The following is a 126702-nucleotide window of genomic DNA, read 5'->3' as shown; positions in this document are numbered from 1 at the left end:
GTCAATAGAGCCCTGCCCTATCACCAAAACCCCTGACCCATGGGGCCATGTCATTCACAATTTTGGAAGAGGCAGCCTTATTCAACATATATTTATACTTGGTTAGTTTATTAAATATCCATGAGTAGAGTAGATAATTTTCAAAGAATTTTATGCATTTTCGCGATATAATCAATGGAGGCCCGTCCTTATACCAGAACCTCGACCCTGGGGCCATGAAATCCACAATTTTGGAAAAGGTAGTATCATTCAAAATATTTATGTACTTTGTTAGTTTATTTAATACCCAGGAGAAGAGAAGATTTTCAAAGAAATAATGCATTTTCACTACATAATCTATGTAGCCCCACCCTAGCACTAGAACCCCTGATCCTGGGCCATGAAATTCACAATATTGTAAAATTACAAAACTGCATAAAGAATTCATGTCAAAGGATAGGATAATAAAGTATCGTTATTTTTCAACATAGCAAATTGTTACTATTGAAAAGAAAATACTTTTACATTTATGATCTGAAACTTTGAAATTTTGCGTTGGAAGGTATCTTTCATGATGCTAGATTTCAGAAAGTTAACCTGAAAAAATGCCTCCTTTTAACATGGAAAGCAGTCGAGCAGATGAAAAATACGTCTATCATCTTGCGCTTTAGTGTCATATTAATGTACAGAAAATACAGAAGTTACATGAACTACACTAGACAACGCAAAGGTGTGCTTTAAAATGAACGGACACAAAGACGGCTGCATTTGACGACACTTGGTAATTGTCATATTCTATCATCCAAGAGCATATAAAAAAACTACCGATTATTATGTGTAAATTATATCTAAAGTAATGGAATAAGATCAAAGTAAAGTCATGAATCACTTTTAAAATATATTTTCTTGTCACGTTACAAAATTTTGTATCTTAACAATGTGACCTTAATTTGTGCGAAAAACCATACGAGTTTAAAAAGTGCGTTAACGTTGAGCTGACTGTACCGAAGAAACCCCTGAAACTTCGTGCTAGAAATGAATTGCTATAAATCTAAAGCACAATCTTGTGATTTTGCATCTCTTTAGTTAAACACTTCTTTGAAATTTTCAAAAATATTTCATCATGGAACGAACTTTCTTAACACCCCTTAGTATCAAGAAGATCCGAGGTACATTTGTGCAACATACTGAACATTGTATCTTGTGAAATCAGAGGCATCGAACAGCATTTGTCCAACACAGCACTTGCTTCTGGTTAAATCGACTGCGTTGTCCTAGACAGGTGAAATTAGTGACATTGTCTTTTCTCATAAAATTCTCGCATTCCACTATTTACAGTAAAATTTCTTTCGCCTTAAAAAGATGCACAAGATACACAAATATTTTTTTTATTTTACAAATTTTCAAAAGAAGATAACTTTACTACGTATATTATAACACTGACCATCAGTTAGAGGATTCTGATCATACATTTTTTTTAGATCGTGCTGAAAATTAAAATTTGTGAAAGTTCAAGAATGTATCAGTCAAACCCGTCCAGAAATTCGAAGTTTCAATATATAGCTTCGAGATGAAAAAAAGGTGTTCATTATATTTTTGTGTGAGATGCTATTGCAATATAAGGGATCATATTATTAACTTAAAATCTGTGTTTACGCGCCTTTAAGACATTATAATTATATAATTTTTAACCACCACCCCTACTCCAGCATGCTAGAGGTTCACGGCGAGATACTTTTGACTTGGCGCCGCGTATATAAGGAGCGTAGGGACGTTAACCGAGGCTCTTACTTGTAGGAGTACCACCACCCCCTGCTTCAAATATGGCAGAGTATATATTGATCGGAATATCTGTTCTGTGAAAGTCTCATAAAATTTCATTCAGTGGTATAGGAGGAGTTGCGGATACGAGATGGGTACCTCCAAAGCGTACCAGACGGACGGACGGACAGACTTACATATTCTAGATTCACGATTGGTCTTATCATAACCCTCGTGGGTGGGGCGGGGCCACAAGAGGGGGTCGAAGTTCTACTTAGGAATATATAAGAAAAATATTAAAATGACCTTCCCTTAAGGTCAGGCGATACGTTCCTCACATACTAGTATATGTTTTGTATCTCATTGTATTTTATAAAAAAATTATTCATATTTGTCTTTCTCTTCTGATTTCTACATTGTTTTTAAAATGTTTTTAAATAAACGTACACCCAAAATTGTGTTATAGGCCATTTGGAAGATTACCCATAAAGGTTATATAAGAAATATGACCCCATGGTATCTTGGCCAAATGCCTGGTAAGGTACCGTAATTTTTTTGTGAGAAAACTTGTTTAAGTACCTATACTTCAATGACAGATTCTTAGGAAAAATAATATATTTTTGAGGAACGTGTCTGACCTTAAATTGAAATGACATGATTAGTCATATTATTATTAAAGTATCCTCATGTGTAGATTCTAGTTTTTCCCATTCATGACCCCTTGGGGTAGGACAGGGCCAAAACAGGGGGTCAGATTTTACCTTTTTATTTTTTTCTCTAGAACGGCTTAGTCATTTTAAGTCATAGTAATAAAGACTTTAAATGTATCCTTGAGTAGTTTAGGGTAGAGGGGGTAACGGAAACCCTCTTTCAGTACCCCTTTTATTCCCCCACTTGAAAAGTGGATGGGTATATAGTGATCGGGATGTCCGTCCGTCTATACGTCAGTCTGTCAGTCTGTTACGCTTTGGGATACCAATCTCTTATCCACAACTCATCTTTTTACCACTGAATGGAATTAAATGATTCTTTTACAGAATCTTTGTTACACTGTGTCATTGTGCACCTCTTATTTTACCGACAGTTATTTCGGGTCTATCAGAGCAAAACATGGACTTTGCCATTTTAACCATATGGGAGGCGGAGGTATCTCTTAGTAAGCTCATTGCTCACAGTACCTCTAGCTAGTTATACACCTGCTTGAAAAGCGGGGGGGGGGGGAGGGGAGGGGGGTATATAGCAATAGGGATGTCCGTCCGTCTGTTACGCTTTGAGGTACCTATTTCTTATCAGTAACTCCTCTTATATCACTGAGTGAAATTTGTTGAGACTTTCAGAAAATCTAAATATAATACATAATGCCATTGTGCACCTCCTATTTTACTTTTTGATCGAAACCATATTTTGGGTTATGGACACGGCCATTCTTTCTATAATATTCAGTGAAGGATACCCATCTCTTATCCGCCGATTAAAATTTAATGATACTGATTCTTTTTTATACCCCCCGCTTAAAAAAGTGGGAGAGTATTTAGTAATCGGGATGTCCATCTGTCTGTACGTTCGTCTGTTATGCTTTGGAGTACCCATCTCTTATCCTCTTTTGCCACTGTATGAAGTATGATGAGAATTTCAGATAATCTTTATTACATTATGCACCTCTTATTTTACTTTTTGATCCGACACATATTTTAGGTTTCCCATATTAAAACATGGACACTACCATTATATTCATATGGGAGGCGGGGGGATATCACTTAGCTAGTGAGCTCATTGCTCACAGTACCTCTAGTTATATAATGCCATTGTGCACCTCCTACATGTATTTTACTCTTTGATCTGACATTTATTTCGTTCAAGTATCAAAACATATTATATATTAAATTTCGTCATTTTCATACCCCCGCTTGAAAAGTGAGAGGGTGTGTATTGATCGGGATGTACGTCCGTCCATCCGTCTGTTACGCTTCGGGGTGTCCATCTCTTATCCACACTCCTCTTATACCACTGAAAGAAATTTGATGAGGAATTTTATGAGACTTCCACAGATTCTTTATTACATATGAGGGCTGTTAAGTAAATAATGTCCTGATCTCTATGACATATTGTACATTATAGAAACCATATGACATTAAACTTAACTTTCTCTCATGATTGAATCTTTAATGAATTGATATCAGTTAATATGATCACTTTTCATCTCATATTTTCATTGTGAAAAGCTGGAAAACAAGGGCTATTCGAGACACTGCATTAAAAATGAATGGTAGAGAATCAGTAAAGTAGAGAGAAATAAAACGCTTCATTCAAGCTGCTGTAAAACTAGTTAAGAATAAAAAAAAAAACATTCACTGAAATATGTGAAATTTACAGCAACCAATGTCAGTTTTATAGACACATAAGCAGGTGGATTTCAATAAACAAAAATGATATTATGGTCATCAAAAGTGGGTACACTCCTTGGCCACAATGGACTTGCAACAACCAATGTTTGCAAAAACCAAATTCAACAAATTATCACTGATGAAATTTAATTGACTTCAAAACACATAGTAAATTTGATAGGCATCATTTTGGGGTAGTTCACATTGTTTTAAAGAAACATTTGACAGTAAAAAGTTTAATACTCAAAGGTTACCCTATGTTTTGAAAAATGAGTGAAAACGACAGCGTGTATGAAAATCTAAACAATTATTTTCAAAAATCAGAAATTGTAGTTTTCCACCTTTGTCTGAAATTCAAACAGATAATGAAATATGAATTCATTGCTTTAAATCCTCAAAACAAATTAACAATAAGATGCAATTGACAAAAACAGCAAAGGACTGAGAAGAGCAAAGAATTGCAAGAGCACAAAGACAGCTTTATATGCCATTTACTTAAGGCCATTCCAAGTTTTTTCTATGTTTAGCGTCCGCGTGCGCCTTGGGTTTTGACACCAAATATAAGAAAAAACACACAACATCAGGAGTCCTGAAATTGATTAATTTAGTCGAATTTTTTTTAATTTTGTCAATTTCTCCAAATAATTCTGTACAGTAAGTTATATTGGGTCTATTTTAAGCATTTAATCCATTGTTTTTGCTTAAGAATATATATTTCTTCTATCAAAGCAGTTTAGTTAGATCAAATGATTTGAAGGGCGTCATTTTTATGGCTTTTAAGCCTGTGTTTTATGTTTTGGCTTGTGTGTTTTTTTTTTGCGAATAGGTAGGTAGGTTTTTGAAAGACGGGTGGACGCTAAACAGAGAAAAAAAAAAACTTGGAATGGCCTAAATATATGTAGTCCTGTTGATCAAAATCTTTGGTAAAAAGTTCAATTTCTGGAGGAATCTAGAAAGCAAAATTTTTGTCAAGAAATCGAAAGGTTTATTAGAGGAAGGACCAAGAATCAGAAGTCCATTACATTTAATTTCTTCATGACAGCGTCCAAAACCACACGCCCTGGAGCGTAAAAGAGTTTGGGGGATAAACAGAACGTCAATGTTTTGTCACACCAACAATATTCGCCAGATCTTTTACCCTTTGACTTGTTTTATTTACCAAACTTAAAGAAAACATCTTTCAGAAAGAATATTTAAACAAGTCCGGGAAATCATAGAATATGCCTTATTCCAGTATATGAAGGGCCTGGCATACTCAAAAATGTGTCCTAAAACAATCAGAAATTAGATAAAAATGTTTCGGGCATATGATTTCATTAAAAGAGAATATTTATGTAAAATCATTAAGACTAAATCATTGAAAAGCGTTTTTTCTTTCTTTCCGAGCACTGAAGACATAATTTATTAAACGTCTATTGTGTATCATACATATCTAGCATGTCAACATAATTATTTTGTATGTTGACATAAATAAGTTGCATGTTGACATAATTATGTGGCATGTTAACTAATTATGCATAAATTATGATGGGGCAGAAATATGCCAATATAGGTTCATAAGGAGAGTAGCGTATCAGAAACCCTTGGTTAGCGAAGATGGATAATTATGTATACATGCAACATATGTATATTGAGATGCAACTTATTATATTGCATGTTGTCATAAATATTTTGTATGCAAAAATACATCTCGCATAAATACGGAAGCGTAAATGGCTATACACTTGTGTCATAACTATTTAATCATATCAATATAGTATTGTCGATAAGAAAAAATTATATATTATATACTATATTGTTAAAAAAAAAGAATGTTTAAATTGTACATTTATGTATGTTGAAATGCCCTCGGAGCTCTTGATTGGTAAATAAAATATCTTGTATCTTGTATATTATATATACTCGTAGTTGATTTATTTATCTCTGTTTTTTTTCTTGTTAAATATTTTTTCCTCCTTTAAACTATATGTGACTAAGCTTTTACAGATTGGTTGAAATCACAAATTATTTTATATTATTTTAAGCAATAAGAAGTTAGATCTGATTTGCTGATAGTTATTTTTCATCTGATATATTCTATCATGGTTATTTTTTTTATCTTAATCATCTATCATGGTTCACTGTGTATAAATTCAGTAGGGGTGTGTGTGTGTTGGGGGGGGGGGGGGGGGGGGGCTTTGGGGTTCCAAGTCTGTGGAGAATCGCGTTCATGAGTCAGATCCTATATACAATTTATCATTGAGTTAAATGCTGACTGACGATTTTCATAACTGTTTCTACATAGTTGTTACCAATTGTAAGTCCATATTATGTATACACTGGCGACGGATTTTTCCATTATTTCCCGATCATGACAAGGAGCACACGGCAGGTGTGACCGGTCAGCAGGGGATGCTCACTCCTCCATGGCACCTTATCCCACCTCTGATGTTTTAGTAGTCCGTGTTTGCTCTGCTCGTATTTTGTATAGTTCGATGGACTTTGATATTGAATACTGCTCGTTATCTCCATATCCTTTATTTTTCAAATATTTTTGAATTTGTTTCAGCCTATAATCGTTCACGATGGCAAATGCATCATCAGTAGTACATGAGCTTTCACTGAATCCAGACTGATGAGGTGAAGATTCATTAGAATTCCCGCCCCCGCGAAGTTGATTCAAAAACACTTTTTCTGACTTCTTCTCGAAAATAATCATTTATCTATATGGATCTAAAATATATTTATTTTTTTCATATCGACAATGCTATAGCATATATATATATAGATATGATTGAATACCTTGTTTCGATCAATATCTGAAAATTAATATAATATTTCAGTTGATTAAAACTTAAAGTGATAAAAAGAAGTTGCCTTTAATAACACTTAATTAATATGTTGATAAGACGGTTTACAGGGGCGGATCCAGGAAATGAAGTTAGGGGGGCGCAAGATTTAGGCAGGAGGTCTGGGGGCCGCCTTGAGGCCCCCAGTAGGTCCCGGGCAAAGCCCTGTTGGTGGCCCAGGAGGCGAAGCCCCCGGAAGCTCATGGATTCTAGAGGTTTTGTAGGGTAAAAATGAGGTCTACAGAGTAGACATTTTCAACATTTTCTCGACAAAACTATGTTTTATGCTAACCTTGACAATTTTAGGGGGGGCGCCCCCCTTAAATCCGCCACTGGTTTAAAATATAAGACAATATACAAAGTTATAGCAAACCAAGTGCAGAGCCATTTACGCTTCCGTACTCGCGTCATTTCTCCTTTACATCTTCTGAGAAAAAGTCATTCATAAATTCATAGAAGTTCCCGTCTGCCTTCATGTTTCATATCTGTCATTCAAGATCAAAGATCTCTCAGTAACATTACTATATACTTATAACTTCGCGATATAATGCGAAAGTAGCGTTTATTGTTTGTTTTGAACAAATTTATTGAACTATGATAAATCAAAAGGATTGGAAACAAGTTCTTTCAACTTACGAGTTCTTCTCCTTAAATATAACTATATGTGACATGCAATTAAAATACAAAACAATATACGTTATAACGCAAAAATATTATTTTTTAACGTACGAAAATTAGCTCAATGGACCTTCATTCCAACGAAAGCCCATTTAGCTCATTTTCGTAGGTTAAAAAAAATAAACGCGTAACTTTGGCGAATAAACGGGTAACTTTCGACTTATAACGCGAAACTTTCGCGAATAAACGCGTAATTTTCGCGTTATAACGCGATTTTTTAAATTTTTTTTTAAACTACGAAAATGAGATCAATGGACTTTCGTAAGTAACAGCAACGTCAACTCAATTTTCTAGCGTCACGTAAAATAACGTCATTTTGACGTAATACTGAAATAGACACCAAGACCGTGCGCAAACGTCTAATATATACAAGAAAAGCCATGATTTATACATCATAATTTATAGTAATATCGTAAATTCTAGTTCCCCCAATAACTTTTCAATACTGAACAAAGATTTCCGCTTTTCCAAGCTAATGGGGTCATTCAGATGAGACCTCAAAACCAAGTCCCCTTGTCGCAGTTTGTGCTGGCACGATATTTGGAACCCTCGCTGCTCAGTGGCCCTGAGTGTCGATTAAAGGTAAAAATATTTGAAGTCCTTCACCTGTATATGTATATGGTTACGTCTCAATGTGATTGAGTGAAATTTTTCGATTGGTACGTAAAACAGCATACAGCGGTTTTTGAGCAATGAGCTCACTATAAATGACCCCGCCTCCCATACGGTTATAATATGGCCATGTCCATGTTTAGCTCTCGGAGACCCGCGGTAAATGTCAGATCAAAAAAGTAAAATAGGAGATCCACTAAAATTATGGCATTTTATAATATAGAATAGACCTGTGGAAGTATAATTAAATTTTATTGAGTGGTATAGAGGAAATAAGACTTAGAGAATCGATGGATAGATAGATACCCTTCAATATACTCAAAGAATGTCCGTGACTATGTTTGCTCTTGAAAACTCAAAAAATGTGTCCGATCAAAAAGTAAAACAAATATGTAGGAGATACACAATATGGCACTATGTAACAAAGATTCTATGAAAGTCTCATTAAATTCCATTCAGTGGTAGATCTTATCATAGGAGGAGTTGCAGTGATAACAGATGACCCGGTATCCCAAAGCGAAGCAGACGGACGGACGTACAGACAGACAGACGGATATCCCGATTTCTATATACCCTTTTTCATGCAGGTGGGTATAACAAAAAAAAATTAATCCTATCAAATGCGTTATTTAAAAAGTGAGCGATGTGGCACATGGGCCTTTAATTTGTTGTTGTGCTTTTACTGGCTATATTTCTGCAACATTTCCTGTCATTAATAATTTTCTTTTTCTTGCAAAAGTTCTATGTGATAATTGTTATCATTATTAAATGAACCAACAGAATATCACGAAAATATATGAAGCAGGCCTAGTTCTTCATTTCAGTTCAAAGGGGTTCTTCATTTTAGTTCAAAAGGGTCGCATAGTTGAGTTGTAAACATGTATTTTTCTATATTCATTTATGAAGGTTTAAGAAAGTTTGGCAATGACATACAGGTTTTTAGATTTTCCAGATGTTTAAATATCAGATTTTGTTTCAACTGTATTTTTTGAAGAAAGAAGAAAAAAGATCCGCACCTTAAAGACTAGATTGAGCCGTTAGATGGCGCTGCAACAGAGTTCATGAGAACTGTCAAAACATGAATCGCAAGTTAACTATATTTCACAACACTTTCGTGAATTACCCTGTATGGGTCATTTACAATATATGCAATAATTCATAAAAGTTTACTGAGAAATTGTGTTTTTCTTCTCATAAAAGCTAAACACGCACTAAAAGTCCATTTGTTTTGACTCATTTGCCGCCATTTGTAAACTCTACTGTCGTGACGTCACGCTGTATTAGTATCCCTTTCAACATGTGGTACGAAAATAGAACAGTATTTCCCGAAAGAATGCAGGAATTTGTCGTGTTTCAGTGCGGAGAGTAGCAGATGTAAGTCTTACGTTTTTCTTACTCTGAATCTAAACTAATATTTGGGTAGAAACGGTAAAAAATATGTGTCATAGTTTGAGGTTCTTCTTTGTACAGTCAAACCGTTCCCAAAACAACTTGGCTGTTGACTAGATACATGTATATTTTTTATTGTTTTGGGTTTTTTAAAGCTAACTTTATTGTATTTGAACGATTTTGTCGTTTAATGGTTTATTTAAAAACTTGTGTCAACGGACTTTTTGATTTCTGCATTATTGTGTTGTCAAGATAAAAGCACAAATTTCGGGTTTTAGACACACCCTAAACCCCCCATCCCAAGATACTTTGACAACGTTAAAAGATCTTATATATTTTGATACAGATATATTTATATGATGTAGTCAATGTATCTGTGCCATAATACAGTAGTTGTTAATGGTTAAGTAATGTTTGAATGAAAGTCTAGACACATGTTGTTACTGTTCACATTGAACAGGTGGATGTACAAATAAAGATATACGTTTGTATATAAATAAGACTTGTCTGTCATTTTCAATATATTTGATCATACTGTCTATTAAGATTACTAAAATCATTACTGTTCTAATCACATGATTGCATAGCTGCAGAACTGTAGCTCTCTGCTTGAGAATATTCGGACAGCTAGCATTCAATATGTAAAAACCTTCGATTTAAGCCAACGATTTTTTATCGCAACTTTACTACTTTAGGTATTTATTTTGTAAAGTTGAAGCTTTCTCTGGCATTAAGAAAATTCGTATTCTTTAATTATTGATATATTTACGCCTCTTATTTTTGATACTTTATTTACCTTTTAATGGTTCGAAACAGTCCTGTATATAATGTTTCGTAACATTTCATAATTGACAGTTTAAAAGTGTTCCACTTTGACGTCAGTAATCACAAACAGTCATTTGTTAGGGTTGAAAGATAAGTAAATTATCAGGAATTGAAGTTAAATGTATGATTAATTATAAAATACCACTTTTAAAGCTAGGGAAAGTATAAAATACAAGAAAAAATACCCAACATGAGTGACAAAAAATCGTCGGTGTGAATTGAAGGTTTTTACAACAGTTTAAGCTACAGTTTTGCAGTTAATGATTGCATTGAATAAATAATTATAGTACAGTTCCATTCATGATCAGCAGATACAAGTCAATATTACTTACAACAAATGTTTTGAATGGCAGAATATCTGTGTGTATTTTACACATGAAAAAAAAAACAAAAATAACTCAAGGCATTATTTAAGAGATTCAGATTCCTACACTAGCTGGCCTTCTCAGCATTTTTGACAAAAATATGTAGGTCAGAAAATTATGTTGTCTGAATAAATTGACAATCTTTTCACAAATACATTACTTTCATGTCATCATGATTGTATTTCCTGAATTATCATACAATCTTTTAATTAGAGAGAATGATAATCTGCATCATAACTTGTGTGTGCGTGTGTCTTTTCTTTTTTTAACTGTTTACTGATGGAGTGTTTACACAAGGCCGATTAACGGCAGCAATCACAACTTCTCGAGACTGTGACAAGCAGCATCTTTGCTAGCCAAGGGTTTCTCATAATAAAAATGATATTATTTTATTCAAAATAACGGCCTGTCAATGACGTCGCCTGAAGAAAAAAATATATATTCTTTTAATTTTCCATCTAATTAAAAAATCTGAATACACCGTCGGAAAATGCGTACTCAAAAATGGTTTACACACAGTGTAAACTAATAAAATGAATTTCAGTTCATATAAATTAATTAGAAAGATAAAAACTGGGAATGAAAAACTTATCTATCTGATATTAGAAGAATCTTCAGTGATCTAAATATAGTGCAATTTAAAAAGTGAAAATACATTAATATTTTGAATGAAAATAAGTTTATTTTGATAAGTTAAATGACAACATTTTAATTATATGTGGTATTTTTTAACATTGTTACAATTTTTTTTATATAAAGACGGAACGTTTTCGTTATCGTTCGCGGCGTAGTAATACACAGTGTAATACACAGTGTGAGACAGAAAAATCTCACACTGCTGTCTCACACCGGACAAGTCAATCTAACTACTGATGCTTATGCGAGAAAAGCAGCATCTTTGCTAGCCAAGGGTTTCTGATACGCTACATGTACTATGCTACCACCATTAGGAGAGTAGCTTATCGAAAACCCATGAGGAGAGTAGCATATTGGAAACCCTTGGCTAGCGAAGATGGACAAGCAGAAAAACAACATGTTTTCTGAGCTCATCTGAAAGGTTCCAGAGGAAGTGATTGAATTTCTGATCACGTTTGTAAACCTAGGCTCTTTGGTCTTGCAAGCACAGGTGTGTGCATTTTTGCTAGCGAGGCAAAACTGGTGACAAAATTTGCTACAAATGGAAAAACTGGATTCATAACAAGTGTAGTTTTTAGTTCATCTGAGCTAAAAGCTGAAGTGAAGTTTAATCATTTGACCTGTTGTCTGTTGTCCATCCATCTGTTCATCTGTCTGTCTGACAGTGTTTGTAAACTTTGTACATTTTCAACTTCTTCTCAAGGACCAATGGGCCAATTTGAACCAAAGTCAATACAAAGCGTGCTTGGGTGAAGGAGAGTTTAATTTTTTTTTTTAAATGAGCCTCCCCCCCTTACAAGGGATATGATCGAGATACTAAAGAAAAGACATAAATATGATAGGATTATTTAAAAATCTTTTTCTCTCAAGAACCACTGAGCCAGAAAAACTGAAACTTATTTCAAATTGGAAGTATCCTTGTGTAGTGTAGAATAGTAGATTTTAATTTATTCAAATTATGACCCCTGGGGGAAGGGTTGGACCACAACAGGTGTTACAGGAGGGAATCTTTTGAGTACAATAGGGCCAAAGTTACTCATATGAGCATTGGGGCCCATGGGTCTCTTGTTTTCTAAGAGATCGACAGCTGAGCTCAATGAAAATTCAAGTAATTAGAATTAAAAGTTGAATATATTGGATATGGGGTAACCCATATCTATTCTTGTTAAGAGGATGACAATGGAGACTATAGTTTATATGTTTTGTGAAAATAGGTTTTAATAAAACAAAATAATGATTAAAATTTTCAAACTAATTTGCTTAATATTTAAAGAAGGAAAAACAACTCTCAGCCTCAGGTCTTCATGGTCTTATTAACATTTTTTGCTTTTTTCAACCACATCACTTTCTCATGAGGTCCTTGTACTCTCCAAGATAGGTCAATTTGACAACCTAGCAATTGAATAAATATAGGATCCCCCATGATTAGTGGTTGGATATGATTTTTATCCAACAAGTTTTTGTAATTTTATCCCTTTCAGGGTTGGGAATGGGTATGAACTTGCTGGAAAAAAATCATACCCAACTACAACTTGCGTTACTTTTTGAAAAAAAAAAATTTATCATGATTTATACATCACTTTGAATGCTTTACAATGTTTTAAATCAAAAATATGAATCAAACCACTATATTTTACTTCTCACTTTCACACGAAACCCATCAGGCTTGTTGTGACATCACAGAAGTGGAATATCATGAAAAAAATCGAATGTAATATGCTCAGTCAGACAGTGATTTGGAAGGGGGAAGGCACTTGTACATTGGAGTGAAAAATGACACATTAAATCAGCGACTGGTGGTGCCAAAGTTATTTCAAGTTATAATTATTTTTGACCCCCTAATATAATCTGAAGTTGAATGCCTAATCTCTAAATTTCCAGATTTTCACAGTTTTTGAGTTATTCATATTTTATAACATTCAAGCAATCAGATGCTGTTTACACATTTGAATTAAACAGTTACATCCCTATATAAATATATCTGCATAGACATTGAGATTAAGAAACACATGGTTATGTCCATGATTTTTTAAATCATAATATAATATCTTGTCTGAGTATATACAATGATAATAAGCTACTCATTTTTTTATTGTCTGTAAATACCTTAAAATTTTATGCATAATAGTCAAATCTCATGGAAAATGAAAAACCTACAAAAAAGAACCATCAGTTTTGGATAGGCAAGTTGGTTACTATGTCAGTACAATTAATCCACTACTACGGCACTGAATTACTCAAACATCACCCTTAATTACTTGTTTTAGTAGGGAAAAAATTATAACTTTATAAGTATTATAATAGAGAGTTGACTGAATGTATAAATACAATGTACAATTATGTTCTTATTTGACAACATTCTCTGCACAGGTTTCTTAATTCTACTGTATTACAGAAGTTCTTGCAATATGGAGTATGTGAAATGTGACTATGAACTTTTTGTAGAATCTTGGAAGTAAAATGGACTAGTCAAAGAAAAATTTGGTATATCCAATGATGAAATCCAATACAATGTTTCGAGACCAAGTGAATTCCTTGAACAGTTGGTTTGAGAAGTGGAATGGATGTGAGAAAACTGTGGTTGTATATGGACTTCTAAAACACTTGAGTGCCACACAGATCAAATTCCTGGCTCAGGTGTTACAACAGAAGGACTGTTCAGAAGTGGAGGGACTGGAGGCAGAGGCCAATAACCCAGGTAAGAATAGTCTACTGTGAATTTATTAGCTATATTTAATAATGGATAAAAATTTTACTCCCTATTCAGGTTGTACTGTGACATTTTGCTTTTCCTGATGACACCCAGTTGTTAAACATGTCTTGCTTTCACATCAGATAGTACATACATGTATTCATTCTTTTGGATATTTTCATTAAGGATTTTTCAAACTAAACTTTAAAGAAATTTTTAAACTCTTTGATTATTCTCCTGCAGGATGATTTGTCATGATACTGTCATTATTCTTTTTTGCAACTGCAAAGCAACCAAGATTGTTGTCCATGTTGTAAAGAAATTAACATGTACCAAGTTATTACCTGGTAGTAACATTTGTTTTGTACTTTTCCAGCATATATTCATCAACTGCGAACCGAGCCACAGGAAATTGCTGTACAAAAACTATTAGCCCACTTTCCACTGTTGAAAGTTGGCAGTGTCAAAGCCAAAACAGAGTATTTAGCTCTAATTCCTCAAATTCTGACTTACTCCAATGAAAATGGTGCTTACGTGGAGGAGAGTCGACAGTTACTGTCGTACTCCGTCATTCACCCCGCTCTTACCAGTGAGGAACACGCCCATTTCAACTGGTGGATCTCTCACCTTAATGAACGTTTTACTTCCACTTTCATTTCTAATCCCCATCAACCGTCTCATATTTCAAACCCCAAAGGGGATCATACGGACTTCACGCAGTGCTTGCCCAGGCAAGGGGTGACTGGTCGCGCCAATGGTTCTTTCTCTTACTACAGAGACTCTGCTATGGAGGAAACCTTGACACAGAACAAATTGATGTTGTCAGAAGAGAACCTGTCTAACCCGTTCCATAACCAGAATACCATGAGCTCAACCCCCAACCACCATCTTCCACTAACGGCCACCCTGTCTGCCCCGGCCACAGTCAATGTGATTAATTCATCATCTCAACATACCCATACTCAAAGCAATCAAGGTATTATTTTTGAGATGTAAACACAAATGCAAGTGTCAGACTGTTCTATTATTGCCAAGATCCATTTCAGTTGAGTTCCCTAAATTAAATTAATTTTAAATGTTTTCTTTCATTGATTTTAATGATTGAACATTGTTTCAATGAAACATATTTATAAGATGAAGAAAAGCTGTTTTCAATAAAAAGGTAAAAAATTCCCCTTTTTCAGCAAAATTCTCTGATTAAACGGAGAATATTTAAAACATCGTTCTGAAATTTTCCGTTTTTGTCTAATTGAAGTTTTACAGCTAATTTACCATCCTAGTCATTCAAACGCTTTTAAAAGAAGGAATATATTATTCAAGCTTTTATTTGATATTGATCGGTAGACATGTGCCAAGTCCATGATGTCGAAAGATATGCGATTGCATTAAAAAGAAAAGTAGATAGTAAGATGGAGCTTAATATATCACTATGAATCGGAAGAATGGAGTAACAACAAGAACAATGTTAGTAGTGAAACATGAAAAACAATTGATTTGTGAAAAAATTAAATAAAGTCCTGGTTAAATTTTTTTTGTGTGTGTCATTTAGTATTTTGCCTATATTTTTGTGGCCTTTGTATCTACAAATGACTTTCAGAAGCAATGCAGGATTTTGCTCCATTTATTTAAAAATTTTCTGTAAATTAGCTAGTATAGCTTGTTTCTGACAAAAAAAAATTGGAAGGCATATTGACTGCATTTCCATATCTGTTAATTACCTTGTATTTGTTTCTATCTAATACCCTCATGTTCTTTTTTCACAGAGAATGTTAAACCAGTGAATCAACACAATAAACTGTGTCGTAAACCTTCATTACACCCCCACGGTCTGTCCATGACTTCCAGTATAAATCACGTCAATGACTGGTTACAGAACAGTGAAAGTGAAGTGCCTTACAATCGAGGGCGGTCAAATTCGCTGACCTTTGAGCAGATGCAGGGAGGGCACCCTCCCCTCTCCCCCCAGAGCAGTATTACCTCGTCTGGGAGTAGTGATACTCACCAGGACATGGAACCTGTGAAAAACAGTTTCATAGAGGAGGGTAGTGGAATGAGAGGTACAGTATTGTCAGGTTCTGTAATATAAAGGAGAGTTGATATTTGTTTTGCATAAATTCAATCAACCATCATGAGGTTATGAAGGAAAAAAGTAAGGAAAATATACACCTTTATGCATTCTGCGATGTTTACAAATAACAATCTTCTAAAGTTTATTTTCATTATTATTTAACTCAATTTGATGTTATGATTTACAGATGTACCTACCTGGTTGAAGAGTTTAAGGCTTCATAAATATGCCTACCTGTTTCAACAGATGACATTCGAAGAGATGTTGTCAGTCTCGGAAGAATGGCTTGAAACACAAGTGAGTTTAGTTACAGTGCATGGAGTACATTTAGGTTATGGTCTAGCTTGAAAGGTTATTTTGTATATATGCATTAACATGTAGAGAATGTAACAAACTTAAGATGAAATACAAATATCAAAGCTTTTATTTTTCAGAATGTCACAAAGGGTGCTCGTCACAAAATTGTCCTGAGTCTTCGCAAATTAAGGGAAAGACAGGAACTATTAAAATCCATGGAAAAGGTAACAAATAATAATATTAAAAAAATACTCTTGTACAAATCAAATATATGTACTGAAAAGCATGGAAAAATTGTGTTTTGAATCATAAAGCCATTCAATTTATTTTTGGTTTTTTTAATTGTAGAGAAAATGACTATTTGAGTTCTTAATAATTTTAGGATATTGTTGATGGTGGATCAGTCTCTACCATTAAATCTGTGCTATCTGAAATGAAGGGTATGCTAAATACACCAATGAAGGCCTTCCCCTCAGGGGATTCCCAAGTCCCCTCATCCCCTCCCCCCTCCCCTGTGTCTGACAGTGACACCATCCCAGAGGGTGATGTGCCAGGGCAGTTCACCCGTGTCATGTGGAAAGGTATGAGTGATCAGGAATTTATTTTTTGGTGCTAAACAGTTTTGTTAAATGGTTTAAAAAATAATTTCATTAACAACTTATGAGCAATCATTTTACAGCATTAGTCTAACTAAATTTTGTATTGTAAATGATGTCATGCACTCTTATAAAGAATAGAATTGTCAAGTGCTATGTTAAAAATAAAAACTTCGTTTATTTTAAAAACATATTAAATACAATTTTTAATGAAGATATTATTAAAGATAGATGAATTAAAAGACTTTAATTTATAGCTGATGTGAATTAAATATAAATGTTGACATTTCAGCGTGTACACAGTTACTAGTAACAACACCATATGACGATGAGTGCTTTAACCTCTTTATACAAGTCATAGACAAGTGCTTAAACCATGAGGTAAAGATTATTAGATAGTCCAAAAAGTAATTTTTTGTGGTATTTCTAATTTGAAGAGATTTTTTTTAATGCCTTTGTTAATGCAGTCAGAATCGCATGTAATCTTATGTTAGCAACTACTTTTTATCAATGTCCATCTTACATACATTTGAAATAACCAGCAGTCTTGAATACTGTCCTAGCTACGGTCCATGTTACTGACACTGTTTATTGTGTCCGTTTTTAGCTCTAAGAGAAAAGAGCTTATGCGATATAATGTAAACAATTTTTCAAAATGCTACTCCTCCTACAGTTTTGATCTGATTTCAATATAACTTGGCATATAAGTAGATTACACTAAGATACATAATTCTGTGTATCGGTTTTTGATTTCGAGGAACGGTTTTGGCGTTGTTACTAAAAATAGAAATTTCTGTGAAATTCTTTCAAAATGCTACTCCTCCTACAGTTTTGGTCTGACTTCAATATAACTTGGCACACAAGTAGACTACAATAAGATACATAATTCTGTGTATCGGTTTTTGATTTCAATGAACGATGTTGGCGTTGTTACTAAAAATAGAAATTTCTGTGAAATTCTTTCAAAATGCTGCTACTCCTACAGTTTTGGTATGATTTCAATATAACTTGGCAAACAAATAGACTACACTAAGTTACATAATTCTGTGTATCGGTTTTTGATTTCGACGAACGATGTTGGCGTTGTTACTAAAAATAAAAATTTCTGTGAAATTCTTTCCAAATGCTACACCTCCTACAGTTTTGGTCTAACTTCAATATAACTTGGCACACAAGTAGACTACACTAAGATACATAATTCTGTATATCGGTTTTTGATTTCAACGAACGGTGTTGGCATTGTTACTAAAAATAGAAATTTCTGTGAAATTCTTTCAAAATGCTACTCCTACAAATTTAGTCTGATTTCAATATAACTTGGCACACAAGTAGACTACACTAAGATACATAATTCTGTATATCGGTTTTTGATTTCGACGAACGGTGTTGGCGTTGTTACCAAAAATAGAAATTTCTGTGAAATTCTTTCAAAATGCTATTCCTCCTACAGTTTTGGTATGATTTCAATATAACTTGGCACTCAAGTAGACTACACTAAGGTACATAATTCTTTATATCTGTTTTTGACTTCAATTAACATTATTACCTTGGTTAATAAAGATAGCAATTTCTGTTACTCTCAAATTTGCTACTTCAATACAGTTTTAGATTATAATATAATGTGGCTTGCAAGTAGACTACACTAAGAACATAAAGAGACTTATTCAAGGATCATTATTCTCTTTTTTGCCTGTGCAAATTTTCAATTCCCAACTGCTTAAGTACTTTCCTCTTCCTTTGCTATAAGTACAAACCAGTAGAGCTTCAGTCTCGACAGAGACTTCTGGTTGATTCTTGTAGCTAGAGTATTGATCCTTCAATATAATCACTTCTTATTTCCTCAATTACTTACCGGGTATCCTTAAATCAAATAATATCTTTACAGAGTTGTATCAATAAGTATTTTAAATACTATTGCTATTTAATACATAGTAGACAGTATGTTGAAATGCAATATACATGAACAGTGTATTTCTTCTAATTCTGATAAAAAAAACCACTATAACATAAGCATTTAAAGATTGAGCTTTCCATTAGCAACTTGGAATCAAAAGGTCCCTACTGTAATTCCATGTTATTTCCAGGCTTTCTCAGCGCGCCAGAAGAAGAGATTGGCGTCATGGAAACATGAGACCCAAAGAAACTGGCAACCAAAGTACACCATTGACAGACGGAAACCAGGGTATAGAAGCTTACACTTCCTAAAAACAGAGTTTTATAAGAATGTTATTAAAGTGATCACATCAATCAGGATTTTATTTAGGGCTATTCCAGAAAAAAATGTATGGGGGGGTTGGAAGGCACTTTTATTTTTACCCCACCACCCATACATTTTTAATTGCTTTCTCCTCCACCGCCCATCAAATTAAAAATGCTTATAATACAACCACCCATCTAAATTTAAAATACTTTTTTTTTTAAAGAATTGTGTTTTAAGTTATGTATAATAAAATTTTACGTACCGGTACTTTTTCAAGCATTTGCACTTTATGCAACTTGAAATGAGTGTTCGTTTTTGGAATGTATCCAAACAATGGACTCATTTAAAAAGAAAAAAAAATAAATATGATGGAAATCTAAATATTATGCATAAAACTTTCATTTTTTCATTACTTTGAAAATAGTTTTAATCTTTTTTGAAAAGAATTTAGAAAGATATTTTTTCTGCAAATTTTAACAGAAACAAAAGTTCTGTAAGATTTTACAATCAGCTAATTTTTTTTAGTTCAAGTCCGAAGTTCTTTAGTAAGGGTTTTTTTAGGGGGGGGGGGACTAAAGTTATGTAGTTATGTAAGGCATTGTCTATTTAGTGGGACGTGAAAAAAAAATTACGAAGTCTCAATCCCACCTAACAACCGTGCAGGCACTTGTTTCTGAAATATATTTCATAAATTCATTTGTATGTTATGGCTGGGTTAAAAATATATTCGAGGTAACACTCAACAGGTTAGGGATTGGTACATGTATTTATTGACATAATACATGCATATTAATTGTTACAAACTCTGTTATACATAAACATTATTTTACACCGTATTTGGTATAAAGTAAAATATTTGACTTGCAAACTCCATAGTCATGCTCTAAAATGTTTTATTATCAGATACGTTTTTTTTCTACTTTCGGTTTTAATCAAACGATCTCTCTGTTTCTAATATCATTTAATTTACCGATGTAATCACGTTTGAATAAATTGCTGAAATTAAACTTGAGCTGGAAGCAACAAAGAATACAAGAACACAAAGAAATTGTGTCCCAATCCTCCACTGTCATTGCACCATGTGCTTTTATAATTATCTGCCCTTGTTTCCGGTTTGTTCGATTCTACTTTCACTTTCAATGTAAACACACTTCTCAACTGTTTAGGACGTTTTTTTTTAAAAATAAATATAAATATTTACTGGCCTATACAAAATGAAAGGAAGGAAGTTCTTTGCAGTTGATTATTTGTTAGGGTAAGTGCAACCACCCATCTAAAAATATATCGGATGAGGACAATCACCCATGCAAATTTAATTGCTCCAGTCCCCATTACCCATACAAAAATATATGAAGTGCCGTCCAACCCTCCCATACATTTTTTTCTGGAATAGCCCGTAGTCAAAAATACTGTACCTAATTCTCTTTCATTTACGCATATTTGTTATAGGTCTGGAATGATACACTATTTTAAATATACATGTAGATACAGGACACAATACTTTATATTATAATTGTAATACATGTATGTTATTTGACTTAACTATATTGAAATGAACTATTTATTAATTTATTATTTAAAATAAATCTGAAAATTTAGATATGACATTTTCGTAATATTTCTGCAAGTTAATCAATATGTTTTTGTTGTCACACAGAATTGATATTTCAATGTGTTTTTAGCTCACCTGAGCTGAAAGCTCAAGTGAGCTTTTCTGATCACCCGGTGTCCGTCGTCCGTCCGTCCGTCCGTCCGTCCGTCTGTAAACTTTTCACATTTTCAACTTCTTCTCAAGAACCACTGGGCCAATTTTAACCAAACTTGGTACAAAGCATCCTTGGGTGAAGGGGAATTTAAATTGTTAAAATGAAGGGCCAAGACCCCTTCCAAGGGGAGATAATCAAGAAAATACGAAAATAGGGTGGGGTCATTAAAAAATCTTCTTCTCAAGAACCACTGGGCCAGGAAAGCTGAAATTTATGTGGAAGCATCCTGGGGTAGTGTAGATATTAAATTGTTAAAATCATGACCCCCGGGGGTAGGGCGGGGTCACAATAGGGAATCCAAGTTTTACATAGAAATATATAGAACAAATCTTTAAAAATCTTCTTCTCAAGAACCACTGGGCCAGAAAAGCTGAAACTTATGTGGAAGCATCCTTGGGTAGTGTAGATATTAAATTGTAAAAATCATGACTCCCGGGGGTAGGGCGGGGCCACAATAGGGAATCCAAGTTTAACCTAGAAATATATAGAATAAATCTTTAAAAATCTTCTTCTCAAGAACCACTAGGCCAGGAAAGCTGAAACTTATGTGGGAGCATCCTTGGGTAGTGTAGATATTAAATTTTTAAAATCATGACCCCCGGGGGTAGGGCGGGGCCACAATAGGGAATCCAAATTTTACATAGAAATATATAGAACAAATCTTTAAAAATCTTCTTCTCAAGAACCACTGGGCCAGAAAAGCTGAAACTTATGTGGAAGCATCCTTGGGTAGTGTAGATATTAAATTGTAAAAATCATGACCCCCGGGGGTAGGGCCGGGCCACAATAGGGAATCCAAGTTTAACCTAGAAATATATAGAATAAATCTTTAAAAATCTTCTTCTCAAGAACCACTGGGCCAGGAAAGCTGAAACTTATGTGGGAGCATCCTTGGGTAGTGTAGATATTAAATTGTTAAAATCATGACCCCCAGGGGTAGGGTGGGGCCACAATAGGGAATCCAAATTTTACATAGAAATATATAGAACAAATCTTTTAAAAATCTTCTTTTCAAGAACCACTGGGCCAGGAAAGCTGAAACTTAAGTGGAAGCATCCTTGGGTAGTGTAGATATTAAATTGTTAAAATCATGACCCCCGGGAGTAGGGCGGGGCCACAAAAGGGAATCCAAGTTTTACATAGAAATATATAGGAAAAATCTTGGAAAATCTTCTTCTCAAGAACCACTGGGCCAGGAAAGCTGAAACTTATGTGGAAGCATCCTTGGGTAGTGTAGATATTAAATTGTAAAAATCATGACCCCCGGGGGTAGGGCGGGGCCACAATAGGGAATCCAAGTTTTACATAGAGTTTATTGAACAAATCTTTTAAAATCTTCTTTTCAAGAACCACTAGGCCAGGAAAGCTGAAACTTATGTGGAAGCATCCTTGAGTAGTGTAGATTTTTAAATTGTTAAAATCATGACCCTCGGGCGTAGGGCGGGGCCACAATGGGGAATCAATGGGGAATCCAAGTTTTACATAGAAATATATATAGAACAAATCTTTTAAAAAGATCTGCATCACCCAAGTTACTCAGGTGAGCGATGTGGCCCATGGGCCTCTTGTTGTTCTTTTCCGAATTAGGCTTCTTTTAAATTGAGTCTTTTAAGTTTGTTTAATGTGTTGCAGTTAAAGTGAACAAAAAATTCCGAAATTCAAATTCTGTTTTAATCCATTTAGAAAATAAATGAAAAATGCTTCACTAAATTTACACATGTACTTTCAGATTTGGAGGAAAACCATTTTGGAATAATACCATTGGGATGCAAAGACCATTAAGGTTACAGAGATCAGGCCCTCAGTGGAGTTTTGGAACCAAGAGGTCTATTGTGGGGGGCACAAGTAGTGGGCATGCCCCCTTGACAAGAAACAGTTCCCTCAACCCAGCTATCTTCTCACGTCCAGGGCCTCTAGAGGTATTTGAATAGAAAATCCAATTATAAACAAATTTCAGTTCATGTTTCGCTTATTTAAGAAATGAGAGAGGGTGCATAAACCACTCATGAGTCCAGGTTTCTCAAAATGTTTTAGTCTATGAATTTTAAATTATAAAAACTTAGAATTTGTTTGCAGACTTTTTGAAAGAATAACAAACCACTCATGAGTCCAGGTTTCTCAAAATGTTTTAGTCTATGAATATTAAATTATAAAAACTTAGAATTTGTTTGCAGACTTTTGAAAGAATAACAAACTTTAAATTGCTTGGTTTTGTTTTAGACTCAGAAGCCCCCGGTGACCAGGACTCACTCTGCCCCCTTGAGATCTCAACATCATTTTGGTCTCAATTTTACAGGTGGGTAGGACATGTTAATTAAGGACATACAGTTCTATAAAGTATTAACTGTAATATAGCTCTTCATTCAGCATTCTCTTTGTGTGTAATTTTTTTTCAGTATATGTTTTTTGGGGTTTTTTTTAACTTGAATTAAATCATTATATCATTTAATCTTTCATATCCATTAACCAGTAATGATTTCATAATTTTATTTACATAAAATAGATTTTTGTTGGATAAAGATTTGAAAGTAGACACATCTGCTACCTGTTATGTAACTTATCGTTATACACTTGTTACAGGTTGTGACCAGCTAGCAGGGGATAACCTGGAGAACTATGCTCAGTTAGATTCCCTGTGTCTCAGTGTCACTGAGCACGCCTTAGGAAGTAGTCTAGGTGAGTGGAAGAACTGCAGGCAAAATTTATTGAATGTAATTTATGATATTGAAAATGAAAATTGATTCAGTGAAGAAAGAAATGAAAAACAAGAAAAAAACTGACTTGCACTTCACCACTGTCTCAGAAATTTAGAGAATTTCAAGGCAGCAAGTTTTCAAATAAACAATGCCGAGAGCAATTTTTGATACCTTAATTGAAAAGAAAAACATTGAGTATTTGATGGCAACTGTGTATTACAAAAAATCCAAGATTTTATATTTGGAAGTTTTCTTTTGACAGAGACAAATGAGAAAGGGACAACATACTAGGAAAAGATGCTGAGTTTGTTACATGCTGCTGCACAGATTTGTTTAAACTGTCTCATGTGATGAGGCTGTGAAATATTCATCTCGAATAAATATACATGTGTTGATTTCTCTGGATGTAAATTTCATTAACAATTTATAGTGCTTTTTTTCTGCACTGTAAGTCGGTATTTATTGGTGTTCTCTACCAGAAGTATTATTTATTGACAGGTCCTATATATGAGTGTGTTCCACAATGTTGCCATGCCTTACCCTATGTACACGTCTGTTGCCACGATGTACATGTGTCTAAAATTGTACAATAACAACATTTTTCCTTACTTAAAATTTGTATTAATAAACTATTTCAAAAGGTTTGAAAAACCATTCAAAGTAAATCTAATTTTTTAACACATTTATAGCATCATCCATGTTTAAAGGATGGACACCAAAATTTTTTGTGCATGTTTTTTTCATTTGATAGAAATGCATGTTGAAAAGGGGTGTTAAATATTGTGTTTATAGCAGCATTGATCTGTGCAAAATGCGCTATTGTCTACCAAGTGTTCTGATGATGCAAATTGTTTTTAAATTTTGAAATCCAAAAAAGAAATTGATAGTAGTTTATCACTAGTTAATATTAATTTGTTCAAATATAGATTTTTAGAGTCATTAAATGTTAACGTTTATATGGTATTAATTGGACTTAAAAATATTGATGTTAAAGTGAATTTGTTTAAGTGTGTTATTGTATCTAAACAAAGTCTACTGTATTAATACAGGTATATTTTGATAAATCTTCTAGTTTTTTTGGAGGAAAAATACTATTTGAAGAAATTAATATTTATAATATCAGGGTAAAAAAAAAAAAAAGAAAATTATTTCGTTTTACTTATCATCAAATTAAGTATGCACCTTTTTTGGTGGCAGATGGGACCAATATTTCTGTACATTATATGAATACAAATATGAGGACATTGAATGTTAAAATTTTAATTGCGATTAATAATGACAGAAGCATCAGTAGGAAAATTATATTTTTTCTTGGAAAATTAGAAAGTAAACACATGAATGGATACAGAAAAATATTGTTCAAAATATTCATAACCTGTTCACTATACATATAAAAAGATAATTTTTACAGAGTTGCACACCCTCTGTTGTGTGTTCATATGTTACAAGAGTCCATATAAATTGCTGCTGGTACAGTGATTATATACATGTATGTATAAATATATTTAAATGTATTTGCATGCTTTGTTTATGCATGTATAAATTAATGTAGTGGTCACCAATTGCTCTTATCCATTACTACATGTAAGGTATCTTGAGCAAAAGAACAATGTTTATTAATATTATTTACTCTAGGATAGTATGTAAAATTCATAAAATTGAGTAATGTCATTATTCAATAAGGAAATCAAGAGTATTGTTTAATTTATATAGAGAGAGTGTATTGCGATAAATAATGTAGTTTAATACTATTTTTTTTGTAAAGGGGAGGGAAACAAGTGGGCAGAAGTGCTACCTCTTTTTTTTGAATGACAGATTCAGGAGGTAGAGAGGAGGGTTGATTTTTTCCCACAAATAATTTTAAAGATATGCAACTTAAAGAAGGGATTATGAAAATTATCTCGTATAATATTTTTTTATGAATAAGAGTAATTGGTGGTCTTGATTTATGGAATATATTTTATGAAGTATAGCATATGGTAAGATTTTTTACTACACTAGTCAGAGTTTACCATCATACCATAACCATGTACCTGAGTACAGGTAAATCAAACCATCTGAGTAACGACCTGAGGTTGTAAATTATTCACCTTCCTGATACTCAATCCAAACTCAAGTTTTATTGACTGCTAATTAGATTTCAATAAATAAAAATCCTTGTAAGGGCTTTCTTCTAGATCTTAATATTCTGAAATAAATACATGTATTCATATCCATTATTATATTGTTATGTGTACATGCACCTAGAATCTAAACCATTTGTAAGTATTACTTAACTATGGTTTAATGTTCTGCAATAGCTTTGGTAATTCAACATTGCATATACTGATGAAATCAAAACAAGATTGTAAATGTTTTTCATTAATGCTAGTACATGTATTGATTGAAGAAACTGTTGAAAAGATTCTGGTATATTAACTGTTACTATGTAACACCGAGGGAAATTAAACTATGAATGCTTGTTTGTAAGAACCTTTTTTATGAAACCTCAGATATGTGATAATTTAGCCTTAGAATCTCATCTTTCTCAATTTTTTTTCTATGAAAAGAAAAAAAGGTTTTGATTGATTTTTGTACAGTTCATTTCAATCATTTGTACTAAAAATTTTTCACTAAATTCAAATATTGTATTTTGTAATTTTGTATGTGTCAAATGAAAAGAAAAAATATGATTATTCCAGAGGAAAAAACAAAAATATTCAGAAACAACTATTGATTGTGTAATACAAGTTAGATTATGTCACATTGGTCTTGTAGACTAGTGTTTCTCATTTGCTTGTCTATTTGCATATGAAACCTCAGAATTTTTTCAATACAAGGCAATTTTAAGAGGTGATATTGCATTAAACCGGTTATTTATATACTGTTGATTTTTTTTCTCAAATCGAAATTTTAGCATCTAAAGTTTGTGACAAAAAATATATAATGGAGTCATCATGTCTGTTGTGATTTTACTGATACTGCTGGACATGTGAACTTTCAGTTGCTGTCACCTTTATTTCATATACATGTATATGTATAACATCATGAAAAAGTTAATTGATTGCACAATCATTCATGTTTATGTTAGTTACAACCGATTCTGTAGTACCGGTATATTGATTTGTCCATAATGCCAAATTTAACAGCAGTTTCTTAGTACATGAAGTGTTTAGCCTGGCTGTAACACATTATTCTACAAGTAAACTTAAAAAGACTCACATTTTCTACACAGGGTAATGTGGAATTTTAGGAAAACATAATTTTTATTTTAAAAAAAACAATTTGCAGTGCCATTAAATTTTGTAAGTCTTGTACTTTTCTTTTTAACCAGCACGTCAAGTGAACGTTGCATGTTTGTTGGAGTACTGTTATTGAAGTTCACTCTTTGTTATCAACCCACCTTCTTTGTTTTAAGCGTGCCATTAGATGCATACTGGAAATCACTTGATTTAATAGATTTTGAAAACTATTGATTTGTAAATTATGACTTTTTCATTTATAGTTTATTACAGTTGGGAAAATGACTGGAGTAAAATAACAATTGAACAAAAATGAATTTTGGTCAAGAAAGTGTAAAGCAATTTAATTTTTGAATTTACTTTCTACAAGAATAAAGTGTGTAAGTTGTTATGTACAATTTTAATTGTTGAATGTCACTGACATGTAATTTCTGTTATTGAAGTTGTGAGTTCAGATGTTTCTTTTTTTATGTTTTCAGTGTTAGAATGTTTATGGTTAATTGATTAGTAATTGATGGTATGCAATGTTTTGAATTAGTGTTCTTGTTGCTTTATAAACAATTTTGTCACATTTTCAAAGAAAATCAAATAAAGTGGTTGTAATATGCCATCTGGAATTCTTTGTTTGAGATTTTTTTTAAGTATCCAATCAACTTTTTATAGAGGGGTATATTGCTTAATGCTGCTGTGTGTCTGACGGTCCACCACCAGTTTCCGTTCATCTTCTTCACAGAGGTTGCATATATTGAAATGAAAGTTTGTATACAGATTTATCATAAGAGTATCTAGGTAAAGTTCTGTGTTGGGTGTGATCGAATCTTTTTTGACACAGTCATGCCCCTTGGACTTAGAAAAATTCCAATTATTTGCAGTTTCCATTCATTTTCTTAGCAGAGATTGCACATATTAACCATAATAGCAGGAAACACAATCATCTGCTGCCCTGAAGCCTCATCACCAATAAGTTGTTTCGATCAACAAAGGTTAAATTGTCACTTTTTAAATGAAAGTTTCGACTAATGATTCTGCTCATCGTCAGAACACATAGGTTTTCTCTCCTTTTCACTATACATTCAGTGTTGAATGTTGTGTAACAGAGAGAAAACCTGTGGGTTCCAAAGACAATGTTGCATGTTTTTTATGTTATTTGTCGAAATGAAATTGGAAAAAAAGGAATAATTTATTTGGATTTACACTTGGATTTATTAAATATCATTAAGATGTAATACAAGTACATGTACATAATTTATGTAAAGGGTGTTAAGAAAGTTCGTTCCACATTTTTCTTTTATTTTCGACAAGGAATACGATGAGAAGATATTTAAAATTTGTGATATTTCATGTATACGGAGTCCATTCTTGCTAGTGATAAGGTTTTTACTGTCTTTTGTTGAATTAAAACAGGGAGGGCAGGTATTAAAACAGATAATGTCTGTTAAGAAAAGTTAGGGATGAAGCATATTTGTGACATATATTAAGAGAACAGGTCAAAACATCCATTTAAATATTATGCAAAAATTATCAAATCTGTGAAAAATTTCAAAATGACAAACGTTTTCTTTTGAAAAGTGGTCTATTGTTCTTATACCTACGCTCATCAGCTTGTCTGATGCAAGATAAGCTATAAATAAACAAAAGTAAGTTTTCCTTTATTTTCACTCAAAATGACCAGCATTTCTATCATTTGGGTGTTTTAAAGATGTTATATATACATGTACATGTATTTCCATATGGAAGAAAAATCCTGTAATTTCCTGCTAGAAATGAATTGCTATAAATCTAAAGCACACTCTTGTAATTTTATATGACTTGAAAATTCATCTCTTTAGTTCAGCACTACTTTGAAATTTTTGAACATATACCATCATGGAACGAACTTTCTTAACACCCCTTACATTCAAAAAAAAAAAAATATTCTCTTTATAGTGTGTACATGTGTGAATACAAAATAATTATATTCTAATTTATTTAAATAATAAGAAAAAAGAACTTGTCTCTTTGGAATTTTACTTGCAATAACCTTTTACTTTGCTTTATATGTACAAAAATATGTAAAGCTCTTCTTTTCTGAAAAGCAAGAGAGTATAAAAAACTTATTTGTCAGATTCTAAAAGATCTTTGGCACTGATTAATTGTAGAAAAAAGTTCACTGAGAAAGAAAACTTAGGTGTAAATTATTATTTTATCACAGATTCTCCTTCATCCACTTAAAGGCATATTCATTGACCAGTAACATAATGGCACCTCCTGTAAATAAAACAAAGATTATAGCTCTGACAGGGAAAGGGCTAGGATTAGGCTGTGAGGAAACAAGAAAGGCTCTGAATTTTTTTTATATAAACTTAAATGATTAAGACAATTTCTTTCTTTTTTTTTTTATTTTCAAAATGTTGTATTAAAGTCATTAAATAATCTCATTCATACCTGGTCCTAATCTCAGGATTTTTGGTAAAAGACCCTTATATAAAGCTAGATACCTGAAAAAAAGAGAAGAACAAGTGGTTATGAAAAACAATGCCAAATATTTGACAAAGATTTTGTTTTATCCTTGACCTGATATTTTTATCTACATGTATTAGGTTTGTTATACTGTATTGACAGTCCACAAAATATGTTAGGTTATTTATGCAAGTCTATGGAAGACAAGATAAAGCCTTGTTCTGTTGATGGCCTTGTCCAAAGAAATATTGGAGGCAAGCACCTGATGTCTGTTATCCAATAACAGAGCATCATTCTAGTACATGGAAAAAAAAAAACTTCTTACCCTGACCTTCCCGTTTAGCCTTAGAGGCCATATTGTTTTAGGGTTTCTTCACGGACCTCCTCTGCTTTTGATCTAATATGTTTTTTCACATTCACAGCATTTACTTTCAGTAAACGTAAACTGAATTGCTTACTCTAAGACTCAACTCATAAAAGTGATTTCTTACCCCTCTTCTCTATAAACTGTAGCTATAGTTGCAAAACATGTCCTGTACTTAATCTCTCCAGGCACAGGTTGTGGTCCCTGAATCCGGCTTTTAGCCACATCAAATGGAATGTTAATACATGAAGCAAGTGTCCCTGATACAAAACCTATCAACAGTTTTCTTCCTATTTCCAGGCTATGTGTCTAAAACATGGAAAATACAGCAAATTTTGATAAATGGAAAAGAAAACCTTTTTTTTTAATTTGTCAACAAAGAAATAAAGAAATATGTTTCATATTTCTACCTCTGCCTGGGGTATTAAATCTCGAACATTGTGATAAAATCCAAAGTAGAACATATTGAACACGCCATGTCGACCCAGGGTGGCTGGTAGGCCCTTGTTTAACCCTCGACGTCCAAAGCCATCAGTCTTTATTATCTCCCTTGCAGTAGCAAGTGTGCTTCCTGTCTAAATTAAACAAAATGCCCTAAGAACAAACTTTTGCAAATTATATCACTTGAATCATGAATTTTTTTTCTATTCTAAAGAATCTTATTTCTCATAATTTTTTCCAGACAAAACTATGCAACTGAACAAAGAAATATCATGTTACCCAAGTTGTAATGCCCAATTTGATAACATGTACATTCAAATTAACATTTATAATGATTCCATGCCTTACAAATATACAGATTAAATTTTACAATTTTGCATAAAACAAAGCATTAATATATTTCTATGGTGGGGACACATAAATATATAAAATAAAATCTTGTAGTTGATAAATGGTTCGGGTAGTGGTATTTTAAAGAAGAATTAATTGCAATACCCCTGGGTAATTTGCTTTAAAAAAAAATTATATGAGGGGTACAAAAATCTTATATTTAACTTACCTCCTTAAAAGCATGTCTATCAGTTTGTAATTTAACCTTCACAACTTCAAATGGATTTATAATGACTCCCTCAGTAAGTCCAGAACATAACCCTGCCAAAAAAAGAATCTACAAAGGAAAAGAGATAAACATCGAGTGGAATTCAAAATGATGCTTTGAATAATTTACTTATTAAAAAAAATAGTCTTTAAATTTTTGTTTCTTTGTGTACCTATATACAGTATGAACAATGCTTGCAAAGGGAAAATACTCTTGCATAAAAATATATTGTACTTAATATATATGCCATCAAATTCCAACATTGGGTTTATTGTCAAATGAAAATACCTTTGACATACTTGTATTTCTTTAAAAATATTTTTACAAAATGATTACAATATTACTCACAGAGGAATCAGGTAAAGCCTTAACAGAAGAAAACATGTCTTTATATCTCTCAAAAGTAAAGAATTTTACAGCCCTCTTAGGAGTTTCTGCCATCAATGGAGGTAAGATGCCTTTATAAAATGACAATGCCCTGCAGAAATAAAAATATGTAGAAATAAAATAGTCTGCTTTTCACTGTTTACCATCTTTGGTATTTAAGACATAACATTACTGAAAGCAATAACAAACTTTACATGAAGAGAAAGAAGTGTCTTGTTGTGGCCTTCATTTCCACATTTATATAAATTAACAGTAATATTTTATCATGTAACAATATTCATTTCATTCATTTCCATTCCTTTATTGACTTGATACAATCCCCAGTTTTATTGATAAAAGACACCACAGAGTCTGACAACATTATTATATTTCAATCATATCTCACTGGATGATTTTACAAAAAGATATTGATTGTAAATAACAAACCTAACTTTAAGATAAATGATGAATTCAACTTTTTTTTATCATTGACTTTAAAATTCCTTATATTTATGTGGAATAAATCATATCATCTGCACATGGGCTTTCTGATTCCAAGTCGATTTGATATGCATTTAGAACATTTCTACAATTTTTTTCTAAAATGATGGAGGCTACCATAATGCATTTCATGGAAAATGAGAACAATTTTTTCACACTGTCTGAATTATCTACATTCTTTCATTTTCCCAATCATGACAGAGAGCAGGTGTGGACAACAGGGATGCTCACTCCTCCATGGTACCTGATCCCATCCCTATTTTCAGACATCTTTCTTTGATCTTCTCACAATTGATATTGTTTGACCAGACTTTTAAGCGTGATAACTTAATTATCACTATAGTATACTCACATTTTACTGATATACAAAAAGAAAAGGAAGTTGACAAAAATACATGTTTAGCATGTTTACTCTTTATGTTTAAAATACCTACCCTTCATTTCTGTACATTTTTTTGAAGCAGTCTGCAAGTGAGGTGTAGCGGTTAGGATCATCTGGCCCTCTCTGTACCTGGAATCTTGTTTTAACAAGATCAAGTGGGTGCATTAAAGACACCTCTACAAAACCTGTTCCAAGATGAAAAAATCTCAAATCAATTATTGGATTTCTACAAAAAAATTAAATTACGAAAGTCTTGATAAATTAACATGTGTCCCAAATATTACTAGTTAAATCTACTGTCCCTCATTTTTTAAAGTCCGCCTGACCCCCACCCCACCCACCCGGGCCAAACTGGAAATCCTCTGACCCACCCCTACCATGGAAATGCTTCTAACATTTACTTCATTGAAAATTTACTTCAAAGTTTTCATTCAAAATGATATACTGAGAATTCCAAAATGAGTACACCAGGACATGAAAAAAAGATCCTTATATCATATATATATTGTATTGTCCACAATGATGACAGGGATGAACATGTACCTGCACAACCTCCTGCTGCAAACTGCATGAAGTGGAGTTTCATGAGGCTGTGGTTAGAGCCTACAGTTGGTTCTACGACTGAGGCCATATTATTTGTATTGTGACAAACTGACAACACCTTTTTCACCTATTCATGAACATTTCACCGCATTTTCTAACAATCCTGGAACATGTGGAAGGCGGTGTTCGGTTCAAATATTAGAGTTTGAATCGGTGTAAAACTAGGCCAATTTACGATCGGAAAATAAAGACTTTTGAAAGGCGTGAAATCTAAGAAAGGACACTAGGCCAACTCTAAGGGACTAAACAGATGCAGATAACAAGAACTTTTGGCGCTGAGTGAATTTGAATTAGGTAAATTATTTTCTTTAGTAAAATTTAAGTGAAAATATGCCAAAACTAAGTTAATTACAATGAGATTAAACTTGCATATGTAGAAATTTCGAGAGGAAATTCGAACGATGAAATTTTGAACAATATTTTTTTCTTCCTGAAGTTAGGAATAACAATGTCAATTGCCAGTCTTTGCCAGAGATTTTCCAGGATGTCAACAACATGTTTGAAGAGGAATAATTTCCTTTTGAGTAAGCTTTTCAAAAATATACATAGGTTTTTCTATGAAAACATCATGCATTAACTAACAGTAAAGAAGCAATTGTACTCTCCTCATTTACTGTAAAACATTTATCAATGATGAGCATGATGAGAGCATATATCTAGATGTGAGGTAGGTTCAATTGCCATATAGCTCAGTAGTCATGGTAGTAAAGCACTTGTCAAGAAATCAAGAAGCTGATGATAAAATTCTATTCTGGCCAGACCTTCATCGTTAAACTTTCTTTCTTCTTTTAACACCATTTTCTGATAAAAGACTAGCTGCAGAACTGTAGCACAGTTAGCTCTCTGCTTAAGAAAAGAATTAGGACAGATAAAGCAGAGAGCTTCAGATCCATGGGTTGTAAAAAACCTTCAATTTATGTGCCACTTTTTTTGGTCATACACCATGTGCACTGACACTTCGAACAGGTTTAATTTATTGTATTTTCAGCTTTCCCATGCTTTAAGAATGACAATTTCACATGTATTTTACAACTAATCAACTATTCTGGATATTTACCATTCAATGGTCCCAATTTGCCTTTATGATTTTGGAACGTCGGTTTACAAATTAAAATTTCCATTCTTTTTCAAAGAACATATGCTTGCCCAAAAGTAAGTGTAAAATATATGGAAAATTATCAGATACCATTCCTAGAGCAGGGAAAAAGCATATAAAATATAAAATACAAGAAATAATACCCTAAGTGAGTGACCAAAAAACAGCAGCCTAAATTGAAGGTTTTTACAAAGCTTGGATCAGTAGCTTTCTGCTTTATCTGTCTGAATTTTCTCAAGTAGAGAGCTACAGTTCTGCAGTTAATGACAGACCTGCTAGGGAAGAGCCTGTGACGGTGTCTTTAGGGGTGAACAGTGTTGTCCATGAGAACTGAAATAGCAGGGGGCCTTTTAAAAGCAGAAGGAGGATTTGGGGTTTCTTCACTTACACAGGGTTGAAGGAATATAGCAGAATAATTGGGGGCTTATGTCATTAAAGGTGAGGAAATTCCTCAGCCATCACTTCTTAAGGACAACCCTGGGTGAAGATCAACATAAAGAAAAGAGGAATGTCCAGACATATAAGCATGATACTATTCATGTCTCGGACTGGATATTATGAATTATTATGCTTCCTGTCGGTTTGTCTCTATGTAACCCATACCTAACTATTGTCGCATAGTGTTCTAAGGATTTATATAGCATAAGCATACTATGCCGAAATAGTGCACAGCTGCATTTTCTGAAGAAAATCTGACTGTGCCCACGCCAGGGATCGAACTGACGACCCCAAGATTGTCAGTCTGACGTGCTACCGATTACGCCACAGACGCCATTATCTGTGCCTATGTATTTTGATACAGTGGACCCTCAGATATCCGGACGCCAGATATCCGGATGCTTTAGAATCCGGACGACTTTTCCTAGGAACAGAATTTTTTAATGTTATTTGTTCTTGTTTAACTGGTAATTCTGATATCCGGATGCTTCACATATCCGGAAAAAATAACTAAGACTAAAGTGTCCGGATAAATGAGGCTCCACTGTATATATATATTTAGTTTCAAATATTTCATACTAAAAGAAAAATAAACATCTTCTTAAATAGGTTCTTGCAACATTTTTACCTTCTTTTAACTACAGTTCTTTGAAACTATCTATACATTTTGCCTTATTGCATGAAACATGACATACATGTGGCACAATGTGACATCATAATAGGTGAATACTAAGATGTTTGTAAGAGGTGAAATGGAGAAAATATTGTCGTTTTTATGCAACAGTCAGCATAATAATAACAATAGTGTTATGTTTTGCATGCACTATGCCAATACAGTAGTCAGGGTTTGACACATAGTGCACTCGCCTCCGGCTCATGCACCATGTGTCAAACCCTGACTATTATTTAGGCACAGTGCATGCAAAACACAACTCTATTATATGAATATATTTTCCTCATATCAGAAAAATTTGGTTTCAGTAAAAAGTGCTGTAACAACTTTTCTTACATGCTATTTGCACATATTTTCTCCTTTCAGACCCCTCCCCACTGATGAGCCAAGGTGTGGAGCCCAGACCAGGAGGTTCCCTCATTTTACAGAGGTTTGAGACCCTCAATCAAATGCACAGGCGAGGCCCCCTTCCATTGAAGATGAAAAAACAAAACAAATATCTATGTGGCAATGCCTACCGCAGAGGTGTTGTATTAAAACTAGTGATTAAAAGACCAAAGAAGCCTAACTCTGCTCAGAGAAAGTGTGTACGGTTAAAGCTAAGTAATGGAAAGGAGGCTACAGCATATATTCCAGGGGAGGGACATAATTTACAGGAACACAGTATTGTTCTGGTGCGAGGGGGGAGACTTCAGGACGTCCCTGGTGTTAATTTACAGTGCGTACGAGGAAAATATGACTTGGCACATGTCAAAAAGAAATGAGTTTATATTTCTTATACATAATTAACTGAATTTGTGCTTAAAAATTTTTGGATGATATTAAAACTTTTAAATATTTGTATTTCTTTTAAGTGATTTTTATGTTTATTGAAATTTAGAACTGATGGTGGTATTTTAATATGGATAATAACTCGTATTATAGAGAGTTTTTCTTTTTTACAGTTCATTATAAATTTTTATCTTGGATGAATCATAAAAAAACCTTGAGAAATCATTTACATTTTATTTTAACATTTAACCAATGAAAAAATGTCATAGTACCTTTAAATATTGTTTCTTTAGATGTAGATCTATATTTAGGTCTATACTTAAAAAAAACATTTCCAATCAACAATGCTTCACTCAGAAATCCTAAAAAAAAAAAAGGAGAGAAATAGATGTTGGGCCCCTCAGTGAGATGTTGGACTGATCAGTGAGATATCAGTCTGAACTCCTCAGATGGCTCATGCCTCACACAGTGTATCACAGGCACTTGTTTCAGTAATAAAGTTTTTGACCCACAGAATAATAAATACCATGGGTTAAAAAAAATCACCAGGTACAAAATCAAGTGCCTGTGCTGTAATTCTTTATTCACTGGTTTTGCTAATGAAAGCTATTGCATTATATTATTTACTACATGTAATTGTTTGTGAAAAAATCCTTTAAAATCCTTTCAACAGTTTAGGTTTATCATTTAAATAAAAATTGATGAGTTTAAAAAATGCTTATAATAATATGCCAAAAAAAGTTTATCCTGTAACTATTAAACTAAGTAATGGTATGATTGAGTGAAAAGGAATATTGGGTATTTCATATGGCATTAGAGACCTATGGGCAACAGTGCTCACCTGAGTAAAATGGAAGAGGAAAAATAAATGTACAATGAGCAGAAACACAGAAGACTGTGATTGAATGAATATATGCTTGGCAAACACAATTAAGTAACAATAGACCAGGTGGGTCACCCTCACCCCTTGCTGTTCTTCGCAGTATAAAATAAGACCTCATCTCACCCCCTCTTTTATCTTGCATGAAAAATGTGACCTAACCCATATTATTTAGTCTGAAGAGTATAATTAAGACATACATCACCAACTTTAATTTCATACAACTGAGGATGTTCAGTATTCTACGAACTTGATCATGCATGCATGCTGTTCTGGAGAATTAGACTAATTTTGCAAAAGATTTAAATTAATTGAAATTGTCCTGTGTAATATTAAATACAATTAGATCATGTAAAATTTTGGAACCGTCATTTGAAATCCTGCAGATCCATGATATGAAGGATTGAAAACTTTAAGTATTTTACCCAATAATTTTATTAACTGCATGTGGTCTTGCAATACATGTTTGTTGAATAACCTTCGTTTTTCATAAAAATTAAACTAACGACAGAGACATATGGTTTTATATGTCATTACATGTATTAAAATTTTGAATGAATTCCTATTTATTAACTGCATGTGGTCTTGCAATGCATGTTTGTTGAATAACCTTCGTTTTTCATAAAAATTAAACTAACGATAACGTTACATATATTATAATTTTAATGAATTCCTAGTCCAGTCCCAAAGACTCTACAAAAATTATTTTCAGTGTTTCTATATAGATGTATCATGGTCATTGTTCAACCAATTTAAAATTTTTATATTTGCTATTTTGAATTAGAAATCATTATTTTTCTAGCCGTATATAAATTTTTGGAGAGCCTCCTTTATTTAAAAAAAATTATTTGGTAAAGATTTTCCACCAAATATTTCTGCTATATTTTCTTTAAACTTGGTAAAAAAGAGGGTTATTTCCTATATCTAAGTGAATTAAATGTAAATTTAAATACACATTTTCGAAATAAACTTTATATTATAATTTTAATGATATATCCTAGTTAGTCAAAATATAACAAAAATTATTTCAATGTTTCTATATAGATGTATCATGGTCATGTTGATTACAGAGAATTAGGTTTTACAAAAAAACCATGTCAAATCTATACTGAACATTTCCGGATTATGGATGATGATGGAACTAACTTTACACCGCCCACGCACCTCGTGTTGATATATCCGCCATCTTGAAAAAAAAAGTTTGTCAACGTCCATTGAAAACAAGAACGAGTTTGTCCTTTCTAACAGAGTAAGTGGTTTAAAACGAATACTAATTGATTAGATAAGCTATTTTTAATTGAATAGTGGAAAGTGAGAATTGAAAAAGATACGAATGAGGGTGTGATATTGAAAATTTACAATGTTACTTTCATACTGGCAAAGGCGTCCTTTTTGCTTCCGTTTTCATAATTCATTGTATTGATCATGACATGCAGTGAGTGACATGATAATTAAACTGGAATCGAAGTATTCCACATATTCATTTATTCAATAAGGTTTTATACTCTTTGTACATTTAAAATTAAAAGATTTACCACAGATTTGATTAAAGTACATGTATAAACATATTTTTTGTTTCCTAGGTGATTATGTCTTTCCCTCCACGACCCCCAATAGGCATGCCTCCCATGGGATATACCTATGCTCCAGTGGGTATGATGCCCATGGGACTCGGAATGATGCCTCAGCCGGTTTGTATAAATTATAAATACACTATTCACCAAACAGGGTTTTTTAAGGTCTGTAGGGGCCAAAATAGGGCCCCATTCCCAAAGTTGAAAATTAGGCATTTTCCCCCAAATTTCTTCAAAATTCCCAAACAATGAACAAATGTTAAAGCAGTGTAGCCTTATTATTCATTAATCTCCTTGAGCAGCGATTTTTTTCCATCCATTGGGAAAGGGTCCGGTACCGTTCAATTGGGAAAAATAAAATCGAAGAAAAACAAAGGAGAATTTCGTCTTATTTATGCAAATGCAATGTATTTTGTGTTTATTCCAACTTAATTACCTATTATTGCTTGTTTTAAAGAATAAACAACAAGTACTTATTGTTTTTTATATTAACGTCCCTTGTTTTCACATTGTCATGCTTTCAATTTGTCAAAATGTATGACGCTACGCTGTCTTCAATTTGTCAAAATGTATGACACTACGCTGTCTAAACCACTGGTCCCGCCAAATTACGACTTTCTCTACTTTCGATTTAAGCGGAAGTGAAACAGTGAGTCAACTTGTACAATGTTTCATTTAACAAGATATACTATGTCGTCAGAATCTTTTGCTTCACAGTTGAATTGGGAATTTTTAGTCACAGAATTGGGAAAAATTAACATTTTTTGGCATTGGGAACGGTGCTGTTTATCGGTACCAGTTATATTATAAGGAAAAAAACGCTGTTCAGATGTCCACAGATTACAATGTTAGTCCTTTTTTTAAACTTAAAGACAAAAAGAGTCCAATAATAACCTGCTTTATGCTCTGCTTTCATTCTTTTTTTTCCGGGGGGGTATATTATATATTGTTGTTCTCAATTCCAAACAAATGTCACTATTTTTACCCAATTGGAAAGGCCCAGGCCCTTGAATTCCAGACCTTAAAACCCTAGCCAAAAGGCCCCAGCTTTACACAAATTCCCGTATTGACCCAGCATTCAAAGGCATTAAATGTTTGATTTAAAATTTTACAATACAAATCCGAAGCAAAAAAATTTGTATTCAATATTTTAGATTCTTGGTGAGGGCCTTAATTTGAAATGTTTTTGTCAAGTTTGAGTATTTTAAATTTTATATTGTAGGTGATGAGGCCAATAGTGACAACTCAAAGTGCAGTTGCCCAGCCAGCAAAAGCATTTAATAGAAAACTGGTCCCTCAGGAAATTCCAAAGGTAATCATAGAAACAATACACATGCATATTATTCAACATGTTCAAATAATGCTTTTTGGAAAAAAAATTTTGAACATAAAACTATTGTAAGTGAATTTTTTATAAACTTCAAATAGTGGAGTGGACTTCTATGTTTTAGTGGCTTGGCACATATAAAGATGCTCTAGTTTATCATTTCAATTAATGAATGGATACAAGAGATTTTCTTTATCAATTCAATAACCAGTTTTTCAACTTTTCACATTCAATTTTCCATTCTACATCTTCAAGCAGTGATTGGGAAGGCCAAAATGGTCAATGGGACTATGGCGCAACTGTCAACATTTTTGATGGGCCATTTCGAAAATGAATGGGCCATCAATATAATCTGAAGGGCCATTTCAAGAAATAACAAAGTGACAAACAAATATGAAATACGAGAGAAAACACATTTTTAATTAACTGAATCCGATTTTAACACATAAAATGCAGCAAATTTAAAGGAACTTGCTTAGAATATAACTGACCCATATTTTGTGTTAAACTTACGACAGTTTTGGAAAGGGAACAGCCCTACCATACAAATGAATGAAGTATCGCTTCGTTTAACCGGAAGTACTTTTTGACAGGTTTCAACCAATGAGATTTGTTGTTTTAAACTGACTGCATTTAAAACGAAAGTAAAATAAGAAAGAAAGTCGTACGCAAAATATTTCCAAATAACATCGCTAGAAATTGAATGCGCACGTTGGCACCATGATTGATTGATTTAATGCGCCATTTTTCATTTCAATGCGACTATGGCGCAAGCCCTTCCCAATCACTGCTTCAAGCTATGATTCAGCTAATGTTTATTTTTTTTAATTGAAAGAAAGAGTTTTGTTTGCAAATGGTGGATGCTAATTACAAAATTTCTAAAATCTTGATTTAAAAACCCAACAGCTATCATGTGGAGGCATATTAGCATGAAATACCACAAACCTGGCATATGAACCAAAAAACATAGTAATCTCTGAAACAGATTCTACATGTTCAAATGTTGAACAAAATGGAGAAAAAAAATACAAGACGGTTATTAAAGAATTTAAACTATCGTCATTGCACTGAATTAAAAATAATCAAACTTAGGCCAAATTACTGGAAATTGAAGAGTGAGGTTCCTGAATCATTGCAGTTTTATTAGTAATTTTACAATGAATTGTGATTTTAGGATGAGAAAGAAGAAAAGCCTCCCGTTACAACTGTATTTGTTGGTAACATCAGTGATCGAGCACCTGATGCTATGATTCGACAGATGCTACAGGTAATTTTTTCACTTTATGAAAACATTATGCTTGGAGAAAAGGAATAATTCGTTTCTGCTTAAAGTTTGATTTTATATTAATAGTTGATATAGCACTGGTAGAGGTTGATTTCATTAAATTAATTTTTTTTTATTATAGAGATGTGGAAATGTACTCAGTTGGAAACGTGTACAAGGTGCTTCAGGAAAATTACAAGGTTTGTGTGCATTATTATAGCTCGATCAAATAGTTGTACTTAACTCATATCAAGACATGGAGTTGTAAAATCTAATATTTATCAGACTTGAAAAAAAACTATTTGAATTTTAATGCATATTCATGAGTATTACATCTGTGTGATCAATGGATGTTTTCCTTCTATTCCAGCATTTGGGTTTTGTGAATATGAAGACCCAGAAGCCACACTACGTTGTATGAGACTTTTAAATGAATGGGAAATAGCAGACAAGAAATTAGTTGTAAGTACACTCATAAACATGATATGCAGTGATAAAGCAAGTTTTCATAAAGGCAAGAAACCATAGAAGAAAAAAAGAAATATGATGAAAGTGTTTAGCAATATAAGAAACAATAAATTGTTGAGTTTCCACTTGAGCTAGAGAATACATATACATGTATAAACTTTTACATGTATGTGCTTTTGTAGGTGAAAGTAGATGCTAAAACAAAGACACTCTTAGATGAATACATAACTAAAAAGAAATCCAGAACAAGTGAAGCTGAGGGTGAGGACAAAGAAAAGAAAGAAAATGGAGAAAAAGAAGGTGATTCTAAAGTAGAGGAAGACTTGGATGAATTTACCAAGAGAGAGGATCGGGTGGCAAAGGCTGGTCTGGATGCCATTATGAGAGAGTATGCTGGAGATCTCACAAAGAAGGTGTTTCCAGGTAAACTTCATTAGGCCACACCAACTTTATTTTTTTACGTGTACTTGTTGTCAGACCCACCCACTCTTTAAATAATATTTAATTCAAAATTCCTGCACCAGGGAATTTCTGTGCGAATTTATGCTCTATATCCACTCTATTTTTCACATTTTAAATCTGCTTACTCTACAAACATAAAAAAAAACTAGGGAAAATATAATTGTCCACTCAAATTCTTTCATGTTCTGCCTAAAAGTTTTGTCTACAAAAAAGTAATATTATTACATGTATTGAATTGCTCACCTGCTCATACTTTTTTAATCCGATTTCTGACAAACAAGAAATAATATAGGTGTGGCCTTAGCCGAAGTTTTAAATATCCAAACATATACACTGTATTTCTTTTGATATTATGACTGAATTACTGACAGGAAGGTTCCTACTGATGTTTGGATGTACATGGATTTCTTTGGTTTGTAGATGTGGAAAAGGAGGCGAAGCCAGTCAAAAAGAAAGTGGAAGAAGAAAAGATTATAAAAGACACAGTAAGTAGTTTAAAGATCTTAGAAGTCATAGTAAGCATTTATATAAAGCAATGGAACAGAGATGTTGATCAAAGCTGATTTAAGATAAGTGAAAGTCCGATTTACTTGTATGATTTTTCTTTCTTGTATGAAAGTGAAAACAGCCTAATGATGATTGAAATATAGACTCTGAAATTTTTGGACAGTAAAATAATAAAGAAGAGTTCTTGTCTCTCCTAAATATTTTAGCATTGTTTCAAGTTCTTTTGAAGAGGAAAGGGGAGAGGGGCAAGGTCAAATTTTGGGGGGTTACTTTAACATAAAAGTGTATTGAGAAATTCCTAAGGGGGAGACCCCTTCAATCACCACCACTAAATCCGCACCTGAGCGTAAATTCAGTAGTGGTAATATTAATAATCAAATTGAATTCTTTATTTGTAGGGAATCGATGACATAGATATTGAAGATGACAAAAGGGAGATAATTCATAGAGAAATCAAGAGCTTCAGAGACCTTCATAAAGTAAGTATTTCTCCCATAGAGTAGAATATGCTGTTAAATGCCTTTTGACCTTTTGTTAAGGGTTTCTTTAAAGGTTGCTTAACTTTCTTGACAATAGAATAATCCAGTAACTGGCCTCAAAGTTGTCAGTTAAGTTGTGGCTTTTTGAACACCAGATGCAGTTACCACGCTCATTATTTAAATACACATTTTGTTAAGTCAAACATTAAATTTTCTTTAAAATGATTTTTTTCTTAATAGTGAATAGGATTTGTCTTTTTTTAAAAAACTTATTTTAAAAATTAAGGCTCTATTATCCAAAAAAAAAAAAAAACTGAAAATTTTTATTTTCACCATTTTATGAAGAGAATTACATTTTATTCACAAAGGAAATAAAATATAAGCTTGGCATTCATTCAATTTAAATTAATTTTGTCATTCTATTGTAGTATAGGCTGAAATTTTTACAGGGAAAAAAATACATTTGTACCATTTAAATACATTTTACATATGGGTTAATTCAGATTTGCTTTTGATATTTTTTTGAAAATATAAATTAAACCTTCTGTAAATTTTTAACTGACATTTTTCTGTCATCTTTAAATAACATCGGTTATATTTCATTACCCCCCACTTAATAGATGAGCCCTGATGCTCGTGCCAAGCATCTGTTACGGTCCTGATCAACCTGTATAATTTTATATGAAAGACTCTCTGGTAAGTGTTTACCAAATATTTTTATAAATATGTTACTTTTCCATCAAATAGAAGAAAGAAGAGGCCTTTCGGTAAGACAATAGTAGGAAATTAAATATTGCAAAAACTTTGCATTTCTGATTGAGACTTGACAAAAAACTATCACAAGGAATTCTTAAAGATTTAATGCCTTTTAAAAAGCAGAAACCATACAAAATTTGAAGATATTTATGTCAGTGTTAGAAAGATGCAGGGGAACACACATAAATGAATACTGTATGAATGGCATTTAGGTTAATCAAGAAAATAGATGAAGAACTTGAAATAACAGTGCTAGAATGAGATGGAGACTTTGCAGTCCTTTTTCCCTTAAGTTTATGGGCTCTTAAGAAAAAATTAGAAATGGGGCTAAAAAGGGGATGGGAAGTTGCTTTGTAAAGTGTAAGTCTATATTGCTCAAAGCCCTTAATAGCGAGTAGTTTCTCGTATGCAGTAAGAAGGTGGGTTATAAATAGGAACTAGTGGGATATATTTTGAAAAACTACTGGAAATGAAGTACATCTACAGATATTTCCTCAAGTAAGTGACCCTAATTTACTTTCTTTCAGCTCTTTCCATAATAACCGTGACACAGACCGAAGGTTAGTGAGATAGATTTAATGTATGTGTACTTTTGTTATTGCTTGTGAATTAATTATTTTGTCTCAAAGGACTACAGACTTAAATCCCCTAATTCTGCTCAGCAGGTCTAGAGCAGATTACTTGTGAGCTTTCTTGTAGGTTTTTCACCCCAACAGGAGAAAGCTTTTTTACAGTGACATGTATATGATGAAATACGACATGTAAGTTACACAAAAGAAAAAAAAAAACTGTAACATCTGCTCTCAGAGTGTTTTTATGAGGACAGATTTATAAGAGGGGCTTAATATTCATTCCCATCCCTTATTGTCTTTCCAGTTCAAAGTTAAGCATGCTAGATATGCATGCCAATTTTTACTTGAAGTGAAATTTACTCTGTTTTATATACACAGTATGTGATTTATGGGTAGTATTTGATAATCTGAAATGTTTTAAAGGTTTGCTTTTTCACATCACTCTCAGCTGATTTTGTGTTCTGAACTTACAAGCATAAAGTATTGTAACTCATTAAGAAATACGAAGGGTTATCATTTAATTCAGTTTGAACTCCATGTCAGGGTGAAAAATTGATATTCAGAATTTCACCCAGTATGAATAAGATTTTTTGTATGATGCAAAAGCAAAATTACTAAGGGTGATTTTATTGGACTTGTTAAAAAAGAATATATATCCATGGGTGAAATTGTAAATGGATGACTAGGGTTTAATGCAATAAAACCTTTTTGTTGCCAGCAGCGTTATCTTAAGGATTGATTAATAACATGCCAGAATTGCTCTCACAAGGATTAGGATAAACAGTAGTCCAATATGGCTGAGGAGGATCTCCAATCAGAGAAGTAGTGATGTGAAAACGTAGCTTGACTTTGTTCATAGTGATTTGGAGGACATTTGTTGTGAATTGGTTGTCTGTTAAAAATTAACTTCAGCAATCATTTTGCAACATTGTGCATGAGCATATTTTTGAAAGAAAACCTGACAAGACACTTTTTATCTAGTCTGTGTGCTTTTTAAGGTAATTAGCAAGAGAAATACCTTTTATTTTCTTCGGTCACATTACATTTTTATGATGTATGAAAATTATTTGTTGGTGTTCGAAGTTGAAAAAAATATTGCATAAAAAATAGTTTTATTGAACACCACTGTTTCATCAGTAGAAACAAACATTTTTAGAGAAATACTTGTCTGGAAGAGGGTTTTACCATTTACAAGTTAGTTATCCTTTTGTGTTCTGATACATTTTATTAACTTTTATGCTGTTCTTTTGAAGGGAGAGGACGAGGCAGAAAAAGATGCTGAGAAAGACAAAGAAAGAGAAGAAAGAATCCGACTCGCAGAGGAACGACGAAGACGCGAGAGGGAACGAATGAAGGAGAGAGAGAGGGAGCGGGAAAGAGAACTGGAAAAGGAACGTTATGAAAGAGAAAGGGAACGAGAACGCATCAGAAGTAGGACAAGGTCAAGGTCACGATCTCCTAAGAGGTGGAGGGAGAGGTCAAGGTCAAGAGAAAAGTAAGTGTAGGAATAAAAATAGTTATAGTCAATTAAAAAATCCTGATATGAATGAAAGTATTGGAATGTGATTACTTGGTAATTAGATTCTAATAAAAAAAAAATTTCGTAGGGAAAGGAGGAAAGAACGTGACAGAGATGCGGAGGACGAAGAGGAAGCATATGAAAGGAGGAAATTGGAGAAGAAATTACGTGAAAAAGAAGCAGCATATCAAGAGGTAGGTGCCAAGTTTAATACCCATCAGAAGATTTATTAGTTGGCAGTATAAATTTGTTGATTATGAGATTAAAGTTCAAAGTGAAATCATAACTTTCAGCACTGACTGTCGGTTTCACACTTTTGTATTTGTATTTCAAGGAATTATATATCAAAGTTCTGTTCATTTTATTCAACTATAAAAGCATTTCTTGTTCCCATGCTATTAATTTTTTTGTCGTTAACAGAGACTGAAGAATTGGGAAGCCAGAGAAAGAAAGAAAGCAAGGGAGTATGAGAAAGAAAGAGAAAGAGAAGAGGAAAGAAAAGCAGAAGAGGTTAGTCAGGCATATGTCGAAAGAGTTTTCTCTACACTGTTCATGTTATTACTATTGCTTATCGTAATGAGTGTTTAAGCTTGATTTTCACTATGTGCCTTATTTCAGGCCAGAGAGGCACGGAGGTTGAAGGAATTCCTTGAAGATTATGATGATGAAAGGGATGATGTGAAATATTACAAGTAAGATTTACCATATTGTTGGTAAAGTACATAGTACATAGTAGCAGTATTTATTGAAAACTCTGATGACATACACCTATCAATAAGTGATAATAATTATTTGTGAATCTTTAGAGGCAGCTGTCTAAACAGAAGACTGAAAGAAAGAGAGAAGGAGAGAGAGGCAGATGCACGAGACAGACAGAGAGAGAAGGAGGAACTGGAGGAGATCAAACGAAAGTTACTGGACGAGGGGCACCCTGACCCAGAGGCCGAGTTAATGAAGGTTAGTGGCTCTTATGTATTACAACATTCAAAAGATACAGATAGAGGCCTTTAAGTTAGAAGCATTCAGATATTTTATTCTGAGCTAGCTTTAAATTGTGAGAAAAAATGTCATGGTGAAACATCTATCTTGCGGTGTTAAAATGAGGGTGCATGTTTAAAGTTTTCTTGGGGAAAATAGAGAATTTATGGACATCATTTCAGATTGAATTGGAGAGGGAAGAGCATCTGAAACCTCGTCTGAATATATCAGAAGAAAAGTCCCCGGTCATCCAGAAGGAACCAATCCCTGTAGACTCCTCAGATGAGGCAGAGGAGGAGGAAGAAGAGAAACCACAGTTACCCCCCAACATGAAGTCCACACTGAGACCCATTGATGTGTCCAACAGTGTCACGCCTATGTCAGAGGACAATGACAGCAACTTCCCACCCCCTGACGAGGACTCCCAACCTGTGTATGGCCCATCCAAGGAGGAGAATGCCAAGTTAGGATTTGGGGGACTGAAACTAGGTAGGGATTCAATTCTCTGTGATATCTAGTAAAAGCATGACTTTAAAGGAGAAATTAGGGACTAATGTAGGACGGTACTTTAAAGAAATGAACTGTTTTAGCTATTTTACACAGCATTCACATGTATATTGATAAATTGCAGGTAGTAGTAGTAGTCCAACTGAAAGTACCTCCAACAAGAGAAAGAAATTGACGGTAGGTGATGTGTTCAACCAAGATGATGAAGACAGTTCATCAGGTGCCAAAAAACGTAAACTGGTACCCCTGGATTACGATGACGATAAGGAGGGGAAGAAGGGAGGAGCCACTGCAGAGGAGAAACGCGTGAAAATCAAACAGCTGATAGAGAGCATTCCCACAGCCAAGGATGAACTGTTTGCTTATCCTCTGGACTGGAATATCGTGGATCAGGTAGGAGGATGTTTCCATGTCATGATTATTGTATAGCTGTTATATTTCGAACACTGATATCTTGAAGACCGTTAATATGTCAAAGTGAATATTGGGAGTCCCACTACTATTACTTTGTGTTATTTAATCATAATATCTTGGTTTTTCCCTTGGTCTCGATGAGGTTGAAAAAATGAAATGAAATTTGACTATATTTTAACATGATTAAAATCTTGAAAATCTGCTAATACAGGGTTCAATTAAATTACACAACAAAAGGAGGTATTAGAATTATCATGTATACATTTCTCTCTTCATGTAGATAAAATCTAGAATAATTATATAAATATATACAGATACTGATCAAAAGATAACTTTTATGCAATAATGATTTTTCAGGTCCTTATGGATAAAAGGATTAAACCTTGGGTTAACAAAAAGATCATTGAGTACATTGGTGAGGAAGAACCAACACTGACAGAATTTATATGTCAGAAAGTCATGGCTAGAAGTGGTCCTCAAGCAATACTCAACGATGTAGCAATGGTAGGTGTCCCCAAGTCGTAATGAATTTTTTTTTTTTTTATCTATAATTCGACAAATTTTTTTCTCACACAGACCAGTGTTTCTTAAATTGTTACGTTTGTTCATTGATAGAGTTTGCTTTATTTAGGTTTGTTTATATATCATGTTTATTTATTTGTATCATGTTTGTTTCTTTGTAGGTGTTGGATGAGGAAGCGGAGGTGTTCGTGGTGAAAATGTGGAGATTACTGGTGTACGAAACAGAAGCCAAAAAACTAGGACTAGTCAAATGATGCTTGTGTGATTAGACTGTGTGTGTGTAGAGTTATGTGCCAAAGCGGGAAAGTGTGTATGAAATGATGTGATTGATTCCAGCACAACTGTCACAGTGCTGTATGAATAGATCCCAGTCCCCCAATTCTATTCGGCTTCCATTCCATCAAGACAATCCAGGTTCTACATCGCGGTTGTGGTTCATGTACTGAATTTACTGACAGACATACCATCAAGAATCATGCAAGATGAAATCAGGGTGTAATTCAGTAAATGTATGTGATGTTCATACATTAGGTTCAAATGTGTGATAAAATGATTACAAATGTTTCCTTGTTAACGAGAAGATGAAATGAGTGAAATTTTGACTGATTATGAAAGTAATGAACAAGTGCTTCAAGGAAAATCATTTTAATTTTGCATTGTAAATACTCATAAAACATTGGTCAAGAACAACAGAAATGAATGCTATCGAACATGAAAATCATATGACATACAAAATTACAATTAAAATTATTATAAGTATTGTGTTAACTTTACATTATTGTACACTGTGGTTTTTATCAGTTATGAATACAGCTTTTCTAGTGCCGCTATCAAGCTCTGAATGATCTCATCCACTTCTTCCAGTCCATTTTTGTTTCCTGAAAATAGAATGAGGAGTACATTGTTGGAAAGTTTTAGCAAGTGGAAACCTAAAAGGTCATCGGTTCATGGCATTTGGCATCATTTTATAAGCTGATGTTACATAGATTTCAGCAATCTCCTTTAAATTCTATGGTCATTACTATGACCTTGTTAAGAGATATAACCCATCATTGGTCATATTTTGGCAGACTTTTTTTTTCATGCAGATTGCCAGACCTTTGTTTTGTTTTTGACTGAAATTGACCATGGAGTGTTCCTAAGCACTTGATTCCAAGGCAAATCTGGAGTTTGCAGGGGTCCTTGTTTATGTCCTCTTTATACTAGTATTTTAAAAGCGATAGAAGACAAAGTATTAAAATCAAGGGGGTACTTTTGTATCAATGTGCTGGAAATCCAATGACGATAATTTTTCATGTCACATCTTATTACATCAATGAAACTTCATTCCAAATATTTTGCTATACAACAATTGAACCAAGGTTTTTTTTTTCATTTAATTGGTCAAAAAAAAATTATGCATTTAAACCCTTTTCACTTCCAATGTAGAGAAGTTCTCAGAAAATTTCAGCTTAAATTTTACTTGTTCGATATTTGCACTGACTTGTCCAGTCTGATTATCAAAATCCAGACAAATCTCAGCTGAGATTAAGATGACTCATATGTAAGCATTGTTGTAATTTGGGGTAATCATTATATTGTCACGTACCGGTATTTGCTTGTTTGGTGTGAATACAAAATCTTGTACAACGTATCCACATCATTTTAGTATATTTATGTATGATATTAAATATGCGATTTACCTTTATTTTTATCCTGATTCAGTGCTTCGTTCCATGAATCTGTAGCTTTATTTGAGAAATCTCCTGAATTATCTGAAATGATAAAGAATCTGGGACATATAAAACCATATATTCCGTGTAATAGCTGCAATAATGTATCCCTGTTCGATATTTTTATCTGATATTTTCTGGAGAAAAAATAAATAATATTCAGTGGATGCAAATATTCTTTTATATCCCGTGCAATTTAATATAACATACTCGTTTGAAATGAAATATACCTTGTATAACTATTCAATGAATAGCTGCAGAAATGCAACTCTCCGGGGGAAAAAAATCTGTGTTCAATGATCTCAATTTTTCCGACACACAAATTTGCACTATTCAATGAATAGTCAAACGAGTTCTGATTGTTTTGATTTACCTTGATTTTTACCCTGATTCAGTGCTTTGTTCCATGAATCTGTAGCTTTATTTGAGAAATCTCCTGAATTATCTGAAATGATAAAGAATATGAGACTATTAATATAAAAAATATTAGTACTCAGTCGAGATCGTTTCAAGTACGTGGGAGGTCGGTTACCTTGCCAGTTTTTATTGACTTGTTTGGCGCCTACCGCTGAATTCCATGATTCTGTAGCTTTTGAGGAAAATTCTTTTACATCCCCTGCAATTTTTAAAATGCAATCATTTTCATGCTTGCTTGAAATGAAATATTTATCTGCGGACTATCTGTATTATGTTGTGATATGACGTTCTAACTACCCTCTGGCCAGCTTCCATCCCAGGATTTTCCTGAGCTACCGAAGACATTTTTTCCGCTGTTTCCAGAGGAGTTTGCTCCTGATTCTGTTTTCTCGTTTGCTTTTGTTTGAACCATTCCATTACTTTTGCCAGCTGCAAAATGTAATAAAAACGGGGAAATTTTAAGCTAGATGTCAGCAGCTTTGGATATTATTCCATGGTGTATCCGTTTAGTGATCTGTAACAATAGTGATCTGTGTTTTACGTACACGATAATATTAAGAAGAATTTTTCGTTTCCAATTATAGTACTGTATTTTAACTCTAGATTGTTATACCCTGATTTTTCTAGATTTAAATGGTGAAATTTGGCAGTGCCTGAGTGTACGAGTACATCCACCTTTTTATTGTTTCTGTATCTGTGAACTACAATCCCATATCTTAAGTGAAACGTCTATATTAGTTGGATAACCTACAGACCTGGCCATCCGCCGTCCCAGTCATGCCCGGCCGTTGATTCTGTTACTTGCACTACCTGAAATGGCTCTACTGAGAAAAGAAAGGTAGATTGTAGCATCTAATCTCAAACAAATTTGACAATGTGAAAAAAGTAAAAACAAATGCCAGAAAAATTTACCTTTGTCTGCAAAAGAGTTGGGATTGAAACCTTTTAAAAAGTTTCGGTTATTTGGATCAAACTTCAAATTGTCGAATGGTGAAGGTGTTACTATTTTAGGATCGAACTTGATGCCAGCATTTCCAGGGTTACCGAACACATTCATTTTAGGAGCCTCTGGAACAGATGTTGTGATGGACTGAAACTCGGAGAAGGGTCTCGGCTTTTGTTCTTTCATAGGGTTGTAGTTGACAAAGGGAATGCTGTTCGGGTTATAATCTGGTATATTCAGGCCCTTATAAAAGGCGGGGTTATAGGTCATAGGCAGTCCTGTTTTGGAATTTGAAATTGATTTATATGAAATACATTTTAACGCCTACTGTTAAAATCTAAAAAGAGTTTTACATGTAGGTACATGTATTTATATACATGTATATATATATTTTACATATATATTCCGTGTGTCGTCAAGATCTTTCGCTGGGTACAAATATATTTGACCTCTTGACTTTGCAGTTTGACCTACTTTTGCAAAATTTTAATAAACTTTAACCTTGGCTTTAACTTTTTAACTATTAGTGCTAGAACCTTCACATAGCTTTTGTGCATATTCCTTCTGACAAGACATTTTTGGTATCAGCATTTTGCATCATGACCCCCAGCCTTGTCCTATATTTGTACTTTATTTTCATATTTGGAAAAGTAAGTTAAATCAACAAATAGAAGGAATTTAAGTGAAGACGTACGATTTGTAGGTATTTTCCAACCTCTCAAAAATACATCTTCGTACTTACCCTCCGAAACCTTTAAACAAAGCAGTCCAATCAACACAAATTTAACCGCCATGGTTACAAGTAATTAGATCGAAATTAAAGTAAAGAACGTTAAGGTATCAATATTTTACCGTTAAATTATGTAACAGGAAGTTCATCCTTTACATGACGTATTTTTTTCCGGTTAGCATTTATTGTACATAAGGATAATTTATCTTTCACCTGCCTCTTTATCAGGTCACTAATCCCTTCCAAGGAAGGGAACAAAATTATAATATCTGTAATCTCATTGTCCGTCTTCGATCGCCATCAGTCTGGACGTATTTTATCCATTTGATGATATAATCTTTTTACCTTTTTATAAAACAAATTTTTGTGCTTCTTCATTAATTGTTCCCAGCTTCAATATTTTTTGCTCTTTAAGTTTAACAGATACATAAATACGATAAGATTAATAATTAAGATTTTTTTTTTTTTAAATGCACTAACTGCACCAGTCTTAGATTTACCTTTCTATTGTCAAAAGCTGAAAAGGCTTTGGGATTTTGCAATATTGGTATATAAGTTGTGAAATATTTTCCTCTTAAAAAATGACGCGGAACTTTGCTTGAAGAGGATTGAGCTTCCGAAGAGCCATAAAAGCCAATTTTGTTCCTTAGCGCATGACTTTGGATCGGCGTTAATTTAAATCAGAAATACTTAAATAAAATTAAATGAAACCATCTTCTTGGGATTCTTTTATTAATTTACTGGCTTGACTGGGAAAAGTAGTTGTAGATCCCTTTCTTTTTAAGTTATATCCCGGTGAACTTGATATAAAAGATACTACAGAATCTTACACTTCTGTTTAATTTTTAGATTTTTTATTAGAAAAATTTATGAAAAACGCATTCACTTCAACTTTTCTATCGTCAGTTTCCATTTAATATTTATATAGAAATAACATCATCATGTGGAGTTGATTCGATAAGCAAGAACATGTTCTACATACAAACATTTTGTAGAACGAGACAAACTATTGACAATTAAAAAACTTGATGAAAAAAGGATGTCAATGTACCGTTAAGTTGATCTCATTTAAAGTCAACATTTCGCAATATCTTTTGCCCTCCATGGCACATGATCCAAAATCTGAAGTTTCCGGAGGTTCGTATTCACTCTCTTCCTCCTCCTTTTTATTGGTTCAGTGGACTAAAAAGCAAGATTGCTGTGTATTATTTCCATATTTTATCTAGAATTTCATGGACGTAGCAATGATTTTTAAATATCGAGTTTCATGTATTGTTTTGACTCTTGTTGTCCTCAAAAATCTGTTGCGCATATTTTCAAACTGAAAGGGTAAGATTTTCGTGATATGAGAAAGATATATAGGCTAGTGGGGATTTAATTTCGTGAATGAAGGAGAACTGAGTCGTTATACATTTGAAAATCTACAATTCATCGGGGTATTGAATTCATGGGTGTCATCCTACATGTACCTCGAAAACAAAATAAGGGAATACTACGAAAAGGTAATATAATTTATTTCGGAAAATCTATGAACATTTTTTTACCCCCCCCCCCCCGCTTGAAAAGCGGGAGGGTATATAGTAATCGGTATGTCCGTCCGTCCGTCTGTTACGCTTTGGGATACCCATCTCTTATCCTTTCAGACTGCTTTCATACCACTGAATGAAATTTGATGACACAGAATCTTTATTACATATTGCCATTGTGCACCTCCTATTTTATTTTTTCATCCGACACATATTTTGGGTTTCCCACAGCAAAACAAGGACACTGTCATTATATTGAAATGGGAAGCGGGGGTATCATTTAGTGAGCTCATTGCTTACAGTACCTCTAGTTTTTACAGGCACTTGTCGCAAATATTTCTAGGCATAAACATAAATTTCACACCTTTGAAATGATTTATTAGTTTGGAGTTAAAATTTCATACTTGCTTAGAAATATTTAGAGCGTAAAGGTTTTAGTATATTTTCAGATATTTCAGCATTATGGTAATGAACTATACCCTTGAAATATTATCAATCTTCGATACAGAAAGGAAATGAATATACCATCACTGTTAGTACAGGAATTGGACAGGAGTTCTGTAGTGATTAATTCGCCTATGCCATGCAATCAATGTACATAAACTAATAAGTTATAGAACTATGTTTTTTTATATATACATAAAAAGAAAAACAGACTATTCATCTTGACATTTTCTCAAGAATATCCAACAGCGACAAGAACAAGTCCACGTATTTGTCTTCTGCTCTCTGAAATTCAGATCATTTTATTTTTAGTGCGGTTGAAAATTTTAGGGACATGTATTAAAATTCAACATATGAAATTAAAAAAATGAACATACCTTGACCACACCTTTAAAAAATGAAAATAATACATTTAATTTTTAAAGAAATAGTACCGATCAAGTGAAAGTGCATTCGTGTATCGCAGTATTCAAATTCTTATTTTCTTGCAATTATAACTTCTTTAAACCGTATTATTCTGTGCTACTCAGCAAGAAATCACTACTTCAATAAATTACAGGCAGACAAATAAAGTTAAGTTTTTGAAACTTGTTTCCGAATCGTGTGTGAGCCGAACGTAATATCTGTATTGTAAAACTATGCTTGTATTTTTAAAAATAAATAAATGGTTTAAACTAAACTAAAACTAAGTAGGTGGTCCTCGCAAAATTAAGAATCACATGATGGTAAATATTTTTGATTCTAAATAAATCTTGCAATTCTGCTCAAATTGATAAGTTTCAGGGGAATTTTATCACAATACATTTCGAAACTTTCCTCATTTGGCTTCCAATCAACGTTAGAAAAAACAATAAAGATTACCTCTAATTGCACGTTTTCCTGTATTAAAAAAAATGGGAAAAAATTAATGAGACATGCGTTTTCGAACAATATTTTGTAAGGCAAAAATGAAAATAGATAAAAAGCGCTTACCTAGCATTGAGAACTGATTTGACTGGGTCCCGGTTAATCCTCCTCCTGTGAAAAAATCAAGGTTTGAAGGTTACTAACTTCCACATATATATATATATATATATATATATATATATATATATATATATATATATATATATATATATATTTATCCCCCCCCCTCGTGTCCCCTTATCTCAATCATAGGAATAATCTTTAATTAACAATACATTTTTAGCTTCAGTCTGGTAGAGTAAAGGTATAATTATAGGTTGGCAATTCTCGGATATAAAAATATGACCTTCTATGAAGTTAATTCTCTCTATTAAATTCTACAGTTGCTAATGTCAAAACGCTACCTGATCATCGTTTGCCATAACCCTTTTTTCTAACACTTTAAAAAAAAATGATAAAACGGATGTACTTTTCCACTCAATGGAAATGTTTAATTCAGAAAAAATAATCATCTCTTCGATGATAAAGAAAGAACGATAATTTTTACCATTCATAAATCCTTTCGGATCCACGAGACTGGTACCTCCAGAAAACTTAGAAATGTCCCCGCCACCTAATAGCATAAAGACAGACTTGGATAGAAAGCTGATGATTGACAAGTACATTACAAATGCCAACAAGCATTTCTTAACTTGGTTTTAATACTCTTCAATTAAATTCAATGAGGCTATATAAGCTTTAATGATTTTGAAAAAAACCTATTCTCAGAAAAAGCAAAAATTCGAAAATTCCAACACCTTAAATTTCAGGTAAGGTGGACTTTACAAAATGCGAACAGTGATATAGAATTTTAATTTAGAAATTGAACCCTTTAGCTTTCCATAGCGATGCGATGATTGAATGTTGTTTTTTTTACGAGCCACTTCTTTAAAACCAATACTTGAGAACACAAAGCGTTTGAAACACAATGCAAAGCAAGTTATTTTTTGGTTAATGATACAATGGCGTTAAAGCAAAAGCACTCCTTCTAGGTTTTTGTGAGAAGATTTGATAATTCAGTTAACATTACCAGACATTGCCCCCATTGGATCCAGGGGATTTCCGCCTGGTGGAAGTCCACCAGGCATCATGGGATTGGAAGATGACACGGAGCTACCTCCTGTTAATTAAGTGTAATACGTGGTCAAGATATAAGTATTTCATGCCCTATTATTCTTTAAATTTTTTGTTTTGTTTGGTTTGGTTTTTTTAAGCATAAAAAAGTTTTTACGTCACCCGAATTGAGTGTTCGTCCTGTTACAGATGATCCCATTGTATTCATCATATTCATTGGACCGGAAGTCCCACCAGCGCCACTGGATGAACCGCTCATCATTGATCCCATTGGATTAAACATGTTTGCCCCGGCGCTACCACCACTGGACCCACCGTTGACCTGATTCGCCCCACCCATCATTCCAGGAGCTCCACCCATTAATGAATTAGCATCCATTTTATTTGCATCCCGACCTCCAGCGCCTGATGGTATAAAACATTCTATACATTCAGAGACTATGTTCTTTTATCACTGTTCATTAGTATTTGGGTGTATTCTACATGTACTTACCACCGAACATGTTCAAACTAGCACCCTGTACTGCCATTTGTGTGTTAACTGCACCAGGATCAAACGTGCCACCAGATGCTTAAATATAGCAAAATAGTTATATACTAATTAGAGTATGTCTCCAAAAGGAATTCAGAAGGTATGTGATTACTGTTAGGACACATACAGATAAACGGTATACATACAACCACCCTGGGGTCCCATGAAGTTTTGTACCTTTCCTATTAAAAAAGAAGAATAAATATTTTTTAGACCAAATGGAGCAACGGTGATTAAATTTTCGTTTTTTCATTTTAATAACTTTAGTGTAAAGTGAGAGTATCGATATTTCCAGCATACCTAAAACTGGACTTAAGGGATTGAATCCGGACTGAGTTGTTTCGACATTTGTTTTAATAGGATCAAAAGATCCAGCCATCGAAGTCCCACCGGAAGTCTGTGATGTTCCGCTGCTAGAGCTACTTCCGGACATAGGAGTACCAAATGCAGAGGCACCTGAACTGCTGCCTCCACTTGAAGACCCAGATTGTGTGTTTGTAGGACTTCCAAATGAATTTGCTCCTCCTTGGGAAGTACTCGCTGATGCACTTGGACTACCAAAAGAAGAAGCACTACCGCTTGAAGAAGTGCCTGATCCAGTTCCAGATGAACTTCCAAAGGAGGACGCACTTCCACTTCCAGGTGTATTGCTTCCAGTGGAACTGCTTCCTGAGCTTGTTGAACTTCCAAATGACGAGGCACCTCCACTACTCGTACCACTTTGTAGCATGGCGCTTCCACTTCCCGATTGCTGTGTCATGCCATTTCCACTTGGCATCGAACCTCCTCCCATCGACTGCTGCTTAGCATTCATTCCCATTCCGTTGGTGAAAGTTGGGGTGTTGCCTCCAGTCCCCTGTCCGGAGTTAGCTGCATTTGGATCATACCCGCCTGCCATATTTACTGCAGCGTTATTGGGGTTATAATTTGGAACGAGGGATGATGATGCCCCTCCCTGCCCGCCTCCCATTTGTGACATGGGGTTTGTGAACTGAGAACCACCTTGCTGATTTGAATTAAAGCTACCACCAAATGCTGAGGTTCCTGAGCTGCTTGTACCACTGGTACTTCCGGACTGAGTTCCACTCGATGTTCCACTACCTCCACCGCCCATCATCTGATTTGGATTAAATCCCCCACCCATACCACTTGTCTGGGACCCAGTAGAGCTACTTAGTTGATTGTTGAATTGAGCTCCACCTTGTTGGTTTGGATTAAAACTACCACCAAATGCCGAGGTCCCAGTTCCTGAGCTGCTTGTTCCACTTGTACTTCCGGACTGAGTTCCGCCAGAGCTTGATTGTTGTGTGGATGTTCCACTACCTCCACCACCCATCATCTGATTTGGATTAAATCCCCCACCCATTCCACTGGTCTGGGATCCAGACGAGCTGCTTAACTGGTTGTTGAGTTTTGTAGGATCAAACGTTGCCGTGGAACCTGATGATTGTGACGAAGTCTGTCCACCGGATTGAGAACCAGGATTAAACATATTCATTCCGCTTCCCATGCTGCTCATCATTTGGTTAGGGTTGAAGGATCCTATGTACTGGGAGTTACTGGATGTGGAACCGGAGGAGGAAGTTCCGCCTGCAAACATCATGGCGTTAGGATCAAATGTTTGTCTTCTTTGGACCGATCCAGCTTTGATTGATTGATGATATAAAACAAAAAATATTCAAATAAAATTAAAAGTACCATCTAATTATTCAATTCATCTACCATTCAACAATCATTCTTCAAATCTTCAACTTCATTCTTTTATAACATCAATTTTTTTGAAAAGTTGCAAGAGACGATTTACACTTACCAGAAAAAAGTTTCTGAACATCCAAAACATACCGAACGGGTACGGCTGCTATAGAATGTATCAAAGTTAATAAAAGGAAATTTGGCAGCATTTTATTTCTGTAATTTTAGGCTATGAGGCCAAGATCAACAACTACAATATCATGGTAACGTTATAGATAAGACATGTTATGGAATCGATCATGCATGTTCATAGACATTTAACTACGGATATCAAATTTCTCTCTTTCTAATTAGTATTCTTCTCGGATATTTTTTTGGTTCGTATCAATAATTGTAAAGGCTTGTATTAACATTCAAATCTTCAAGAATTATATGTACTTTTATAATATATATGAGGGATTTATTTTAGAGAAGGGGTGTACTTCCCTCATTTTAAAAAAAATGCTAGATTTTCAGAATTCTTGTACTAAAAATTTGTGAATGTTGTACCTAACATCATTTTTCCCAAACACAACTATTAACTACTGTGGTTTCTTCAATTTTCGTAGGAATCAATTTTCGTGAATTTGTTTTCGAGGATACGTAATTTCCTGAACAAAAGCGTTGCATATACAAATGTATAACATCTTTATTAATTCAGTGAACATTGAATTTCGTGGATCTCCTCAACAACGTAATCCTCGAAAATTGGTGCTTAAAGGCAGAGATTTTATTTTTTACCGGGTGGTAAATTCCAGGTGAGGGAGGGGCTTATTTTGTACAGGTGTGAATGCCTTGGGGCTAGCAGTCTACCTGTGGTCGTTTGTCTCCTAATACCTATACACACGAAGTAATTTAATACACAGTGAAATACCCAGATGTCAAACTTTACCTGTTTTGGGGATTTTGAGACAATTTTAAATTAATTTAGTATAGTAAAAGGGTTTCTTGATTCATTTTTGAATGTTTGAAAACACCCTTAAACATTACAAAAAAATCATGATATATCATGCTATTATTTCAAATATTGAAATAAAGATTATTTTAGATGTTAGTGTATGTGATGATTTAAAAAAAAAACTGCTGTAAAAACCAAATTTGACTTCATTCATTCCCAGGATCTCATCTATTAAATGAAAAGAAAGTCTTGTTAAGTACATTTCATTAAGAAATATCTAGGTTTGTCCTAACCTTAATAAGTGTTTGTCACCATGAAACGTTAAAAAAGATTACTTGTAAATTTTTATCAGAATAAAAAAAAGGAAAATATAGTGACCCATGATTAGAAACATTAATAAATATTTTCTACATTTAATTACTTCACACAGTGCTGCTCTGAACTTTTTCAAGAACATTTCCACTTTAGGTTTACCATTTAAAATTAGCATATCAAAATTAATAAAGAAATTTCATTTGAAAAAAATAAGTGTTATGTACCAAAGGTTAATTTTTTTAAAATCCATATTATTTCATAATCCTTTCAAATACTTAAGGTTTATTTAATTCATGTATTATCAATCTAAAAAAATCTATTTAAAAAAATTAAAAAAAAATCATAGAAATACAGTTTCTCTATACCATGTAAACATCAAAGGATCAAAAGTTTATTTGAAAGTCCCTCCAAGTCCCAAACAAGGTGTACAGGGTATACACAGGGACCAGTAAGTAGATGTCAATCAAGTTGCAGCATCCAATGATGGACCTCCATGCACTTGATTGACAGGGCTACCCAGACCAGGTATTTTTGAAGGCGGTGCTTAAAATCTCTGCCTTTAACGAATATTTATGAAACCACAGTATTAAAGCTTTACTAGACCCTCTTATAGTAAATAGAATTAATATCATTTCTTCGTTTGTATGAAAAATACGACTAAACCGAAACGGTATATGTTTGTCCAAAGACCTGAGTGACCGAGATCTTTGGTCTTTGAACGTTACTCTACAGAGTAGAATAATAAAAATAATAAGTTTCCCCTATAAAAGATTGAATGGAAAATGATTGAAATTTTTCCTTGTTCTTCTTAACATAGAAATCAAATGCAACTTTCACAAAAGTAGTAGTTAAGGTCATACCCAATGTAGTTTGAACTTTATTGGAATCTTCCCCGAAGTTGAAGAGTTCCACTAAATGAAGGACCTGTGTGCAATAATTTTAATGTCTATACATGTATATGGATTTGTACACCTCTTCTAAAACAATTTTTGATGAAAAAAAATCTGTAATTTATGTTTTGTAATTTTTGTACATTTTTCTTTGAATAATGCAAAAATTTTCACAATTTGATATCTTTTCAGAACCCCTGGTAACGTATGCTGATTGTTTGTCTAGGAACATGTAATGGTATTATAAGTTTAAATTTAGAATATCTTGAAAAATTATCAGTAGGTAAGGTATCTTGCGTATGTCCTCAAACACAGCAGAATGAAATTTGTAGCACTTGATATGATGTATATATCCTTTGCAAAATAGCATAAAGCTACTCTCATTTTAATAAACATGTATCTCAAGTTAATGAAAAAAAAATAATATTCGAATTTTTTTTAACAAAAACTTAAAATTTAATGATTTAAAGATATATGACATTCATTGTAATTGTAGTGAAAAGAATCATCAAGCTTTTATTGTTTGTAAAGGTCATATAGGTGTGGAATATGCATATACGCATTCCCATGCACCAATTTTATTCCATTATCAGGAAAACGCGTCAGGAGCACTGCAAGACTTTGGCACTTTTTATAGATACTGCATTCCACCGATAAAAGTGGTTCTGTTATGGAAATAAACTCTTCCTGAGACTTTTCTTGTACCTTGGCATGATGACATATCAGTCTTAGTAGAGTAGCTGTGAGAACCGGAAACATGTAATGTGCCTTATCTATCGTATATCATTCCCTTTATCACGCCTTATTTAGTGTCAAGGACAATTGTATGTGACCCAATAGTAAATTGATTCAGTAGTGTTATCAAAATTTATATCATACCAATAGAAATTTGCAATGAATTATATTTGAAGCAGTTTTAAGGTTGTTTTGATATGTTTATTAACGACTTTTTCAGATGTAAATTTTTCGTGATAAAATTTGACGTTTAGTTATAATGTGATTTTGATTAATTAATTGTTAGACAACTTCATAAAACTGTTCTATATTTCGTTTTTTCACAGATAAGAGTTATAGTAATACATTTCAATAATACAACCTAGAGGTGAATTTTTCATCACATTTATTGGTATCATACCAGGGTAAAATGGCTCTCCATTCGTACTGCTAATTCGAAATCTATTCGCCATCGTAATTTTCTCATTCAGAAGACAATTTTAAAAAGTTATCATTTAATAACCAGGTCTTTTCACTCAGTAAGAAGGATCTAGATATCATAAGCTCATTGCAATAAATTTCATATGAATATTGTTGTTCTCTTTTTTTCTGAAAAGAAAACCAGATCTGGAAAGTAAAAACAAGTTTTGTTATAAACTGATCGTTTTTACAATAAAAGAACTTTTTTCTTTGTCTGTTTATTCTTAACGTCCAAGAAGATTTTTAGGATTGAAAAAGTTAAATGACAGAGTATTGACTGCATCAGGGTCAAATCCTCCTGACGCTGAGCCACCCGAACCGAGCTGTGCCTTTGAAGGATCCAGAAAACTGGACTGAATTTGATTAACTTTGTTTGGATCAAAGGAAGGTTGTTGTGCACTTCCACCAGAAGAGGAGGAGGTGGAAGGGGAGGAGGAAGAAGTTGACGAAGGGGAACTTCCTCCACTACTGCTTCCAGAGTTTCCTCCCATTAAAAAATTGCTGGGGTTGATAAACATGCTTGGGCTCATCATCTGAGAAGCGCCACCGGAAGATGAACTACTGCTTGAACCGCCGCTGGTTGATGATCCAGATGTTGACCCACTGGAACCAGTTGATGTTTGTGAGGTCTGACGTCTTCGAAGATCTTAATAAAAAGAACATCAGTATAAACATCAGAGAAACAATTTAAATAAAACTAAAATCATTTTCAAAATGTGAACAAAGTACTTACTTCTCTTTCCAACTTGTGCCTGAGGATTGAAGAAATTGAAGGACATAGTGTTAAACTGGTCAGGATCAAATCCGCCAGCTGCTCCACCACTGGCTCCAAGCTTAGAAGTAGACGGGTCCAACATATTGGCCTGGATTTTGTTGACACTGTTTGGATCAAACTTTGGTGCACTCCCGCTGCTTCCACCACTGCCACTACCACCACCACCGCCACCAGACATTTGGTTCGGGTTGAAAAAGTTGAACTGCATGGTATTAAACTGATCTGGATCAAATCCACCAGCCGCGCCGTTACTGGCTCCAAGTTTAGAAGAGGATGGGTCTAACATGTTTGATGTGAGTTTGTTGACACTGTTTGGATCATACTTTGGTGGACTGCTTCCACCACTGCTGCTTCCACCACTACTGCTCGGGCCAGATGGAGAGCTCTGACGTTTTAAGAGACCTGTGGAAGAAATATAGATAGCTCAATATTGTCTTTTTTATAAGTTCAAATCATTATTAGCTCACTACAACGAGGTCCTATGTTAGAGTTTTTGGAGCAGATTTCTTATCAAGTACTTTTATGTCCTAAATTGAGCTGAGATGTATTGGAGATGTTTGTAGTATGTTTCATTGCACCAGTCAAGGTTTCAGATGTTGCAGTTTCAGCAAAATATGGATTTGTTTTATGCTTTTTGAGCAGGTTTAAGTCTGGATCAGGTTGCATTTTTCAAGTAGCCATATGTATTAACCTTAGTTTGACCAAATGTACACAAATGATACATCTAGGGATGTACACCACCATGCTTGCTTCGGATGCTTGACCTGACCCACATTTCCAGATGAGTGACAAGGTGGAAGTTTTTGGAGCAGACCTAATTTCAAAGTAACTATTAGATCTATATTGACCAAACTTGCATGGATGATGCATCCAAGGATAATGAGTTTAGTATGGTTAGTCTTGCCTTTCTAAAGGACAACATTAGTTGAGGTGAGCTCTGTAATCTCTTTTAACAATTTAAGGAATACGAACTATAACTCTTACTTCTTTTTCCAACTTGTGCTTGAGGATTGAAGAAATTGAAGGACATAGTGTTAAACTGGTCGGGATCAAATCCGCCAGCTGCTCCACCACTGGCTCCAAGCTTAGAAGTAGACGGGTCCAGCATATTGGCCTGGATTTTGTTGACACTGTTTGGATCAAACTTTGGTGCACTCCCGCTGCTTCCACTGCTACCACCACCACCGCCGCCTCCACCACCGGACATCTGGGTGGGGTTGAAAAAGTTGAACTGCATTGTATTAAACTGATCTGGATCAAATCCACCAGCGGCACCGTTACTGGCTCCAAGTTTAGAAGAGGATGGGTCTAGCATGTTTGATGTGAGTTTGTTGACACTGTTTGGATCATACTTTGGTGGACTGCTTCCACCACTGCTACTTCCGCTGCTTCCACCACTACTGCTCGGGCCAGATGGAGAGCTCTGACGTTTTAAGAGGCCTATGGACGAAATATAAATTGCTCAATGTTCTCTTTTTTAAGCTCACCTCAGCGAATAATAAGCTCACCTCATCGAAGTTGGAGAAGCTAATGTAAAACCGTCGGCGTCTTATGTTAAAGTTTTTTGGAGCAGATTTCTTATCAAATTCTTTTATGCCCTGAATTGAGCTGAGATGCATTGAAGATGTTTGTAGAATGTTTCATTGTACCAGTCAAGGTTTCAGATGTTACAATTTCAGCTAAATAAGGACCAGGTTAATGTTTTTGGAGCAGGTGAATATTTTTGGATCAGGTCTCATTCCCAAGTAACTATAAACCTTATTTGGGTCAAATTTACACAAATGATACATCTAAAACTGTACACTATGAGTCTTGCTTCGGATGCTTGACCTGACCCACATTTTCCGGATGAGTGACAAGGTGAAAGTTTTTGGATCAGATCTAATTTCCAAGTTTTTATTAGATCTATATTGACCAAATTTACATGGATGATACATCCAAGGATAAACACTACCTGGTTTGCTTTGGATGCTGGATCTATCCTATATTTTCCAGATAAGTGGATTGTTTTGGATGCTGGATCTGTACATTTCTAGATAGCTATAAATTAATGGTTTTGGAGCAGGTCTTATTTTCAAATAACAATTGCAAAAAGCCCTATGCTGACAAAACTAGGATGACGCATCTAAGGATGCGTACTACCGGACTTGCTAAAGCGTTGTTTTTGACCTCAGTTATCCAGATGAGTGACCATTCTATAGTTTTCGGAGTAGTTTATTTGCAAAGTGACTACAAGCCCTATGCTAACCAATATTACAATAAAGTCGCATTTATTGATGCACACTATCAAGGTTGATATAGTTTCTGAATTTGAGCTACTTTTTTTCCAGAAAAGGGACCAGGTTCAAGTTTAAAGAGCAGGTTCATTCCCAAATAACATTAAGACAAACCTGAACCAAACTGGCATAGATGCTGCATCTTGGGATGTACACTACCAGAGTATCAGTTTAGTATGGGACTTTGCCTTTCTAAAGACAACATTAGTTGAGGTGAGCTCTGTAATTTCTGTTAAAAATTTAGGAATACGAACTCAAATTCTTACTTCTCTTTCCAACTTGTGCTTGAGGATTGAAGAAATTGAAGGACATAGTGTTAAACTGGTCGGGATCAAATCCGCCAGCTGCTCCACCACTGGCTCCAAGCTTAGAAGTAGACGGGTCCAGCATATTGGCCTGGATTTTGTTGACACTGTTTGGATCAAACTTTGGTGCACTCCCGCTGCTTCCACTGCTACCACCACCACCGCCGCCGCCACCACCAGACATCTGGTTGGGGTTGAAAAAGTTGAACTGCATTGTATTAAACTGATCTGGATCAAATCCACCAGCGGCACCGTTACTGGCTCCAAGTTTAGAAGAGGATGGGTCTAGCATGTTTGATGTGAGTTTGTTGACACTGTTTGGATCATACTTTGGTGGACTGCTACCTCCACCTCCTCCACTGCTACTGCTGCTACCCCCAGAACTTGCCGCTTGTCTTCTCCCTTACAAAATGAAAAAATAATACAAGAATCCTTATTATAGGGCATATTCAGTGAATTTTTAATAAGCTCAATAAAAAAGTTCTTTTCTTATTACTACTATTAAATGAAACGAACATTCTTTTTGTAAAACCATCTGATAAACAAAAACAACTTACGCCTTCCGGATGGTCCTTGATTTCCACCGCCACTTAAAAGTGCACCGGGATTAAAGAAATTAAATGACATGCTATTAAACTGGTCGGGATCAAATCCACCTCCACCACCGCCAGATGGTCCAAGCTGTAGTTTGGACGGATCTAAAAAGCTTGCTTGAATTTGGTTGACTTTGTTAGGATCAAACTTTGGGATAGTTGAGCTACCACTCCCAGAGGAAGATGAAGTTGAGCTTCCACTGCTAGAGGATGGAGAAGATGAGCTCCCACTGCTAGAGGAAGGTGAAGATGAACTTCCACTGCTGGATCCGCTACTCGACGAACCACTAGATCCTCCACTACCCGCACCGGGATTTGATGGAGAGGATCTGCCAAAGAAATCTTAACACCATTATATAATAACACCTTAGATAAATGTGTTTCATTACTTGTTTAAGTCTTAATTATGCTAGTATCAATCTTTATTTTGTAAAAAATTATCTGGTAGACTTAATTGCTCATTCATATTGATACATACGCACTTGAGCCACTCATAAATTGTGAAGGGTTGAGTAAAAATGATGGCGGCTGCATATTTTGTGAAAGCTGCTGGCCAGAACCGGAACTAGATCCCCCACTGGGCTGACTTGAAGCGGAACTAGAGCCACTTCCGGAAGTACTTCCACTGCTTGTGCTCCCTGATTGTGTTTGGCGGACTGTATACAAATAATATCTCGAAAACATTTTTAAAAGGAAAAAAATAAGCAAACATAAACAAAATTATCAATTACATACATTCACTAGCGAAGCACTCAATAAAATATTTTTAAAATGTTTAAATTCTATCAGTCAATTTCATTCAAATTTCTTTGAATTAGAGAATTAATAAATTTTCTACCTCTGAGGTCACGGCTAGCACAAGTGGTAATTAAAGCTACCGTTAATATTAATGGCAGCCACATAATTCCACGAGAGACTGATATGTGTCTACACTTATGTTGGTTCAGATGCGTTCGTTTCCCGTAATTATCATGTAACAATGCGATATATTTGTGTCAAACGTTGAAGACCTGTGTTTAATTAAACGGTACTAAATCTTATCATCAGTAGCTCACGAGGTAACGATAAGAAATAGTCCTCGGAAGTTGTTAGACAGGTGAACGATATAAGTCCAACTCAAAACGACAGAGTTAATTCTTTCTCTTGTTTTAAATATCAATGATATTGTCACATCACATACTTCTATTTATTGTTGGTTGTCTTTTGTTTCTGATAACGTAGAATACGACTTGCTTGTTCAAATTTCGGTGATATGTTTTCGTGTTTAAAATTAAACTGTATAAAAATTACTTATACAGCTAGAATTATAGGTTGTCCATACTTACAAACATAACCTCAACGTAGCAAATAAGTAATCGAGAATATATATATATTCAGTATAGCTTTATTTAGTAAGGAAAAAAACATCGAATTGTTGGCATTAAATATCTCTCAAACTCGAACTTCGAGGTTGTTCTTTTTCGTTTTTTCGTTCTATTTTGTCACTTTCGGGAATGCCCTCTCCACCTGCTAGTAAACCTGGGACAAAAGCATTCTCTGACCGACTCTCTTTGTTTGGTGTTTCAACAGAATTCATAATTCCGGCAGGATGGTTATTCATGTTGGAAATCATGTCATTAGGATTAAAGAAAGAATATGATTCATCTGATGAGTTGGTAGTATTGCTCGTCTTGCTGTTATTTTTTGGCATGTCTGGGAGGTTATTCACTCCGATTGGGGAAAAGTTCATGTGAGCATTGTTCACTGTTGCTGGATTAAAGATTGGGATTTCATTTTTGCTTCCTCCTCCAAGTAAACCAGGTACGAAATTAGCGCCATTATAGGGATTGGTTTTGGGATCATGAGTGCTATTTGTAGGTTCATGGACGTTGTTATTTTGTAGAAATAATGGCTGAAAATTTGCCTGCATGTTATTAATGTTATTTGGATTAAACTTATATGCCAGCGCTTTATCGGTGTCGTATCCGGGGTTTTTATCCAACATCTCGCTTGGATCAAAGTGCATTTTAATATTGTTTACTTCATTTGGATTGAAAACAGCATTGTTTACTGATGATGGGTCGAAATTACCTCCATATCCAGACGTGTCAAAGCCAGTCATTCCCATACCGAAATAATTCCCACTACTGTTACTGTTTGCCTGGGAGTTCAACAGATCCTTCATCATACCTTCATTTACACTGTTGGGATTGAAGGAACCAATGAAGGCAGATCCAAATCCAGACACCTTACCAGCCGTGAAAGATGGCCCTTGAGTTTGATTGTTGGTAGAGAATGGATTTTGGATGGCTAGAATATTTGTTTTAATGGGATCGTAACCTCCACCAAAGGTTTGTCCACTAACCGATGAAGATCCACCTGGGATACCGAGTTGCGAATTAACATCAAAATTCATCTTTGCATTATTGACCTCTGATGGATAAAATCCCATACCAGTAAATTGAAAGGTTTGACCTGTTGAAGTTGAATTGACTCTATGATGTTGAGGACTGTACTGAAAATTTTGGAATGATTCAACACTCATTCCTGGTGACATACCTGGGTTATACATAACCGGTCTGTTCACTTCATCCGGGTTGAATCCCCCAATGTCTACAAGGGATGTAGTCTTTGAGGTATCAGGAGTTGTTATAGTTTTATCTGTGGTAGTAGAAGCAGAGGGTGTTGTTGTCTGAACGGTCAAATTTGATCTAGAGGTACTTGTGGTAGAAACAACATTCTGATCTCTTTTTAAAACTAAGAGTTTGCTTTTAACAGATTTATGATCGCTTCGATTTTCTAACTTTGCTCTTTGTGCATCACTCACGTGTGGTATTTTCTTCGAAGACTGATATATTGGTCCTACGAAAAAATCAGGACTAAACCCCATATGAACATTTTCAAATGCATTTTTACTTGGTTTAAATTTAGGAATCTCGGGAGATTTCTGATATTCTGTTTTCTTTAAATTTTGAAGTTGTTGATTGTGCTTTGAAAGCATTTTATCTGGAAAGCCTGATAAATGATGTTTTATAACATTCGTACCAAAGTCTGTTTCCCCTACATTAGCTGCAGGTACAGGTGCAAACTGCCCAGGCCGAAAGGATCCTGTAAATGAATTCAAACTATCGGGATCAAAGTTGAATTTTATGGGTAATTTCGGCATCTGAGGATTTGACACAGGCATAATCATGTTATTTGGAGCAAAATTCATTTTTGCAGTCAATGCCGAATTTTGATATGTGTCCAGAGACGATCCTTGTGTTTGAAAATGCTCTTGTGGAAATTTGTTTTCCGTATGCTTTTCTTGATTTTCTTTTTTGCTGTTGCTCCCCATTGTGTTTTGAGTTATATGTTGCATCAAACCAGTGTAACCAGTGGGTTGATTTGCATATTTTGTCCATTCGTCTGTTGATATAAAGTTTTGTCCAACGTTATACTCTCCGGGGTTGAAGTTATTTGTACTTGCCCAAGAGCTCATCAGTCGATTGGGATCAAATCCAGGAGTCTTTCCCACTTGTGGAGCCTCATTATCAACTGTGTTTGGAGAAGACTCCACGTTGTCCAGGCTTCCTCCTCCTCCTGTCGAACCCATCCCTGCAGCTAACATCGACATAGGGTTGGTGTACTGCTGAGCTAGGTTATACATGCCTGCGTTGTTGTTGGTATTCAGTGCCTGAACCCCCATTACACCAGAATTTATCCCACCAGTAAAGCCTTGAGGGAGATTCACTTCATTTGTGCCGGAGGGTATAGAGGATAGCGGCTTATGTGTTCCAGATGAATGTAACAGTTTATGCTCATCTGTACTCTCATCACCACCATTAGTTGTTGCACCGGAACCAGTTGTTTGCATATTCTTTATTTGTAAGTCTTGTCGACTAGCATCAGAGGGAATTCGGGAAATGTTTTTCGAGGGAATTCTTGTAGTGCTAGGACTTATTGATGAATATCGATGAATCTCCTGATTGTTCGCAGATCCTGCATCGGAGGGATTTTTATTCATTTCATGAGGTTTCATCTCGTTGTTGGTTAAAACGGTTTGTTCTCCGTTTGGTGACTTTATCATGTTATTTAATAATTTCAAAAGTTGAACTCCATTTATATTTTCCAACAAGTTCAGGAGCGAGTTTGATTGCGCTACAATCGGCATACTAGAAGCTGAATCTTTAGTCTGGTATTTTTGTTTCGTTTTGGGATTTAAAATTGCGTTGAAATCAGCTCCTTCGTTGATAAAGTTTTGAATATTTTCGTCGGTTGGTATTTGTGATTTGTATACATTGGAACCAGATGATGACAATCCTTCTAACCCGGGCAATGGAATGCAACTGTATTCTGTAAAAATTATCATGATAATATTATGACAAAATATAATTTTTCCAATGCTATTACTGTGCATTCCATGATAATCAAGCTATATAATCACACATATGTCAAATTTTTACTAAAAGAAATCTAATTTATTTGAGCTAGATTAACATTTTGACGTTTTCTTTGAAGTATTTACCAAATTTCTGAATAAATTTTTCTTACCTGTGACTAAAAAAAATATAATGGTGATTTTTATAAAATCCATAGCCTTAATTAATCTCTACAAAAAGAACTGAATGTGTTTATAAGAAGAAGAAATGGCCGTTGGTGAACATCATTTCGAGAACAGAGGGACTGCCATTATTATCTACTGATGATACCAAATGATGATAATGTTACCCAAGTTTAGCTAGGCGTGCTTACGGTATCAAACCGTCTAGTATGTGCGACTTATATTCACCTGAAAAACAGTACACTAGCAGATGTTTATTTGTTTGGAAGATTGAAGAGATTTCATGAATTAAAGAAGGATAACTAATCTCGCGAACTATTAGAGCATAAGAAACTGTACATAGAATGGTTATGATCTCTTTTTGTGGCTTGCGTATCTCAACTTTTTGTGTTTAAATGAATCATTTATTTTTATCAAAACCAAAGTGAAATATTTAAACCAATTGAAAATATGTAGTTATATATAAACAGAAAATACTACTGAGTATATCAATACATGGTTTCACACAATAAGGTAGTACCAATACGTTCAATTTATTTCACTTCCAAATGAGATTACTATTCAAAAAGTGTCCAATATTACCATCTTAGAAGACTGTATACAGATTTGAAGTTTTTTAGTCTTCGGACTATGCACTTCCTCTCTTTTGTGATTGCATGATGAGTAAATTTTAATTATTTCATTGGTTGGAATGCTGTTCAAGGCAAAGGAGATAATTTTCGTACAATTTTTCAAGATTTTCAATTGTAAAAAATTGCGGCAAATCAAACAGTGGAAATAAGCAGTAATGAATTCTAAATAACATGACTGTTCTTTTACAACAATAACTAAAGAGCTTTTCAATATTTCAATTGTAAATATAATTGATCTTTATGGGATGCAAGCCTTGTAGTTTGTATTCATTCGTTTTTCCTTTGTTTCGAATTCTGATCTCGGCACACCTCGGCCGATTCGTACATGTACATGTAACTCATCTTGTTAAAAGAAGGTGACGGAGTCAGCCGATGTTTGCCGCACGAAGAGTTGAAGTTTACGGAGACAGTAGGTTAACCTTTCACTTAGTAGGGTTAATGGCAGTAAAAAGTTAATGAAGAAATACAAAGCCAGGGAATTCTCAAGAATAATACGGCCTGAAAGGTGTATGTCAGTGTACTGTTTAAGGTTTTTGCTAATAAAAGATAGAAAGCTTACTTGTCAACTGTATACATTCAAGATTTACTTCATAGGAGTTAAAAAAAGATTTAAGTGTCCTTCATCGATACCCAGGGGTAGTTCATCAGCTGGTGCGTTATAAAGCATTATTTAAACTAGCTACAGATCTACAGCTCGCTGGTCTGAAAAATTGGCATAGACGACCAGAGAGCTACAGTGCAACCCATAGCAAAAACTGTACATTTATTTCGCACAAAAAGTTACGCTCGGTTCTGGATTAATTTCTTGAAATCTTACCTGAACTCAAATACGCTTGTAGTTGACATCGAGTCGAGCGCGTTTTACTGAATTATCTTGCCACCCAAAATGGAAGTAGAAACGAAATGTTTTTATGGTAACAATGTTTGTGTAAAACAGTTAAAGAATATGTTAGGAACATGGGGTTAGTAATATTTTGAGATGGCAGTTTGAAAAACACGGAGGAAAAAGATCGAGAAACGGCGCACTTTTTATAAATACGGGTATTTACTTTTTTCTATGGGTGGTACTTTAGCTCTTCGGTCTGTCAATATTTTTTTTTTCTGAGAGCTACAGTTCTGCAGCTATAGTTAACTAAAACATCGTCTACCCCCTTGTTTAACCATTTGGCAATAGTATAGTAGATATGTTTTGCTTGGAGAATGTTTTGGACACATGTATTTGCTAGAGGTTTTATGCCTGAAAGATGTATGGAATGTTATGGGAATTTTAAAAAAAAAAATGAATGGATTATTTGCCTTTCTTGGCTTTGTATAATTATGCTTTGTATTTTAAATCAATTTTTTAAATAATTTAATACAGACCTTTAATCAAACTATCGAAATATATAAGCTTTTACGTGAATTCAATTTACTGCTCAGGAAAACAGAGAGTAATTACAGAAAACAAAAAACCATAAAACACACTAGTACAAATGAAGAATTTTATTCGCTACTGATACTAGTCTCAGAGGTCTTTAACATTTCACGTGTGTGATAAGAAACCCACTCTAAAATCTCGGACTGTTGATATGGCTGGAATATTCCTGGCTCTGTTAGGCCTGATCTCTTTGTGTCTTGGGGGTAATCATTCAGTATTTCAAAACTTTTTTTTGAAACAATGGCTTTTTTTTTATCAGCAATATATATAAAAGTCTAATTTTTTTGTCATTCTTGGAAAAGAATATATTATACATTTCAATTAAGTTTTGATTATTGTATACATCTGATTAATTTGTAATTTGATTTATTTCCCTCTTATTTTTATATCATTATTACATTTCAACAACAGTATATTTAATAGACTTTTATTCTGGGATAGAAATATCGGAAGTTGAATTTCAACCAAAAAATATCTATGTACAGTATTTAAAATATCCTCTATGCAGTGTCAATCCTCTATTCTTATTTTGAGATTTGGCACAAAACGGTAATGCAATCAAAAGAATTTTCCCCATATTTTTAAGTAATTGATTTCGCCGAAGGCTAAAACGAAGTTGTTTGGTGTCAATTTTCCAGCGTTTATCTGTATTCATTTACGTACACGTATATTCACTTTTCACGTTTTTATTGTCTTCTCAAGAATCACATTGCCAATTTCACAAAACTTTGCACCATTCATCTATGGATGATGGAAAATTAAATATATTAACTAAGGAACATCTCTTCTTTTACTGAGTGTAGGTTCATATTCAAGGCGATAGGCCGGGATGGGGTCATAAAAGGGTAATGGTTTTACATTGGAATATATAGAAAGAATGAATGTAAAAAAATAAATTTAGGAAGAACGAGGCAGTAATCGATAGCAAAACGTCTTGAAGTGTAGAAACCGATTTGTTCAAATCATGTCCCTTAAGAGAAGGACGAGAGCTTAATTTGTAGCTAAAAAATGGCGAATTTCATATAAAACGTATACATATCAGAGGACGTTGTCTCAGGTGAGTCTGGTAATCTATCAGATTTTTGTTTTATAGCACCTTTTGACCCCAATGCAGTAAACCAAAATTTTGGCAGCGGGGGGTTCGGAATGAACATGGCGTCAACTCATGCTGCATTTGATCCAAATGCCCTCAACCATGGTTTTGGTGGAAGTGGGTTTGGTAAATATACAATAATGTTTCTATTACTGAAGTGTAGCAATTTTTTGCTTCTATATATGGTGCAAGGATAGAAGAATTTTATTTTGTGATTGTTCATTGCAGGTGGAGGTTTCAGTACGCCAGATTCTGGTATGGGCACATTTGACCCCAACGGATTCCAGACTCCAACATTTGACCCCAACGCACTTAATGGTTTTGGTTCAGGATCTGGAAATTTTGATCCTAATGCATTTGGAAAGAAATAAATCATATGGAGTCTTATATAATTTACTTGTAAATAATCCTACTTTTGCGAAATAGTTTTAAAAATCAACAACGACAATAAACAAATCACATAAAAAATACTTTTTGGAAAGCGGTGTGATCACCTACAAGTATTTAAAAAGAATTCTACACATCTACATGTAAACAGCTCCAAAACTTCCTATTCTATTGTAGTTTTTCAAGTCAAACGTCTTGAAAGAAGGTGTGTAAAATACAAACACATAAAATCAGTTTTCAATATGAAAGTTTACACCTTTAATATAATTAAAAATGTAAAGTTAAATTTTCCCAGAAATTACAAGCGATTAACTCCGTGGAATAGTTCTATATACATTATTGTATATAGACTGCTTGTCCATTGTTAAAGATAACACCGTCATAGATTAAGCTCTGTCATTGTTTCTGCACTATTCGACATAGGAAACTATGTGCACCATTCGACATAGGTAACAATGTGCACTTATAGACATAGGAAATTACGTGTACTTTTATACATAGATAACAATGTGCACTTTTCGATATAGAAAATTATGTGCAATATTCCACATAGGAAACTATGTGCACTATTCAACCTAGAAACAATGTGTACTTTTCGAAATGTTACTATATTTGTACTATTCGACATAGATAACAATAAGCACTTTTCGATATAGGAAACTTTGTGCACTATTCGGCATATGTAACATTATGCACAATTCGATATAGGAAAATATGTGCATTATTCGACATAGGTAACAATATTCACTTTTTGATATAGGTTACTTTACAACATATTCAGAGGATAATTGTTTTCACCTGTATTGGGAGATAATTGTACCATTGGGTTAAAGCTGAACACGACTCGTAAATAGGCATACGCCATTTTCGATAATACTTTCTACGATATCAGCACTGGGGTATATCTTTAGCTTTCGTCACACCTGACTGCTTATTTTCACGAATATCGGCGTGGAATGGCGACACGTGCTGGTAATCTTGCATTACCTTTGTTAATACTTATTGCAGTTATGTGTATTTATTTTGTATACTACATTGACCTATGCGTAAGATGCAAGTTTCTTTGGTATCTTTCTTTCCCGCTTTATAGAAGAAGTACGCCGTTATAAGCGGCTATATATAAAGGTCCTAAGATAAAGCGCGTGAACAATCGAATATGGCGGATACATTCCTTTTACAAATCGTGTTCAGCTTTAATTACAAGTCAATAAAATTTTATTTTGACAAAATTTGAAAATTAACCACTTTGACCTTTATCATATGTGTTATCAATAATTTATCAAAAAACGTTAACACCACCTGTGAAAGGGTCAATTTTAAATAATTTTAGTGTATTTTAGTCAAAATACACTAAAAAGGACTGTTGAGTACTTTTTTCTGTAGGCCCTATAAGGCAGATCACTGTTTTCTTTATACTTAAAATGACACATGACGCACTTACGGGAAAATTGACAAACAATACCCATACAATTTTATTCTCTTCTTGAAAAAAAAAATTAGCTTTCAGAAAATAACAAGTTATGGAACCTACAAAAAATCTGCCTTCATGGAGAAAAAAAATTGTCTGGCACATGACAAAAATATTGTTTCAATTCTTTTTCCATATTATAAGCTTGTGCAGAAAAGTTGAAATTAACATATCTAAAGTACCAGAAAAATGAATGTCGGTAGACCAAGAATTTTGACAATGTTTGATGCAAACTTCTCAAAAGAGTCTAATATGCATGCTCCAACTCAATTAAAGATGTGTGACCTTGACATACACGATAAAAACGCATGGTTCATATTGTTGACAATCATACTTTAATGTGGGGGATACTTCACTAAGTGCTTCTGAAAATGAATATCTTTTTTCCCATTGTACATTCATATATTCAGCATTCTGATATATTTAAATGATATATGTAACCGTTAGCTGCAGAACTGTAGCTCTCCTAAAAATATTTGACAGATCGGAGAGCAACAGTGCCACCCATTGAAAAAAAAAAACTGTATATTTATTGCGCACAAAAAAGTGCGCTGTTTCTCGATTATTTCTCCATGCTTTTAAACTGTCTATCAAAATATTACTTGTGTTCCTAACATATTCTTTCACTGTTTCCACAACAAAACATTCCTTATAATTGTTGTTAATAGCCCTCCTGGCCCTGAAATTGAGATCATCGAAAATTTCTTCTATTTACTGTAGACGTACTTTTTTCCACGGGTTCATAATTCCGCGGAATCTCAATTTCTGTTTAATCCGCGGGTAGAAAATTACGCGGATTTTCTAGATTGTCACTATATGCCTTACATTTATATTAAGTATGCTTGGACAAATTTCCGCGGAAAATTTGTGACCGCGTACATAGCGTAAATTAATACCACGCGGAAAAAAGTACTTTTACAGTATACTGCGACATTGGTTTGCAAGATAATTCGGTCCAACGCAGTTCGTGCAGAAGTCAACACGAGATAACTTCATAGAGGAGTAAGGATTTTTTTTAAATCTATATTTTTCGCGATTGACGTAAGAATTTGGAAGGAATAATCAAGAACTGAGCGCAACTTTTTGTGCGCAATAAATATACAGTTTTTACAATGGGTGGCACTGTAGCTCTCCGGCCTGTCAAAATCTTTTTTCGGAGGGCTACAGTTCTGCAGCTCTAAAATCGTTTGTGTTTTGCAACTGTATCTCATAAATTTTCTTGCAGTTTATAAAATCGGTTTATAATACGGTAAATCTCGGTTATAACGAAGTCCTCCGTAATTCGTTATATCCATATAAGGAATTCATTAAATTCATATACTTGGGGATCCAAGATAACCTCGCTACATCCGTGAATTCTCAATATCTGTGTTCGTACTAAACGAGTTTTACTGTATAGGTTATTATCTGAAAACAAATATGGTTTTGATTCGTTTTGTACATGTAACTTTAAGTCAACAGTTAGCAATTCATTCACTTGGAGATTTTTCTATCATATCAAAGAAAATATGGATTGCAGTATGGGATATCTAACACTAGCTGCTATTGCAGATATTCCTTGATAGAATATTTCAACATTTCTGAAAGTATGTTCTCTTTTTTTTTTTTAATTTATGACATGAATTCTTGAACTTATTTAAATTATCTAGATTTTATTTCAATGTTTTGAGAAACAGCTGGAGTATTTATTCATATAATTGTGTAACTTGAAATGAGCATTTATTACAATTCTTGGGAAAATAATCACAAATATTCTTTAAGGTGGTCAAACATATGAATTTCAACTTTCCCAAAATTATTTACACATCTATATTTATATGTTTAGTCTTCTTATCTTATCAATTTTATGGTAATTTATGGAACGTAGGAAAATAGGTAATAACAGCGCCAACCTTGCGTTATTTTGTCAGACAGTTATTCCTACAGTAGAAAACGCCAATAAAGTATGAAGGGTGCAATTATTCTCGTTTTAATTCCACTGTGCTTTTCAAGTAAGTGTACATATCTAATAATGATTTAGAAAAGGATTTTATAATCAATTATGAATTGAACAAAATAAATTTTGTAAGTGTTAATTTATAATTGATTTTACTATGCAAATGTATATAAAAAGCTGGGTGGTTTTTTTTTGTTTTTTTTTTAATATGAATTTCTGTTCTAAAAAATAAAAGCATTGTGAGAAAATGACTATTTTTCAATTATAGGCCCAGTTAAGCGACAACTTTTCTCTCCTTCCGGCGCTCCAGGATTTGACCCAAATCACATGGCCGCTGGAAATTATGACCCAAATTCCCACAGTTATGGAGGATCTGCATTTAACCCCAACTCTATGAGTGCTGGAAGTTTTAACCCTGGAGGCATGTCTAACACCCAGACTGGAGTAAGCAGTGGGGGACAAGTCGGTAGCTTTCAACCAAGTGCGGGGGGAACCGGAAGTTTCCAACCTAGTGCTGGTGGAACCGGAAATTTCCAACCAAGTTCCGGTGGAACTGGTAGCTTTAATCCAAATTCAATGGCTGCTGGAAACTTTGATCCAAACTCACAGACTGCTGGAAATTTTGACCCAAGCACTTTCGGGAGAAAGTAAACTTAAACACAGATTTAAATGAGAATTTCAACTGTAATTCTTGATAAAATAAACTAAATAAAAAGATGTTTGAATGATATTTTACTATTAAAACTGTTATTTTGATCAAACAAAAAAGTAAAATTTTATGACTAATTTAGTTCAAAAATTGTACATAAAGCCTCCTCTGTTGGATTTGGCTTTTAAAGTGGCATCAATATGCTTCGGTTTTGCAACTCTTTAGCACCAGTTTCTGACTTAATAGTTTTCAAAGCGTTCAAGATTTCGTAAATTTTGGAAAGTTGCGAATAAGATTTTTCAGTAATCTTTGAATCATCTTGCATTTTTTGGTATTGCTGATACATCGTTTCAAATGGAACCTGCACAGGACGCCTGCTGATATTGCTGCTTCCTGCTGAGGCAGAATTTGTCATAAGCTGTGGTTGACCTACAGACTCTGCGGAGACTGGTGACCACAACCATTGTTCGCTTGGAATTCTTTGCCCTGAAATTTCTGGAATAATGAAACCGTACGTCCCTTCTGGTGCAGATACTTTGGACATTAACTGGGCAACCTCAACTCTGGGTACAGAACGAGCACCAGAGAACTGAGGTAATGGCTTGACGAATGCACCTTGAGGCTCTCTAATTGGTTCGTTAGTTAATTTTTTGGGTTGGAAAGATACCTGCAATGGATTTGGGTAGTAATTATACAATAATTGATCCGGTGGTGGCATAAAAGGGCGTTGATGGTGTCGTCCCTTTTCCCCTTTTCGAACTAGTTCCAGTCGAACAAAATTGGCGATAACATCAAACTTTCCCGTCTTCATTAAGTGACCCAGCATTGTAGCTAGAGGAGCATGAAAGACATTTGGTTCCCGGCTCAGATGATTCAATTTCTCTTCTTTTTTGTGTGGACGAAAGGTAATTGGATCCTGGCTCCATTGATTTATTATATCTCCTTTCATGTGAGGCCGGAAAAAATGGTATTTTGTAGATAGTGGATCTTTGTTCAAGTTTAATGGGGGATGCGACGCATTATTATCTTTGGTTGAGGTTGCATTCTTTTCGTTATGGAATCCAGGTTTGCTGGATATTTGGCGTTGATTAGTGATCTCAGGTTCATCAGCCAATGCTAAAAGACAGAAAATATCTATTTCTTTAAAATTTATTTACTCATAATTGCGTAAAATATCAGCAAATAGTAAATTTGAATGTTTCCTTACCTGATCCCAAAATGAGCACTACAATAAATGAAATCATCATACCGAGTGTATGGAATGCAAAATTACAAAGAAACCCAAACAATAAACTGAACTTTACTACCTCACTTTTGTGTTTGAAAATACAGATATATGACATCTATCTTATCCATTTCTCGTTCTATCTCCATTTGTTTACGATATCTCACTATTTCCGTCATGTTACAATCTTCTTAGACGTGACACATGCTTATTCTAGCAAACGTGAATAATGTGTCTTTTGCAGATGTTTTGAAAGTTGTCAAGATTGTCCGCTTATAGCGCTTGGTTTAGAGCGTTTGCTCTAAAGTCGCTAAGTGAGAATCCTTACGTCGCTTTAGAAATCCCATTTCGGTGCGTGGAGACCGGTTCGATGAGACCGTATAAACCGATTTTCCGTGTTATGGCTCAAAGTCCTTAAGAACTGAGTGAAGGTGTAATTTTGTTGCTTGCCACCGGCAAGTGTTGGTATCTCAAAATGAATGAAAAATTCTATAGGAGACGTTCAACAACAAGCAAACAATCAAAAGCTGCAAAACAGTAACATTTGATTTAGCCCCCACCATCGACTACTGTTCTTCTAGTTTCTTTTAGTAAATAATTAGTAAATAACAGGTGTTTCAACAATTTGTCAAAATAGTAAGGTGCAGTGCATGAATGCAAACATATTTACGCACATGTACTTATAAGTATCCCAAATCACCGATAGTCCTATGATGTATCGTTTTACTTTGGGTTTTTTAAAATATAATTATTATTTTTATCATCATTATCAGCAGCAGCATTTTGCATTTGTTCAGAAGACATTGAATGCAAGGATGTCTCAGCTACCCCAAAGTATGATGTCCCGATAAGGCCATTTGCCAAAGTGTAAAGGCCGGTATACACGATGAGATTTGTAGTATAATGCAAGTATTATAATACTTTTGTATTATAATACTTTCCTGTACTCACGCTAATACCTATCTTATAAGATTGTAAATAAACTACGTATTCCAACGTGTTTTCCCCGTCATATTTCTCTCTCTATCAAAGTAATAAAAATGAAGGATGAGGCTCTGATAGCAGTGTCTATCATCGTACTATATTTACATCCACTGAATATTTTCTCCTTTATTTCTTAAGAAATCCCATTGCGTTCATCACTGCATAAACTACAGTAGGCATGTCGCATGTACAGATTTCTTAATCAGTGGCTGTTCCATCAATGAAACGTATAAAGACGTTCGCATCATTAATACAATAATTAATCTTTTTAATCCTACTTTAATTGATTATTTAAACAGATATAAATATAAACAATAAAATGTCTTTCTTTGTTTGTTATTACTGGAATGAACGGTCGCAGCTATTGCAGAAAAAAATTACATAACCCGCTTACGCGGGTTATATATTTTTTCAGCAACAGCTGCTTCCGTTCATTCCAGTAATAACAAACAAAGAAAGCATTTTATTGTTTAAATACACTGCTTTATATATTCCACAAGTCCTTTTCCCCTTCCCATTAAGTCACGAGTTTTTTCGATGTCTTTACTTGTAAAGTCCATCAATATTATTTACCATGTGCTTTTTTCAGTAATGATAAAAATAGGATGACCCCTAGTGTCATAACATTTCATTGGTTGAAAGTGATAGGTAAGCTAAGACTTGTATTAGAAAATAGAGCATTGCTCTATTCTTAATACAGTTTTATAAGATTCGAAAAATCTTATGATACACTGTATTAAGAGTGTATACACAGGAAGATTTTGTATTATAATACAAATCTTATAATACAAATCTTACCGTGTATACCGGCCTTAACAGAGCATAAGAAACAACGCATACACAATGGGTGCGTTCAGAGTATTTCCAGTGGTACCATCACCTCTTTGCCAATGGTAACAATTTGTACCGTTGGTACCATTGGACCCATATGTACTCTGAACGAGTTTTGGGTAGAGTTGGTAGGAAACTCGATCACCAATGTTAACAATGGCACCATTGGTGTTAATCCGAGATTCCTCCGACTCTAACCCCCGCTTTTATATTTTGACTTGTGCGGGGTCTCCCCTGCACAAGTCACAATATAAAAGCAGGGGTTAGAGTCAGAGGAATCTCGGATTACATTGGTGTACCTTTTGTGACATTGGTGTATACCATTGTTAACATTGACAGATTTCTTAGAAGAAAAACCAAGAGTTTTATTCTTGCTTCATGCATCATTTTGCAGCAAAAAAAAAAATGCTTTCAAAAATACTTTTTAGTAAAGTACTTCTCCGCAACAGAATTTTTCTCCAACTCGTCTTCCTGATTGTCAAATCGACTCAAATGTAAAATAATTAAATTAATAAAATTTTGATTTTACATTAAATACACTTAAAAGTTATTAAAATAAATATTCTGAAACTTTCAGTCAAGAAAAACCACATTTAAAAAAGACGTTTCACACCTATATACACAGAGTTTATGTATATTAGTGATTAGGTGTGGTAAAAACATTACATGATTTGTTACTTTTTCAACTTTTTCCCCGAGGGATAACTTTCATAGAATAATCTTGTTAATATTAATTTTATAGATAGAAAACGATTTATAGAGTAAAAATGAACTAAAATAAGCATAAAATTTATGAAAATTTACCGAATACCGCCCCGTAAACCTAGAGATCTCTCGGGTTCTCTGTTTAGTAGGACCAACTTGATCAGTACCCGCCATTTTGTTTGACGTCATTAAAAAAGTTACCATCGCTAACAGAGCTCTAGTTTGTCTGCAGAAAAATCTACCTATGGTAAATTTTTTGTGCAAACTTTGGTACCATTGGCTTACCAATGGTGAGAAATTCTACCATCGGTAACTTTTGTTAGCCAACGGCAGTACTCTGAACGCACCCACTACACCGTCACACTAATAAAACTTGACACAATACATTGTGTAAACTGTAAAGATGTGTTAACGCGACGGTGTATTGTGTATAAGTGCGACGGCTTTTATGTAAAGTTGCTGAACCGCGAGTTTGCAGAGTTTAAGCGCAACAAAATGTTGTGTAAAGTTTTGTTAGCACGAAGGTGTGTTGCCTGTTTGCGCGACTGCGTGTTCTAAACACGTTTGCAAAATTGCAACAATGCGTAAGTTACAACGCTCCAGCGCTTTGTTTATTTTTGTTGTATATTGTTTAATGTCCCTCTGGAGAAATTTTCATATGGAGACGCCAATATTTGCCGGTGGGGAGATGCAAATTTTTACTCAAGCCCTAGAGTGCTAGGTCATCAATTTACTCAGTTAAAATACACGGAAAGATATTATTTGTGTAGATAAAAATATTTCTAGAAACGAAAATTAAGCTTATCTTGAAAAAGTCTGTATATTCAAAGATATTAAGCGTTAAATATCGGATTCTTTTTTACGGCGAATGAACAATGAGTGAAGCTCCGCAGCCGCAACAGTTTCTATACAGAGATTTCGCGCTTTCCTTTGCGTAGGAATCTCAGGTAACTTTTACAGACGCCCACAAAGCATCATTGGACGAGTCCACTATTTACTCTGAAAGGTGACGCAGGTTACCCCATCGTTTTTACAAATTCTACTATGTATGGCCAGAAAACGTATGGTTGTACCCCCCATATTGAAATTGCTTCTCACAGGCCTGAGAATGATGTGCATACGTGCACTTCGGCAGTAAAATAATAGCATAACATTAATGTTAAATTCTCCCTCGTACATTTTTTTTTAATTTCAAAAAATCGTACTGGTTATCTTCAGCTTTGGTAACGGAACCTGTATAACTTTTTTTGGATTCGTACGGAATATGTATTAGACATGCTGCACAGCCAGATGAACCCGTAGTCACGTGGAATTTTTGGAGCCCGGACTCGGGAGCCCCCCCCTCCCCCAATCCACTTTGAAAAACATTTCTACCTGTAGACTTGTAATTAACAAGGTATTTGGATTTATGTATATCAAATTGTAATCGATGTACTTCATTAAGCAAAAAACAAAAACAAAAAACAAACCAAAAAAAAAAAAAAAAAAAAAAAAATCCGTATATATAGTTTGAAGTATATATATATCAACATTAAAAATATTTCATTAAATTAAGAAACGGCCACTATGCTCTATAAAATATTTCTGAAAGTGAGTAACGTAAATTCATCTTAAAAAGCAGTACGATTAATTATATTTTTTTCTAATTAAATTCAATATATGAATTTTGTTTCATGTACATGTATTTTATTCAACAGAAGATTGAACTCAATAGCCCTCATCTTATACCATTATAGGATATTAATGACATTTCCTAGTTGACTTTCTACAGCTTGAGTATCTCTGACGTTTTGTCAGTATATACTTGTTGTCCTATGCTCGGCACCCAGGGTCATTGAGCAGCAAGAGATATTTTTTTCGTACCAACACATACTGCGACACTAGACTTCGGTTCATACGGTTTCATTTGAAGGACCGGTCTCCACGTGGGATTCGAAACCGCGACGTTAGGATCAACTCTTTACTCCGCGACTCTAGAGTAGACGCTCTAACCACTGCACCACAAGCGCGTTGTGATTAAGGCTCTGTTACACTTTTGCGAATGGCCGTATTGGCACACCATACCAAAACACTACATGTATTTATGTATTAATTTTTGGTATTAAAAGTTCTTAAAAGCAATTTGATTTTTTATGAACGTTCTTATTTTTGAGTACGATTTAAAGTTAATTTTTAGTTTTGATACTGATTTAGGAAAATAAAGGATGTATTCGTTTTGACAAAAGAATTGACCTTTAGGAGAGAACAATTTCCCGGGAAAAGTGACATTTAAAAATTAACCTTTATTTGTTGTTTTCTATCTAGTATATGTCTAGATTTTTCAAATTTGTATTTTATACCTAAAATTTATTATTTACAACTTTATAATAAACCTCCAAAATTGGCCAAAACACCATTTTGTCCATTAAAGCGTTGATTTTTGCATGTATTTTGGCCTAAAAGTCCTTCAAGGCAGGCCTGCCCCTAAATAAAACTGTGATGTTTTGATAGGTTGGGATGTAAGGAATAATTTAAGATAGGACTATTTTAGGGGCACCCCTTCCCTAGGGTTGAAATTCACAAAAAACCTACAAAAAATTAGGGAACCAGATTTTGATAATCTGCTTAAAATTTATGTCTCACAATTCTAAAGTCAGACTAGCTCAGTTGATATATGTGCTCACTATCTCACTGTCGATACTTTCTTTTTAAAGTCGGGTGTTCGAATCCACCTGGTACCACACTTTTAAAGTTTTAGTTCCTCGCCTTTTCAAAGACTATTTTAATTTTTTTTTATAGATTGTGCATTGTTTTTCAATTATTTATCCTTTATTCATGCCCATTCTTGATATAAGAAACACTTAAGGGAGATCAGATCGTAACAATCCAATGTACAGTTGTCAGTCAGGCGGAACAATATATAAGCACACTTTCTCCGAGGACAAGAATAGCTCACTTTGTGTTACTCGATACAGGTATTCTTGGCAGCGTTGAGCTGCGATGAATTTCATTTGTATATATTTCTTAGAATTTAATCACATTGACTTTGGCTACATATATCAGTAACTGTTTTCCTTGAATTTCATTTAGGCCTATATAATTTGCACACATTAATGGCATGTTTTATTATATCCACGAATAAATAGCCTAGACATAAAGAATAGAATTTCAGAGACAGTAGACATTACCATTATGCACAATGAGAAATAAAGAAAAATATCAATGATTACATTTGGAGATAACAAACTCAGAAATTCAATGAAAGGGTTCCTCCTATCTCTACTCACCGAAATAAAGATTTAGGAAAAATAAATTGTTATATGCATTCAGCCTAATGTCATTAATCAGAACGGAAATCGACAAGCTTTTTGTAGAGAATAAAACCAAGCCCGGCCCTATAAGTCAGATACCTATTTATAATGAAGTGATCCTTTGAAATTGAGAGGCGGATATGACGTGTAAAATGTTGCATTATTATACGTTTCTGCCATTCTTATTAAGGGGGGACCTATGTCCGAAAAGTCTTTGTGTGAAATTTTCAAAACTTTGACATTTCTTTCATGACCACTTGCTCTTAATTTTCAGGTATTAAAAACAATACCTTTATATGCTTATTTTTACACAGGAGCACGTGCAAAAACAGTGTGAAATACTAAAAATAGATTATTTTAAGACTATTGTTCTACCCCAAATATGTGCTAAAAAGAACGAAAAATGTCGAATCACATTTAAAATCAACAAATATTTAATTTATATGACTTGTATCTTTAAGATGAAGGCAAATTCATTGAAATCTATCTCGCATGAAAAATTATAATGGAGCAAAATGTAAGTATTACCCCATTTTTCTTGTCGTATTTTTTACAATTCCGACATGCCTAACAGGTAATATCTTAAAAAGTCTTTGTGTGAAAATTTTGTAATTCATATTTTTTGAAAGAAATGATTCATCTCTTTATTTCAACAAAGAAAAAAGTATACCTTTATGATAAAATAAACGAGAAATATGACGTTTCCTTTTATTTTTGTACTCTTGTGTCATAAATATTGACCTTTTTGCACTAAAAAAAGGGTAAGTGAGCACTGACAAAAACCTGAATATAAAACTATCTTGCGGAAAACGAGTATTTTGTTTTGATTAGAAACAATTTAAATAGATAAAAAAAAATTCTACATTCCATTCATTCTGTTTCTCCCCCCCCCCCCCCCATTTCCCCGTTAACAACCAATGCCTATTAGAACCTAGGAATGACTTTATATAATAAAATCTACATGTACTATATAAATCAATAAGCAAATATACACCCGTACAAGTACATTTCTTAATTTTTTTCTTAGTTTTCTCCAGAAAATCGATTAATGGTAATTATAAAATTAAACATTTTCCCCTGATAGAAGCCGCTTTCTTTCCTGAATTTTATCTCTTTTTTGCACTATTATATCAGCATATTATCGGGGTATTTTTTCACAACAGAAATTGCTATGAATTATCAACCAAAGGAAGAGAATTCTAATACTAACAAACTCCATAAATCAAATAAAACTGTGATTAAAGATGAACAAATTTTCCTTTTTGTAAATTGTGTACGTTATTGATTATCAACAATGTTATGCCTATATCACAGTTGCAAAAGTCAACAGGTAAAAACAAACGTCGCTATTGTGACGTCACATAACGCTGCCTTGACGTAGAACGACATAGGTCCCCCCTTAAACAATTTTTTTATTCTTTTTTAAAGCATATCACTCCTGCTGGAAAATTTGTGATTCCTATTTCATAATTTGTTATTCAAGAAAATGTGATTCCTATTCGACAATTTTTCAGTTACAGGTGGTGAAAAATCAAGTCTCAACCTGAACTGGAACCCAGGGCCTCTGGCGTACAGTACCAGCGCTCTAACCATTTAGCTATGAAGACCCGATATATTGACTGACTCTCAAGCATATATGTGAACCCGGTGACATATCCCCCTTTTTCGTAGAAATTCGTCTACGGATTCTATGAGTTTAGAAAATGTGTGAAGCATGTTCCAAAGGAATAGTGGGTTTTGCACACTGGGTGCCAAATGTCACAGGTGGTGAAAAATCGAGTCTCAACCGGGACTCGAACCTAGGGCCTCTGGCGTACCATGCCAGCGCTCTAACCACTCAGCTATTTAGATCCGATATATTGGACCGACTCTCACGCACCTGTAAACTCGTTGACATTTCTATTCAATAAATTGCTATTCCGAATGGAAGATATAATATAAAGTATGATTATTATTCCAAAATATATTAAACCTATTCCAAAAAATATTATGCGCATTCGAAAACATGTGATTTCTTTTCGATAATTTTGCAATCTGATTAAAATCAGATCCTTTGATCCGCTCACATACAATCTGATTAAAATCAGATACTTTGATCCGCTCACATAAAGATCGCTGTCTACAAGGATCTGAAGAAACCCCATTCAGGGTCATCTCCTGGTGACCTCTCAATTATCCAATCAAACGTTCACTTCCAAGAATTTAGAAGTATCTCGGAATTCAGTTACAGAAGTAAAAGCCCCGATGACACACGAACGGAAAATTGTGACCTAGTTTCCGTAGCCTGCTAAGATAATGACTACAGTCTTTTCTGTACAGAAATATAATATTTAAGTACTTGCTTTTGTCTTCGTTTTTAGCTCTTTGTTTGATACAAAACGATAATAGCTTCTCTACAGCTACTTTCACTTCTACATTCATTTTCCCGAATGTCATTTAGATGTTAATATACGATCTCTCTCTTATTGGTCAAAATTTTAATAAATATTTTTATGAGAAATGTCACCAGGAGATGACCCTGAATGGGGTTTCTTCAGATCCTTGCGTAGCGATCTTTATGTGAGCGGATCAAAGGATCTGATTTTAATCAGATTGGATAATTTTGTTATCCTATTTTGATTATTTTGTCATCCATATTCGATAAGAACGTGGTTTATAAGCAATAGAGTTGTTATTCCTATTTGAAAGCATATCATTCCCATTCAAATCGGAATGGAACGCCCGCGTGGCGCAGTGGTTAGAGCATCTACTCTAGAGTCGCAAAATAAGGAGATGATCCTTACGTCGCGGGTTCGAATCTCACTGTGGGACGTGGAGATCGGTCCTTCGGATGAGACCGTATAAACCGAGGCCCGTGTCGCTGTAGGCTGGCACGGAAAAGAAACCTAATGCACTGCCCAGTGGCCGTAAGTACCGAGTAAAGGACAAAGTTTGCAGCTCTCCACCGGCAAGTGCTGGCTTCTCCAAATGAGTGAAACATTCTCGAGAAGGACGTTAAATAGTAGATTTCCTATCGTCCACTGTAACGTGTTATCAAAATAGGTTACAATTTTATAACTTATAAACTACATGTCAAGTGCTTTTCAAAAATGAAGCAGTTCATATTTCCTTTTGTCTAGATTTCGTTTCATTTAGTACTACTTATTAGCTGATTTTTTCCCCAATTGGTTTTTCAAAAAGTAGAAGTTACTGAAAGGATAATAAAAATGTTTATTATTAATATCTTTCTATTAGTCCTTGTTCATAAGCCTTTTGCTTTCTACCTCCCCTAAAACAATTCTAGTAATAAAAGTCAACCCACAGCATTTAATGTACTATATACTATATATACATGTATATAGGTCTCCAGTTGAGGATAAGATTTTGATTCTTATCATTTGGATTTCTAACATAATGTAGATTTCATTAACCGTAAATTCTCAAAACAAAATCTTTAATAATTATTGATTTTATGAAAGTCTAATTGATACACAGTTTACAAACAAACGTTTAAACAAAACAATTTTTTTCATTCTTTTTAATTTATTTTTACTGAACAAATCTTTTTCTGCCAATAAACTGACTAGGATTCATGAGGTTCATCCCACCCATCATATTCTGTATCAGCTGATTTGGGTTAAAGTTGGGCATGCTTCCCCCGCTACTAGAACCTGACCCACCACTAGAGCTGCTTCCAGAACTTCCACCACCCATCATACTGGAAGGCGACATCATTTGACTTGATCCACCGCTAGAACCTCCTCCGCTTGAACTTCCGCCATTTGAACTTCCGCCCATCATGTTTGACATCATTTGACTCGATCCTCCACTTGAACTTCCGCCACTTGAACTTCCCCCGCCCATCATGTTTGATGGTGACATCATCTGACTTGATCCTCCACTTGAACTTCCACCACCCATCATGTTTGACATCATTTGACTCGATCCTCCGCTAGAACTTCCTCCGCTTGAACTTCCACCACCCATCATGTTTGATGGTGACATCATTTGGCTGGATCCACCACTTGCACCCCCTCCAGAGCTTCCACCACTCATTTGGCTGGATCCACCACTCGAGCTTCCGCCCGAGCCACTGCCAGCTGAGCCGCCCATATTGGACATGAACATGCTTGGGTCAATTTTATTATTTTCTGGTTTGTTTAGGGAATTTGGGTCGAAACTTCCACTTCCTCCGCCGCTAGATCCACTACTTCCACCCATACTGGACATGCTTGAACTGCCCCCACTTCCTCCGGAAGAGCCACTGCTCATCATATTGGCGTTTACTTGTTGCCCAGAAGCCATCTGTTTTATATTGTTTTGTAGCATCTGATTATTCATGGAAGTAGGATCAAAACCACCTGACATGCTAGATGATCCTCCACTCGATTGACTAGAACCGCCACCCATTTGACTAGATCCAGCACTTGAACTCCCGGCGCTTTGGGATTGTGACATCTGCTGATTCATTGCATTTGGATTAAATGAGGAAGAACCAGAGGAGGAACCACCAGAGCTCCCGCTAGTTTGTGGAGAGCTACTTGATCCACCACTACTTTGTGATTGAGACATCTGTTGATTCAGTGTGTTTGGATTGAACGACGAGGACCCAGAGGAACCTCCACTAGACCCACCACTTGAACCACCAGCGCTTTGAGACTGTGATATTGGTTTATTGACGGCACTGGGATCAAATGATGATGTGCCACTGCTTCCTCCAGTGCTGCTTTGAGAGTTCTGCTGCATCATTTGGTTATTTAAAGCATTTGGATCGAATCCCCCGGATGATGAACCACCACTTTGCATCATTTGATTATTGAGTGAATTTGGATCAAACGACGAAGCGGCCCCAGAAGAACTGCCAGAATTTGGAGGTCCATTATTGGCACTCTGCATCATTTGACTATTCAGAGAGTTTGGGTCAAATGATGATGAAGTACCGGACGAAGCCCCGGATTGAGAACCTGAGGATCCGCCGCTAGGGGACCCTACATTTCCCGTTCCTTTAATAGACGAAGCTGCAATCTGAGCTTGTTGCTGGAATAATGCATTTGGATCAAATGAAGACCTTCGAATGGAAAATCCTGAAAAGAAAATATACCTTATATGCTAATAATTTAATTAGATGGTCATATATGTTCACTCTGTAAGTCCTTTGTGATAAGAAATCACCCCCTGACAAGGCTTTAGATGACTTCATTATTAATGTAGACCGTGAATGTGTTCAAAGAATTTACTCATCTTTACATGTTGTAAAAATCATTTAGTAAATTAACAAGAGTGAAAAAAGAAAATTAACTATGTAAAAAAATATTTTCCTCATAATTTGTCGATGTGTAAGCACTAGTCTCTTCGCTTAAAATTATTTTAGGGACTCACCGTATGTATAGGAAGCAAAGCATATTGTGCTCATTAAGGCTATTATTCCCCTCATCTTGAAAAAGACCAGCTGATTGTCAAACCGCCTTAAATTTAATTCACCAATCAGAATCCTCCTACGAGAGAGATTCGAAGATTGTCCATTTATGGCATTATATAATTGTTATCAAACACCTGTTCGCAGGAAGGTCAAAAGGTCGCAGAATAGTCAAAGTGATACCGCACAAAAGGTTAATGTATGGTAATGTATTTAGGATTTGCCAAAGTGATACAAAAATACGCAATGTTAAAAAAGGAGAATGTAGAAGTGAAGTATTTACAATATTTTCGTTGCCATTATTTTAAATGTGTGTATAGTCGGATTTTTTTAAAAAGATAAATGAAAATTCCTTTAAATCAACCTATGATTTATATAGAGTTTTCTTTCAATAATTTAATTCCTCGAGATATTCGATTAATAAGATTGTGGGCATTGAATATGTATAGTTTAGGACATTTCAATAAATTAAGTGCGACAATTTCTTGGATTTCCGTCCAAAATGTAGATAGAAACCAGAGGTACTCTGAGCATTAAGCTCACTTAATGACACCCCCCCCCCACCTCCCATATGATTATACTTGTAAAGTCTATGTTTTGCTCTGAGAGACGCGAAAAAAGAGTCAGATCAAAAAAGTAAAATAGAAGATGCACAATGGCATTATGTAATAAATAATCTGTGAAAGTATTAAATTTTATTTATTGTTATAGAAGGAGTTGCGGATAGAGATGGGTACCCTTCAATAATATAAAAGAAAGAATGGCAGAATCAATGTTTTGTTACGGGAAACCCGAAATATGTATCTGATCAAAAATTAAAATAGGACACAATGGCACTAGATATATGTGTAAGAAAGATTCTGTGATAGTTTCACTAAATTTCATTCAGCGGTATAAGAGGAGTTGCGGATAAGAGATGGGTATCCCCAAAGCGTAACGGACGGACGATCACTATATAATCACTATATTAGGGCTGGGCAATAATATCGATATTTCAATATATTACAATACAATGACAAAAAATATCGTATCGCAATACGATTTTGTTAATATCGATATATTGGCAATATACTTAGATTAAAGAATTTTGTCATTGCCAGGTATAATTATATAAAAATGGACTCATGAAAGTTTGTTATTAAGCCAAACAGTACGACAGAAGTTGTTTTGTGGGAACTTTTCAGAGCATAACTGTAATGAAATCAACAGGTTTTTTTTTTGTCAGTGTTGGCTACTTATCATAGTTATGTACATTTTGCATGTAAATTAAATAAATATAGCAAGAAAATGCCATTTAAATTACATTTAAAATATTGCAATAATATCGCGATGCAGTTACAAATATCTCAATATATCGCAATACGAAATCTCGGGCCAATACCCAGCCCTACACTATATACCCTCTCGCTTTTTAAGCGGGGGGGGGGGTTATAATATTAATTACAACATATTCTTCCGTTCTAGATCTATAAATGCACACATGCGTTTTACAGACGTTGTGAAGACAACAAACAGCAATCATTTATAAAAGTTCATTTAAACAATACAAACTATGAGCGAGTTTACAAGGACCTCTGAAAACACAGGTGGGATTAGGAACCATGGAGAAGTAAGCATTCCCATCGATAGGTCACACCCGAAGTGTGTTTCTTGTAATGATTAGGTACTAGTAAACGTAAAAAAAAATCTCTAGACAATTAAATATGAAAAACATGGCCAAAGAATTTGTATTTAAACTGTCAGTCAAAGAAAATTTTTCATTTCTATGGTCGATAACCTTGTCAGCAAATACAGCTTATCATTGAGTCAAATGCTGACTGACGTTTTTCATACTAATTGTTAGTCCATTATTTAAACACTGAATTGATGACTGATTTTCCCTTTATTTTCTGATCATGACAAGGAGCACACGGCGGGTGTGTCCGGTCGGCAGGGGATGCTCACTCCTCCATGGCACCTGATCCCACCTCTGTTGTTTTGGAGATCCGTGTTTGCTCTGCTCCTATTTTGTATTGTTTTATGGACTTGAGATCTTGAATACTGTTCGTTATCTCCATATGTTTCATTCAGAAAATATTTACATTAATTTCTGATTTCTTAAAAAACCATACTCGCGGTATTATAAAATATTACAATACCGCGGGTGTGATTTTTTATAAAACGTTAATTCTACGTTATTTTTAGATTTTTCATAGGGAATACATTGTAAATGTGTCCTAGAAGATAAATTATGAAAAAAGATAAATAAAAAAAAATCCTTGGACCCAGGGTCTAGGGGGGCGTCCACAAACACCTGTGGTTCCATACCCGAATTTCATATCAAATCAAACATGAATTAATGTGTACAATATTTATCTGATTCTAACTCATTTTTAAATGAAATAACAAATAACTGTCTCTTTTTTCTTCATAAACAAAATAGATTTCTATAAATTGATATTCTGCAATGTTTAACAGACGATCGGTTGTGTCAGTATATATCTGGTGTCGTGGTCAAGCATTTGCATAGGAAGATATAGGTAGATAAGGGAGAAATTATAGGTGTAAATATCTATACATGATGTAAAAAAAAAATTTCACACTCCCATAATTTCACCACGTAACATTATTGTTACCAAGGATTAGGTTTCTACTTAAGTCAAGTACACGTCATTTTATTGTTTTCTCAAAATTCCCACGCCATCTCTGACAAAAAGAAATATTTTGGAAGATATTTTTTCTGTTAATCATTTCATTATAATGACAGGCTGGACTTGACGTATGTAGAATTTCTAAATCGAAGGAAGTACTCTAGCCTTTAATTAAAACTACTTCCAATAAATAAATCATTGCTGTTATTAACACCTTTAATTTGTTTAAGGTGCATTATTTATTGACATGCATCAGGGTATTAGATATCTATTGCTTTCAAAGAAAGGTATATTCTTTAAATTTTTTAATTCAATCATAACGATTTTGACACCCACTCAGTAATTTTAGAAAGAATGTTACATTGTAATCTTGCCACAAACTTACAAAAATTCAACTATTATCCATTATCACATTGACCCGTATTTTGTCGATTTACTGATTACTGCAATTTGAATTTCACACACTGTGAGCATGAACATACCGTATATCCGGGTTTTTTTTCGCGATTATCTATTAAATTTTTCGCTTTTTCTGCGATTATTTTTAATTCGCAAAATATAAAACACTCAGAAATTATGTCATTTATAATGTTATAATGTGACATAAAAACATTACCATTTAAAAAAAAATCTTCAATCGTAAAAAATAACACGCAAATTAAAAACTGTACAAACTTACCCCTTTTTCGGAAAATTTCCAACACACGAAAAAAAAAAACCGGACATATGGTAACTTCAAAGTATTTATACAAATAATATGATTTTGAGAAATACATGTTGTGGATTAAAAGAATAGAATTCATGAGCGCATCAAGAGAGAGTCGAGGGATCCTGACCCACCAGGGATTTTTTGTATCTTCAAAAATGACCCACCCATCCCCTTTACATGTAGGAAACGGAAATCAATGCAGAATCCCTAAGAATGTCATATATATGAAGAAAATTACTTGGAAAATTGATTTGTTCCTACCTTCCCCTTATTTTTCTTTTATCAGTTAAAACTTGTACTCACAATATTAACTATACATGTATTATGTAAATAAATATTAGACTCTTGGTTTGTTCAAAGTTCTTTCCTTATTACCCCATGCAACGGCAAATATCGTAATGCAGATCTGCATGTAGCTCACTGGTCTGAAAAAAAAATGGGATGGACGACCAGGTCTGTCAGTATTTTATTTTTTTTCGGAGAGCTACATCTCTAAGAAAAATTACTAGGGCTGTGTATTGGGCCAAAAATTTCGATACGATACGATGCAATATTTTTTAAAGCGATATGCGATATATTGGATTCTAAAAACAAGTCAATCAGAAAATGCTTCTAAATCATTTTAATGCATGAATTTCATAACAATTGAGTGTTTTATTACCCATTTTAAAGTTCTTGTGTCATTGTCATTACAAATAACACTTCAAAATAAAACTTTTAATGAGAGTAAAAGTTTAATGACAGTACATGTTCAAATAAAAATCTCTTTGTACTTTGTAATAATTATAAAAACTGTGTTATTTCCTGTCAAATTATATAATTATTGAACAGTATTAATTCAAAAAGGTAAATCATAATCTTTGGTGATTAAAATTCCCATCTTTTTAACAGAATTAGAAGAAAAACTGTCCGTCCAATACGTATTGGAAGTTATTTTTCGATACGATATTATTCTTAAATATCGATACGTATCGATATATCGATATATTGATACAGCCCTAAAAATGACTTAGGAAAGTTTTCTCTCTTAAAAGTAGGGACATTCCACCTTAACTACTGCGGATTTAACAACGTTTTGAAAGCTGAAAAGTTTGTTGATGATAGTAAATATTTGATCTACACTGACTTTTTTCCAGCTGAACTTTTAAATGCTTAAAATGATCAATTTTATCACGATTCAACTAATTAACATTTCAAAATATTAAAAGTTAATTTTAGCGTACATGTGTACATATTTTTATTCGATGAGGAAGTTCGAAGCATTTGTGTGAAGTAAGACTAATAAATAATGAAGTTAATGACAGAAATATAATTTAACATGTAAAACTAGATGCTGTCGTGAGACAGTAATACCCGCAGTAAGGTGTTTGACTCTAAATGCACAACCCTTCATATCGGGATAACCAAGGGAAAAGCCAATATAACTTTTGAATATACACAGTACACGAGTTTGTAAAATCGAGCATAAAATGTTCAGGTGACCATGTGAAACCTTATTGAACATCTATAGGACACCACCAATCATCTCTCAAAAGATGATTAGGCTACTGTATAAAATGTAAATGGAGTTCAGGGAACGGGGGGCTTTTTGTATTAAAAAAAACGTCATTTTTCAACCCCAATTTTGGTCAAATTTGGTGGTACCTTAAGAAAGGTCTTGTCACAAGGAATACATATGTGAAATATGAAACATAGCCCCACCCACTCTAAAATTATGGCCAAGGTTAAAGTTTTTGCGGACATACAGACAGACGGATGGACAGGGCAAAAACTATGTGCCACCGAATATTCGATTACTGGGCATTAGAAAACAATGACAGATACTATATTATATATTTAACATATTACTTTTGTATTAGGGTAATTTTCATATATTTTACATGTTCCAGGAATCAACAGATTTAAACACTAATGATGTAAACCACCATTGGATGAAAGATTTCTCATGGCGGATATTTTAATGAAAACTAAAATAAATCTAATCTACATAATGTTTTATTATTCAAAGTATATTTGTCAGTTCAGGAAGAAGGTTATTATTGAAAACTAATATATAGAATATTAAAGATGTATAAAATAATAGAAAAAAATATATCAATCGCAGAGCTGTCTTCGGTTTTATCAATAACATGCCTTAAACATCAATTTTTGCCATAGTTTTATTAAATTTCTATGATGGCCTGATTAAATGGTTTCCCAGTCCAGGCTTATGTTTGATCACTCTGGCGTGTTTCTCTCCTATGTCTTCAGAAATTCTCCAACAGCTGATTAATAGATGTGTGCGACATATTTCTAAATGTGTGAAATGTATTGTTATTTTTCATTAATCTACCATTTTTTATTTTAAGAAAAAAATTCTTTCAATGGATTCTCCATTTTCATTTGTGAAATACAAAGTATACAACTACATGTAAGTATTGTAATGACATTCGGAATTCGATGAATAATTTCTTTCTTCTTTATTAAAATAACTATACAGATTTTTAATAGCATAATAAATCAAAGCTCAATTTTGAGAATGAACCACAATGCAAATAACTAAATCATTCTTCGGTTTTTATTAACCAAGCATTTCTCTTTTCCAGTGGGGTACAAACATGTTTTAATTAAACAAAGAGCCCATCTAGACGTTTTGGACCTCCTCTAGAATGAGTAAATATAAAATTGATCAGTGTCACACAATCTATGCTTACATAGATTCAATAAAGGAATTGTACCCCGTTATAAATGAGCAATACTATTAAACTGATCCCCCTTAAAGCGTTTCCTCTTGAGATCGAAGGCAACGCATGTAATCAAACACAAACAGAATGATCCCATTGATTTTTGTACGTGCACAGAAAGAGACATTAAAAATGTATATTTCAGCTTTTGATTTGTGTTATTAAAGAAACTTTACATTTAAAAATCAATTGCACTTTGCCTTTGATGAATTGATTTTATCGATAATATCGAATAAGCCGATTAATATTACACGCAAAGGGGGATTCGGTATTGAAAGCCATGATTAAGAATGTTGCATAATTTCAATAACTTATAGTTTGACAAACAGGTGTATAAATTGTTTTCGATAACAAATTAGTGGTCAGTATAAAGTTGTTGTTATTTGGTTCTTTGTAAATTTTTATTCGGTACATTTTATTAATGCCTTTATCCCTGAATTAACAAATTGACGTCAATTGCGTTTAGTTCATGGTGACCGAGGAATGCAGTATGCTAATTACGTGACATTTAATTGAATGTCTGTTCAGATTGTTAAATTTTACAGTGCAAATATTGAATTTAATAAAGGAACATAAAACAAGCATACAATAATACTTAATAATATAGATCAATATTTTAAAAATTCGGTTTTTATCATCGTTTTTATCATTTCCCCCTTAGAAATACAGAAAAAAGCCCCAAAACAAAATTTTAGGAACGGAATTTGCTGACGAATTTCAAAATTAAAACTAATGGGGTCACATAATAAAATGGAACAGTTGGCACAAGAATATCCGTACCAACGAAAAGTTACAAAAACATTTTAAATAAAATATATATCACCCTGAAGAAATGATAGTCCTCAATATAACTCGGTGAACAATGGCACCCACTATCATTTAATCTCAGAGTTACATTATCACTCATCTTTGATGTTTAGAACCGACATTGTCTGAGATTCTTACATCTGCGAAAACGACATGCATCAAAAGTTTTAAAAGCATTTTCCGTGTTGTTGTAAAAGCTTCTGGTTGTAATTTTTACAGCGATATTCTAAATCGTGTGGATAAAATCAATGATAAAGACAGCATCTAAAAGGTTTTAGAATGTCCTGTTTCTAACATTTAAACATATCCTTTTCCGTTAAAAACACATTTCATTTCAAAATATTGTGTTAGAAACTGTGTTTGAAAAAAAGAAAAAAAATCTTCTTAAATTTACAATGGAAGAAATCCATCAAAGAAAATATACTTGTATCCCTTCTTTCAAATATAAGAAGGATAATTTTTAATAATATCATAAAAAGATAACATGGGATTTGTATTTTGGGAAAAAGAATTAAATCGTCATGGCATCATCCTCAGGGAACACAGTTGGCTCTTTGCTGAGAACAAAAGACCGCTCAAAATCGGCTCGAGCGGATAAGCAGGTCTCGCTCATGCTGAGCCGCTTTGATATTAAAAGATTGCTCTTTCTTCTATTCAACACTGAATCGTTCTCACTTTCGGCATTAACAGACTGTAGGGACGTTGTGTAGAAGGGTTTCTGTTTTTCAATTCTCGGCACACCGGGAACATGATGGTGGAAAAATCTATCACAGAAAGGTTTATCCTCCATCTCACTAAGAATTCCTTTAAGGGGTTTAGGCTGCGTCACATGTGTTTTAAAAGAATTCTCCTCCGAGGTCTTCATGGGGAGCCGGAGCCTCAAATATGGCAAATCATCCATGTGCGGTAATTTTTTGTTAAAGGATTTCAGTTCATGCTGTATTTTAGCTTTCTCCTTTTTTAGGAGTTTGTCAGCATCACGTTTGTATTTTTCCAACGTTCGAACTTGCACTTTGAGTCTATAGTCCAGGAGCCCATTTATAACTTTGGTCTTTTTGCGTGCTTCTGCGTCCAGTCTGTCATACTTATTCGGTAAACAGGCATTATTAATTGGGGGTGCGCTGACTGGGAGTCCTCCGATACTCATCAATAACCGAGCCGTATTGTCTAACGTCATTCTGTCACTTCTGTAGGCACCCAAAAACTGCTGATTTAAGCTCTGATAAAGTTCCCACTTAATACACCACCGTCCCTCTTTATGTGATTATTAAAAATATAATATTAATATATAACACCGTGTTAAGGTCCTCACTTGATCTTCACCTGTAAGGATCGGAACTTTGTTGGAATTCGGTTTATTCTAAATGAAAATATGAACTTAAGTATCGATTTCTCTTCATATACGGATTTATCCTCTGGAAGTGTAAATATCTGTTTCCTCGCCAAACGTCCACGATTTCTGCACATCAATGATGGTATGGTAATCGGGAGGAAAATCCCAATGCTAGGTTTCTTGTTCGTTCTGCTGTTGATCAGTCCAAACGAGGGATGAAACGCGAGGCGATATCAATTTTTTGTATTATTTTTCAACCAATCAATACCTGTCATAAAGAAAATTTGAATTAATCTTGGCTGAGCATATTAATTCCTTCAGCTAACAGAAGACCATAAATTAAAAAGATATCTCCCGAACGCTCTAGTCTTTTTATCCTTTCCGTTTGTCATCAAGCAACAAAAGAAATTGATTATTTTTCACTCAGTTTATATATACCCTTTGGATTTTTCTCATTTAAATGATCATGCAATATAAATTTTCCTTTGTCGTTGATAATGTTTGCGAAAGAATTAAATTTCTTTCATGGAAGATTCGAGGAGTATATTTTCCCAAATGGTAGCGAAGCAAAGAAATCCTTTCTGCAAAGATCGTAAAAGTCAAACACTACTTAATGTGTTAAGGCGATCTTCACCTCTCTGTGCATGTCATATCCATATTGAAAAGAAATCGCAATCAAACACGCAACGGCTTTACATCAAATGTGTTGGTCCACTTTCTCCGGCATAACTGAAATGACTTAATTTACCTTTAAATTTGGCCAGGTTTGACATAATTGATGAATGGTATATATTTCACCTTTATTTCAGTTCTTCGCATTAATAACTCTCTGACTTCTTCCTTTAAACACAGCAATCATATTTTAAACCTCTTGGCCTTATAAAAGTCACGTTCCTCAATTCCACCCACTAATAAAGGATTTAAAGTCAAACAATGTGCATTAAAAGGCATATTAAAATGAAAATATTTGCCTTTTATTGAATGACCATTGATTAGCGCAGAAAAGTCAGAGTTATTGAGCAATGCGGACGTAGGGAATGTTTGGTTTGTATCCAACGCAGATTACGGAATATCTTGATTTATCTTTCACTTATAAATCCTCTGTTTGTTGAGGTGTGATTTGAAACATACTTCTATGAATACACGATTTGTATTCTATCGCTTTGACAACAGACGGATGTGGTCCACGAAACCGCCCTTTTAGAGACATTGACAACCTGGATATAATTCTTTGGATAAGATCTTCTGCATGAGAAACATATTCTGTACATTTATTTATATTAAACAGGATAAAATAAAATGTGTTGGACAAAAAATTATAAATCACTGTAAATTTAAGGTCTATGATTCGGTTTAAATATTTTTTTTTTAAATAAACGCTTTCAATCTTTTTTATTACCTCAAACACCAACTCTCTAGAAATACGAGAGAATTTCATGATTTCTAATTTATTATTTTGCTTTGTCTGTCCTTTTCAGACTTACTGACTGGATGGGTAAATGTATATCACATTAAAATATTTCTTGAAAATAATTAATTAGAAATTCGCTTTGATGAGTTTCACTGTACGACACAGAGAGTTTAATTAACACCAGAAACTTTGAGATAACTGATTAATTAAAAAAGAACCCCATCAAGGTATAAAGTGTAAGATAACACATAAAGAGGCATTGTCGTCCTAGTCTAAGCCGTGAAAGAACATAGACGCTCATTAATTGTACAAAATTCTCAATTTCAGTACAAACCTGAGAAGAAATATTACAATTTATTGTTGAGTAACTATAGCCATCATGGGTGCACTGTATTGGTACTTTAGTTTTTATTTACACAAGGTTCCAAGTGTGGCCAGTAATGGAGTTAGAAAATTGAACACTCATTCTTACACAGACTGCCATGTAATACACTGATGATTTTAAATGCTAAACCCATTACCTTGAATACATTGCACCTCATTGCTAATGATACTTCTGATCTTCGATTTCACTTAATGGGCCTCCGATAAAGAAAAATCGTGAGAATCTCCGAGTGATCCTATACGAATGTATACTTATTCACCTTTTAGGATCGTATGCATGCAATTTTACTAATCGTTACGAATACTTGATCAGAGATCTGAATTTTTCTCTAAATGTTTGACCTTGAGAAAATAACACAGGGCGAGGTTTGGTATAGATAGACAAAAAAGATAAGACTTTCTTATCCTTCATGAATGTGGCAATGAAAATTGTGCTAAAGTATTTTTTTTTAATTTGTGTTCAACCGAGGCATATTTTGAAATACCCACAACGCATACATCTATAAGAAAATAGAGTATAGATTCAAACATTTAACACAAATAATGAAAATCTACGAAAGAAAAATGAATAAAAGTCGTAATGAAATCGAAAGAAAATGTCTATTATTTATGAATCCGAAATATTATTGTAATAGGGCAACTTTTAAAAAAGTGTTTTCCAAACTTATATACAACTTTTAATGCATGTATACTGTATTTCAAGAAAATGTCTCTTATTTATGAATCCGAAATACCTGGTATTATTCTAATAGGGAAACTTCTTTAAACACCCAATTTTATGTTAACGCCCCTAAAATCTACCTGATTCAAGATCAATAATTTACCGCCTGTCAATCATTAAAAAAAACAATAGCTTCTGATTTGATTGACAGGCCAGCTACCCGTGCTACTTGATAGTCTGAGTTTGTGTCTTTTGAAAACGATTGCCTGGTCACGCGTCAAACACTTTCATGTAGCCGCCTTGTATACACGGGGGTTAAAAAAAAGAATCTTGGTAATGTTTTTTCAAAAACAATTGAGAGCAGATAATTAAAACATGACTTCATAAAATATTTGCTTTCAATCTCAACAGCTATATTGTATTTTAGGCGATATGTCGTCCAAGATATCTGCTGTAGAATTTAGAGCAGTCCGTGCACAGAAACGCTATTTGCCGATTAAAATTGAAATATGATAAATAAGAAAAGATATATTAGCACAAACGGCATGGATAAAAAATTCCTTTATCCAATGTTTTATCAATGTATATTTGAATACAATCTACACCATGTTCCGTTGTAATTGAAATGTCAGAAACATGCGTTTCGAGATTGTAACTTTTAGTTCGAATTTCCTAACGTCTCGAAGTTAAAAAGTGAATATATAAAGCCAAAGATCAATTCTTAAAAGTATAAAAGAAATCTTGCAAACAGTAAAAATTTTTAAACACACGAACACCCGGAAATGGTGAATATTTTCGACACTATTGTTGGTCAGAACGTAGGCAAAATATATTCCTGCGGCACATTGTAGATATGTTCACAAAACGGATAGGCCTATGAATGGAATATTTTATTATTCTTTTAAATTTTGATAGTTACACAAGTTTAATTAAAAAAGGAATGTTTGCTTTGTAGTTTTACTCTGTGTTCTTGTCTTTAATTTTACATCTTTTTTAAAATAGAAAAACGATATTTCTTTATAACTTTTTTTCTTCATTAAATATCGCTGAAAGTAGAAATAAATAAACTTTACATTGATATATTTCAATTATTTCACGCAGTTTCACTCCGATTTAGACATGAAACACGGAATGTTGACCCTGATCACCAGACACAGACTTCCTGTGTAATGCTACGTGTATATAGATTTTTGACATCTCGGGTATTGGGGGTCTCCAGGTAAATAACAGCACTGTTACTTGGACCACTCCCCCTCCTCAGGTAACCGTACGGTAAAAAAATTGGGTCTTTAAGATTATTTTCTTCAACATTCACCATGAACCAAACTTATATACAACTTTTAATACATGTATACTGTATTTCAATGTTTATAGATATTTCTAGCAAAATAACTTTGCATTACAGTAACTAATTTATTTAAATAATATGATTTTTAAAATTACATGTTTATCTTGGAAAGATGCAGCAAGTACATACATTAAAAGATTACGTAAAACACTGTGACACATTTTTATAAAAACTGGAATAATTTTAAAAATGTTTTCTCCTTTTTTTATGGCGATATTTTAATCAACAAAGAAAATTAAAGATTTAAAATGGCATCGTAGTGCGTGAGCAAGGGTGTCAATTTTTTCCCTGAAAAAATGTTGTAGTTGTTATGAATTTGGATCCCCCAGTTTTTCTCCCCGAAGGTCAAAATACAAAATAAAGCATTTGATAAGAAAAGTTAGAGACACCCCCAAACCCTTGAAAAGAGATTTTAGAGTGTAGTGAACAGATTTTTTTTCTTTCTTTGTCAACTTTTTTGGAGGTCGTCCCCTTGCAAAACTCTGTGTATGAGAGTTGGGGGTACTGACCTATAACGCACAGTTAAAAAATTGCTAGATCTGCTCCCTGTACTTTATATATTAATTAAAAAAAATCTTCTTTAGTAAAAGGAAGACAAAAATAGAAGTCAGACGTTTCTGATCTTCTGTGAATAGAACCTAGCAGTTCCGAAGTAAGGAAGATAACTCTTGGTCTTGGTCACTGATATTCAAGCTGCATTTTATTTGTGATATGGGGTGTTTTTTTCCCACCAATTAATCAAAACTATAGTATGTTATTCAAAATTTAGCTTTTAAAAATAGATTTGAAGTTTCTTATTCGTCATAGATTTTGAAGATGTGGAAAAAATGAACAATATTTTTTTTAGTTTGATAGCGTGATAAATTGCTGTTAAATTCATTCTTTGTTTATTGTTTCTTACTTCATTTCTAAAATTAATTTTATATTTGTATTCACTTTTTTATTTTATTTTAAATGAAAATGGTGTCACTGAAAATAACATTTGTCTACATAAAATAAATTTTAAAAATCTCTTGAACAACCACTATGGCGACACACTTTGAAAAAAAAACCAGTTTGTTACATTGGGACAAAATCAAATGTGAATCAGGTAATTTAGAAATAAGGAATATTTCTGTTCTTTAACAAAAACAAGCCTGCATTAAGCATCTTCATATCAACAAAATCACTTACAAAATTATAATTATATATCTACCCCTGTATTGGCAATGCCGAACTCACTGACATAGATAATTAGATAGTAATTAAAAAAAAAATGTTATATTATACTCAAATAACACAATATAAATATATGCAACCTTAATCGCAACAAACTTGAATTCAGTTTCATTTCTCGACAAAAATGATAATTCATTTAGGGCATTTACTTCCCTTTGACTACTAACGAATATCAGACGAGACGCGTCCCTAAGATAATTTTTCAAGAGAATTTTTTTTGTTGAAGTATATTTTAGAAAAAAAATTCCTCAGCAAAAAATAGGGTCTCCCTCCAGCCATTTGAGTATTATATCAATGAGTGGTAAGCCTGAATAACCCTAAGAGCTATCGCTTGTATATTGCAATTTTTTATTACTTATTTTCAAGACATTTCAAACAAGACAAGGACGATTATAAAATAATTTGTCGTCGAATGTGACAGTTGTCCTATTTAATAAATATCTGTCCTAGAATTCAATTAAATCAGGACAATCCACCCATTTATTGTAGCCCACTAAAATAATTTCAAAGTTGTAAAACATGAATTTCTAATGAAAAATACTTTGTCAATTCTGTTCAATATTATTTCAAACTATTACTTTACATCAACGGGGACTATCAAGTATCTACCTTTTCAAAAGAACTCTGCACTAAATGTTTTCCATTGATGAAAGTGTCAACCCCGATAACATCAAAACATTCACCAGAGTCGAAGCTTCACATCACTTTAAAAGGAAAAGAAAAATGTTTTATCACTGAGTGAATTCCAGTTTTTACACTCCTTTAAAAATTACTTATAATATCCATAAGGTAAATGGATAAATACGATTTTTTTCTTGATGCATGGTTATATTTTGCTTTTTTTAAATTTGAGATTATTTCTTTTAAAATTGTGAGGAAATTTTTGCGATTTAAAAAATACAAATTAAACTATTGTCATCATTTGGTGATGAAATAAAACATTTTGTCATCATTTGGTGATGAAATAAAACATTGCAAATATAGGGGAAAATCATTCCCTCCTTCTTTATTTTCCATGATATCTCACTGAATGTATATAAAAAAAATGAATAAAATTATGCCTATTCATTATAGTGTGATCGTAGTTGGGCAATTTTAAAATCACAACACAATTACAACTATTTAGTGTCAAATCTTGATTTCACAAAAATCAATCGATGTCATACGAGATGACACTAATTCTCTTTATCGCTTGAAAAATAAGTTTAAAACTTTAGATCCGCCTGTGGTAGCCAGGGGTATAGCTGGTCAATAAAACAGTTGAAAAGACAATAACACCAGTGTTTTTTGGCAATAGTAGCAACCGAAACATCAAAAGGTATATTAATCTCCTTTACAACCCGTGTTTAAAGCTACGATAGCCTTGGTTTGTTATTATATTCTAAAATTAAATGTAGCAGCGGATTCATTCATTATCCCCGTATCTCTAATCAGATCAAAATTCTTTTGTGAGCTTATTGTTGCAATGACGCGATAAGTCGCTTTCTGCAGAGGTAGTTAGCTTAAACTTTAAAGGAGAGCCCCCGCACCATATTACTAGTAGTTCGTCGTCCACTATTCACACCCGAGCTTCACAGTCATTAGGGAATCGCTGCATTGAAAGAAGTGTCTTTTTTTAAACACCCGAATTGTTTAAATTAAATACATATATCATTGTTGAACTGAATGCCGATAGACATGTAATTGGCTGCACCTAGAATAGGATTTTTCTTTTATTGGATATTAGTAAGATAAATACATCTTTCGAATTATTGGACCATGGACTGAGAAATTGATTCATCTGTGATTTAAGCTGGAGGTGACACCGAATTTTGACCGGTCTGCGATTTTCACTTGAATCATGAGAACGGATGTTATAGACAGGTCGTTAGATCACTCACTGCAACATGGAAGAAGTGGTCTGAATGTCATGTACCCATCGTACTTTGATCATCAAGGAATGGATATGTCTGACGATAACCGACGAAGGATTCAGGAAAAAGTGTTGGTAAAACATAGGTTTGAACAGGAGAAACAGAATTCTTTTGAGAGAAATTTAGTTGACTCTGAGCGCCGGAAAGGCCAAAGGAGAAGACATAGTAACGACCACCGAAATCTGAACTTTGATTTCAATGACAGTTACCAGTATGAGAGCCACCGACATTATGGAACAGAAAGTGCCAGGGAACTCTATAACTTCGAGCGCATGTACGACGCTGAAGAAGAAGCAAAAAGGAGCCAAAGCAGTTTTGATCACATTCAGTCTCCAAGGTCAGATAACTCTCAAACTGTTTACGATCCACAAGTTGATCTTTACGAAAAAATTAAGGCCTTGAAGGTTCCAAAGATAAACACGAAACGAGTTCCAGGATTTAACAGTTATGCTCAAAAATTCCGACAGGACAGTATTATACGTTCAAACAATTCAAGCCGATCGACAATGTTGAGCAACAGTACCATTAATAGTAACATGTCGTCTAGAAACAACAGCGGGCGTTCTAGGGAGTTACCGAGCCCCTCCCGGATCCCACGGCGACAGCGGAACATCTCCGACGAAACATCACTGAGGTCTTCTGAGAGTCGTGGATTGTATTCTGTTGATTCCCAACATGCTTCCAGACAGGGCTCCATTTATACTCCTCTGAAAATGACTGAGGACTATGCTAGTATACCGGAAAGAGGCACACCCGATATAATACATGATGAGCTCAAGGAAATGCATAGAGTGAAAGGCGCGCTGAAAACAGCAAGGAACGCGCATGGGACAATTCAGGTTACAATGAAGTCGGATGAAAAGACAAAAGACAAGTCTGTCCCTAATACTAGCAAGAATGGAACCAAAAGACCAAAGAAAACATTACCAGAACAAATTACACCGAGAGAAGGTGAGATATACGCTGAGAAGCCTAGAGAGAGTCTTATACAGGAGAATGTGAGTAGTGTTAAACCTGCTCAAAAAACCCCAAGAAATGTAGCCCAGAGCTATGACAATCAACACATGCAAGAATCTCCTCAGGATTCAAAAGTGCAATATAACCAGAAAAGGAAACCGAATAAAGCAGAAACTAAAGGTAAGGCTAAGCCAAGAAGTCCCAAAGTACCCGACGAAAAAGAGACTGCACGTGCGTCGCAGACGACAAAAGAAAAGGGAAAAACCGGAGATAATTCAAAACTTCCAGTACCTAACAAAGATAAGCTAAGTAAAGGACAAGCAATGGAGAAGGAGATTGCCAAAGTTCAGGAAAACTACCTCGCGCATCGCGCTACTACAAACAAGCCAAAACAACAACCAGAAAACGCTACTGCCTCAAACAACAAAGCCAATGTAAGTAAATCCACCAAACAGACAAACACAACTGAGTCGAAAAACAACCAAGCTAAAGGTAATCAAAACTCTGAGAATAAAGTGGAAAATACCAAAAACAAGACAACTGATAAAAGTGATGCTGGTAAAAGTGACAAAGAAACTTCAGAGAACAAACCAAAAAAGGGAATTCTCAGGAAAACCAGTTCATTTAAAGTAATCGGAAACTCTGACCAATATTTCGGATACATGTCTATTTCTGATGGCGTTGCAGTGGAGAAAAAGCAAGGGAAACGCGTCCGATACCATGCCGACCACTATCCCGAGGTGCGGCCTATAAGTGCATAATTCTATAAAGTATGTTTCATCGCTCATTATTTCATATTTGAATGTCATATATGTTCATATTATTACTTATTTGTGTTCAAATACAAGTTAATAAAAAGAAAACAAAGCTAATTTGGTACTGTTTTTAATGTAAATATCATTCATGGAAAAATAAGTTACACGATGGGGAAAGAAACTTAAGATTTTAACCGTTGAAGCAATCAAATGACAAGCAAATACTGTATATGTCTTCTTTGAATATATTAGTATTCCAATGAAGAATGATTCTATGATTCTTTTATATTGGCAAATGAAATAAATTGATCGATCCCAGACATGATAAGTAATGGGCACATGTCACAGTCCTAGTAGATAAACTATAGAATGGTGACAAACGCAAACCCCATTTATAGCACCTCGCGTGGATCATTGAAACGGTCGCCAAATTACTTATCAAATTAATCTTTTTTATTCATAGTTGTTTACACTCTTTTTGATTTAAATCCCGTGCGTCATTTATCACACGTGTGTTTTGCTCATGCGTGGAAATGTCATCATTTGGTTAGATTTCTAAAGAAATAACTAAAAAAGAGGGTAGGTTAATAAAATTTGAACATGACGATTAAGAAAACACTTTAATTGAAAGTAAATAGTTCTTGGTGCAGCTAGAGTCTAACAAAAAGCAAACATATAATAAAAGAAAACATTAAAAGGGTGAACTTCTTTGTTGTTTTGCTTACTTTCCAGACAACGAAAGTTCATTTTTTTAATACTTTGTGTCAATAAATCTTAACCTTCAATTCTGGTAACATTCTTCTGAACAAGTCACACCTGTAAGGAGAAGACAGAGCAATTTCGAAACTTTTCAATGGTATTACTTACTGGATTCTTAAAAAATAAAGATAATCTTCTTTTAAGTGATTAAGTTTGATTTTTGCCAAAAAGGTCAGCACGCATGTATTCTGAATAGTGTATTATCACGTGAATCTACTAATTACATACACAATAAGATTAGCTATGTATGTAAGATTAATAAAATTATGAAAAAAATCAAATACTTGTACATTGGACAGATTATCTTGGATTAACAACTCGAACATGTTTAGAATTTAATCTTACCAGTGCCGAGAAAATGATCAATTTGTGTTTGTGTATTATTTTTAAAGTACACGTGCATATAAAATTAAAGAAAGAAATTGATTTCAAAGGTGTTCAATCTTTTATCATTTTCTTTTTCAATCAATAAGTTTCCCTTAAATTCGTTGAAAACTAGAAGTAATGTGAGCACTGAGCTCACTAAATGATATACTTAGTACCCAAGCCTCCAATATGATTATAATGGCAAAGTAGATGTTTTGCTGCGGGAGACAAAAAAAAGTGTCGGATTAGAAATAAAAAATAAAATAAGAGGTGCACAATGGCATTATGTAATAAAGAAACTGTGAAAGCATCATTAAATTTTATTTAGTGGTATTGGAGGAGTTGTAGATAAGATATGGACCTTGCCCTTCAATATTATAGGAAAAAATGGCCGTGCCCATGTTTTGCTCTGGGAAACCCAAAATATGTGTCGGATCAAAAAGTAAAATAGTAGGTGCACAATGGCACTATGTAACAAAGTTCTGTGAAAGTTTGTGATATAAGAGGAGTTGCGGATAAGAGATGGGTACCCCAAAGAGTAAGGGACAGACGGAAATTCCGATCACTATATACCCACCCACTTCTCAAGCGGAGTGTATAAATATAGTTGTACTTAATTTAAACAATTTTGGAAGTTCGTTGCACAATTTTTTACTTGTTTCCTAAGTGTAAGAGCGTAACATATAGTTATGTAAGACAAAATCTGACGTTAGGAAAACGTTAGAACTGGCGCCATTTCAAAAAAATGGAAATTTAGCCCTCTCCAACTGGATTTGATTTTTCATACTTGCGAAGGCAAGTATGAATTCTTAGTTTTCGTACATTTGGTGCCGGTTCTGGTATTTTCCTGGCACTTAAATCATGAAAATCGTGAAAAAGCCTGGAAAACATCAAATATTTTGGAATAAGAAAAAAAAGGCTTGTTACAACGCACTTTGAAAAATTACGCACTTTGAAAAAAATTTTCAAAGTGCGTTAAAATTTGGGACCAAGCTAACGCACTTTGAAAAAAATAATTTTTTTTCAAAGTGCGTTAATATCGACCATATTAACGCACTTTGAAAAAAAATGTAAAGATTGATCAATATTCCTTCAAATAATCGGTATGATAAAAAACAGATTCTGGTTTGATAATTTTTTCATGATAAAGTCACAGTAGGACCTGAGATATTGACGTTATAAATATTTAAGGTTTTGATAAAATAAAAGGGAAAATTAAAGGGTCTTGAACAAAAAGAGTGACGATTGTTTAAGTTCATTAATTCGTTTCTTCTTTTTTTTTTTAATCTAGTCTTTGATAAGTAGATGTAAAGGTTTATAGGGGGCACTAACAGAGGACAGCTTCAAGCAACTTAGCATTTATTATAATAAAAAGGGGCCAATTTGATTGTTCAAAACTATGAAAATTCTTTCTCTCTCATACGTTTTACTGCGCTTAAAAATTTCTTATTTTCATCTGTTTTAATTAACTCATTTATTATTGAAAGTTTTCAACGTCATACCAGTTAGGTAAATACATAATTATATGAATGCTTTGAGTATAGCATAGACATCGAGACTGGGCGAAGGGTGAGGGGAGGGGATGGGGGCTAAGCCCCCCACTTATTTTGGAAAGATATATACATCGTATAAGCATTGAAAATGCAGCGTACCCTTTTTAGGTTTATTGCTCCCCTCCCCCGTTTGTTACCGACACCTATGTATTGGAAAGATAAAGATTTGGACTGAGGGATCTTATACCCGTCTTCTCCTCTTTTCGACAGGAGTAAATCAATTCATTTTTGAGGTTAGGGTTAGGCTTAGTTTTTTGAAAGATAAATAAGTAAAATAACAAATAAAATCTTTCCATGACTAAAATATGATTTTTTTTTCAAAGTGCGTTAAGTGTCTCCATGGTAAAATATATTGATGTAGAATCTTAACGCACTTTGAAAAAATTTTTCAAAGTGCGTTGAGTTGGTCCCAAATTTAACGCACTTTGAAAAAATTTTTCAAAGTGCGTTGATATTGTCCCAATTTTAACGCACTTTGAAAAAATTTTTCAAAGTGCGTAATTTTTTCAAAGTGCGTTGCCACAAAGGCTTCGTAGAACATTTACTAGAACCCACTATGTATTTGTTTGTAACTACATTGTAAGTGATGTTTTGCAGTTTAGAAATCCAGTTTTTGTGCGGTAATCAAGCTCATTTTATTTGTTGGGAATAAACTGACGTACAATTTTGCAGAATTTACTCCTTAGAAAGGAAGCTAGTTTACCACTTGTAGAGTTAAATAGAAGCTCCTCTAATATACAATCTAAATAATAAACCTTACTAAGACGATTTTGTTACCTTCTTTGTCAGCTACATATTTAATTTCATTCTTTGAAGCAAGGAAAACAATTTTTACCGGTCTTTTAAGGTACTGTCTTTGAACATTTTTTTTTATATAAAATTGGGAAGACAGTAGGCTTTCCATCCTAGAACTCCCTGAAGGCTCTAAAGAAGGACTCCACCTCCTCCGGAAAATTGACTCTAGAGCAAGATTTCTCTGACAGCAGAATGACTCTTGAGTAGGATTTCCTCTACGGAAATCCTTTATCAAAGAAATTTTCCGGGGGGGGGGGGGTGGTGGCTCTGCTTAGTAGTTAAAGTGTGTGATTTCCACAAACGTCACACACCCCCACCCCACCCTCATCCCGTATAAAAATAAATTAAGGGAATACTATGTTTGATGTGGGGAGGATGCGATCAAATTTATTTGTTAAAAAGCATTCTGATTGTACACACAAGTACTCTGAAGTCGACATCAAAAAGATGCTTGGGTTTCTGATTGACAACATTTATGTTGTTTTGGGAAGACCAGGTCTTCTACACGCAACAGTCAATTGGAATTCCCATGAGTGCCAATTGCGCCTCGTTATTAGCAGACCTATTTTTGTATTCATATGAAGCAGAATTTGTGCAAAATCTTATGCGTGATAAAAAGAAAACAGTTGCTGATGACAGTCATCATGTTTATCATAGAGCTTGGTTGTTAGATTACCGTTAACCTCTTTTTCAAGTAAAATATCCAAATATGAAACAGATGTGTCAGACTCTATGGTATCTTTTATTTCAAGCTCATCGCGATTTATCGTATCGACATAAAAATGGAAATCACCATTGCTATTTGACAATACGTCGTCTATATATCTAAATGTCGAGCAATATCCTTCATCACCTACATACGGAGTTTATATCTCTCAGTTGATCCAATACACAAGAACATGCTCTAGGTATGTACAATTTTTTAAACGATGTCATTATTGGCAAATTATGAAACAAGAATATAAGCAGTCTCGTTTAAAGTCATCATGCATTTCGTAAATTCTATGGTCGATACAATGATCTTGTCAGCAAATACAATTTATCATTGAGTCAAATGCTGACTCACGTTTTTCATACTAATTGTTAGTCCATTATTTTCACACTGAAGTGACTGAATTTACCGTTATTTTCCGATCATGACAAAGGGCACAAGGCGAATGTGACCGGTCGATAGGTGATGCCGTCCTCCTCCAAGGCATCTGACCCAACCTCTGATGTTTTGGAGGCCCATGTTTGCCTTGCACCTGTTTTGTATAGTTTTATAAACTTTTGAGCTTGAATACTGTTCGTTATCTCCATGTATATTTCCTCTAGGAAAATGAGCTTGCCGTTGCCATGAAAGAAAATATGGGTCTTATATAACTACATGAAATTTTGCAAACCTTGAAGATAGTATTAACTCTTCTCTTTGCTTGCAAAATTAATTATAGTACAGATTCGGGGGGGGGGGGGGGGGGGGGGGGGGCTAAGGGAAATTCTACTTCACATCACCGGCATATGATACTGTTCATCACCGGTATATGATACTGTTCTTGGACAGTTGTCTTTAACAATATAACAATTATAAAAGAACACTAGTTTGTACAATATACATTTATGCTTCTAAATTGAGGAAAACTTTCTCAAGGAAAGCTACGATGATATTTGACATAGATTTATTCAATGACTGTCGCCAAAATTTTCTATTTTAAGCTTTTAATTCCAACAGAATACACAAATTTTCATTATTTCACAATTAGATTGAATAGCTTTTCCTTATATCTATAATTAGGCACAAGCTTATTCAAAAATGAAAAGAAAATATTTTCTCACATTAATCGCTTCTTTTCCTGAGTTAAAAGAAAGGAATGTGCGGACATTCGCTTCCTTGGCAAAATCTAAGAGAAATATTGACCACAGCATTTATTGACCACGTAGACTATTGACATAAACTTTTGATATACAGTACATATATGTAAATTATCTCGAGGAAGTAAGGTCCGAATATATGTTTTCTTTACATGATTAATGAAGAATTTATGTCCTTATCAAAACCATGATCGTTAACCCTACAGAGAGATCCTTTTTGTCCAGCGAATTGGTATTTAATCTTCAAAATTATAAAGATCCCTAAAAGACATAAGAAAAATATTTAATCTGGATTTTATAGTCAGGTCAATCGATGAATACGATGTATGACTTATCAGAGGCAAGTCATTTAAATGTCAGTATTACAGTTACAAATATAGTTGACGTTTAATTGAATTCTATTAGAAAGAAAATATTGTTTGAACATAATTCATTGCATACCCTTATCGTGTAGGTGAGATAACGAAAAGCATATATACAATGTAACTTCAAACAGTATGGACTTACTTTATGAAAGTCTCATTTATAAATGCAAATATCGTTCAAAGTGAAATTTAACACTGTTTCAAGACTTCTCAGTTGAAATGTATTTATCCTTCAATTATCTATCGTTCAATGTATCTTTTTTATACATCTTGCTTGAAGGAAGGGTGGTTACACTCATATTGTGATGGAGATGATTTGATTTGAACATATTATTATATATATATATATATATATATATATATATATATATATATATATATATATATATATATATATATTAATACATAATAAAATATGGATTGGGCAGCAGGCATAGCCTATATAAGCCCTCTCCTCAATATAAGCCCTCTCCACAGGATGAGATGCTTGTCCGATACAAATTGGAGAGCTATCCCTTATAAGTAACTTTTCTAAAAGCATGTAAAGTAAATGAATGAAACTTACACGGAATCTTTGCTACTTTGTAGCACTGTCCATCTCTTATTTTGCGTTTCGATCGGACACATATTGGGGTTTCGCATACCCAAACAGATTTTATCATTCTTTCTATGTTATTGGGGTAGCCATCTCTTATCCTCAACTCCTTCTATACCATCTAATAAAATCGGAATGAGATTTTCACAGAACATTTGTGATCCTGTCACAACAGAGTTGGAGTGGATATAGTGACGCCTTGTTACTATTACATAGTGCAAATGTGGCATTCTATTTTACGTTTTGATCGAATAAATATATATCTGGATTTACAAAGCAAAACTTGGGTTTAGCCTTTCTTTCTTTATTATTGGGGATACCTATCTCTTAAACTTGGGGGTAGCCATCACTTATCTACTCCTTATAAACCATTGAACGCTTTTTTTCATGAGAATTTTCACATATTTTTCATTTTATAATGCCAAACTGCACCTGGAGTTCAAGGTTTTTGTAGTTTCCAATTTTGCTGTTTCTAGAGGGTAAACATTTTGCTTTTAAATGCAATTCTTTCTAAATCCCTGAACGAAGTTCGGTTGCACTTTCACACACACACACACACACACACACACACAAAATTTACGAAATGCCAAGACGTGGATTTTGCTAATATAGTATTGGAAAATATTATTTATTGAATTTTTATTCGATTAAAAAAGATGGAAAGCAACCTCAATATTTCTCAATGAGGAATTGAAATACTTTTATGCACGTGTCCTAAAGTCTGCAAAAGAAAATAAAATCCTGATACGCTATAACCATTTAATCTCAGTCCATACAACGTAATATAAAAAGCAAATGAGACAAATTAAATACCAAATTACAAGTCCGTCTTAGCAATTTTACAGTATTAATTTCCATAATCCCTCTAACAGTTTCTATCCAAAAAATAAGGTTAATGCTTTTTTTTTTAATCTTGGATTAAGTGTATCTCGTGGATTTTGGTTTTATGCAATCTTTGTAAGAGAAGTGTAGAGAGTTGACCAGGCAGTATACATGTGTATTAAGCACGTGCTTATAGTCATTTCAATACATTTATTCGACGGTTACATTCTTTGCTAGTCACAATGCTAAATTGTAATGTTTACCAACGGATTTTTGCTGATCATTTTAACTAATTTCGAAGCAAAAAAAAAAGAATAAAGAAAGAAAAAAGGATACAAAACAGGTAATGTCCGCTGTCCTCTCCATTTTAAGCAAAAAGAGATGTTCACACTGTATGACATGGAAAAACCCTTCCAAAGTTGCTATTTGTAATTCCTTGTCCAAGCATCATTCCAGAGGTTTATATTAGTCTTATAATCTGCAACATTATTAAAAACCAATGTTTGCATATTCGAAAGAATCAATGAATACTCCTTGTTAAAATATGAATTTGATCTAGGATGAGTAAAATTTATTACGCATTCAACAAGAGGCCAACGGGACTTATAGTTCACCTGAGCATCATGGAACAACTTTCCAATAATTGAATTTGGTTCATGTTTTAAACTAGACGCCACGGCATTCACAATTTTGAAATAGGCACCATTGTTCATCATAACATAACTATACACTTAGCAATTGCTTAGTTTGGTTACTAAATACGCATAGGCAAGTTTGGGGAACACAAAATGCATTTCAACTAATTAGTAATATTCAGCAATAATCAGTAGTGCCCCTACCACACATGAACCACTGATCCTAGGTCCACACATTTCACAATTTTGGAAAAGGCTTATCAAAAATGTTTAAATGATTAATACCAAGGAGCAGATTTCAAAAAATTCATTTTCAGTATATACGTAGACCCTCCTCTATGGTACCCCTGACCCAGGGTCTTTAAAATTCACGATTCTGGAAGAGGTATCATTGCTTATCATAATTATATAGGTAGTTCATCTACTTAATACCCAGGAGCAAAGAAGATTTTTAAAGATTTTGCATTTTTCACTATATAATCAATAGAGCCCCGCCCTAACACCAGAACCCCTGACCCTGGCCATGGGGCCATAAAATTCACAATTTCATTCATGCTCATCATAACTATGTACTTACTTTATTTAATACCCAAGAGCAGAGAAATTTTTTAAAGAATTAATACATTTTCACTATATAATCAATAGAGCCCCGCCCTAACACCAGAAACCCTTACCCTGGGGTCATAAACTCACAATTTCTGAAGAGGCATTCATGCTCATCATAACTATGCACTTAGTTTATTTAATACTTAGGAGCAGAGTAGAAGAATTTCTAAAACTAAATGCATTTCACTATATTATTAATAGAGCACCAACATTACACCAGAACCCCTTACCCTGGGGCCAGAAAATTCCTAATTTTAGAGGAGGAGTTCATGCTCATCATAACTATGTACTTAGTTTATTTAATACCCAGGAGCAGAGAAGAAGATTTACAAAGACTTAATGCATTTTCACTATATAATCTATATAGCCCCGCCCTAACACTAGAACCTCTGACCCTGGGGCCATGAATTTCACAATTTTGGTAGAGGACTTAATGCTTATTACATTCATGCCAACAATTTGGCTGCTTGATGTCCAGGAGTAAAGAAGAATATTTTTAAAGATTGCATTAAATTTAGTGGTTTTGGCCCCACCCCTCAGGCCCCAGGGGGGGGGGCAGGGACTGTGAAATTCAGAAATTTTGTACCTCTCACCCATAGATGCCATATGCTAAAATTGGCTGGAATTGGTTCAGCAGTTTCAGAGAAGAAGTTGAAAATGTTCTAATGTTAACACACGATACAGAACGGACGACGACGGACGCAAATGGATAGCAATAAGTCACCTGAGTGACTCAGGTGACCTAAAGATATAACACTAGTATTTTTTTCAAAGATCTATGAATCTATAAATTGAATCTAGAAATTCAGAATATATATATTGTCGATAGAAAATTAATATTTTAACGAAGTTTAGTTCTTAGTTTGTCGTCGATAATTTTCTCTAATGAAATACTACCGATATTCAAAAAGCACAATTATATCCCATGGGTATTCATATAAGATACAGATTGTTGGAAAACTACAAATATAATGTCAATGATCTTTTTTTGATATCTACCTTGGAGTATTTGTATGTAAAATCAGGATTTTTTCAACAAAGATAATTTTGCGGTTGACCAATGAGAAGGTATGCAAACCAACGAGTTCTATGTTATTTTGAAAAGCAGATGTGATTGTTAATGATGTCAAAAGCTTATGAATGATTGTATAAATTGTACAAAAATGTATAAATTGTAAAACAAAAGTTCTCATTTTATTTGTTTTGAAAAAAAATGATCGAATTTTCCTTAAAAAAGTCCTTGGGATTGATACAAAATTTTATCTATGTTAGATTAATACTACTTTTCAAATATGATGTTGTGCAGTACTCCTAAAGTACAAAAATAACATTTTCTCCACTCCTGTTGTGAGGAGCACAGAAATCGTTATACGTTGACATCCAAATTTCATTCAATTCAATTTCATTAGAATTCTCAATTTATGTGTAATAAGAATGTATAATAAGGAAATACAACAACATCAAGCAAAATACATACTTTACATGATGCAAGAATGTATAGTTTACATTAACATGAAGGGTAACTCTTTTAATAACTACATGTATATTGATGAATTTACAAAGGTTATTAATAACCTTTTGATGATAATATATCTGCCGCCAGTGAAGTTGAAATTAAAGACATCCCAGAGACTGCCACATATTTGGGAAATATAGACTGTTTCACATTTGGATGTTTTATTGACTATAGTCGACGAGGGACATATACTGACTAAACCTTATGACAACAGATAATTTCAACCATTTATCAACTTATTTATGAATTGTAGTAATATGCCACTGTCACTTGCATTCACATTTCCAAACTTATTCGACACTTAAGAGCATGCTCTCTGAGTACGATCCATTTTTAAACAGAGGCAGGCTAATGACAGATAAGTTGATATTTCAGAAATTTTATTTCCGAGCGCTATTGAGTTTTTTAAATGAAATTTTATACTATAACTTCCTATTGTCCCTCCTGTCCCTCTTAAAAAATCCCAGAGGATTCAATCATGGTGTGAGCAGTCGATAGGGCCGTAACTTTTATCCTTCTGTATTTAACGATTCCAGAAGTGAAAAAATTAAATAGATTACATGATCAGTAGGTACGGTCCCTGATGACAAAGCAGGTAACAACCTTGTCTTTGTTTGTAAGGCTTACTACTAGTATATAAATTGTATTTTAGAAGAACTTAGATTTAATTCTACAAGTGGTAATCCAACTTATACTCATAGTTCCTTTTCTAAGGAAGAAATTCCTCAAAATCATATGTCAGTTTTGTATATTTTAAGATCCCAAAGAAAAAAAATGAATTTAAATTACCATATCTATACTAGATTCCAAAACTTCATAAAAAATCCTTACAAACAAAGATACATAGTGGGCTACAGTAAATGTTCAACCAAGTCTCTTTCTTTACTCCTCACTAAGATATTAACAGTTTTGAAGGAGAAACTTCAAGAGTACTATGCAACAATATATTAAATAAGTGGTGGGAATCAAATGTGGATACCTAAAAATTCCTAGGAACTTTTGGACAATATGAAATCACAATATTTTATCAAAAACAACAGCTTAAAAACTTACGACTTTTCAACTTTCTACACAACCATTCCACACGATGAATTAAAGTCCAGGCTTTTTGATATCATTAACAGCTGCTTTTTCAATAAAAATGGAACTCGTTAATTTATACTTACCTTTTTAATGGTTATTTGCAAAATTATTTTGTTTAAAAAAATTCTGATTGTGAACACAAGTAGTGTCAAGTTATCAACAAAAAGATGCTTGAGTTTCTGATTGACAATATCTATGTGGTTTTTGGAGACCAGGTCTTCCTACAATCTCTTGGAATTGAATTCCCATTGGTACCAATTGCGCACCTTTTTTATTCATAATAAGCAGAATTTGACTAAAATCTTATACGTGAAGAGAAGAAAACACTTGCTGTGGCCTTCGACTTGACATTTAGATATATCGACGACGTATTGTCAATTAACAATGGCAACTTCCATTCTTATGTCGATACGATATATCCCGGTGAGTTTGAGATAAAAGATACCACAGAGTCTGACACATCTGTTTCATGTTTGGATATTTTACTTGTAAGAGACGTTAATGGTAATCTAACAACCAAGCTAAATGATAAACGTGATGACTTTAACTTTTCAATCGTCAACTTCCCTAACTTATGAAGCAATATACCTTCATCACCTACATACAGCATTTATATATCTCAGTTGCTTCGATACGCAAAAGCTTGCTCTACGTATGAACAATTTCTAAAGACGAGGTAAATTATTGACAAACTAGTTGATGAAACAAGAATATCAGCAGTCTCGTTTAAAGTCATTATTTCGTACGTTCTGTGGTCGGTACAATGATCTTTTCAGCAATACAATTTATCATTGAGTCAAATGCTGACTATCGTTTTTCATACTTATTGTTAGTCTATTATTTATACACTGAATTGACGAAGGATTTTTCTGTTATTTTCCCATCATGACAAGGAGCAGACGGCGGGTGTGACAAGTCGGCAAGGAATGCTCAGTCCTCTATGGCACCTGATCCCACCTCTGATGTTTTGTAGGTCCGTGTTTGCCCCTATTTTGTATTGTTTTATGAACTTTTGAGCTTGAATACTATTCGTTATCTCCATATGTTTTATGTGATAACTAAATGTAGCTACAAAAAGACCTTTGATGATTTTGGATGCCTCAAGTCAATGTTGCATATTCGTATATTGCATACAATGATTTGCAGTCGACGCTAACTTGTTTTTATAATGAAACTTACCAGGTGATGCTTTTTTCTTATTATTGATTTGAGGTCGTTATTTAAAATCACAAATTGATACCGGTATATCGTATGAAATATTTTCAAAATTCAGTACAATACTATTGTCATGTTGCAAATGTAAAAATTACCGATTGGCAGTAAATACAAAATTTACATGACATCTGGTGTAAATTTTGTGTTTTCTGGTAATTCAGAATTTGCAACATGACACCGCTTATAGCAGCTAACAGAAATTGTCCATAAAAGGATGGAACTAATCAAGGAGAGGTAACTTCTCCTGCACTGACGGAAAAGGTTTGATTTGTATACTTAAAGAGGTTAAGTTAAATTGCTCTATGTCGATTTCAAAAAGTAAACCTGAAGGTTTGGAATCAAAAGATAAATACAAACTTGTTTTAAAGGAGTGTAGAAAATGCCTCTCTTTTGTATCACCATCCCATTCTTTGATCCATAGTCTTTGTTGCATATTCCGTTAAAATATAATTAATATTAATGTCTGAGTACTTTTCTATTCCTGTGATCATTTCAACGTTCGTTTAACAGAGTAAAATTATATTTTCATAGGATAGTTTTCAGACATTTAAACAATGTTCACGTGTGAGATATAAAAAGAAGAAAAATAAATTAACACTTTATCAGATGGGGCAAATTAAAGATTTTACTTCCAAGATAATTAAGTTGTTGTAAAATTCCATTCAAACATATAATTTCAAATTATTTTTATATTTTGAATATTCCTTGCTTTAACACGCGTACATGTAAATATTACATTGACTTTGGACTTAAAAAGTTCAGTTTTAAAGCCCATATCCCGACGCAACAATGAACACAGGACATTAATGTCAAAATGTTGCATTTGATCCTCAACAAATTGACCGACAAATTATGTCTAATTGCTTCAATTCGTGCAATAGAATGTGAAAACATTAGAGATTATAAGAATAAATCAATATGGTGCCAATTACAATCCTGTAGGAGATTTCTTTACTAGATATGTGAAACAATCAATACATGCTCTGTTTGAACAATGTTACAATAGTTATTATGTATGTAGAGGAGGAAGTTATCAAATTGTAATTATGCCATTATATGTAAACTTAATGAGAAGAGCGTAAAAAAGGTTGCTTGTGTTAATATTACAAAATATATCGTGCAAACACAACTTTAGTTCCTGTAAAAGATTTTTCAGTATGAACCACATTCAAGAATAAACGCTGTGGCATAACAAAAAAAATTATTTTGGAACCACTGGCTCCTTCATTAATTGATAATGCATGATGGATGTCAGTGCAAGGTAAATTTTTTTGACGAAAAAAGAAAGATTGCAGGGCAAAGAAGCAAGTATGCGACTACTGCAATTTCGCTCTCCTGCATTTTGCTTAAATATTAGACCTCAGACATTTCACTTTAAAAGAGTGTGTTAGAGCTAGTGGTTTTCGTGCAACGTTTCAGTCAGTATATTCTATTTTAACTCTGAGACAATTGCAGAAGTAGGAATATAAAAAAGTGTTTTGGCATATTTTGAACAAAAAAAAAAACTTGGATGAGCAGTAAAAGTTTGAACCTGCGACTTAAGAAACAACTCCTTACAGCGCTACTCTAGAGTAGATGGCCATACCACCGCGCCATGTGAGCCTGCTACAGGAGTAAGGGGAGTTGACGATAGATGTATTGTTGTTATCGCGTTTATCATAATCTTTTGTTGTTAGATTACCAAACGCGTCTTCTTTTAGTAAAAAACCAAATAGGAATCAGATGTGTAAGTAGCAGTATACCCTTATCACCTTTATATTGGGTTTTTAGCTCACCTGAGCCGAAGGCTCAAGTGAGCTTTTCTGATCAAAATTTGTCCGTTGTCTGTCGTCGTTGTCGTTGCTGTCGTCGTAACTTTTCACATTTTCATCTTCTTCTCAAGAACCACTGGGCCAATTTCAACCAAACTTTGCACAAAGTATCCTTGGGTGTAGGGGATTCAAGTTTGTTCAAATGAAGGACCACGCCCTTTTCCAAGGGGAGATAATCATGAATTTGTTAAAAATTAATGGCATTTTTAAAAAATCTTCTTCTCCAGAACCACTTGGCCAGGAAAGATGAAACTCATGTGGAAGCAACCTCAGGTAGTGTAGATTCAAGTTTGTTCAAATCATGACCCCCGGGGCAAGGGTGGGGCCAAAATGGCCGACCCAAGTTTTACATAGGAATATATAGGAAAAATCTTTAAAAATCTTCTTCTCCATAACCACTGGGCCAGGAAAGATGAAACTCATGTGGAATCATCCTCAGGTAGAGCAGATTTAAGTTTGTTCAAATCATGACCCCCGGGCAAGGGTGGGGCCAAAATGGTCGACCCTAGTTTTACATAGGAATATATAAGAAAAATCTTCTTCTCCATAACCACTGGGCCAGGAAAGATAAAACTCATGTGGAATCATCCTCAGGTAGTGTAGATTCAAGTTTGTTCAAATCATGACCCCCGGGGCTAGGGTGGGGCCAAAATGGCCGACCCAAGTTTTACATAGGAATATATAGGAACAATCTTTAAAAATCTTCTTCTCCAGAACCACTGGGCCAGGAAAGATGAAACTCATGTGGAATCATCCTCCGGTAGAGGAGATTTAAGTTTGTTCAAATCATGACCCCCGGGGCTAGGGTGGGGCCAAAATGGCCGACCCAAGTTTTACATAGGGATATATAGGGAAACCTATTAAAATCTTCTTTACAAGTACTTCAAAGCTATGATTAGTGATATTTATATGGAATCATCCTCAGGTAGTGTAGATTCTAGTTTGTTCAAATGATGAACGCCTGGAGGGGGGGGGAGTAAATTCAAGCCTGATGTGCTCAGGCGAGCGCTGTGGCCCCTGGGCCTCTTGTTGTTTCCCAGCTGACTCGATAAGCAAGAGCATGCTCTAATTTCTATCAATTTCTTAAACGAGCCAAGCAATTGACAAACAAGTAGACGAAACAAGGATGAAACATATGGAGATAACGAACAGTATTCAAGATCAAAAGTCCATTAAACAATACAAAATAGGAGCAGAGCAAACATGGACCTCCAACACATCAGAGATGGGATCAGGTGCCATGGAGGAGTGAACATTCCCCTGTCAACCGGTCACATCCGCCGTGTTCTCCTTGTCATGATCGGGAAATAACGAGAAAATCCGTCGTCAATTCAGTGTATAAATAATGAATTAACAATTAGTATGAAAAACGTCAGTCAGTTTTTGACTCAATGATAAATAAAATGTATTCGCTGACAAGGTCATTGTATCGACCATAGAACTACGAAATGATGACTTTAAACGAGACTGCAGAAATTTTTGTTTCTTCAACTTGTTTGTCAATAATATACCTCGTTTTAAAAATTGTTCATACGTAGAGCATGCTCTTACGTATCGAATCAACTGAGATATATAAACTCCCTATGCAGGTGATGATGGTATATTGCAGCATAATTAAGGGAAGTTGACGATAGAAAAGTTAAAGTCATCACGTTTATCATAGAGCTTGTTTGTTAGATTACCATTAACGTCTTTTTCAAGTAAAATATCCAAATTTGAGTCAGATGTGTCAGACTCTGTGGTATCTTTAATCTCAAGCTCAGCAGAATATATCGTATCGACATAAGAATGGAAATAACCATTGTTAATTAACAATATGTCGTCGATATATCTAATTGTTGATTGTGTCTAAATGTCAGCAAGTGTTTTCTTTTTTCAAGCGTTTTCATAATAAAATTAAGCTTATTGAATATATTACTTTTCGTCGGTTATTTATGATCTGGAATCAAAATTTCTTTCAGAGAAAACCTACCCTAAAAATCGTCTAAACATAAATCCATACAATTGTATACAAGACATTTTCTTGTAGATGGCTATTCTACAATCAATCCCCTTTTCATTTTTTCGAATTACAAATGGAATAAAATTATATAATAAATATATATGATATTAACAAAGTTAACGTGACGGCAATGTTTCGCTTACAAAAGGAAGCACAATTCAAGTCACAGAAAAGGGTAGAAGATAAAGATTACGGCCTTGCGAAGATTTTCTAAGGGATTAATTTTGTAAATACATGCATATGCCTTGAGCACTAGATGTAATCATTCTTCCTGAAACTGTCCAAGATCAAATAACGAATCATACATAATGCTGCAGCCACTACCCAAGTGGTCTACCTTGTGTGTACTTTCAAAGTCAACTACCTACTGTCTGCATGTTCTGAGTATCTACTTAAATGCATGTTTTTCTAGCATTATAAGGATTAAAATTTTATCATGGAAACATGTCATATGTAAATGGCAGTCGTTGTGACGTCAATAGGCGGATGAAAGTGACACGATGCAAATTTAAGCAAAACAAACTGTTGACATAAACCATTATTGTAATCCGTTTACGGGTTTAAAGCATCCGTGTTTGTTTGGATTTTGTAATAAATATGCCAGAATTTGGTATTATGGATGATATCGTATCAAAGTAATATCCTAATCCCCGTTCTTTGTCGAATTAAGGAGCAATCAGTGATTCATAAAATCAAGGTCGGACATATCGGGAGACAGGAACTAAACCCGACTTACATATAATTATATTATCCACACCAAAGGAATATTGGCGTCCTGCACAAAAATTGAATTTACCAATCAAAATTTGTATATGCCAAATTTTGATTGAAAAATTCGAATTTTGTTGAGAACACTGGTATAGTCTGATCACATTCGATTCGATTTATTTTGAAAATGCATTTTCAAAGAAATAAATTTTGAGATAAATTTCCAGATAAGACTGGGATGCATTTTTCTGTTCGTAAAAAATTCGCGAAGTCTACCTAATTAAATTTTTTATGTCTATTCTTTAATTTTTTGTGTTGGGGTTCAATTGAAAAGTTTTTTCTATCGTTAAGAAAAAAATATTTTCTTTGACAATTAAATCATTTACCGATGCCAAAGTCTTCTAAAATATACCCCCCCCCAAGAAAAAAAAAGAAAGGCAGACACCATATTGTGATGCACGAGATGAAAAGTGTTGTTTTTGCAGTTGTCAATGTTAAAGCATTTTATCTCTGTTTTAAACATCCATTAAAGCTCCATATCGAAAAGAGAAAACAATTTCTAACACTCTCAAAACCTCAAATAGAGAGATCGATGTTTTTATTCATTTTATTATCAGGCTTTGTGGGCAGACTGTCTTAACTTTGCATATATTTCTAGGATGAAGTGGAATTAATATTGATAATATGCGTGTTCAGCGAGAAATTTGCAACCCAGAACAATAATTTTACAATCCAATTTCAATAATTACTTTTACTCAGCCAATAATTACGAGATTTTGATGTTGTCATAAGCATCATCTGAAACTGTTGTCTATGGAATGAAAATCAACCGAAAAATGTTCATGTAAATAGAGTTGATTGAGACTCCTTGTATACGTTTAATATGATATGGAGGCATGGTTTTCAAAAGATTGCATTAATAAATTAATTCACATTGTATCTCGATTTTGCGATTTCAAATAACAAGCCGGTGATTTTATATCAAAACCATTATCCTAGATAATAACGTATCAGCAAGCTATGCGTGTTCATGAATGCCATCATACAATTTTAAATTAGGCTCTTCGACATATACAAAGTCATGTACATGGTATTGCCTTTGCCCTGCTAGAACTCATCAAACTAGTCTTCAGACAGATGTAGATTTTTTTTAATTAATAAACATTACAGAGAAGAAGAAAATAAATTGTTTTATCAGCGCCCGCTAAAACTTGAATTAACATGAAGTAATCAAATAATACACATAATCGTGGATAAACTTCGTAAAGAAAAATTGGTACTGAGTATCTGATATAGACTGGGATGAACCAAAACTTCATGCATTTTTTAGTATTTTCCAGAAATTTATACTTTTTATTATTAATATCAAAAAGAAATAAATCATTGCATCAAGACTTGGGGGTAAAAATTTTGAATTCAATGCATAAAAAGGTGATGAATGTACAGGATTTTACAAAAGTTTGCAATTCCCTGCATCCCGTCTACCTGCACTTTAAACCATTTACTAAATTTGTTAATTACATATTCATTAGTTTCCCTGATACACTTTGAACGGTTTGGTAATTCGTCGAACCAATCGGGGTTTTAAAGCCGTTTTAATGGACTCTAATTAGATATCGCACGACGGAACAAAGTTCTTTAATGAAAGTTTTGACCCCACAAGACAATTTGGTTAAGGGACATTAGCGGAGAGTTTAAATGTATTCGTTTCAACTCAATTGCGATTCCATGGATTGAAATTTATTGGTTTTGTTTTCGAACTTGAATCTAAAACTAAATAAAAAACAATTGACAACTACAATAAATATCACTTTGGCTCGATATTTTTCGCATGTTATTATTAACAGAACTTTGAATCAAAGACAATTGATATCAAACAGGAAAGGTGCATATATCTAAAGAAAATTCCCTTTTCTCAGTGGGCGTTACTCAGTTAAAAAGGCAAAGACAACGAGTTAGGTATTTTAAGAGGTAACAAAACTTTTTATAAACGTTTCCACACAAAATCAACATTAGTTCAATATTTAACCTTCCTCACAAATAAAACACTGCTTTTGAACTGGGATCCTTATTAATCTTCTCAGACTTAACAACTATTTGATATGCAGAGAGAAGTCATTACTTTCTGTATACATAAAGTCTTCGTTGCCTGAATCCACAAAAGAGCAATTATATGAAAGCAAACATGTGAATATATTTATTCTTACAACCTCAAATTGTCATTGCATCGTCGTTATCTTTTAGGCGTTCAAACTGAATGTCTCTGAGCACAGGCGAACTTCCCGCCACCAGGCAATTCTCACTCGCACTAAGTCCTCTAGAAATAAGAAAACTTCGAGATTTATCCTTTGATCGACTTTGGGAATATTTCTGTGACTCTGCAGCAGAATTTGAAAATCGAGTTTTGCTCTTGTTAAGAATATCTTGAAACCATTTGGACTTCGTCGGTAGGTGGTGCGAATGATAACGCTGACAGAAAGGACGGTTGTCTTTTTCTTCAGTAAGTCCTGGAATTTCCCTCGGAACCGTTGTATATCCTAAGGGTGTTCGAATATGATTTTGAGCCATTCGAAATTCTCTCACTTTCTCTCTAGTGTCCTGGTCTGGGTTTTCTCCCATGTAGGGTAATTTTTTATGTATTCTTTTCAGTTCTTTGTATACCTTTTCCTTTTCTCTTCGACAGAATTTCTCTGCCTGAAGTTTATATTTTGCTATTAACTTTTCTTGCACTTTGAATCGAAATTCCAACACTGCATTAACAACCCTGGTTTTTTCTATGGTATCAGCGTCAATTTTACTGTATATATCGGGAATACAGGCATTGTTCATCGGCGGAGCCTCCAACATATTATCAACGTTCAAACTTTCAAGAAAAGCGTCCGTTGTCATCACGAAGTAGAGCAACAAAGTCTGATTAACACTAATTAAATGAGAATAAAAATGCAACAAAATTCCACCAGTCAATAGAAGAACTCTGATTTCAATGTACAATACTGATGGCAAACGGCTCAGACAAATTGATTAGTGATTTTCCGATTCAGTGGCAATGGAGGGGTTTTTGCATTGGTAAATCACAAACAAAAATAATTAACGCCTCCCGTAAAATCTCAAGTCTCGTTCCTGCATTTCCCTGTTTTATTTAGAATCGTGCGAAGACTGACAGAGGAACTAGTCAGAACAGTTGAACCATCTCTCTGTTAAAGTCAACGACCAAACCTGAACACAAAAGTCGATAATAATTAAGGATACGATAACAAACACCAATGCGAGAAAAGATCGCACTCCTTTTTGGTCTCCGTATCCAAATGTTTGACGAACAATTGTCAGTCACTTCGAAACGCGTACTTACTGAGACAGTGAGAGCAATGCAGTGTCTGTTTAAAATCCGGGCTTAAATTCTTCATCAATGAAATTTTAAAGTGGTAAAGAAAAAATAACAAACGCCT

The 126702-nt window shown here is 34.1% G+C and overlaps 13 protein-coding genes across 15 annotated transcripts; 5 read left to right on the top strand and 8 right to left on the bottom strand.

Annotated features, from left to right (window-relative positions):
* The first annotated feature begins 9465 nt into the window (after positions 1 to 9465).
* LOC134281164 (protein Smaug homolog 1-like) lies at positions 9466 to 27610 on the top strand. The gene is made up of 13 exons (XM_062763638.1): positions 9466 to 9616; positions 13903 to 14155; positions 14526 to 15125; positions 15913 to 16206; positions 16405 to 16514; positions 16652 to 16738; positions 16897 to 17095; positions 17403 to 17491; positions 19195 to 19292; positions 22806 to 22995; positions 23297 to 23372; positions 23657 to 23752; positions 24035 to 27610. Exons 2-13 carry the CDS (start codon positions 13951 to 13953, stop codon positions 24061 to 24063), a joined length of 2073 nt encoding a protein of 690 aa, XP_062619622.1. The 5' UTR covers positions 9466 to 9616; positions 13903 to 13950; the 3' UTR covers positions 24064 to 27610.
* A 1308-nt stretch (positions 27611 to 28918) lies between these two features.
* Positions 28919 to 32782, bottom strand: LOC134281162 (mitochondrial 2-oxodicarboxylate carrier-like). Its single transcript, XM_062763636.1, has 8 exons — positions 32628 to 32782; positions 32137 to 32269; positions 31184 to 31313; positions 30797 to 30904; positions 30207 to 30371; positions 29924 to 30105; positions 29418 to 29470; positions 28919 to 29240 (listed from the first exon to the last, which is right to left on the bottom strand). Exons 1-8 carry the CDS (start codon positions 32713 to 32715, stop codon positions 29179 to 29181), a joined length of 921 nt encoding a protein of 306 aa, XP_062619620.1. The 5' UTR covers positions 32716 to 32782; the 3' UTR covers positions 28919 to 29178.
* A 41-nt stretch (positions 32783 to 32823) lies between these two features.
* LOC134281163 (small ribosomal subunit protein uS12-like) lies at positions 32824 to 35733 on the top strand. The gene is made up of 3 exons (XM_062763637.1): positions 32824 to 32981; positions 33128 to 33211; positions 35261 to 35733. The coding sequence occupies exons 2-3, from the start codon at positions 33136 to 33138 to the stop codon at positions 35656 to 35658; spliced, it is 474 nt and encodes a 157-aa protein (XP_062619621.1). The 5' UTR covers positions 32824 to 32981; positions 33128 to 33135; the 3' UTR covers positions 35659 to 35733.
* Positions 35734 to 37682: 1949 nt separating this feature from the next.
* Positions 37683 to 48654, top strand: LOC134281159 (RNA-binding protein 25-like). The gene is made up of 18 exons (XM_062763631.1): positions 37683 to 37794; positions 38129 to 38236; positions 39342 to 39431; positions 40621 to 40713; positions 40853 to 40910; positions 41081 to 41172; positions 41361 to 41601; positions 42061 to 42125; positions 42546 to 42626; positions 45208 to 45449; positions 45562 to 45667; positions 45894 to 45983; positions 46092 to 46165; positions 46280 to 46430; positions 46634 to 46940; positions 47083 to 47351; positions 47730 to 47876; positions 48056 to 48654. The coding sequence occupies exons 2-18, from the start codon at positions 38135 to 38137 to the stop codon at positions 48146 to 48148; spliced, it is 2301 nt and encodes a 766-aa protein (XP_062619615.1). The 5' UTR covers positions 37683 to 37794; positions 38129 to 38134; the 3' UTR covers positions 48149 to 48654.
* A 4-nt stretch (positions 48655 to 48658) lies between these two features.
* On the bottom strand, positions 48659 to 51263 carry LOC134281160 (uncharacterized). Of its 3 annotated transcripts, XM_062763634.1 has the most exons (7): positions 50936 to 51263; positions 50779 to 50847; positions 50321 to 50452; positions 50139 to 50222; positions 49980 to 50051; positions 49577 to 49648; positions 48685 to 48772 (listed from the first exon to the last, which is right to left on the bottom strand). In XM_062763634.1, the coding sequence occupies exons 1-7, from the start codon at positions 51234 to 51236 to the stop codon at positions 48696 to 48698; spliced, it is 807 nt and encodes a 268-aa protein (XP_062619618.1). In that variant the 5' UTR covers positions 51237 to 51263; the 3' UTR covers positions 48685 to 48695. The 3 variants fall into 3 exon arrangements, with proteins under 3 accessions (XP_062619617.1, XP_062619618.1, XP_062619616.1); XM_062763632.1 differs by having other exon boundaries at positions 49980 to 50222; XM_062763633.1 differs by lacking the exon at positions 49577 to 49648 and having other exon boundaries at positions 48659 to 48772; positions 49980 to 50222.
* A 3307-nt stretch (positions 51264 to 54570) lies between these two features.
* On the bottom strand, positions 54571 to 57820 carry LOC134281156 (uncharacterized transmembrane protein DDB_G0289901-like). The gene is made up of 6 exons (XM_062763625.1): positions 56518 to 57820; positions 56179 to 56256; positions 55848 to 56090; positions 55642 to 55731; positions 55120 to 55185; positions 54571 to 54683 (listed from the first exon to the last, which is right to left on the bottom strand). The coding sequence occupies exons 1-6, from the start codon at positions 57818 to 57820 to the stop codon at positions 54571 to 54573; spliced, it is 1893 nt and encodes a 630-aa protein (XP_062619609.1).
* A 3644-nt stretch (positions 57821 to 61464) lies between these two features.
* LOC134281152 (uncharacterized transmembrane protein DDB_G0289901-like) lies at positions 61465 to 66294 on the bottom strand. Its single transcript, XM_062763622.1, has 7 exons — positions 66033 to 66294; positions 65673 to 65850; positions 65159 to 65523; positions 64563 to 65003; positions 63005 to 63460; positions 61979 to 62422; positions 61465 to 61891 (listed from the first exon to the last, which is right to left on the bottom strand). The coding sequence occupies exons 1-7, from the start codon at positions 66094 to 66096 to the stop codon at positions 61470 to 61472; spliced, it is 2370 nt and encodes a 789-aa protein (XP_062619606.1). The 5' UTR covers positions 66097 to 66294; the 3' UTR covers positions 61465 to 61469.
* Positions 66295 to 66614: 320 nt separating this feature from the next.
* Positions 66615 to 69242, bottom strand: LOC134281155 (GATA zinc finger domain-containing protein 14-like). Its single transcript, XM_062763624.1, has one exon. The coding sequence runs from the start codon at positions 69240 to 69242 to the stop codon at positions 66615 to 66617; it is 2628 nt and encodes an 875-aa protein (XP_062619608.1).
* A 2658-nt stretch (positions 69243 to 71900) lies between these two features.
* LOC134281161 (keratin, type II cytoskeletal 1-like) lies at positions 71901 to 73286 on the top strand. Its single transcript, XM_062763635.1, has 3 exons — positions 71901 to 71968; positions 72859 to 72984; positions 73087 to 73286. The coding sequence occupies exons 1-3, from the start codon at positions 71917 to 71919 to the stop codon at positions 73227 to 73229; spliced, it is 321 nt and encodes a 106-aa protein (XP_062619619.1). The 5' UTR covers positions 71901 to 71916; the 3' UTR covers positions 73230 to 73286.
* A 3269-nt stretch (positions 73287 to 76555) lies between these two features.
* LOC134281151 (ATP-dependent RNA helicase glh-2-like) lies at positions 76556 to 77354 on the top strand. The gene is made up of 2 exons (XM_062763620.1): positions 76556 to 76704; positions 76918 to 77354. The coding sequence occupies exons 1-2, from the start codon at positions 76659 to 76661 to the stop codon at positions 77298 to 77300; spliced, it is 429 nt and encodes a 142-aa protein (XP_062619604.1). The 5' UTR covers positions 76556 to 76658; the 3' UTR covers positions 77301 to 77354.
* A 121-nt stretch (positions 77355 to 77475) lies between these two features.
* LOC134281150 (uncharacterized) lies at positions 77476 to 78599 on the bottom strand. Its single transcript, XM_062763619.1, has 2 exons — positions 78506 to 78599; positions 77476 to 78414 (listed from the first exon to the last, which is right to left on the bottom strand). The coding sequence occupies exons 1-2, from the start codon at positions 78543 to 78545 to the stop codon at positions 77483 to 77485; spliced, it is 972 nt and encodes a 323-aa protein (XP_062619603.1). The 5' UTR covers positions 78546 to 78599; the 3' UTR covers positions 77476 to 77482.
* A 9262-nt stretch (positions 78600 to 87861) lies between these two features.
* Positions 87862 to 89770, bottom strand: LOC134281149 (uncharacterized transmembrane protein DDB_G0289901-like). The gene is made up of 2 exons (XM_062763618.1): positions 89692 to 89770; positions 87862 to 89396 (listed from the first exon to the last, which is right to left on the bottom strand). Exons 1-2 carry the CDS (start codon positions 89744 to 89746, stop codon positions 87862 to 87864), a joined length of 1590 nt encoding a protein of 529 aa, XP_062619602.1. The 5' UTR covers positions 89747 to 89770.
* Positions 89771 to 96959: 7189 nt separating this feature from the next.
* Positions 96960 to 98375, bottom strand: LOC134281148 (uncharacterized). The gene has a single exon (XM_062763617.1). The coding sequence runs from the start codon at positions 97772 to 97774 to the stop codon at positions 97109 to 97111; it is 666 nt and encodes a 221-aa protein (XP_062619601.1). The 5' UTR covers positions 97775 to 98375; the 3' UTR covers positions 96960 to 97108.
* Between the last annotated feature and the right edge of the window lie 28327 nt (positions 98376 to 126702).

The sequence above is a fragment of the Saccostrea cucullata genome, unplaced genomic scaffold (genome assembly GCF_032062105.1).
Source record: "Saccostrea cucullata isolate Sc308-1 unplaced genomic scaffold, CSIRO_AGI_Scuc_v1 ctg2312, whole genome shotgun sequence".
Taxonomy (NCBI): domain Eukaryota; kingdom Metazoa; phylum Mollusca; class Bivalvia; order Ostreida; family Ostreidae; genus Saccostrea; species Saccostrea cuccullata.
The sequence above is the reverse complement of the archived record's forward strand: the minus strand, read 5'-3'. Positions and strand labels throughout refer to the sequence as shown.

Bases quoted from the DNA above. Each gene is read 5' to 3' on its own strand.
- LOC134281164 (XM_062763638.1), top strand. From the start codon at position 13,951: ATGATGAAATCCAATACAATGTTTCGAGACCAAGTGAATTCCTTGAAC. The intron at 16,515-16,651 runs GTGAGTTTAGTT...TTTATTTTTCAG, and splicing joins AAGAATGGCTTGAAACACAA to AATGTCACAAAGGGTGCTCG. The intron at 23,373-23,656 runs GTGGGTAGGACA...CACTTGTTACAG, and splicing joins TTTTGGTCTCAATTTTACAG to GTTGTGACCAGCTAGCAGGG.
- LOC134281162 (XM_062763636.1), bottom strand. From the start codon at position 32,715: ATGGCCTCAGTCGTAGAACCAACTGTAGGCTCTAACCACAGCCTCATG. The intron at 32,270-32,627 runs GTACATGTTCAT...ATCTTGGAACAG, and splicing joins TGCAGCAGGAGGTTGTGCAG to GTTTTGTAGAGGTGTCTTTA. The intron at 30,905-31,183 runs GTGAGTAATATT...TTTCCTTTGTAG, and splicing joins AGGCTTTACCTGATTCCTCT to ATTCTTTTTTTGGCAGGGTT.
- LOC134281163 (XM_062763637.1), top strand. From the start codon at position 33,136: ATGTCAATTGCCAGTCTTTGCCAGAGATTTTCCAGGATGTCAACAACA. The intron at 33,212-35,260 runs GTAAGCTTTTCA...TTCTCCTTTCAG, and splicing joins GAGGAATAATTTCCTTTTGA to ACCCCTCCCCACTGATGAGC.
- LOC134281159 (XM_062763631.1), top strand. From the start codon at position 38,135: ATGTCTTTCCCTCCACGACCCCCAATAGGCATGCCTCCCATGGGATAT. The intron at 42,126-42,545 runs GTAAGTAGTTTA...CTTTATTTGTAG, and splicing joins AAAAGATTATAAAAGACACA to GGAATCGATGACATAGATAT. The intron at 46,941-47,082 runs GTAGGGATTCAA...GATAAATTGCAG, and splicing joins ATTTGGGGGACTGAAACTAG to GTAGTAGTAGTAGTCCAACT.
- LOC134281160 (XM_062763632.1), bottom strand. From the start codon at position 51,236: ATGACCTATAACCCCGCCTTTTATAAGGGCCTGAATATACCAGATTAT. The intron at 50,453-50,778 runs GTCTGTAGGTTA...TACATTTTGCAG, and splicing joins CTGGGACGGCGGATGGCCAG to CTGGCAAAAGTAATGGAATG. The intron at 48,773-49,576 runs GTAAATCGCATA...TTCTATTTTCAG, and splicing joins GAATCAGGATAAAAATAAAG to GAAACAAAAATGGACTGGAA.
- LOC134281156 (XM_062763625.1), bottom strand. From the start codon at position 57,820: ATGATGTTTGCAGGCGGAACTTCCTCCTCCGGTTCCACATCCAGTAAC. The intron at 56,091-56,178 runs GTAAGTACATGT...TTATACCATCAG, and splicing joins TAGTTTGAACATGTTCGGTG to GCGCTGGAGGTCGGGATGCA. The intron at 55,186-55,641 runs GTAATGTTAACT...TTATGCTATTAG, and splicing joins TCCAATGGGGGCAATGTCTG to GTGGCGGGGACATTTCTAAG.
- LOC134281152 (XM_062763622.1), bottom strand. From the start codon at position 66,096: ATGTGGCTGCCATTAATATTAACGGTAGCTTTAATTACCACTTGTGCT. The intron at 65,524-65,672 runs GTATGTATCAAT...TTTCTTTGGCAG, and splicing joins TTTATGAGTGGCTCAAGTGC to ATCCTCTCCATCAAATCCCG. The intron at 65,004-65,158 runs GTAAGTTGTTTT...TCATTTTGTAAG, and splicing joins TCAAGGACCATCCGGAAGGC to GGAGAAGACAAGCGGCAAGT.
- LOC134281155 (XM_062763624.1), bottom strand. From the start codon at position 69,242: ATGATAAAGTCACCAAACGGAGAACAAACCGTTTTAACCAACAACGAG.
- LOC134281161 (XM_062763635.1), top strand. From the start codon at position 71,917: ATGGCTGGAATATTCCTGGCTCTGTTAGGCCTGATCTCTTTGTGTCTT. The intron at 71,969-72,858 runs GTAATCATTCAG...TTTGTTTTATAG, and splicing joins GATCTCTTTGTGTCTTGGGG to CACCTTTTGACCCCAATGCA. The intron at 72,985-73,086 runs GTAAATATACAA...TGTTCATTGCAG, and splicing joins TTTTGGTGGAAGTGGGTTTG to GTGGAGGTTTCAGTACGCCA.
- LOC134281151 (XM_062763620.1), top strand. From the start codon at position 76,659: ATGAAGGGTGCAATTATTCTCGTTTTAATTCCACTGTGCTTTTCAA. The intron at 76,705-76,917 runs GTAAGTGTACAT...TTTCAATTATAG, and splicing joins AATTCCACTGTGCTTTTCAA to GCCCAGTTAAGCGACAACTT.
- LOC134281150 (XM_062763619.1), bottom strand. From the start codon at position 78,545: ATGATGATTTCATTTATTGTAGTGCTCATTTTGGGATCAG. The intron at 78,415-78,505 runs GTAAGGAAACAT...TCTGTCTTTTAG, and splicing joins AGTGCTCATTTTGGGATCAG to CATTGGCTGATGAACCTGAG.
- LOC134281149 (XM_062763618.1), bottom strand. From the start codon at position 89,746: ATGAGGGGAATAATAGCCTTAATGAGCACAATATGCTTTGCTTCCTAT. The intron at 89,397-89,691 runs GTGAGTCCCTAA...TTTTCTTTTCAG, and splicing joins CTTTGCTTCCTATACATACG to GATTTTCCATTCGAAGGTCT.
- LOC134281148 (XM_062763617.1), bottom strand. From the start codon at position 97,774: ATGACGTTAGACAATACGGCTCGGTTATTGATGAGTATCGGAGGACTC.